At 32.7% G+C, this 123,686-nt stretch overlaps 4 protein-coding genes across 5 annotated transcripts; 2 read left to right on the top strand and 2 right to left on the bottom strand.

The window, feature by feature from the left end:
* Positions 1-11,887: 11,887 nt before the first annotated feature.
* Positions 11,888-14,943, top strand: LOC136981571 (hemocyanin B chain-like). Its single transcript, XM_067277896.1, has 9 exons — positions 11,888-12,143; positions 12,263-12,483; positions 12,569-12,774; positions 12,858-13,254; positions 13,329-13,457; positions 13,542-13,679; positions 13,773-13,959; positions 14,300-14,517; positions 14,596-14,943. The coding sequence occupies exons 1-9, from the start codon at positions 11,939-11,941 to the stop codon at positions 14,803-14,805; spliced, it is 1,911 nt and encodes a 636-aa protein (XP_067133997.1). The 5' UTR covers positions 11,888-11,938; the 3' UTR covers positions 14,806-14,943.
* A 14,566-nt stretch (positions 14,944-29,509) lies between these two features.
* Positions 29,510-32,327, bottom strand: LOC136982522 (uncharacterized). The gene is made up of 2 exons (XM_067279020.1): positions 31,118-32,327; positions 29,510-29,598 (listed from the first exon to the last, which is right to left on the bottom strand). The coding sequence occupies exons 1-2, from the start codon at positions 32,325-32,327 to the stop codon at positions 29,510-29,512; spliced, it is 1,299 nt and encodes a 432-aa protein (XP_067135121.1).
* A 9,868-nt stretch (positions 32,328-42,195) lies between these two features.
* LOC136981767 (aspartate aminotransferase, cytoplasmic-like) lies at positions 42,196-52,546 on the top strand. Its single transcript, XM_067278142.1, has 9 exons — positions 42,196-42,357; positions 42,957-43,138; positions 45,192-45,300; positions 45,368-45,480; positions 45,552-45,656; positions 51,374-51,524; positions 51,675-51,840; positions 51,906-52,048; positions 52,303-52,546. Exons 1-9 carry the CDS (start codon positions 42,237-42,239, stop codon positions 52,452-52,454), a joined length of 1,242 nt encoding a protein of 413 aa, XP_067134243.1. The 5' UTR covers positions 42,196-42,236; the 3' UTR covers positions 52,455-52,546.
* On the bottom strand, positions 50,991-114,229 carry LOC136981617 (lysine-specific demethylase 3A-like). 2 transcript variants are annotated; one of them, XM_067277950.1, is made up of 18 exons: positions 114,106-114,229; positions 113,379-113,530; positions 100,357-100,434; positions 83,803-83,914; positions 80,639-80,871; positions 76,838-78,633; positions 72,144-72,321; positions 64,773-64,990; positions 61,527-61,682; positions 61,214-61,449; positions 60,454-61,128; positions 57,960-58,131; positions 57,537-57,758; positions 57,300-57,419; positions 56,368-56,507; positions 56,122-56,298; positions 53,126-53,260; positions 50,991-53,052 (listed from the first exon to the last, which is right to left on the bottom strand). In XM_067277950.1, exons 3-18 carry the CDS (start codon positions 100,380-100,382, stop codon positions 52,969-52,971), a joined length of 4,680 nt encoding a protein of 1,559 aa, XP_067134051.1. In that variant the 5' UTR covers positions 100,383-100,434; positions 113,379-113,530; positions 114,106-114,229; the 3' UTR covers positions 50,991-52,968. The 2 variants fall into 2 exon arrangements, with proteins under 2 accessions (XP_067134051.1, XP_067134059.1); XM_067277958.1 differs by lacking the exon at positions 113,379-113,530 and having other exon boundaries at positions 114,210-114,227.
* Positions 114,230-123,686: the final 9,457 nt, after the last annotated feature.

Here is a 123,686-nt window from a genome sequence, read left to right as displayed (position 1 = left end):
CAAAACTTCAAAAAATAACTGTTGTGTGGTCGGTTGTAGTGTTACCTATATTACTGAGCTGCCAAGTACAAAGTTTTATTCGTTCCCACATGAATAATAGGCCTACCCTGGGACGAAAGAGAAATGGCTCACTGCAGTTTAATTCCTGAGGTTAATTACATAATGATGTGTTGCATTCTAATCAATCTCCAATCTCCTGTTAACCTTAGTTGGCTCTATTTTAAATTTAGTTCTCTAATGTAAAGTTTAGTAATTTTCTTTTTTTATGTTATTTTGTTAATCTGACAGATATTAATTGGCATATGATGTGATATTTGAATTTACGAGATCTGTGGAAGAAAGGAGTAAGAAGCAAAATTAGTATTTTGAGGAAATGAGGATAAGAATTTCCCTATTAATACAATACTATTAGCTATTGCTATGGTCCTTATTGAAGTTCCTTTATATATATGGTTAGTTACAAATTTCATTATTTACCATGAAATAGATATATAGTTTACTTCTTCCACACTACCCTTTAAATTGTACAAAATTAAGAGTATAATAAGTATAAAAATATTAATACTGCTCAGTCCCAATGATCTACAGTCACTTCTCGAGTTACGACCACTCGCACTTATGACAAAAAATTTCATTAAAAAATTTTTAAAATGTGTCAATTTTTTATAGGTTTTGTGGAATATATATCATATACATATATATCTTGCACGCTTTTGGCGATTGATTGCGTCATCTTTAGTTTTGTTGTGTAGTTAGTTACCCTTCGCGCGTGCTTGTGTAAGATGGCTGTTTTGTTGAAGTACAGTCACTTCTTGACTTACGACCATTTCGACTTACGTCCGAAGTTGCGGAACTGAACCCCGTCGTAAGTCGAGAAGTGACTGTATTGACTAATGCAGGCATTACTTTGATCTTAAACTGCAGAATGTATGTATATATTATATATTATTAAATATATACTTATAAATAATATATAAATTTAGAATTTATCAAATTTCTATTTATTAAAATATAAATAGTTTTACATGTAACATACAAAATTCATACAGGATAAATTCATATGTTGCAAGAATGCTATTATTCCTCAACAACAATCAAATGAACAAAATGATGAAACGAAAGTAATGAACATGAAGTACTGAACTTTAAAATTATCACATTGAAAAATCACTGGTAAGATCGTCATCATCAGAATCTTCCTCATTAGAATGTTTTTGTATGGTTGAAGCAGATGATGGTTTCCAAGTGTGACATTTTATCATTGTTGCTTTTAAGAACTCGATTTTGTAGTTTAATTTTTATTAAATTTAATTGCAAAAAATACGTTCAACTGCTGCACTTGAATGAGGAAGCAATAAAAACATCTATTTACTGCCAAAGTGAAGTAGAAAAATATAGAAATATAGAATTAAAATGAATGTTTTGAAAGGTACTAAATTGAAAGGAAAGATATTAGGATTTCATAAATAGTACTAAAAAAATAGTGTTGGGTATCTTGGTACTGAAACAAGTAAAAAAATATTAGATTAGTACAAAAGTACTAGATGAAACAACACTGGTGCTGCCTTTGTAGCCCCAATTCTGTTACCCAGTGTCGCCGCTAGAGGCGCCTCAATCTAGTTTCGCCATTCCTTCCACTAGCTCTATAGCAGATGAGTTTCTGTGAGTGTGGGGTCTTTGGTTCTTCAAATAGTGTAAATTTATAACAGACAAATGCAAAAGTTGTAAATATCTACAATGAAATTTTTTTAAAACATGAAGAAGTATTGTGAATCCATTCCACCAGTTATTGGAAGTTGCTAATTTTGAAAAATTAATCACAGGCTGGATAAACCCATTATGCGGGCTGAATCTGGCTCGCAGGCTATATGTTGGCCACCCCTTCTATAGCCATTAACTAAGATGATTCTTTTCTTAAAAATTACTTAATTCAAATGCTCAGTTATGATTACATATCAGCTACTGCTACTTTATTTAAACAAAACTTACATATCAGACAAAATTTATATAGGCTTTAAATTATCAATTAATAAATCAATAGCTATACTGATTTCAAGTCAATACTTATGAAATAAATACTTTTTATCAAAAAATGTTTTTATAATTTTTTTTAATTTAGTTCTGAAGTGAACTTCACATGAATTCTAGAATGCTTCATTCTATCTGCAAATGAATGAGATGGTCTCTTAAATTTATAAATTATATAAATGCATTTTCTTCTTTACATTTGAGTGAATTTATATACCACAAAATATAATAAAATAACATAAAAATCATATAAATAAAATATAAAATTGACATTTAACTTCCCCCCCTTTTTTTATCAAAACACTTCGTTAGGTCCCGTCTGATATCTTCGTACGAATACGGATACTGTTCTAGTAAGCAAAAGAAGGTATTAAGAGGTTCTCCCTTTAGCCTGGCCTGTAGTATTGCTATTTTTACTATATTATCCCATCCTGCTAGGGTAGCGATGTTTTCGATGGTTTGAAAAAATTGTTTAATATTTACAGAGTCACTTCGAGTACCAGAAAACATGGAGATCATTCCTAAGAATCCCGTTACAACTAATGGGAGATCGCTATTGGCCCCGTTACCATGGATTGTGCTTTCTACATAATCGTTAGTAGCCATAATAAAAGAAAACTCACGGTTAACTTATGAATTTAAACAAAACTAAAATACTTGTACAAAACGAGCATTCTGCCGATATAGTACCGATGAGATTTATAAACGGAATCCTTTTGCAGATGCCATTGTTGTAATTACCACGTGGTGAGTATGATCTAACAAAGAGATAAGTAAGTAATACAAAAGAAACGTTCTTTATTTCACCTGTAGTTTTACACTTAGCAAGATTATTATAGATTCTGACACTCCTTGTTTGTATACTCGTACAAACAATTCACCAAATATACAGGCAGAACCATTAATGAAAATTCTCGCAACAAAAAAAAAAATATTGGTCATAAATATTCGCTGCTTTTGTACAAAGAAAACTTATATCTAAAAAACTACTTATACTAAAAAGGAAGGAAAGAAAAGGATAGAAAATAGGACAGATATATTTAAAATGTAAGACAAGAACGGGTACCAAAGATAGTTGACAATCTCGTGGTGGTAGTGGCCAAATTATATCTTTCTAGAATCTAGATAGTGGGGAACAATGTAAGTAGAATTCAATCAAACCTTTCCTATAACCTTCCAGAGGTCCTTATATCAAGATACTCCTTCCTCTCGATTTGCGATCCTAACTAGTGATGTAACGAATATTCGGTTACTACCCGGTATTCGGCCTATTCGGCCTATTTTTCACTATTCGGCCGAATACCGAATATTTAAATCACTATTCGGCTGAATACCAAATATTTAGTCACTATTCGGCCGAATACCGAATACCTAAAAACAGAAGTAAAAAATAACAAAAACACAGTAAATTAATCATTTTTGTAACTTTTATTAATGCTAAACATTAAACTATAATTATTAAAGTTAATAAGAAATAGCATCTAACTCTAGTATTAAATTATTTCGTAATTAAATATTATAACGTTTATCTAGCTTGATATCTTATGGCATTGATGGTGTGTAGGTTAGAATGTATCGGGCATTAATGTTATTGTTTAGTTAATTATGTTATATTCGTATTCGCGTATATTTTAGTATTTTTACGATATATCTGAACTGTTCCACAACTGGGGAGAAACTAGACCATATTGTGTCACCACAAAAGTATATTCTAGGGTACTATTCAGTCTACAAATACGTAGTAAAAACAAAATTTTAGTGTTTAATTAAAGAGTTAAAATGATCGATTGCAAATAAAATAAGTTATAAGTTATAACTTACATCTAAATACCAACAACTGCTGAATCATAGCGGGCTATTTACGGCTATTACATAAATTATAAAACAATTTGGCACTAGAGGTAGACGTTAAGCGCCATCTCATATTAAGTTTAATAATTATAATTTAATTAATTAATTCAAATAATTTAGACTTAATGGAAGAAAAAATCGTAGTGACAGCGGGCCAATAGAGAGCACAGTGTGCGATCTTTGCCATAATGTGGTTTTGTGCGCCAATTTTCGTACATGCATTAATCAAGCCGAATAGTTTGGCCGAATATTCGGCCATTCGGCAACGCTCCTAGCCGAATATTCGGTATTCGGCCACGCTCCTAGCCGAATATTCGGTATTCGGCTGAGGCTGAATATACTATTCGTTACATCACTAATCCTAACCTATCGTCTCTTTCTCTGTCCAGCCTATGCCAAAATGACCTGGAGAACACTACATATCTTCTCACTTCAACGTCCTGGCAAAAAGTGGACTCACTTGTCTTTTCTTTTGCCCTCCAGGCTACCCCTTTCTTTTGTCTTCTAACTAGGTCACTCACCACCCACACTTGGAAGAAGATTCTAGGAAGTTATATACAAAAGAACCAAGAACAAAGAAGGAAAGGAAAATACATATACACATATATATTAACGATATATACAAATTAAAAAATATAATGGTGTATTACCACAATTCATATATACCTAAGTATATAAAATATAATGTATTTAAAATAAACATTTTAAAATCATTAAATCATATAATAGACTAGCCAATAACAAAAATGAAATTGAAATTATTTTTTAAAAAACAAACCATAATGAAACACAAAGAGATTAGTGCTAAAATGGTATGAAAAATTTGTAATTGTCGAAATAATCAAGATCACCCTGTTTTCTATGTCTAAATATGTTGTGACATTTATTAAAAATTTGCATGAAAAAATTAAAAAGTTAATGTAATCATTACAAATATCATTAATACCTAATTTAGATACTAAAGTAAAAGAGTTACAATAATTTAATTCAAATTATTTCTAAAGCTGGCAATATTACTTTAATGAACTGAATTGACAACAATATATCTTCTGTATTTGCCTAATGCTGGCCCCCTAAACAAGGCCAAAAACATCATTTCTGAAATTAAATGTTTTACTACTAGAAAGTGTGGAAGGTGGTTATCAATTCAATTCATTAAAATAATTTAATCATATAAAAGTTAAAATAATTTAGACTATAACATACAGAACAGATTCCATATTTTTGCACCAGATAAGGGTGTGACTATGCCAACACAAATTTAGTAGTGAGCGAGAGGTTGCAAGTGATAGAGTTCTCGCAAAAAAAAAAAAAAAACATGCACAAGCAAGAAGTGAGAAATCTCGTAGGCGAGAGCGAATTTCTGGTTCTCGCACATATCTGACAGGGTTTGATATTTATCATGTCTTGCTTCTTCTCACCAGATATTCTCACTCGTTTGGAAAATTTGCTTGCTCACATCTGCATAGTCACACCCTAAGGGATAGTTCTTTAAAGTCTGGTTTACATTCCTGACAAGGTGTTTGGACTACATAACTTTACTAGAAGAATAACCAAAATGAACTATCATTTATATTAGAAAAGTTATATTTTCTGTATGAAATAAAGTGCTTTATAATTTTAAAATAAATACCACCTTTATCTATCCAGCAATAAATATTCAAATAAAAATAATGTTATTAAATATTCAAATAAAATAAATATTTAATAACATTTTATGTTATTAAATATTTATTGCTGGATAGATAAAGGTGGTATTTATTTTAGTTACTCACATTCCAGTAGATTTTTGTTTTATTTTTTGCTTTATAATTTTAGATAACTAAAGACATAAATTTTTTTAATAAATAATTTTCCTTTAAATTTTCATTTATTAAAATTATAACGTTACAAAATTTTGGACAACTACTGACTTACAACTCAATCTCTTCATTAATTTTTTGTTCATTTTCTGACCAAAAAAACATGGCTTATGATACTAAATAAATAGAAATGGATCACATGGTCTTAATGTTCATTGGATCAATTTCCAAATGTCAAATGATAAAGTTCAGGTGGTTCAACTTAGTTGCTTGTCATGCAATAATCTGTGCATTTCAAATGACAAAAACCGCATAGTGTGAACCTGGCATTAAACTATTCACAAAATACATTATGAAAAGCTTAAATCTATGGAATAAGCAGCAGTAGTAGATTTATTGGTTTTCACACTTTACAAGGACATAATTCAGGATGCTTCTAAAAACACAGGTTAATTATAAATCACAAAACTTTTATCTCAAATTATACAAAAAAAATGTACAGTATTTACTCACATATAAGACAAGGTTTTTATTCATTTATCACAGCTTCAAATTCCTAGGTCATCCCGTATGCACAAGCGAAAGATTCTTTACATTTTTGCAAATAATTTTTGTGAACAGTATTCACATTTTTTACTGAATGCTTACCTTCTTGTATTTAAAAATATAAGTATTTTATCTGGGTCATTCGAATCGTTCTTATATATTGTCAGGAGTAAAGATGAATAGCAATAGGAAAAGCAAAGCTTTTGAATTGAATTCCAGATTGAAATTCCAAAATCACACGGGAGCCTGATATAAGTTTTAATCCATTCCCACATCATGAAAACAGATGATTATTCAGAAATCGGAATTCGGAGAAACTCATAAGTGTAATCAACAGAGAGGGGATTCAACCGTTAAGAATTGGCAAGAAAAAGGTCCAGCTTTACATGAACAAATTATGTTGTCAATTTTACAAGATTTTTCCTTAAACTTTAAAAATGCCAGTAATTTTTATGGGACAATGTGTGCATTTATGTTCATTTGATATTTTACTTGTGATTAAACAAAATAAAATTAAAATTATATTAATGAATCTAATTTTCTTTATTTTGATCTTTAAAGTCACACCTCGTCCTGTATGTGAGGTGGTCTTATATGCAAGTAAATATGGTAATTAAATAATTTTTAAAAGTGTAAATAAGGGTCTATTATTTTATTTTACAAAAAGACTTGGTAGAAATTACTTTAGGTTTTTTTTTTATATATATATATATTTACTACCAGGTAAGCCTGTATTGCATGGGGGAAAAAAACATTGAAACAAAAACCATATAAAGAGTTTGGATATTTTAGCCTACTATTACATTTGTTGTGATACTCAATTGTTATGAAATGGCACAATTTCATTGATTAAATAAACACCAATTGAAAAGTATGATATCTTGAGAAATTTAAGATATATTTTTTTTTCTAATGTTAACTCAAACATACTGTACCATTTGCACATGATAAAAGTTGCTAACCTTAACATCCAAAAGACTTCATATAAGACTTGTTTAAATTGCTTTTAAGTGATAAAGTGTAAGGCCAGAAACACACAAGTGTAAAATTCGGCATAAAACCTAGCATAAAACAGAAAGCATAAAAATTTTTATGAAATTTTGGCTGAAACATAACTGAAAAAAAATTAGAGCATGTCTAACTTTTTACGCCAAAATTCCTCCAATAAAGAGAAGTCTTTTTTGTGACATCAAAGTAGACACATGGTTTTTATTCTAACAATGGCAGCAATGAGGGTTAACCCTACAATTGTGACAGTCTCGAAAAAAAAAAAATAAATGAAATAGAGGAGTTTATTGAATCCGTTCAACCACATCAGTGTCTTTATGACAAAAGAAGTGTCAGATAAAGACACTGTGTTTAAACAAAGTGTATGGATGCCATAGGTGCTAAATTTCAAATAACAGGTAAGTCTAGTAAAATCGATATATAGTATTTAGATCACAAGTTCTTTATTTCAATTCGGAATACAAGTCTACTAATTTGAATTTTCTAAATTATAGCAGAGGCAGCAGAGAAAAAATGGAAGGTACAAAGGGATAGATATATGAGAGAAAAAAAATTAATAAAATGCAGCACTGTTAGTGACAGTGGTATTCTTGACCATTAAATTGTAGTTCCAGAATCAATGAATTATTAAATCCATGTAAATCACACTCTTGAAATAGCTTCCTAACCCACCAGTGTCTCTTTTGGTGTTTTTTAATAAAATCATTTCTTAAAATCATCACTGTTTGAGTGGAATACAGCCACCAACAAATAACATCAGATACCGACAGCACCATTTTACTAAACTCTATATGACATTACATTTCCATTTCCTATTCAGCCAAAATTTTTACATGTGTGTTCTGGCATAAAAGTGTAAAACAGAAACTGAACTGAAAGCTGATTTCTGATTCAGTTTTCTGCCACACAATTTTACACGTGTGTTCTTGGCCTAAAAGTTATTTTTAAGTAACAGGTTTATAAATCTGGATATTATATGCACTAATTGTTTATAAATGAGTATAAACAATTACTGCAATAAGTACTTTACAAACCCAGCTTTGCCCAGGTTTATAAATTACTTATTGCATGGTTATGGTTTATAAATGTTACACCCAAAGTTATTAATTGTAAATTCCAAAAACTCACTGTAGGCCTATGTGGTAAAACCTATTTTAAGAACATTATCAGAATGCCCATAAACTACATGGGAAATTTGTCCTTGTCAATAGTGAGTTTATAAAAAAATGATTAGAATTAGTTTTGTTTATTTGGTTACAGCAACATGACACGTAGACCATCTGCCAAGGACGACAACTCCCAGAAAGATTTTTATGGGAAACTGGCCTCTATTCAGGTATACACCCACAACTGCCATAAATGATCGGGCTATAATTTGTATATAATGATTTTAGATCAGAAATGAATTTGACATTAGAAGGAAGTGTTAAGTACCATCTCGTGTTAAAATTAATAATTATAATATTTTTAATTAATTAATTTAGATTAAACTGGAAGAAAAAAATTGGCCCGAAGTGGGACTCAAACCCGCAATTCCCACTTACCATACAGACATGTTGCCAGTTACGCTACCCAGATCTCTGGTCCAATCTCCCCTTCCAGTATATATAAGCATTAGATATAACAATTGTATTGCTTAGTATCGAGTTTCTGTTGGTGTTTATATTTTCTATTCGTGTTACTAATGTGAAGAAAACCCAGAAAACTCCACATAGCTGGCCTGTTGGCAATATACAAACCCACAACTGACTATCAGTGTTCAGAGGTTTCATCCACTTGGCCACCAGTGGGCACTTATTAGAATTAAAAAAGATTTCCAAAATTCAGAAATGAAAGAACCTGAGTTGATAGATGTGAAAAATTAAATACTTATACAGCTTTTAGTGTAATACTTTTGATTCTTCAGAGGTAGGTACAATCTGCTGGCTAAAATAACCAAACTCTTTACATGGTTTTCGTTTTAATGTTTGTTTGTTTGCCCAAGCAACGCCAGGCTTATCTGCTAGTGATTACTAAATGCTATACTCTCGACAACACAGTGGTAAGCAAATTTGAACTACACCACAAATATCCTGAAAAATCAGCTTTGAAAATCTTCCATTTCTCTATCCCACCAGTATATACAAGATAATTAAAAGTAACTTTTACCAAAGATTTCAGTTCATTGAGAAGAGCCTCCAACACCTTAAATCCACTAATGTATGAGAAATACTATAGTTTATATTGTATATTAATATAATTATTAGATATTTCACAGAAGATGACTTACTATATGAAAGACACTTAGTAATACAATTTTAGTGACAATGTCACAGGTGGAAGGCTCCATTATAAAGTGGGATGAAGCAAACATCAAAACAGTACATTCTCCAACCATGGCTACAGATAGTGTTACCACTTGTCTGGTTTTCACCCGGACAGTCCAGGAATTGACTCACTGTCCGGGTTAACTATTAATTTTGTCCAGGAATTTCGTAGAAATTGTGAAATTACGATAAAACAAAGTTCTTGAAAATATTGTTATAAATTTACACCATTTGAACAATGAAAGACCTCACACTCACTGAAACTCATCTGCCATTCCACCATGTTACTCTGTTTATGCTGACGTGTGACGCGCAACCTGCCTCTCAACCTTTTTTTTTTTTTGCTTGCTTGTATGTATATTATTCCTACACGTGTTCCTAGTCCCTAACAGTAACTGATTTAGAACCACCATGCACGTTATTCTTTGCATTGTAAAATGACAATTGTGCATGCGTCAGGAACTTCTGTTCAAACAAACCTGATCTACCGTCCAAGTCAGCGATTTTGTAAAGATGGCAACACGAGCTACAAATATGGAAAAAATAGAGATTTACAAAGGAAGATCAAAGAGCAGCACCCGAACGTGAGAGATATAAACATACTACCTTCCACCTGAAAATACATAATTGAAAGAAGATTTGGACATAAAAACCACTGGATTATGTCCTTCTATAATCATATTTGGCTTATGTGTTATACTCTCATAGTTTTTAGCATCTATTTTTCTTATTTGCATATTTATTTGCATTTTGTTAACATTGTATATTTTTAAATTTATTTTTATTTGTTATTAACCTTATATTCTTCATAAGTTATTTATTTAATTCGTTTCAATTTAAATTTGTATTTAGAATACTTCCAAACTAAAATCGTGAAACATTTTCTAAACACTGTTTTGATACGTAAGCAATGACGAGAAGGCGTATCTCGTGATATTCACTTCTCTCGGTAACATATACGAATGCACGTCTGTCAACAGCGCAATTCTATTTTACACATTATAAATTCGACAGCTTAAACCACAAAGTACACATCAAAATATAATTAAGATGTTTTTAAGTAAGAAGAACTAAATCATATGTAAAACGCATTAAACATTAAAGATTGTCATTATTACTGAAAAAGAAACTAAGTGATAACGTAAAAAAATTACCTTTATACACGATTTAAAATGCTTATATTATAAATGAAGAATGTATTACATAGCAAAATATTCATAGACATGAATATAAATATGACACGCAACAAGTTTCAAAATAATAAAAAAACGAATCAAACTACATTGCCGCGACGCCATTTTCAAATTTGAACAAATTTGACGTTAGAGCGCAGCACTAAAAATTATATGTGTAGCCTACGAGAATTAATAATTGTATTAGAAATAGAATTTATAATTGTATTTTTAAATTGAATTTATTTAATTATTTATAATAGAAAATTGTTTTCTTTATTTATTTTCATGTATTCAATTCTATGAAAGGATTGTATATATCAGGGGTGGCCAACTTTTGTGCACATAAGATCTACTTTTTATCGTAAAAATGTGTCGCGATCGACTTGTTGTCATAGCCATAGTCTAAGTGGGGTGGGGGAAGTGTGAAATACATACTATGTTTATACACTGTTTCAGTACGAAGTGCACTCATTGCTTATGAGTCGAGTCATAACTGCATGCATACAGTTGCGTTCGGTTACAAATATAATACATTAAGTCAAGACATCGCTAGCGATCGACCAAAATTGGCTTGGCGATCGACCGGTCGATCGCGATCGACTTGTTGGCCACCCCTGGTATATATGATAGGATTTAATTAATCTCGATATCTAAATACAGTACTGTATTCAAATTTAATACTTTCTATAGAGACGAACTACAAGTTAACTTTATTAAGAAAATTGAAATATAGTTTATAAAACACTACATTATAAATATTATATATCAGGTTTCATTTTGAAAAAATTTAAGGTGCAAAATTCACTTCCGTGTCAAATATGTTATACAATTTACGGATAGTGTAACATGCTTGATTTCTTATATACACATATACATTGTCTTAAAACTAAAATTTAAAATGTAAGATTTATAAAAATAAAAATAAATTATCATTTGTCTGAAGAAATTATCAGAGTTTTATTTTTAAGACTCCTATATTTGGAGCGTTATAAAAATAACAAAAGGAATTATATATGACTTCCTGTTTTTGTGATAATTTATATTAATAATAGCGCAAGTTTCTGAGCAGTTTTAATTGACGAAATGTTAAATATATCAACTAAAAACACTTCTTAGAATATTAAGGAGTGTCGGACATCTATAAAATAGGTATAAAGACGGCGGGCGCGATAGTCGCCTGCTCACTTTGCCCTCTCATTGACAAGGCACGAAAGACGGCAAGATGGCAGTGAACGTTGAAGAAAAGCAGCAGCGTCTTCTCCCTCTTTTTCAATATGTTCCTCTTTTAACAAAAGAGAAATTTAGTTTGAAAGTAGAGAGAGATGAACGTCTCGAAGGATTGGGAATTCTTGGACGTGGAGTTCTTTTCTCATACTTTCATAGAGATCATCTGGAAGAAGCAAGACACTTATTTGAAATCTTGATTTGTGAGTAGTATGTGTAAGAGTTGAACTGGTTTTATGTTAAGTTGATATATCTTTTATGTAGAATACAACATAGAAATAGATTAAAATCTCATACTAAAATTAATAATTAATTTTTATAGCTGCACCAACATTCGATGAATTTATGGATCTATGTCATCAAGCTCGTGACTTTGTCAATGAGGGACTTTACATTTATGCTGTGGCAGTGGCTATACTCCATCGTAGCGACTGTAGACACGTTACTCTTCCTCCAGTCCAAGAAATTTTTCCAGAAAAATTTGTGCCAATAGAAACTCTTCTCAAGGCGTATAAATTGGCCGCCATGCATGATGACAAAGAAGTATTAATTTAATTTTCTTTTGTTCTCAATTATATATAAAATGACTATTTGTTAAATGTTTATATCTTTTTTTTCTTTTTTTAAGGAGGTAATTGTAAAATCGGAAAAGACTGGCAATATATTAGATCCCGAATACAATCTTGCTTACTACCGTGAAGATATTGGTATCAATGCACATCATTGGCATTGGCATCTGGTATATCCTGCTACCTGGAGAGCTGAAGTGTTAGGAAGACGCAAAGACAGAAAAGGAGAATTATTTTACTATATGCACCAGCAAATGTGCGCTCGGTAAGTAGTACGCACAACGTCTAATATAATTTAATATAATAAAATTATATATTTTTCTGTATTAAATTTGATATTTTCTGTAGATACGATAGCGAGAGATTATCAAATGGATTACCTCGTATGATTCCATTCCATAACTTTCACGATCCTTTGGAAGGTTATTCTTCTCATCTCGCTTCTGTTGTTAATGGTCAACCATACGCTTCCAGACCCGAAGGAGTTGTTATGCAAGACATGAGAGAAGTGTCAGTCCAAGAAATGGAAAGATGGAGAGAAAGAATTCTTGATGCCATTCATTTAGGATCAGTTATAGATAAACATGGAAAAGAGGTGTCTCTAGATGAGGATCATGGCATCGATGTTTTAGGAAATTTAGTAGAATCAAGCTATGATACAATCAACGATGATTATTACGGTAGTTTGCATAACTGGGGTCATGTGCTTATGGCTCGTGCTCAAGATCATGACGGAAGATATCAAGTAAGTCAATATCATGTTTATGAAAATTTACTTTAATTTTGATAACTTAACTAAGATAAGATTAAAATTTACAGACAAATCCAGGTGTAATGAGTGATACTGCTACTTCATTGAGGGATCCAATCTTTTACCGTTGGCACAGATTTATAGATGACATGTTCCAGGAATATAAAAAGACTTTGCCAAATTATAACAAACAACAGGTAATAAAGTATTATTTTACGTTTTTTATTAGGAAGATTATACGATGTTACCATATATCTTAAATTTAAATATTGATTTATTAGCTAGGATTTGTTGGTGTAGAAATTCAATCAGTAACTGTAAAAACAGAAAAAAATGTAAACGCAATTCAAACCTTCTTCAAAGAGGACGCACTCGTAGTTTCTCATGGCCTTAATTTTAACAGAAGTGGAGCTGTAAAAGTAAATAAATTTTCGTGTTCTGCTTTATTCTGAGTAATGAATTTTAGTTCGAAATAACAGGTTCTTCAATAAATAATCTTTCTTTAAAAATAGGTAACTTATGAGCACTTAGACCATGAACAATTCACCTACAAAATCAAGGTTTCCAATCAAGGAACCAAGACAAGACACGCTTACGTTCGAATCTTTTTGGCACCAAAGTTCGATGAACTTGGCAATGAAATAAAAGCTAACGAATTGAGAAGACTTATGATAGAATTAGATAAATTCGCAACTGAATGTAAGTACTTGTTACGTATATTTATCAAAACGTAGAAAAATCGTTACATTTTTATTTGTTATTTTAATTTTTATTCTAATAGAATAAAAATAACTACTTTACATTAATTTTTTACTTATTAACTATTAAATTTTTAATATATATATTCTGTGATATTAGAAAATAACAAAGCTCAATTTTTCTTTATTTGTAATTTTGAAATTCATCTTTGTTATAAAAATTATTAACTCTTCTAAATTTTAATTTTCATGTAGAACCAAATTGTTTCTAAATTTTCTCTGATTGAAAATTTAATAATTAAACTCCGTTCATATTTTATATAAAATTAATATTTATTCAGTGGAACCAGGAATAAATACCATCGAACGCTCTTCAAGAGATTCGAGTGTAACTGTTGATCAAGATTACACTTTCCATAGTTTATTGGAAGAAACAGAAGAACACCATTCTGAATCTTGTAACTGTGGTTGGCCTCAACATCTTTTAATCCCCAAAGGAAAAGACAAGGGAATGCCTTTCCATTTGTTTGTCATGTTAACAGATTTTACCCAAGATTTTGTAAGAGAAATATCAAACATTTTCGATTCTTGTCGTTGAGATAATGCAACAATATTAATATATAAATTTTATTTTCAGGTTCCTGATCATGCACACAGATCTGGAACGTGTGCGGATGCAGTCAGCTATTGTGGTCTTAAAGACGAATTGTATCCAGATAAACGTCCAATGGGTTTCCCATTCGATAGGGAAATCGAAGAAGAAGATTTGAAAGATTGGCTTCTTCCCAATATGTCTGCAACCGAAATAAGCATAATGTTCAATTCTCAGAAAGCCCTTCATGAATAAAACTACAAATTTAAATTGATATATAAAATCAAATTGCACATTTTATTAAACAGACCTAATATAATTTTTGGTTCATGGGTTTAACTTAAATATTGGTAATTTTATCTAAAAGTTCAAAAATAAATAAGATATCCTTAATTCTTGTTTGCTTTCCGTTTTCATTTATATATATTGATATTAGAATCTTACACATAAACTCACTTTCAGTTTTAAAATTTATTACTAAACACTGATATAATGTTTCTTCCGTCGTATAACACGCAGCCGTTTTTAGGAATTACACATTGTTGAAAATAGTTATAACATCCTATACATTGATTGAAAACAAATTTGGAGAACTTTTGCATAAAACAATAATGTATTAGGAAAAATTACACACTAATTTTTATCCTTATCTTCAGAGCTAGACAAATTATCTGAAATCTCTTCTGTATTTGAATCAAAGTCATTGCTTTTTTTAAGTCTTGGATATTTATAGTTAAAATTCATCACATATTTCATTCGAAATCACGTGCGAGAGTAAAAACATAAAGTAACAAATTCTGTCTGATTAAAATTCTAACTAAAATTTCAACATTCGACTTACTGTATAAGACCAACTCCTGTTTTGAGACAACTTTTTGAAAGAAATGTGCGTCTTATACGTCGGAAAATATATAACATATAAATGTAAATAATTTATGAATTAAAAATATTCCTAAAATTATTAATTTCTGGCAATGATATTTGATAGTCAAGATGACTATCAAGATGACGGCCGGATAGCCGAACGGTTAAGATAATAGCAGCATATTCGTTAACTGCAATCGTTTTAGCGAGTTTTCTCTTTTTGTAGCAAGAAAGGAGAATATTCGTTAAGCATTAAAAGTTAAAAATATCATAAAAATGTATATATCTATACTCTATTTAATTTCAAACAACCATAATCGTCACTTAGTTTTTGAATAACATAATTTAAGTTGCTAAAACGCGTCGTGAACAAAATAGTGTACATAGAATGTCAATTTCTCACTGAAATAATGTATTATGCGAGAGATATCGTACATTGCAGACCAACTAAAAACAATTTATGTGGAAATGTTTAGTGCACGATAACAAACTGTTTATACGACAGTGTCGCTATTTGTTACACTTTCAAGACCTACTATAACAAGGTGACGGCCGGATGTTTCAGCGGTTAAGACTTCAGTCTACCGCTCTGACATCGAACTCGGGCTGTTGAAGAACCCAGGGCGGTCTGTACCTGATGTGTCAAGTCTCGTTCCGTACAGTCTGGCAGCCCGCACTGTGGATCTTAAAAAACCAAAAATGGGTAAGATTAAAACAGTTCTCGATAAACAAAACAAAAGAAAACAAAAAAAAACCACCAGCTGCCATGTTGCAAGTATGAAATATAAGAAGATCTTTAATCATCTTAGGTAAGAGTTAGCAATACTGAAATACGAACGAGATTTGTGCGCAGAGTTGGATTTGTGGGAAGCGAGCAGTGGCGTGCCGTCATTGGAAGCGATGGAAGCGCCGATTCCACCTTCCAATGACCTTCCCTTGAATTTTATAAAATATAAATTTTCATATTTTAACGTACTTTGAATTAATTAAAATTAATATTTTATTATAACTGCATTATGTATCTTTTACAAATTTCTATACTACATGTGAAAAAAACGATAAGATTGCTATTGTATATTTGAATAATTCGGTGGCGGAAGGAATGTCGAAACCGGGTCAGTCTCCAATCAGCCAGATTATATAGGCATTAGCACATGCGGTTTACAGTGCACCAACCTCACCCGGTTTAGCTGGTAGAAGCGACACACTCGTAAAGAGTACAGCTTTATATCCCGGAGCGGTTGTGGGCTGTTATCCGCCTGCCTGTCAACTTCCAAGCAGCCAGATTATAGGCATTGGCGCATGCGCTTTACATAGCACAAACGTCACGGTTTAGCTGGTAGAAGCTACACACGCGTAAAGAGTACGCGACTTTATATCCCGGAGCGGTTGTGGGCTGTTAGCCGCCTGCTAGATATTCGGCCACTCTCAGCGCCGGATCCAATAGGTGCGAGGCCCGATTGAATTTTTTTTGCGGGGCCCCTCAAACTTTAGATAACAAAATTAATTAACTGTTAATTTACATATTGAAATATGTTGGTTTTTTTTAATAATAATATACCTAGATATTTATTTTTGTAACATGTACTATTTTTAAATATATAAATTTTGACGTGATGCGGGGCCCCTTCAAACGCGGGGCCCGATTGGCACCAATCGCTCCAATCGCCTAAAATCCGGCCCTGGCCACCCTCGCCCGATTATGTGAATCACGAGCAGACTAGATCAACGGCGGGCAACCCGCGGGCCAGCTACGGCTGGCGAAAAGTTTCTATCCGGCCCGCGAGATCTTTAATAGATTATTAAATTGGAAAAATAACTAATTAATAGTTATTTTTCCAATTCTTTGTAATTTTCGAAAACGATAAGAGAAATAAATGTAGTAATTAACTTTTTATTTATTTATTTCATATTTGCAGACTAAAAAAATTACGAGTCACAAGAAGGCGTCAATTAACTACTACGGCGCGGAAAAAAACGTAAAATTTATTCTGGCCCATGTTATAAAAAGGGTTGCCCACCCTAGACTAGATTTATAACAACCCAACCGATAGGAGTTTACTGGCACGTTTTTATGATAGTTCTGTATAGTTGACAGGAGTTTTTAAAAAATCCATTAAAATATTTGATATATTTATTCCGCGTTTATTCCGCTCTCCCATCTTATATTACTTACGGATTTCAATGTTAAACCGGTGATATTACGATTTAGTATGTCCCATCTGTAAGGGGATGCAGAAAAAACGTCTACAATTCTAGTACAGTGTTAAAAATTAACTGTTACTTTGGCAGCATCATTTACAACCAAATTTAATGAATGAGACATACAATGGTACAAAAAAAAGCTCTAGAATTTATTTTCCTTAAATTTACGATTTATATATCCGTTGTCATAAAAATTTGTCTTTCCACTGTTTTCCCAAGACTACAGATATTCAGGTACAAAGTAACTGGTTTCGACTTATTTCTACTTAAGAAGTGACTAAATAATTAAGAGATTAGGGAATGGGGACATAAATAAAACCCTGTTGAAAGAGCCAGAATTTTACTTCAACAAAAGCTTAACAGAACCAATCACTCGCTCAGTACAGTGGGAAACTGATTTCCGTGTACACCTGGTATTAAAACGAATTAGTTAGAAAACGAATGACTATTAAGTTTAACATAGTTAGATTTTTACAGCTACGGTGAGAAACGTTTAAAATTTACAACAGCCCTGTGGCGTCCTTTGAGATATACTAGTGATGCGACAAAAGAGGCATTCGACATTGACCGGTATCGGCACCCTCGGGATTTGGCACGCACACACTCACTACACACCTACCTGGACCGTCACTAGTTCCATCCATTAGCTACTCGTATCAAGATATTTGACTAAGTGGATTGTTTTAAGATTTAAAAAGTAAAGACTATATTTATGTTATTTTTATGTACGTTTCTTTACAAAGCTATATTTTAATTATAATTTTCTTTAAAAGTATATTAATACAATCGAACAATACAATGTACCAGGTATGTATATCCATCGCACATTTTATTTCACCGAGTAAGTTTTTATAATTTATTTTTAATTTTAGCCCTTATATCGTGGCTTTTTTTTTTTTTTTTTTTTTTTTTTTTTTTTTTTGTAACTCTTTCCACCCTGTGGGCACTAAGAGGGCCTCTTACAGCAAGCCCATTATGGGTTCGGCCAGGCCCACAATGGGGCGGCCGGGTGGTGAGGGACGGGGACCGACATATCCGGACGAACCACCCCCCCGAAAAATTCCTGGGGATTTCTCGACCCGTCCGGATTCGATCCCGGGTCCCCCAGGGAGGTAGGCTGGTAACCTTGACCGCTCGGCCATCCGGCCGCTTATATGAAAACCAACACCTACAGTCCACCGCTCTACCAGCGATTCAGAATGTAATTGTGATATTAAAAATACATTTAGAGAAGTCTACAGTTTTTACTGGCTTATCGAACAAATGAATACGAATGGACCCTAGACCAGTGATTCGTAACAGGGGGCCGCGGCCCCTGGGGTCCATAAGAAGTTTGCCGGGGGCCACCAAATTATGCAAAATTTCCTTTAGAATATAATAAAAAGAAAATTGATGTATAATCCGAATATCGTATTGAAAAGTGAAATAAGAAAGATAAAGTTTTCCTATTTAGTTTTTATTTATTTATTTTGTATTTCTTCCTACATACAACTTTGTTAGTACAGAAGAAATAAATGTAAATATGCTACTTACACCGCAGTATTTACTTATTTTATTCCAAAGCAATTTTAAGAAACTATTAATGCTTGGAATTTTAAAAATAATTAGGAAAAATAGTAGGCTTTGAAAATTTAAATATTTTTGCAAAAGTTATGCAAAATCCTTACCACGAGTGGGCGTTTTAGTTTTAGTTTAGTTTTAGCATCGACATTGGATCGATTTATCGACATGTTTCTTATTTTATTTTCTGTTAAAAATTAATGAGTTTTCATGTTTAATTGTGAAGTTTGAATGTTATTTAAATAGATAATGAAATAATAAAGTTATGATTTACATTTATTATATAAAAAATAAAGCAATAATAAAAAAATCAATTTATTATAGATAAATTATCAAATTATCAAATATAAATTATTATTAAAAAATGGGGGTCACAAAAAATTATGAAATATTTAGTGGACCGCGAGTATAAAAAGGTTAAGAACCACTGCCCTAGACCATCACTGACGAGCAATTAACTGATTGCCCCTGGAAGTCGGCTTCTTACAGGAACACAGCTTCCCTGTCATCAAATGTCACGGCACGCTACTGGAAGCGAGTGCTCGGGTTGTTTCATTGTGTGGAATTACACAGAACGAGTAAGTGTGTAAGTGTGTAAGTGAACGAGTGCTTGACGTGTAAGTGTGTGAGTGCGAGAATTCGCGTTAAGGTTAAACGGTGTATATCTTCGTGTACAGTGATGTTATGTCCGTGTGTGCGTGTGTGATCGAAGGACATCTTCGGCATGTCTATAAACAGAAAAACAGTATACTACGATTCGCGGATAAGATGTATTAAAAAATGAAACGAAAGAGTTCTTACCATCGGAGATTTCGGAAAATATTCACTTGTACGATAAATGGCCACTTGGTTCTCTTCGTGGTAAAGTTGGGGAGGGAGAAGAATCTCCCTCCCAAATGTCCCTACAAAACACAAAGACAGTGAGAAAACGAAAAGTTCATTCATTCATTATCTAAACGGAAGTTCATTCATTATCTAAGGTCAACATTGTTACCTTTATCAGATAGTCTTTCTTCCCGAACGGTGTCAAGAAGAGAGCGAAGGACCTGACCTAGCCTAACCGAAAGCTCAATTCTCATAACAGCTGTTTGGGAAGAAAGGTCGCATGAAGAAACGTGTCACATCCGGATGTCACGGGAGTCAAATCCGTTGTCGTCTACCGAGTGTCACGTTCGAGAGACGAGTCCGTGAGAACATTCGGATACGAGAAGGTCACATCCGAGTAAAGGTGTCATGTCCGGGTGAAAAGTGTCGAATCCGGTCAGAATGTCGCATCCGGGGGCAAAGGACAAGTTGGGGAAAATCGAAGAGGATCACCGCCTAAGCCAAGGGAACCGCAGCTACCCGCAGCAACAAAACCGCGGTTCCTCGACTTCGGCGGCGCTCTCCTCCGATTCTTCCATGTTCTAACTTCCGAAAGGCGATGACCACAACGTTGAGCGCGTGGACGAAGAGGCACCCCTCGCGAAAATAGGAAGTGACATCGAACTCCGAGAAGAGGTGCTGTCACTCCCTACGTCTTCCACAAGACCTGTGACCGGCTGATCCCTGACGATCAAGTGGAATGGATTCAGAACTCTTCCGTCTCCGGGAAAGTGCCACGCCACACGCACTGGGGAAGGGCTTCACCACCCGCTGCCTCTCGCTCGACGGTCTCAAGCGACACCAAATTAATTGATTGGACAGACACCCAGTCGCCTCCGGGTCTTCGAACATCTCATCGGAGCCGTCCGAGGAACCCCCTCCCTCCGGGGTCACCGCATTCTTCCGTCGGAACCTCCGGTGAAACCACGCCAATATCTTCATTCTGAAAAAAAGAAAGTTTGCAATTAGTCGACTAAAACAAAAGCTTAAATTCTTCCGAGAAAAGCAAAATGCTCACCGCTCTTTTCTTTTTAAATCTAAAAGATTCGATCGAATCCGAAGCGCAAACGGTCTACCATCGAACGAGATGTCTTCTGGGACCGATTCTCCAAGTAATCTATATATATAATCGAGACGAGTTGATAATAATAATAATAATAATAATAATAATAATAATAACTCTCCCGTGGTCACCACCTGGTCGTGGTGGGAGAGCCCAGTAATTTTACTGATCCATAGGGCAATGCAGGCTGGAGCATAAGCTCCTGGTAGGGACACCCATGCCAGTAAGGTCTATGGGGAGAAATGAAGCTAAGAGTGACCACACCCACATTCTGTGGAGATATTCATCATGGTAATAACTAGATCAAAGTGTGATACCGGCTCGGACGTCGCCCGGGTTAACAAGGTCCGCGTTCGTGGGTTAGGCAGAGGCTCACGTTCGAAAAATAGGTCACAGTCTCCCTTGGTTACCGGTGGCGAAAGCAGCACCGGCCCAAGCATGGCTACTGCAATGCCCTCAACAGATGTGAGGAACCAACCCAGCCTTGGTGTTTCTGTGGCAATTCATCCACAGACCACAAAGGCTGGAAAACCACGCCAACGGATGAAATGGACAGTAGAAATGAACGAGTTTATCATCCGTACTTATTACACCATCACAAAACTCGAAACAAACATGACAGCATACAGACAACAACTACACCATAGATTCACACAACAGTATCCTCACCTCACTGTCACTGAACAAAGGGTTGTTGATCAAAAAAGAACAATTATACACAACAACCTTATTCCACAAACAACACTTGAACTTATCAAACAACAGGTTGCTGATCAAATACATCAACAGACAGAAACATCTAACATTAATGAAGATCACGTAACCTGTCAGGATAATCCAGTAACAAGCATTGATAATAACACACATACAACAATTACCACTAATGATACTACAGACACTTCCTCGTCCATCATTGATAACATAGACATGGATTTAGTTAATACGCTCTCACTTATATTTCAGGAAACACTCACTAAATATACAGGCACAGATCCCACACAACGACCACGAATACCAAAAATCAACACGTCAAAGGAAGTAGGAAAAACACTAAATTATGTAAACACTCACTTAATACCACACTACATTCATTCAATTTCTACACTCGCAGACATTCATACATTAGTTTATGCTGGGGCAGTCACAGTAGTGACACACCATGGACTGAAAGTACAATCACAGACAAATACACAGAAAACACAATTCTATCACAAGCCTGCCTGGCAGAGAAGAATAGAAATACAAATAAATGACATTAGACAGCAATTAGGCAGGCTGACACAATACACTAAAAACAACATAACACCCAAATTAAGGAAACAGCTCAAAAACATTTTCAAGAAAATAAAAACACACACAAAACACGAACATCACAACACACGCATTACAGAATACATTGATACACTAAAACAAAAACTTGCTGCCAAAGCACGTAGACTCAAACGATACAAAACATGTACACTACGAAAACAACAAAATAAATTATTTACAAACAATGAAAAACTCTTTTACAGACAAATTAATAACAAAGCAAACACTGATACACAGCACAGTGGCACACCAACAGAAGAAGAACTCACAACATATTGGTCTTCTCTTTGGTCCAGTGCTGTCACGCACAATGCTGATGCAGGCTGGATCGAGGAGGAGAACAGAAACTTACACAACATACCAACTATGCCCTGTGTTGAAATAAACATACATGATTTCCAATACACTGTTAACAGAACACACAACTGGAAGACACCTGGTGTAGACAACATTCACAATTTCTGGTACAAAAAGTTTACATCACTGCACCAGGAACTAGCTAAACATCTAACACACATCATCATCAATCCACAAGACATGCCAAATTTTCTTACTCAGGGCATCACCTACATGAAACCTAAAAACAACAATACCACAGACCCCACACAATACAGACCAATTACATGTCTTCCAACACTCTACAAATTATTGACATCCTGTATTGCAAACAAAATATACAAACATGTTGAAGAACACGACATTCTAACAGAACAACAAAAAGGTTGTCGTAGAAACCACAGGGGATGCAAAGAACAGTTACTCATAGATTCAGTCATTCTACGGCAAGCACACAGACAACACAGAAACATACACATGGCATATATAGACTACAGAAAAGCATTCGACAGTGTTCCACACAGTTGGCTGCTACATATCCTACACATGTACAAAATACATCCATCACTCATTGCATTCTTTCAAAACACTATGCAGCACTGGAGAACAACACTACATCTCAGGGTTAGTAACACTTCCATACAAACAAAGCAAATTTTTATTAGGCGAGGAATTTTTCAAGGAGATTCCTTGAGTCCTCTCTGGTTCTGCTTAGCCCTGAACCCATTATCCAACATGTTAAATAACACGCAATATGGTTACAATATCAGACACAAAAAAACAACACAGTTTACACTGTCACATCTCATGTACATGGATGACATAAAACTTTATGCATCCACACAAAAACAACTTCATCAACTCCTACAAATCACACATTCATACACCAAGGACATACAAATGGAATTTGGCCTAGATAAATGCAAAACAGTTCACATAGAAAAAGGAATCCTGAAGAAAGAAGATTTTGCACTTGGAAATGGAGACATTATTGAATCCATGGAAGAGGGCGAGTTCTACAAGTATTTAGGATTCCAACAGGCCAAACTAACAGAACATACACAAATAAAGCAAAGATTAATTAAAGAATACCAAAGTAGGTTAAATGCTATTCTCAGAACACAATTAAATGCAAAACACACAGTTAAAGCAATAAACACATATGTCATCCCAGTACTCACATATTCTTTTGGAGTTATACATTGGACTCACACAGATCTTGAGCAACTCCAAAGGAAAACAAGAACTACACTTACTAAGCATAAACAACATCATCCTAAATCTGCTATAGAAAGACTAACTCTTCCACGTAAAGATGGCGGACGTGGCCTGATTGACATAGTTAACCTTCACTACAAACAAATACAGTCGCTGCGAGAGTTTTTCTACAAAAAACAAGAAACATCACAATTACATAAAGCAGTAACTCTAGCAGACTCGAATAACACACCATTAAACTTACACTCACATCATATGGACACAACACAACATATAAAAAGCATAGACACCATTAAGCAATCGTGGGCTCGAAAGGCACTCCATGGCAGGCATCCTTACGATCTGGCCCAGGATTTTGTTGACAAAACTGCGTCAAACAGCTGGTTAGCTCGGGGTTGCCTCTTTGGGGAGACGGAAGGATTCATGATTGCCATACAGGATCAGGTCATAAATACTAAAAACTACAGAAAACACATACTCAAAGATGCAACACTCACAAATGACACATGCAGAAAATGTCACATCATGCCAGAAACTATACAACACATCACCTCTGGTTGCAAGCTCTTGGCACAGACAGATTATTTACACAGACATAACCAAGTAGCAAATATAATACACCAAGAGCTTGCAAAGAAACACAAATTAGTAGACATCCACGAACCATATTACAAATACATTCCACAGACAGTATTGGAAAACAACACGCACAAAATGTACTACGACAGAGCCATAATCACAGATAAAACAATTTACCACAACAGACCAGACATCACACTCATTGACAAACACAATAAAATCACATACATTATAGACATATCCATTCCAAACACTCACAATATACAAAACGCATGCACTGAAAAAATTAGCAAGTACACAGAACTCGCCCAGGAAATAAGGCATCTGTGGAGGATGGATAGGGTGCTTATTGTACCTGTTGTTCTCTCCTCTACAGGTGTCATACCACACACACTACACAAAAGCCTGGGCACATTAGAATTGAATAGAAACACATATATCACTCTACAGAAGGCCACTATATTGAATACATGTCATATTGTGAGAAAATTCCTGAATACAGACACACACACTGATACACTTCTTTAATTTCTGTTTTGGTTACTATGCCTTGACTTTGGTCCGGCATAGTACTTAGCCACCGGTGTTAACCGAGTATATCTAACTTAACCCAACATAATAATAATAATCAGCGCAGAGCCCAAACGGTTAGGAGTTGAAAGTTGAAATTTGGTACACAGTTAGGGTACGTCACGAAAACGCACACTAAGAAGGGATTTTTCGAAATTCTTCTCCACTGGGGAGAGGGACGGGATTAAAGCTTCTATATACATTATCGAGACGTGCCTAAACGGTTAGGAGTTGAAAGTTGAAATTTGGTACATAGTTACGGTACGTCACAAAAACGCACACTAAGAAGGGATTTTTCGAAATTTCTCCCCACGGGGAGAGGGACAGGATTAAGGCTTAACACTTCCATCAACAATGGAAGTGTTAAGTATCAATAGAAGTGTTAAGTAACAATGGAGAACAAGAGAAAGCGACGTGCAAGATTCACGGGCGCTGGAGGAAAAAAAAAAAAAAAAAAGAGTAATACAGTATGTTAGAACATATTTGATTTTCAAATTTAAACAGATTGATTCGGTTTTTCTCGATCCTTCTTCTTTAGAACATTCGATGAAAATCGAATGATATAATCAGAACACGTCGTGAAAATCGAACAATATTACAATATTCGATTTTCAAATTTGACCTTTCATTAGAAATATTTAGTTTGTTGATGAAATTACTCTTTTTCTTCTGTGACTATAACGTAATAATCTTAATCTTCGCTATCATTACTTTTGCCCGAGCAATGCCGGGCCTATCTGCTAGTATTAAATAAATTCTTACGTCTAGGGTCAATATGGACTAAGACTTACCTGAAAAATCTTTAATCTTCTTTCGAAAAGTCTGCAAACCGCAAAAAATAGCACGCAATCGAAGAGCACAACAAAAACACGTCTGATTCCAAGCAGAAACACAATCGAACTGCGAATCGTCATGTGTGACGAATTTCGAATAACAATGTTCGAATTACGTAAAAATTAGAATTAAAAAAATCAATTTTATTTTTTTTAAATTAATTTATAATTTTTTTTCTTTTTTAAATTTTGCTTCAATCATTTTCTTTTGTTCGGAATTTGATAAATAAATTATCTTGTGCATTTACATGGTGCAGAATGTCCACCGTGAAGAGGTAAAAGACGATCTTCTTAAATTCTGCGTCTCGAGGCTCGACTATCTCCGAAAATCGCACGAAATTCGTTTGAATAAATTGATAAATATCTTTTTTGTCCATTGCATGAAATAAATCAAATTCTTAGGATTTCGATTTATTTCGCCCAATATTATTTTATTTCGCTTTTCGGAAAGATTCCTCGGTCGCAGTCGGGGTTGCGGTATTAATGCAACATCAAACTGAATAAAGTTAATATTAAAAATACCGAAAAACCTTTATAATACGGCCGAACGAAAATGAAGTCCGAGAAAACGGGAAAATCGATACTGAGGATAAACAGATTGAGCCAGGGAGAAACGACCATTCTTTTTCTTAAGTTTCTGACTTTTTAAAGGATCTCTCCCCTGAATTCTTAATTTGATCGGTTAATTAATTTGACACTTCCGTCCGACTTCTTCCGCAAGTGTCGATCCGACATTGAAACTTTCGCTCGTATCTCACGCCACGATATTTTCTTTTCTGACAGATAAGAAGTTTTCTTTATGTCTTCATTACTTACAACGCGACAATTTTGTTTTCGAAGGAATGCTACATTTATTTCCAAATTTTGTTATGTCTACCAATCACAGTCAAAGCTGGATTTTTCCGATTGACATTCTGAACTTTCCTATCCGTTAGTTCGCGATTTGGAAAAATCGTAGACCCTTAAATTCCCACTGTCCTCTGTTCATCTGTCTTAATCTCGAGAACGGAGTTAGATAAAATCCGAGAAACCTTAGGGACAGGAGGCCCCAATTAGCTATATATGAACTTCCGATGCAAACCGGAAGTCACGTTTTTTCAATTCAAAACTCCCTCCAAAGCAGTTAATAGATGACCAGCACGACTCTATTGTTAAAGGAAAGGTTTGGTGTACAGGGGCAAGCCGCTATTAATTTGAGGTGGAGAGCATATATTTTAAATTAAATGATTTAAAAATATGATTAAAAATTGCGGCCCGGCATTGTGGCGATGTCACAATAAATAATTGAGTTATAGTTTATTTGTGAAAACGTTGTTTTCAACTTGTGAAAATATTTACAATGAAAAAGCACATTTTGACCTTTGTCGTGTTATGAATCACAATATTGAAGTTAAAAACCTTCTAAGAGGTAATAAAGAGTTAATAATTGTGGGAAATGGAAGAAGCGTTGCATTTGTCCATCAAAAATAGACAAAGAAAGCATGCCAGTAAGTGCAAGAGACTGATATGTAGAAACTACACCATTAGGATGCGTACAAATTGTGCACAGCAAAAGTATATTAGGACGAACTAACCTTTTGTTCGTTATGTTGGAGACAACAACTTTAGACACTGAAGCTGTGAGCCCGAATAGGGATTAGAAAATTACCAATCCGAAATGCATTCTTAAATAGAAGAAATAAAGAGAACTGTTTTAATCTCGGTCTCTGTTAGCTGTGCATAATTAAGAAAGACGTGATAAGTATGTAAGGCCGCCGACTTCCAGGGGAAAACAGTTAATCGCGCGTCAGGAAAACCTAGGGTCGAAATCGTATGTGGGTGGTGGCGGTAGGAGACAAAGATGACAAGTGTCTTACACAAAACCGTTTATTCTAACTACTAAGTTAACTTACATATAATTGCAGTACAATACGATCCAGATCGTTAGCGTTGTTGTTGTGACGTTGGGAACGTTCCGGGGCTTCCTCGGTCAATTCTGGAGAGACAGTCTCTGGGCGCTGATGGACGATGAGGTATGGTCCTGTTGCTGATGAGAGGGAATCTTGTTTCGTTTCCCGTGATCTCCGGATCGTCTTGATCTGGGTAGACTCGACTGGAGAATGCATCCTCTGCAGAAGAACCGCCGCACTTCTTTCCCGAAAGACCGAAGGAGATTCGACTTCTCTGTCTGGAGGAGAACCCCTGTCTTCGCGACTCGGGAGTTTTATAATATTTTCCCCCTTGAATCTCACCCTCTTGATTGGTTCTGTTTTTCCTCTCCCTTACCCCGATTGGCCATTTCTTTTGTTTCCATGCGAAACCGGAGACCGATCTGGGTCGGAGAGTTCCGAGAGGTGTTGACGGAGTCTTTGAAGTTCGTGCTCGTATATTCCGCCGTTATGGCCCTCTTTTTGACGTTTTTGACCTCACGCGGTCCGCCAGATGCTTCGGTGGCCATTTACCCCCCTCTGTTTTCCGTTTCTGACACTCGTACACGAGCACCTGGACAAAGCTCCCTCTCTCTCGGTTGACATCCCCTCGGTCGTTCATTATCGTGTCGCGTTTGTTTTAGGATAAGTTTTGGGAGAGTTTCTTTCGTGTCTGGTTTACATCACCAACACATGTTCCTGACACGATTTGACTCTCGAAACTTTCCGACTTCGGAACTTTATAATTATTCACCATTTTTACGCGTTTTTGCGATCCCTACAAGTATTATTAGTATCACTATTGGAAGAAGAAACATTTACTTATAACTTTTCATACGCTCTTCAGCTTGACGAAATAGTCTGTCTCCTCGAAGTTAACTACCGTCCTTATCCCGAAGGCCTTGTAGATTTCTAACCTTTCAAGTTGTTTCGGCAAAGGCACTATTTTCTCTCGATGGCGTCTTTTTCATTTCTAAGGAGTGAAGAAATTCTAGGGTTTCAGAAGAACCCTACAATTTCCTCACTCCTTAGCAGCGCCGGATTAAGCCTCTAGCGGGCCCTAGACAAAATTTAAATTGGGGCCCCATTTAAATAAGTTGATTCTAAACAAATCTTATATAATGTGACATTAGTGTAGCTAGCATGGGTAACACCCGGTGCGGATATCGTGGTGTCACCCCAAGTCACACCGTAGTGTCACCCTTTTTAACTCTTTTATAAAACACTATTGAATTGTAATATCTTCGCACTCGAGCAACTTGAACGCTATATCGAATATGCGATGTCGCGACGTATAGGTGTAGATTTAGAAAATAAATCATAACCATCCATACATCGGTACTACCACGAGACGCGGGCTCTAGGAATATATCTAGATGACGTGAGAGATCCTGTGGCGTTACTTCTGACGTACGGGAGGCTGTTAACCCTTTTTTTTTTTTTTTTTTTTTTTTTTTAGGCAATGGGTAGTCGAGGGGAGCTTAGTAAGAAAAGAATTGTTAAGCACAGCATTTTCTGTCCTATCGAATTTCTTAAATTTTTAACTCGTTTCCACACAGAGAAATCTTCTGCACTGAAGCCGGGCCCCTCTGACTTACGGGCCCTAGACATTTGCCTACTTTGCCTATTCGATAATCCGGCCCTGCTCCTTAGAATTCTGTGCTTACTACATCCTTATAGATGGAACAGAGAGCCTTCTCGTAGATGACTACCATATCGTGTGATAGAACTGTCTGGGCTGAAACATTCGGAATATCGTTGAAGTGAACCCACTCAGCAAAAATTAAATCACAAACAACCAAACACCTTAAGTTGCTGAGAAAAAATTTAATAAACAACAAACGTTTTCAGCCAAATCTGTTGGCCATCATCAGGTTAAACAAATTCGAATGCGAATGCAAACATAAAATGGAACAAAAAATTTAAATACAAATAAATAAAATAACGGATAAAAAATATACATATAAGAAAGTAAAAATTAAATATAAATAACAAAAATATATAAAAAAATATGTATAGGTTAAATAATAAACTACACGAAACTCTAATAAATGCAAGAAGTGCATTTATCAATAAAATTATATGAAATTCTGACATATACAAGATATGCAGTGATAACAAAATCAAGGCATTAAATTAAGAGGTATCAAACCTCTTAATTAAATATTTCCATGCCGAAGGCAACCCTTCAGCATCCCTGGCATTAATGCAGGCATTATGTAATCTGCTCTTAAATATTTCAATTTTTTCGGCGCAAAGCGCTAAAGTCGGTGAGTGTACAGGTTTAATGATGTCTGCTTCACCCCACTTGACTACCGAGCCTTCAATCTGTGCCATCTGAGATAGAATTGTGGCGTTAGATCTTTTGCTGATGTTGTATTTGTGCTCCCTCAATCTAATCCCTAAGCTTCTATTAGTAACTCCAATGTAGTTTTTATTAATGCCTAGTTCTTGGTTTTCATAAGGAATTTTGTACACTCCAGCCATTCTTTCTTTATCAATACGGTCTTTGTCGTTCCTTAATAATTTGTACAAGTTGGGAGCCCTCTTGAAAATTAACTTGGTATTTTTGCGGGCTGAGATTTCCTTCATGATAGCTTCTTTCTTTCTGTCATACGTGAACTTTGTGAATTTGCGGAAATCCCCTCCTTGAGCTTTTGTTTTGTTATTCTTGTAGTTTTTGATTAGTGTGGTTAACATATCCGCCCTGTACCCTAGAGTTCTAGCGATATGCGATATCCTGTAGATTTCTTTTTGTCTATCAACCACACTACTGCAGTAGAGAAAAGCCCTGCGAACAAGGGCACGGAAAGCAGCCATTTTGTATTGGTAAGGATCATTCGAACGCGATGGAATGTACAAAGGGCTATGCGTTGGTTTTACGTACACTTTAGTAATCAAATGTCCTTCCTTGAATTCGATGTCAATGTCTAAAAAATGTATCCGTGAGGAACACGTCTGTTCAATCTTTAGCATGAGGCCGTCATCGTTGTTGTTGATTCTATTAATAAATTCCTCGATTTTCCGGTCATTCTTCCATATTACAAGGACATCGTCCACGTATCTTTTAAAATACATAATGTCATTTATGAAGCCACAAATAACACTCTTTTCTAACCTTCTCAATACAAGTTCACACAACAATCCTGACATAGGACTTCCCATTGGGACTCCCCTTTTTTGTTTGTATTGACGGCCATTAAAAGCGAAAAAAGATTCATAGCAGACAAGGTTAGCTAGCTCTATCAAATCATTACTGTAATTTGCCAAATCTGGGCTTTTGCTGCGCATGAAATCCAAAAGCGCTACCTTGCATGACTCAATTTTTATAGAGGGGTATAAGCTCTCGTAGTCCATTACGGTTCCAACCTCATTATCCATTAAAATTAGATCTTGTATCTCATTAACCACATCCCTTGGATCCTTTGCCACATATACGTTATTTTCGAGCTGAGAGGTGAGAAACCTATGTAATTTCTTTTCAAGAAAAAAGGTTGGTCCTCTGCATCTTTCAACTATGGGTCTTACTTCCTTGCCCTCTTTATGGGTTTTGGCAAACGCAAATAATCTCGGCATACCTGGCCTAGGATTCCGACAATTTTTGAGAAAAGGTAATAAACTAGTGATTTTAGCTTTTTCAAGTTTCTTAACTCTTCTGTCGACGCTATCAATAATCTTTTCGTCAACACGCTCGCATTCGGTTTTTTTAATATAATCATCCAAAGCGTCATTATACGTTTGCCTTTTCATGATGACTAATGTCTTGCTCTTGTCCGCTCTAGTAGTAACCAAATCGTTTTCTCTAAGCCAGCATTTAGTAAGTTTGATGTATTTACCGGCATCACATCCTTTCCTCCAAGCCGTCCGGTCTTTAATGACAGTTTTCCATCGGAGGTATTCTTTTTCTAAAGGATCTAGCCCAGATATTCCTCTTTCTATTTCCTGAATTGACGCGTCCCATGAGTTTGAACTTTCAGGGACATAGTTCGGTCCCCACTTTAGAAACTCCATGATCTTCATCGGGACTTCTACCTTGTCCCATAAAACGAATGTCGAAGGATTATCCTTAGCTACTCTTGATGCCTGTTTTCTAATGATCCATTTCATTTTCTTAATGTACTTGTTCCTTAAATTCACATGTACCGCATCCGTTAATTTAACTATTCCTCGGTTGATATCTACCAACATTTCAGGATCCTCATTGTATATAACATTTTCTAGATTGATGAGCTCATGCAGGACACCATATTTCTTATTCCTAGCAATTCTAATGGACTTACGAAGGCACATAAGACAAAACTTAAATTTCAATGAAGCACATTCCTTAGGGATGCTGATCCTATAAATCGACATCGGAAATACCCTGCTTTTCAAACATTCTTTCAAAAACGTAAATTTGCATTCTGCCTTGACAAGTTTTAACGCAATCTTCCTATATTTCTTGTAATAATCCACCGGTGCCGCCATTTTAACATTGAAGTGAACCCACTCAGCAAAAATTAAATCACAAACAACCAAACACCTTAAGTTGCTGAGAAAAATTTAATAAACAACAAACGTTTTCAGCCAAATCTGTTGGCCATCATCAGGTTAAACAAATTCGAATGCGAATGCAAACATAAAATGGAACAAAAAATTTAAATACAAATAAATAAAATAACGGATAAAAAATATACATATAAGAAAGTAAAAATTAAATATAAATAACAAAAATATATAAAAAATATGTATAGGTTAAATAATAAACTACACGAAACTCTAATAAATGCAAGAAGTGCATTTATCAATAAAATTATATGAAATTCTGACATATACAAGATATGCAGTGATAACAAAATCAAGGCATTAAATTAAGAGGTATCAAACCTCTTAATTAAATATTTCCATGCCGAAGGCAACCCTTCAGCATCCCTGGCATTAATGCAGGCATTATGTAATCTGCTCTTAAATATTTCAATTTTTTCGGCGCAAAGCGCTAAAGTCGGTGAGTGTACAGGTTTAATGATGTCTGCTTCACCCCACTTGACTACCGAGCCTTCAATCTGTGCCATCTGAGATAGAATTGTGGCGTTAGATCTTTTGCTGATGTTGTATTTGTGCTCCCTCAATCTAATCCCTAAGCTTCTATTAGTAACTCCAATGTAGTTTTTATTAATGCCTAGTTCTTGGTTTTCATAAGGAATTTTGTACACTCCAGCCATTCTTTCTTTATCAATACGGTCTTTGTCGTTCCTTAATAATTTGTACAAGTTGGGAGCCCATCTTCGAAAATTCACAAAGTTCACGTATGACAGAAAGAAAGAAGCTATCATGAAGGAAATCTCAGCCCGCAAAAATACCAAGTTAATTTTCAAGAGGGCTCCCAACTTGTACAAATTATTAAGGAACGACAAAGACCGTATTGATAAAGAAAGAATGGCTGGAGTGTACAAAATTCCTTATGAAAACCAAGAACTAGGCATTAATAAAAACTACATTGGAGTTACTAATAGAAGCTTAGGGATTAGATTGAGGGAGCACAAATACAACATCAGCAAAAGATCTAACGCCACAATTCTATCTCAGATGGCACAGATTGAAGGCTCGGTAGTCAAGTGGGGTGAAGCAGACATCATTAAACCTGTACACTCACCGACTTTAGCGCTTTGCGCCGAAAAAATTGAAATATTTAAGAGCAGATTACATAATGCCTGCATTAATGCCAGGGATGCTGAAGGGTTGCCTTCGGCATGGAAATATTTAATTAAGAGGTTTGATACCTCTTAATTTAATGCCTTGATTTTGTTATCACTGCATATCTTGTATATGTCAGAATTTCATATAATTTTATTGATAAATGCACTTCTTGCATTTATTAGAGTTTCGTGTAGTTTATTATTTAACCTATACATATTTTTTTATATATTTTTGTTATTTATATTTAATTTTTACTTTCTTATATGTATATTTTTTATCCGTTATTTTATTTATTTGTATTTAAATTTTTTGTTCCATTTTATGTTTGCATTCGCATTCGAATTTGTTTAACCTGATGATGGCCAACAGATTTGGCTGAAAACGTTTGTTGTTTATTAAATTTTTTCTCAGCAACTTAAGGTGTTATAGAACTGTCTGGGCTGAAACATTCGGAATATCTACAAACTGTTTCGGGATAAGGACGGCATGAACATACATAGTCCATTTATATATTACTATAGGCCTATTATCATACAATTTATCGCTACAGAGGAAATTGCCGTGAACTTTGATGTTTTAAACAATAATGTAACGAAACGATAACGTCATCTATGTTTATATCGAAATATATTTTAAGCTTCTTGCAGTCGCTGTAGCACTGCTGAATTTAGCAACGATCCGCATGACTTTAGGTTAGTTTTGGTAACATGGATATGACGTCAAATTGACATCCTTTTCCCGTACACTAGCCCTTTCCATGCGGTTATACGCCTTTAGGCGTATGTCACGTGACTTGCCGTTAATTCGTGATGCGGCATACGCCTTTAGGCGTAATTAATCAAAAAATTCGATTATTTTGCGTTATATTCGATTTTCCAGCGATCTTAGCTTTGATTCGCTCTTCTGTAGGTCGATTGACTTTGTTTAAGCCAAAAAGTGTTTTGTGACCACCCCTGGGCCATAAATATTTCGGTAAAATAGACCCCCTACCATTCTACAGCAAATCTTCGCAGTTAACTACACAGTTGACTGAAAACAATCAAAGGGAAACTCCTTCTACAGTTTTATTGGGTATCTTCTGTCTTTGTTGACATTACTTTAACTAATCACAGACTTGTGAAAGGAAAATTTGCCGCGAAAAGTCCCGTCTTCAACCTTCCAAGTAAAATGTAAACAATCGCAATAAATCCGCTTTTTAAATCGTTTTTTAGCATTAATTAACTAATTTAATGTACTTAGACATTAAATTAGCTAATTCTACAATATTTCGGCTAGTAAATATGTTTTTAAAACTATCTAGCAATAAATATTTCCAGGAAACTCCACCTCCCTATAGTAAATCTATGGAAGATTTCTTGCTGTTAATTGGCTTTAAAAATTTTGTTTCTACGCCTATTACGCTCTAATTGGTAATTTATATTATGACTGAATCAACTTCAACGAATGAGAGTTTTTTTTAAACCATTTGGTCGGGATTTTCCCGCGAAGAACCAATCCACGTGATTAAAGTCAGAATGTAAACAAACGTTAAAAAATAGCTATATTCATCATTTTAGAGCCGTAATTCTACTAGTTTTCATGTTATTTGACTTTATTTAGACAAGAAGATTTCTTATCAAAAGCTTCTAGCTGAAAAATTTACCGAAAAACTCATTACTTCCGGATATTGCGTAATTGCAGGAAAAAATTAACTAATCGCTTATTTTAGTGTATTATTGTATAAAGCCTTGAAAAAATATAAAAAAGTGTCAAATATTCACTATTTTAAGCAGAAATATATGATGATAAACTTGAACGTGTTGCTTTACGATAACAATCGACTCCTCTCCCTGCCAAGTAATTAGAGACATAGTGTAAATAATGGCAATAACTTCTTCCCCGCTCTAGCTAAAGAGATGGGGTTTGTTTTGTTTAAAAGAAGACAGATGTATCTAACTAACAAATGTACAAAGTTTAGCGATTTTCTGTAAATTAATTATTTTTTCTTTTGTTCGTAAGCTTCAAATTTTAATATTATTTTAAATTTCTATGAAACTAAAAATTAAACAGTCGTAAACTGTGATATGTTTTTAATGAAACACAAACAGCAGATTAAACATAGCGCGATTTTGAAGCGAAATATCGCGATTTAAAAAGTATCCAAAAAGTGCAAAAAATGCGCCGCTTGACGAATTCCACTCAATTATTTGCTGTAGATCGCTAGCATGGAAAGGGCTAGACACTTTGCGCAAGAACTTAGATCCAGCTGTAGGTAGTACTCTAGTAAATAAATGAATAATTCTAATTATATTCATTTTATTGACTTATCAATTATTTAACATTTGTTATAATGTTAAATATTTCAAGTAAGCATTTGTTAGAAAACCCCGCTGCTCCATTCTGGACCTGGTCGAATCCATGGTAGACATTATTAAATTTAAAGATTCTCTTAGCGTCCACATGGCAAAAAGTTAATAATAATAATAATAATAATAATAATAATAACTCTCCCATGGTCACCACCTGGTCGTGGTGGGAGAGCCCAGTAATTTTACTGATCCATAGGGCAATGCAGGCTGGAGCACAAGCTCCTGGTAGGGACACCCATGCCAGTAAGGTCTATGGGGAGAAATGAAGCTAAGAGTGACCACACACCCACATTCTGTGGAGATACGTATTATGGTAGTAACCAGATCCAAATGTGATACCGGCTCGGACGTCGCCCGGGTTAACAAGGTCCGCGTTCGTGAGTTAGGCAGAGGCTCACGTTCGAAAAATAGGCCACAGTCTCCCTTGGTTACCGGTGGCGAAAGCAGCACCGGCCCAAGCATGGCTACTGCAATGCCCTCAACAGATGTGAGGAACCAACCCAGCCTTGGTGTTTCTGTGGCAATGCATCCACAGACCACAAAGGCTGGAAAACCACGCCAACGGATGAAATGGACGGTAGAAATGAATGAGTTTATCATCCGTACTTACTACACGATCACAAAACTCGAAACAAACATGACAGCATACAGACAACAACTATACCATAGATTCACACAACAGTATCCTCATCTCACTGTCACCGAACAAAGGGTTGTTGATCAAAAAAGAACAATTATACACAACAACCTTATTCCACAAACAACACTTGAACTTTTCAAACAACAGGTTGCTGATCAAATACATCAACAGACAGAAACATCTAACATTAATGAAGATCATGTAACCTGTCAGGATAATCCAGTAACAAGCATTGATAATAACACACATACAACAATTAGCACTAATGATACTACAGACACTTCCTCATCCATCACTGATAACATAGACATGGATTTAGTTAATACGCTCTCACTTATATTTCAGGAAACACTCACTAAATATACAGGCACAGATCCCACACAAAGACCACGAATACCAAAAATCAACACGTCGAAGGAAGTAGGAAAAACACTAAATTATGTAAACACTCACTTACTACCACACTACATTCATTCAATTTCTACACTCGCAGACATTCATACATTAGTTTATGCTGGGGCAGTCACAGTAGTGACACACCATGGACTGAAAGTACAATCACAGACAAATACACAGAAAACACAATTCTATCACAAGCCTGCCTGGCAGAGAAGAATAGAAACACAAATAAATGACATTAGACAGCAATTAGGCAGGCTGACACAATACACTAAAAACAACATAACACCCAAATTAAGGAAACAGCTCAAAAACATTTTCAAGAAAATAAAAACACACACAAAACATGAACATCACAACACACGCATTACAGAATACATTGATACACTAAAACAAAAACTTGCTGCCAAAGCACGTAGACTCAAACGATACAAAACATGTACACTACGAAAACAACAAAATAAATTATTTACAAACAATGAAAAACTCTTTTACAGACAAATTAATAACAAAGCAAACACTGATACACAGCACAGTGGCACACCAACAGAAGAAGAACTCACAACATATTGGTCTTCTCTTTGGTCCAGTGCTGTCACGCACAATGCTGAAGCAGGCTGGATCGAGGAGGAGAACAAAAACTTACACAACATACCAACTATGCCCTGTGTTGAAATAAGCATACGTGATTTCCAATACACTGTTAACAGAACACACAACTGGAAGACACCTGGTGTAGACAACATTCACAATTTCTGGTACAAAAAGTTTACATCACTGCACCAGGAACTAGCTAAACACCTAACACACATCATCATCAATCCACAAGACATGCCAAATTTTCTTACTCAGGGCATCACCTACATGAAACCTAAAAACAACAATACCACAGACCCCACACAATACAGACCAATTACATGTCTTCCAACACTCTACAAATTATTGACATCCTGTATTGCAAACAAAATATACAAACATGTTGAAGAACACGACATTCTAACAGAACAACAAAAAGGTTGCCGTAGAAATCACAGGGGATGCAAAGAACAGTTACTCATAGATTCAGTCATTCTACGGCAAGCACACAAACAACACAGAAACATACACATGGCATATATAGACTACAGAAAAGCATTCGACAGTGTTCCACACAGTTGGCTGCTACATATTCTACACATGTACAAAATACATCCATCACTCATTGCATTCTTTCAAAACACTATGCAGCACTGGAGAACAACACTACATCTCAGGGTTAGTAACACTTCCATACAAACAAACCAAATTTTTATTAGGCGAGGAATTTTTCAAGGAGATTCCTTGAGTCCTCTCTGGTTCTGCCTAGCCTTGAATCCATTATCCAACATGTTAAACAACACGCAATATGGTTACAATATCAGGCATGAAAAAACAACACAGTATACACTGTCACATCTCATGTACATGGATGACATAAAACTTTATGCATCCACACAAAAACAACTTCATCAACTCCTACAAATCACACATTCATACACCAAGGACATACAAATGGAATTTGGCCTAGATAAATGCAAAACACTTCACATAGAAAAAGGAATCCTGAAGAAAGAAGATTTTGCACTTGGAAATGGAGACATTATTGAATCCATGGAAGAGGGCGAGTTCTACAAGTATTTAGGATTCCAACAGGCCAAACTAACAGAACATGCACAAATAAAGCAAAGATTAATTAAAGAATACCAAAGTAGGTTAAATGCTATTCTCAGAACAGAGTTAAATGCAAAACACACAGTTAAAGCAATAAACACATATGTCATCCCAGTACTCACATATTCTTTTGGAGTTATACATTGGACTCACACAGATCTTGAGCAACTCCAAAGGAAAACAAGAACAACACTTACTAAGCATAAACAACATCATCCTAAATCCGCCACAGAAAGATTAATCCTTCCACGTAAAGATGGCGGGCGTGGCCTGATTGACATAGTTAACCTTCACTACAAACAAATACAGTCACTGCGAGAGTTTTTTTATGAAAAACAAGAAATATCACAATTACATAAAGCAGTAACTCTAGCAGACTCGAATAACACACCATTAAACTTACACTCACATAATATGGACACAACACAACATATAAAAAGCATAGACACCATTAAGCAATCGTGGGCTCGAAAGGCACTCCATGGCAGGCATCCTTATGATCTGGCCCATGATTTTGTTGACAAAACTGCGTCAAACAGCTGGTTAGCTCGGGGATGCCTCTTTGGGGAGACGGAAGGATTCATGATTGCCATACAGGATCAGGTCATAAATACTAAAAACTACAGAAAACACATACTCAAAGATGCAACACTCACAAATGACACATGCAGAAAATGTCACGTCATGCCAGAAACTATACAACACATCACCTCTGGTTGCAAGCTCTTGGCACAAACAGATTATTTACACAGACATAATCAAGTAGCAAATATAATACACCAAGAGCTTGCAAGGAAACACAAATTAGTAGACATCCACGAACCATATTACAAATACATTCCACAGACAGTATTGGAAAACAACACGCACAAAATGTACTACGACAGAGCCATAATCACAGATAAAACAATTTACCACAACAGACCAGACATCACACTCATTGACAAACACAATAAAATCACATACATTATAGACATATCCATTCCAAACACTCACAATATACAAAACGCATGCACTGAAAAAATTAGCAAGTACACAGAACTCGCCCAGGAAATAAGGCATCTGTGGAGGATGGATAGGGTGCTTATTGTACCTGTTGTTCTCTCCTCTACAGGTGTCATACCACACACACTACACAAAAGCCTGGGCACATTACAATTGAATAGAAACACATACATCACACTACAGAAGGCCACTATATTGAATACATGTCATATTGTGAGAAAATTCCTGAATACAGACACACACACTGATACACTTCTTTAATTTCTGTTTTGGTTACTATGCCTTGACTTTGGTCCGGCATAGTACACAGCCACCGGTGTTAACCGAGTATCTCTCACTTAACCCAACAAAATAATAAAAACCCTGACTATGGTCAGATGTAACCACTAATGAATAAATCCACCGATAGTTTGCATAGCATTACACAGGGCCAAAATTTACTAAAGACGTGCACGTGTGATTGTGAGAACAGTTATTCGGCTTTAAAAAATACTACGACTTGTATTTTTTCCCGGCTTTGTTAAATATAACAGAGGGAAAGTATGGAAATCGGGCAAAAAAATACCCGCCAATATTTTACATTCTTAGACTCAGGGGATCTTGAAACGTCGAGAAATGCAAAAAATTCGAAGTTTTCCCCTGCATGTATGGATGTTAGCGTGTATGCATGGCACTATTTTTTTTATTCACCCTATTTTAAAGCTTAATAACTCCTTTGCTTTTTGCCAAAAATTCCTGAAATTTTGCAGGGAGGTTTGTGTATTAGGGGGATTGATGCTATTAAAGTTTGGTGGTTAAAGGTTGATTGGGTGGCAAAATAAATGAGAGTGATGCGTCATACCTCGAATAGGGTCGGTCTTAATAACGATTTTACTCGTTATTAGCATTTACAAGTTTTTTTTATAAAACCCACCTCTACTCTCAAAATTAAGCCTTTTGCCATTTCATAATAATTAAAAACATTAAAAAAAATTTTTAATAAAATATCATAACAGATGGCGCCATCGAAATTTTAAATGTTACCGCGAAAGTTAAGCAACTTATTGCTGGAAATTTTTTCTTTTTATAGAAATGAACAAATCGAGACATTTCGGGAAAACTTTTCTAATAGGAACAAAATGTTACAAATCGGGACTTACGCACTATATACAGGTCCATAAATAGGGTCGGACGGGCGGTGAAAGGGCCCGACCGCCTTTGAGAAATTTCTGGAGCTACATGCCCCGATTCGACCCCGGATCCCTCAGAGCAATAGCCTGACACCTTAATTTAAATTAACCGTCTCGGCCGTTCGGCCAAACAAATATTGGTTAAAATGGTCATTATATTTTAATAATACAAAAATTGTATCTTATATATAAAATTCTCGTGTCACAATGTTAGTTAATTTACTCCTCCGAAACGGCTTTACCGAATTTTACCAAATTTTATATGCATATTCAGTAGGTCTGAGAATCGGCTACTATCTATTTTTCATACCCCTACACCATTTCCCCCCTTTCAAAAATATATTTATATATGGATTAAGGCTTTTATGTCCAACAGATGGCGCTAACTTCCGACGACCTAAGTTTGCTTTTCTGTGAGAATGGACTGAAGCAGATCATTTTCTATCTATCTATATAAATAAAATATAACGTTCGTTTGTTCCTACCGATTCCTTTGAAATTTTGACACAACGTTGCATTCGAATACGCACGTGTTTTTATATAATATACATGTCGAAATTCCCCCCAGTGGGGGGAGATGGACGGGATTAAGGCTTACCGTGAAGAACTGGGCTTCTATTATACTATTTTACATGCGGTTTTTTGCGTTTTTAATTGCGTTTTAATAGGTTACGTCAACAGAATATACACTAAAAAGGGATTTTTCGATATTCCCCAGCGGGAAAAGTGACGGGATTAAGACTTACTGTGAAGAACTCGGCTTTTATTATACTATTTTAGATGCGTTTTGATTGCGTTTTAATAGGGTACATCAAGAGAATGTACACTAAGAAGGGATTTTTTGAAATTCCCCCCACGGGGAAGTGTTATACATTTATAATAGATACATTTTGAGCCACAACAACGCGTGGCCGGGTCAGCTAGAAATTACCTAGAAATAATTTATATGGCAAAACAACGTTTGCCGGGTCAGCTAGTAATTTATAATATACAAAACTTAAACTTTGTTTAGAGAAAACCACGTAAAAATAACCTAAACTACATTTTTAAAATATGTAATTTGGATCGATTTGTCCGAGATTCATCGATTGAATCGATGCATGTTATGTTGCTATGTTACAAAAGTTAAATTCCAATCAGATTAAAATAAGTAAACAATTCACTTGACATAAACAGATCATAAACACTACATTTAATTTTTCAAGAAAAACACGTAAAGATTTTTACACTGTAAATGTATAACATTATATTAATTAAAAACGATTTCAAAAACGATATTTGTGAGCTATCAATAAAATTAACCATGAATTTGTTTACTTTGACAGGCCTGACCTAAGCAGTAACCTTGAACACCAAACATACTTATCCCTTTGGCAATTTATATTCTATTAACGATGTCAAAAGCCGAACATTCGACCGAGTGAAGCAGATTTATCCGTAAGAGATAATCATGGATAAAACATTTTCTTTTTTTGATAATGTTAAATCTCAAGAACCGATTGAATTATTTGAACTTGTAAAGGAATTTCAAGATGATAATTATCCCCAGAAAGTAAATTTAAGTATAGGAGGTAATTTTGTAGCATTTATTATAATTACAAAAAGAAAAATTATGTTAAACTAAAGAATTTTGTAATTAAATTTGGTTATTCTAGTTTATGAATTTAATGAATAATTTTAATTATCCTTTTTTATTATTTAATTTATAGTTAATATATAATAAATTGAATTATTTATGCTTAAAAACAATAAAAATTAATTTCTGTTTAAATACAAAATTTCTATATTTTTCTTTTAATTTTAATTATAAACATTATATATTTAAACTATTTTTATTTTAAACTTTGTAATTATTAAAAGTTTATATTATATAAAATAATACCGTAAAATATTTTTGTATTAATAAAACTGTAATAATGTATTCACCTTATTTAGATTAACTCAATCATTTATATAAATTATCGAGATATTTTAATAAAGAAAATTAATAAGTTTTCGATTAAAAATAATTAATAATAATAATAATAATAATAAAAACACTCCAAGATATGCTATTAAAATTATTATTTTTTAATATTTAAGATTAAAAAATTCAGCTATTAATAGTTATTTATTTCAAAAGTGATGTCAAGGAGATCAGGTTCATTAAGCTTTTTTCCACCCCTCATAGTGTATAGAACAGAAGAAGGAAAACATTGGGTTCTTCCTGTCGTAAAAAGGACAGAAAATATATTAGCATCTGTGAATGCTGTAAGTCATGAATATTTAGGACAGACAGGATTTTACAATTTTACACAAGCATCTCTTCGATTTCTGCTTGGAAATGATCACACAGTTATTAAAGAGAATAGGGTATATTATATATTTATATAGATTTTTAAGTCTAAAAATATTGAATTTCATAAACACAATTCAATAATAATTTTTTTTCGGTTGTCATTATAAAAATTGTTCACATCTTTGTATAAGTTATAATACAGTCAAATCACAGGTTTCGAACAAGCTACTCAGCGAGAGCCGGCCACAGATTAGAAAAACCAAGAGAGTCACAACTTCGTGTATTTCCTGTATTAAAGAAAATTGACGGCCCGACCAATCAACGACAAGACTACCGATTCAGTAAATAGTGGCGCCGAGATCGCCTCGCGTCGTTATACGTCACCACGCGAGCCATGGATGACGTCGTTATTCAAATTAGATTTAAATGCGCATGCGGGTACGATACTACTACCGTTTTTTCGGTACGCGTCGCAATTGAATTTAGATAAAATTAATTAACAAAAACCACGTTAATTGACATTAGCGTAATACAAATGACATCCACGAATTCGTGTTTAAAGATGCTTAACTCAAATTAAATAGCAAAAATTTATTAATATAATATTAATGTTTAACTTAATATTTATTAATACTAGGTAGCCAGTTAATTAAAACTAAATATAATAATAATTAAAACTCTGGTTTTTATACCGAAACAAACTAAAATAAAAATTAATTAATTTAAATCAAAGCAATTGAAATAAAATATTTCTGAAGGTGTGGATAAAAAAGTACTTGTCTGTCTTGATTGATTTGGTTATATTTCATCCAGGCAGAGTCTCTATAGCACTTTTTTTTAAGTGACGGGACCCACCAGTGGCCAAGCGGTTTCGATCCCTAAACACTGGGCGTTCGGTCGTGTGTTCGCTGGTCACGTGGAGTTTTCCGGGTTTTCTCCACGTCTGTAACGCCTAAATAGGGGCCAGTTACCCTTAAAAAGGCATCCCCTAGGCCAGGGCTTCTGAAACTATGAATCGCGACCCCATTTGGGGTCGCGAGATTTTAATGCAAAATATTGAAAATAATTTGTGAGAGTTTGAAAATGATGCACTTTATGTCATAGGTTTGTGTTAAACATTGCACCAGTTTGTTATGCAGTAAAAAGCAAGCACATCCATCTCATTAAAAAACAATTTTCCTTTAATTTTTGTATACTTAACCATTTAGTGGCTGAGCTCAAATATATTAAAACAAACTAAGACTGCCAAAATGCCCGGGCTTGAATATATACCAGCGACGATATATTTTGCCCAATATTCTCTTTTATTTATGTTATTGCAAAAAATGCAGTTTTGATGAAAAATAGGGTATATAACTTTTGTAACTATAATAAATACAATTTTACAACTTTTTGTGCAATTTTTTATTTTTATATTTTTATGTTTTTAAACAAATTCTAAAACTATATTTTTTCATATGTATATATCATCACAAAATATTTATATATCTTTATTATATATATATATATTAGAATTTGTTTAAAAACATAAAAATATAAAATTAAAAAATTGCACAAAAAGTTGTAAAAAAATATATATATATATATATATTTTTTTTTTGGGGGGGGGGGGGGGTCGCGAAAAAAAATCACAATCATAAATGGGGTCGTGAATAAAAAAAGTTTAAGCCCTGCCCTAGGCAGATAATCCAAGTGTTGCGTTGCCATAACTTAAGCAAACATAAAGTGATGGTTTCAGTTTCGGTTGGCGCTGACGAAACATTTTGTTTTATATATAATGGCTATAGATAGATAATATAATGCATTTGTAGGCATTTTTATGCATAATGTACGGCTAAAAAGGTTTAAAAAAAGAAACTGTTATGGAAGTCAGAAACGGTTTAATTCATATTATATTGGTTTATATGGGAAAATTTGGATTTGAGAACAAATCGGTTTTCGAACAATTTTTAGAATTAATTTAGTTCGAACTTCGGGTTTCGAATTAAGTTTGAAACCCGAAATTTGACTGTATTATCAATAAAAGAAATGTTTTATCTGATAACTTAATAACCACTGTATGTTTCATATTATAGCTAAAACTATTAAAATAATTTAAAATAAATAAATACAAATGTAATTATATAGGTTTTAGGTATTCAAACTATAAGTGGAACCGGAGCCTTAAGGATGGGTGCAGAGTTTCTGACAAAATGTCTAAATTACAAAACATTTTACATGTCAGAGCCTTCCTGGCGTAAGAAATTTTAAAAATATTTTATAGTATAATATTTAAATATTCTAAAATTATGTTCAAATCTTAGCTAGCCATCATATTGTTTTTCCTCTGGCTGGATTTCAAGATATTAAAAGATATCGCTATTGGGATTCTGTTTCTAAAGGACTTGATCTTAAAGGAATGATAGAAGATTTACAAGTATATAAAATTTTCTAAAATTAAAATAATAGTAAATTATACAAATATGTATCATATAAGATATATTACAGAATGCTCCTGAAAAATCCATAATTCTTTTGCATGTTTGTGGACACAATCCAACAGGTGTTGATTTAAATCAAGATCAATGGAAAATCATTGCTGATGTTATGGAGGTATTTTATTATTTTCTATAAAGTTTCTTATCGTAAATAGAACTGAATTAAAAAAATATTAATGAAATATTTTTTAAAAAATAATAATGAAATATAAATACAGTAATATGATTATAACACATCATTATTAGTGACGGCACGGATATCGGTCCGAGCGGTCAAGGTGGCAGCCTACCGCTCTGGGGGACCCGGGATCGAATCCGAACGGGTCGAATAATCCCCAGGAATTTTTCGGGGGGTGGTCCGTTCGGATATGTCGGGCCCCGTCCCTCACCACCCGGTCGCCCCATTGTGGGCCTGGCCGAACCCATAATGGGCTTTCTAAAAGAGGCCCTCTTAGTGCCCACAGGGCGGAAAGAGTTTAAAAAAAAAAAAAAAACACATCATTATTAGTGATGTAACGAATATTTGGTTACTACCCGGTATTCGGCCTATTCGGCCTATTTTTCACTATTCGGCCGAATACCGAATATTTAATCACTATTCGGCCGAATACCGAATATTTAGTCACTATTCGGCTGAATACCGAATACCTCAAAACAGGAGTAAGAAATAACAAAAAAACAGTAAATTAATCATTTTGGTAACTTTAATAATTATAATTTAATTTTCAGCATTAATAAAAGTTAATAAGAAATCTAAATCTAACTCTAGTATTAAATTATTTCGTAATTAAATAATATAGCGTTTGTCTAGCCCGATAGCTTATGGCATCGATGGCGTGTAGGTTAGAATGTAGGTTAGAATGTTATTGTTTAGTTAATTATGTTATATTCGTATTCGCGTATATTTTAATATTTTTTACGATGTTTTAAAATGATTTACGAAACGTTTTATTGAAACTTATCATATTTAAAGAAAGAATTATTTATCTATTTCTAGAAGATGAGTAACTAATATATAATTTATTTTATATATAAAACAAAGAACGAGCATTTTTCATTATATGCAAAAGATAACATTTGAAATCATGTTAATTTTAAAAATATTGACAAAAACGATAGCAACAAAATATCACAAAACTTCACAAATAGAAAACCTCCAATAATATATTTGAACTGTTCCACAACTGGGCAGAAACTAGACCATATGTCCCCACTAAAGTATATCCTTAGGGCACTATTCAGTCTAAAAATACGTATTAAAAACAAAATTTTAGAGTTAAAAAGATCGATTGCAAATAAAATAACTTACATCTAAATACCAACAACTGCCGAATCATATCGGGCTATTTACGGCTATTACATAAATTATAAACCAATTTGGCCCTAAAGGTAGACGTTAGGCTCCATCTCATATTAACTTTAATAATTATAATTTAATTAATAAATTTAAATAATTTAGACCTACTGGAAGAAAAAATCGTAGTGACAGCGGGCAAATAGAGAGCAGGGTGGGCGATCCTTGCCATAATTTTTGCGCGCCAATTTTTGTACGTGCGTTAATCAAGCGAATATTCGGCCATTCGGCCACGCTCCTGGCCGAATATTCGGTATTCGGCTGAGGTCGAATATACTATTCGTTACATCACTAATCATTATTATTGATTTTCAAGGGTACAAAGTTTAAATATTTGATCCATTTTTTACGTAATTTGATTGGTTGACAGATTAGCATTTGATGTTCATTTTTTTTTTTTTAATTCTGTCTGCCCTGTGTGCCTAAGAGGTACTCTTTTAGCAAGCCTGTTACAGGTTCGGCCAGGCTTGTACTGGGGCGGCCGAGTGATGAGGGACAGGGCACGACATATGCAGACGGACCAGCCCTGAAAAATTCCTGGGGATTTTTCGACTCATCTGGATTCGATCCCGGGTCCCCAGAGCGGTAGGCTGGCACCTTGACCTTTTACATGGGAATTTAAATTCATGGCTCACCAGTGGCTGAGTGGATAATATTACTGAACACTGGTAGTTGGTCATGAGTTCATGTCTGGCCTTTGGGCTGGCCATGTGGTTTCCTGGTTTCCTTCATATTTGTAACACCTAAAGAGGTCAGTTTCCCATAAAAGTCCTCCCTGAAGGCATCCCCCATCAGCAATGTGTCCATGTGTCATATTGATATAACCAAATAAACCACACCTAAATTCATCTCACTCACAATTTCCTCATGATGAAGTCATAGCTAAAATAAAAATGGTGAGACAATGTACCCTTGTCATACTTGTGTTAATTTTGAAGAAACAGTAGAGTCTAATCTATCCTAATATCTATCCTAATGCATCAATTGTAGTTCAGATTCTCAAAAATATTTGTAAATATTGGAGGTGCCTTAGATTCTTGATGATATTGTTGATATTTGTGATTATTTTGATCATGTTTTTCAACAGCTCTGCCACAGTTTGATACAAACCAGCATTTATTATTCTTCAGTGTTTCAACATTCTCATTAATTTATTGGTTTTTATGATCATGATTATGTCATAGTCTACATTCATTTTGTCAGTGAGTGCAGATACTGAAGTCTTATGTTGTAGTTTGGACTGGATGTAAAAAGTGTCACATTGTAAACATTAACTGTACCATACATTAATCAATTATCATTATTGACCAAAATAAAAGATTTCCTACAATAAACATTTACTTACTATTCAAGAAAACAACAACATAATGAAAATATTTAGATATTATTATTTTGAGCTTAAAATTTTAAACAAGCATTAATTTAATTAAAATAACTACAGGTCGAATTTTATTAAATATACTATCTGCATAATAAAAAATCAATCATTATAGAGCAACGGTCGGCAACCGGTGGTCTGAGAGAAAATTTAGACATTGATCAACAGAAGTATTACAAAAGAAATGCAAAATGCTTAGTTACTTTTTTTACTTATTGGGAGTTTTTTTTATTCGAATCTGAAACCAAATACGAAGCGACTGCTATCAATAAATAATGAACAATAAACAATATTGCGAGTGCAATTGTCGTCCTTCGTGGAAAAGCGCTAATGTGGGGATCGCAAAAACGCGTAAAAATGGTGAATAATTATAAAGTTCCGAAGTCGGAAAGTTTTGAGAGTCAAATTGTGTCAGGAACATGTGTTGGTGATGTAAACCAGACACGAAAGAAACTCTCCCAAACTTATCCTAAAACAAACGCGACACGATAATGAACGACCGAGGGGATGTCAACCGAGAGAGAGGGAGCTTTGTCCAGGTGCTCGTGTACGAGTGTCGGAAACGGGAAACAGAGGGGGGTAAATGGCCACCGAAGCATCTGGCGGACCGCGTGAGGTCAAAAACGTCAAAGAGAGGGCCATAACGGCGGAATATACGAGCACGAACTTCAAAGACTCCGTCAACACCTCTCGGAACTCTCCCGACCCAGATCGGTCTCCAGTTTCGCATAGAAACAAAAGAAATGACCAATCGGGGTAAGGGAGAGGAAGAATAGAACCAATCAAAAGGGTGAAATTCAGGGGGAAAACTCCTATAAAACTCCCGAGTCGCAAGGTCAAGGTGTGGACCCTCCTTCCGTCGTTCTTGGAAGAAGTGCGGCAGTTCTCCTCTGGACCAGTGTTACCTCATAGACGCCAGAACCTACGTCCGCCAGCTGATGACACCCGTCCAGTGCAATAGACAGTTCGTCATCCCAGCCCCGGGCACGCATCTTCGGAAGACGGACCGCATCCTACTACCGACAACTGGAGATCTCTATCACAAGAGTCGATCTAGATCGCAATTTGTACCAATAATATGTAAGTTAACTTAGTAGTTAGAATAAACGGTTTTGTGTAAGACACTTGTCATCTTTGTCTCCTACCGCCACCACCTACATACGTTTTCGACCCTAGGTTTTCCTGACGCGTGATTAACTGTTTTCCCCTGGAAGTCGGCGGCCTTACACTAAGAATCCATAAACTTGTTTCACATAAGCAGCAATGAACTTTAGGCTTGCATTAATTTGTTATAATTAAACACGCAAGTTTCATATTAATATAGTAAAATTGAACTTTTATGGTCATTATTCTACAGATTTTGTATTGTTTAAAGAAATTCATGATAGTGGTCGGCAGGATTCAAAATTGTGAGTTTAGTGGTCCGTGAGGTCAGAAAGGTTGCTGACCACTGTTCTAGAGAATAGTGTATAAAGTCATCAGTTATTCTGAAACTTGAAACTATAGATCAGGCCTGGCCAACCCAAATTGTTTCACGGGCCACTTTGATCATGAGTAATATTACAGTGGGCCACAATTTAGGCAAACATGCTTTTAAAAAAGTAAAACAAATACAAAATGAATAAGATTTTATTGTTATACCAAGAGTTCATACTCACACTTTTGCATTATAACAATGACACATGCAAATTTTCATTTATTTAATTGTTTTGGTATACACATAATGGGAAACAAAAGTTTTAATAGATATATAATATCGCTTAGCAGCCACACAATTTAATGTGATGGGCCACGGGTTGCCCAGGCCTGCTATAGATATTACTCATGGAAATACAGTATAAGCAAAATATAAGTGATCAATTTTAAGTAAATTGTATAGACAATATTAAATTATCTAGTCATTTCACAGAATTTGATTTTAATATTTTGCAAATAGCTGAAGAATGAATTTATATTACACTAATTTTGTATGCTTTTCTGACAATAATAATAGTAAAAACAGCAAAATATTTTCTACATTTTTCATTCGGTTCAAAATTATGACCCTGAATACTCTAAATTTTATGAAAAAATAATTACAGTAATTTATAATTTTAAATATTTTTTATTATACAGAACAGAATTTGTTTTAATACAAAATGAAATCCAGTATTAATTTAGATATTCATTATTATTTATTCAAAGTTTACCTTTCTTGTTATTCCAAGTACTTTAGGATTCCTATAACCCATTTTCAGGGACATTATTCTAATAGTATGTATCAAAAACTATAAAGCCGTCAAAAATCACAATCTCAAAAATAACATATAGTTCAAGTATCTGTTAAACAATGATGTTAGTTCATGAAGAAATTTAATGAAAACTGTTATTTAAGTGTGATTTTTGGTGGTTGTATAGTTTTAATGATAAGTTCATATAATGAATATTCATATATAAATCACTGCTTTAATAAAATCAAGTAAAATTCTTAAATTTCTTGTGTGTGTTAATGTTAGATATATTAATAATAATTGCAATATATAGCTTTGGCTTTTGATAAGTTTAAAAAAAAGAAAAAATATTTTAGATCATTGCCCTAACTGATTTCATAAGCTTTCAGAATTAATGATAGGTTATGCCATTTATTCTTAAGTTCACAATGCCATTTATTCAGTAACTTACATTGTTTCTCTAAAGGCAATTGATTTATCATTAAAAAAAATTTCACATACTGGAAATTGGTTTTACTTAAGATTTTATTTTAAATTCTTAATTATTTAAATAAATTGAGAAGCAAAATAAAATATCTGTTAAATCTAATTATATTATTTTCATTAGAATCTAACTTAGATTTACTTCACAGTCAAATTAAATCATAACAACTAATTTTTGTTACTAGTTTTTAATCAAAAATACATGCATTTTGTAAAATTAATAATAAACTATTTCATTATGATAATATACAAGTATAAATTCAATGTAATTCTTACCCTTCATTATACAATATATATATTCATGATAGAAATTTCTCTTGTAAACATCATTGGACACTACTATTAATTTGTTGTAAATGATTAAATTTTTATAAGAAAAATATATAACAAATTTATTTGGTTTTTAGGAAAAACATCATTTTCCTTTTTTTGATTGTGCTTATCAAGGTTTTGTTTCTGGTGATTGGGAAGTTGATGGGTGGCCAGTTCGATATTTTGCTTCTCGTGGATTTGAATTATTTTGTGCACAATCATTTTCAAAAAATTTTGGTTTATATGGTGAGTTTTATTCCAAATATTTGACATGTGATGTACTAAAATATAAATTTTTAAATAGCTGTTCTTTCATTAAAAATGAAATGTTATTTTTCAAGCATTTTATATAATAAATTAACAAAACTTTTTGCTTTTTTGACTGTTTTATAATAGGTGAACGAATTGGAAATCTTGCAATTGTTTTTAATAACCCTTTGAAAATGATGAATGTAAAGTCTCAATTTACTTATTTAATAAGAGGAAATTATTCTAATCCACCCTCTTATGGAGCAAAAATTGTAGAATATATCTTAAATAATGAAGAATTATTTAATGAATGGTCAGTATTCTTTCTATTTCATGTAAACAAAATAAATTTTAACATTTATTTTTTTCTACTAAAAGGAAATTAAATATAAAAACAATGAGTAATCGAATTAAAGAAATCAGAGTTTCATTATATGAAAAGTTAAAACAACTGGAAACAGTTGGCAACTGGTCCCACTTTAAGAAGCATACTGGCATGTTTTCATTATCTGGAATTACAGGTATTATCTTTTTTTCTTTTTTAATTTTAAAAATTTTACAATAAGAAATTTCTAAACAATTACTATAATTCTTAAAAGGGTAAAAATTATTATTATTACTTATGTTTTATAGAAAAATAATTTTATTTTTCACAATTTGTATTAATACATTTCTATAATGTTGAAAGAGAAAACAATTATTGATAATATTTCATATTTAAAAACTGATTTGATATTTAAATTATAAGTCATTCATGCTTTAAATTTCTTTTCAGGTACAAAAACTAAATACCTGAAGGATCGCTATCATATTTATATGCCTACAGTGGGTCGAATGAATATGAGTGGATTAAATCACAAAAATCTCAACTATGTTGCTAATGCTATTAATGATGTGGTAACAAAATATTGTGAAAATAATGAATAATAGTTAGCACAACAACTAATATATTTACAAAATTTACATCAAACCTGTTTAAAATTATGTTCCTGATATATATTTTTTTATAATAAAAGAAACATTACAAATTTAGCATTGTTTTGATAAAATTTTGAAGTAATTAAGTACCAAGACATCAGTATTGTACATTCTGTAAAAATTATATTCATTAACTGTTTGCAATTTACAAATTTATTAAGTGAACATTTGAGTCTGAAATTAAGATTCTATTATAAATAAGTTTGAGTTATAATATTATAATTCAAATAATTATTTTATGCAATTAATTTTGATTCATAATTCAGGAAAATATTCTTATATTTTTTATGTATATGTATATATATTCTCTATTAAAATTCTATTTGATGTGTCTTTATATAAATTAGAAAATAATCAACATCTTTTAATGATCTAATGGCAGTTTCTGAAAGTGATGAACGACTAGTTATTCTGCCAAGAAATGGCAATTGAAAATAATTAAAATTATGCAGTTCATCAGTTTTTACATAATTTGTGTATCTCCAGGTGATTTTGTCTGAAGTAAAGCTAAGGCATCCTTTACTGTGTGATATATTATATTTTTGATCTGAAAATTAAAATAAAATTTTAAGTTTTATATTCATAATTGATATAATAATAAAAACAATTTAGTCACTCACCTGTAATTTATCCTCATGATTTGTATGAGTGTCAGATAATTGCCTAAATTCTTGTGTCAATGTAAAACAATGAGCAACATTTTCTGGAGAGACAAAATCTTCTGCAACTTTTATGCAACTATGTAGATTTCGTACCTACAATAAAAACAGTTATTAAAATCAAACTTTTTAAGTATATTTTAAAAAAGCAGACTAAGGCTGGCATATGTAAAACAATTATGAAGAACATTAACTTACTGCCTGAAAATTACATACATTATGGCAATTGTTTGGCTTTGATAATCTATCGAGCTATTTTTTGCTATTGTCGGGCTAATAATTGTTCTATCGATATTAATAATAATAAAATATTACATCAAGAAAAAAATGTAATTAAGCAAAAATTTAAAGTACATTATGCAATCATTATGCAAACCAGCACAATAAATTTGAATAATGGTGTGATTACTGTGGAATGTTGGGATAGCTTAATCAGATATAAAGATTGTACGCGAAGTAGTCACTGTGTGGATGATGTTTCTGTTGCTGTTGGATGACTTGCATCAAAGTTTCTTTGAAAAAAGCCCTACTGAGGAGGCTGTTTACAGCAAAATGCATTTGGGGTAATACAATATGAATAATAAAAAAATTTTTTCTCTCTCAAGCTTTACCTGTTTGCCTTACAATTTTTAATTTTATTCGGATTTGTTTTTAAGTAAACAGATTAGAGTACTGTAGAATTTCTAGCCTCTGTACGTCAGAAAAGAGTGGAGATTATTTTCCATGTACTAACATATATAGTACAAATAAGAAAAAGAATGATTTTATCTGACTCCATCGGTATTAAGATAAGAGTTGTTTTGAAATAATTTTTATCCTTTACATTATTTTATTGACCTAATATTGTTGTTATATGAAGAAAGATGTATGTGAAAAATACTCAAAGATTGAACTTGACGTGTAATTGGCCTGATTAAATATTTTATCACCACTATTTCTTATCTAAAGCATTATAATTTTTTTATACAATTATATTCAACACAACACATGACAAATATACATTTCAATATTATTTTAAAAAATAAATAATGTTTTATAATTGAGAACTATTTTATATTTTCATAAAAATTATAAAACTTAAGCATTTTTGAATTTTATACAAACATTATATTTGTGACACATTAATAAATTGTTTTAAAGCCATAGTTTATACTAGTTTGGTGTCAGCTGAAAATTCCCTCACAAATAAATGAATATCAATCTTCTTATTCCAATGGTTGTTTTTTATTCATTAAAACAACTGAGAGTACCCATTTCAGATTTTATATTTGATTAGAACTACATTTTCAATTTTATAACAATCATTAGCTAATTTGAAAAGTAAATGTTCCTGCTATTTCTTGAAGATTTAGTTTGGCAGGATTGAAGGAAGTAAGAAGTAACAACCACTAACAGATGATGTTAACAGATATCAGATATAGTTAAAGAACTTGTGCACTTCATTTAATGAAAACTGTTAAGCATTGATATCATTTGTCACACAGCAACATAATAGGGGTGTTAGTTTATGCTAGCTGGCGTATATCTCTTGTTTAAATTAAGTTTTTTATATTTTATTTACAACTGAACTAGAATCTAATAAACTTGCAGAAATCAAAATCATCATCTTGAAATTCTGTATTGTGAGTTCTAATCTTTTTAAAAATATTTAATCTTTTATATCATATGAATTCACTAATTTCAGAATTAAAAATTTTAATGTCAAATAAATTAAAAATATTCAATAAAATAGGATTTGAACAGTTAAAAAGAGCTGTAATTTAACTCTCTTTAATTATATCTGTCAATTAACATGTACAGTGGGCAATTGGTTAACGAACACTTTCGTGAAAGATTTTTATGTTAGGACAATGAACACCTCACAGAACAAACACAAGTAGAAGCAATGTAAAATAATGAATATCAATTGGTCTTCTCTTGTTTTTGGGCAACAATTCAAAACTTTTCGGGAGACGTCAACATCAACACTCAACTCAGTATATACTGATTGGATGATATTCCTCTGAACTTTGAAACTCTCCCTTGTAATTTCAGCCTTTTATTTTTCTGACAGAAACAATTTTTTATAGTATTCGTGAGACTGTTGGGTGGGCACTCGTTAAGTTTTGTGTCAGTTTTTATTTTCAAAAAGTGAGAGTATAATAGCAAAGGTAGAGTGGGCAGATGTCTGATGTTGCTAGGCAGTATGGCTTGAACAGGTCTACAGTAGGCCACAGTTCAATCTTATCTAAGAAAGATACAGTATAATCAAGAAGACTCAAGCAGCTAAAGGAGAAACAAAAATTACATCTGAGAAATAAAGAACATTGAAAAGCTCATAATGAAACCTGAAACTGATCTGATGACAGAAGAATGCTAAGAACTCTTGAATGAAAAACACCAAGAAACTCTGCAAGGTATGTTTTCTTCTGAAAAAGAGGATTAATGCTGATATCTGCTATTAAACATCTTTTAAAGAAGTGGGAAGATGTCAGAACAATGTCTTAGAATGGCATCCAAACAAGGTTGAGGTTAATAGGCTCAGGGATCTCTACAATTACAATGCTATTAATTAATTCTGAAAAATCCTGAAAAAGAGAGAAAAGCAGTCGACACTGGACAGATTTTTTAACCCCCACAAATGGAAAAAACATGACTAATAAAAATCCAAGACTGTGTGTGTGTGTGTGTGTGTGTGTGTGTGTGTGTGTGTGTGTGTGTGTTTGTGTGTGTGTATTTTTATTATTACATATAAATAAATGTAGTAAGAAAGTATATATTTTTTATTTTTTGGGGGTGTCCAGAACGAATTAATCAAATTCCCATAAAAATTTACAGTAAATTAATAATCGGTTAATGAACAATTCGGATAGTGAACAAAGTCTTGGAACGAATTATGTTCATTAACTGATCACCCACTGTATTCATAAAATTTTTAAAACTGAATCACAATGATAATCATAATAAATTTTACTAACTTGATGAGGTGCACCTGCAGGAATGAATACAGCATCTCCAAGACATTGACCGATTGCATAGCCTTCAACTCCATATTCTTTATAAAGGCGATCTCTCAGTTCTTCATCCAAATACCAACTTTGATCATGAATAGGATCATGGTGAGGTTCTAATCTTTCACCTCGTTCCATTGCTACCTATAACATAATTTAAATATTGTACACAATATTTTATATTTTAATAATACATAGTGTTATACAACAAACCTTATTCAAAAGATCTCTTATTTTGTCTGCATCTCTTGCATTAAAGATGTGCCACAGGGCACCAGGTTTGACATTTTTTTCTCGAACTCTCTTTCTCATTAAGGAATCACACCCTCCTTCATCTATTGCCTTTAATGCCTCTGTAAAGATGAAATATAAATACATATAAAAAACTAAAATATAATAAAAAAAAGAACTATAATTTAATTTCAGAAGACCTTAATCTGGAATAGATAAAATCCCTTACAAATATGGGAGCTATTAAGAAGGAGTAGAAGTCAATGCAAATAAATTTAAAATATATGTATATATATAATTGGGCTGCAATTTAAAAAATTGTAGAGCTATAAATTCCAACTGTCATCAATCAGTCTTTCCTTAATCTTGAGAACGAAGTTAAATAGATGAAAGACAAGAGCAGATATGGAAATCTTAGGGGCAGGAGGCCCTGATGAACTATATATATGAATTTCCGATAAAAGCTGAAGATCACATTATTTCAAAACTTTTCCCCTGAAAGGTGTTAGAGTTAGATAGATGACTGGCACAACTCCATTGCTAATGGAAAAGTATAATATACAGGGGCAAGACATTAAAGTACTAATTTGAGGTGGAGAGCATATATTTTAAATTAAATAAATTAAAAATATGATTAAAAATTGCAGCCTGGCATTGTGACAATGTCACAATAAATAATTGCTCGTTTTAATATTTTAATATATATGTTATTTTATATAATATATATTATTATTAATATTATAACAATATATTAAATAAATAAATAAATAAATACATTAAATAAATAAATAAATAAATAAATAAATAAATATATATATATATATATATATATATATATATAACAATTTGTAAGCATTAATTACTGATAACATTTAAAACAGATTAAGAACTTCTGACATACTAAATTAAGTTACCTTGAATGTGAACCTCATCCTTTCCATCATTTGGAATACCAACATATACCATAACATTTACAGCATCACTTATATCAAGATGCAAATTTGTTGTTCCTTTGGTTGGATATAAAGCAGAACCTAAATTATTGTATAATTAATAAAAAATATTTTAATATTATGTCTCTTATCTATACAGTACATATATTTCCATTACTCAGTACATCAAAATTAAGAAAATTTAATATAATTAATTACCATAAGCATTATACATTTTCGGTCCAAGATCTGGTCTAACAAAACACTCTGGTAAACGTCCTGCTAGATTAAAAACGCCATCTCTATGTGTATACTGAGGTAAAGGTAAAACTTTCATTAAATCTTGAAAACGCGAAGGAAGCATTTCACTAAAATCTTCTCCTGGTGGCCAGTCCTTTAATTTTAACAACATATATTCACCATCTTCATCAGTCATCCTTTCTAAAATAATTTTATTTTAATACTGACTGATATATATATATGATATTTATTTTAATACTAATTTTATTACTGTAATAATTTTATTTTAATTTATTTTATTCTTAACTGTAATATTCTAAATGATTTTAATTTATTTATTTTTGTCATCTGTTCTTTTAATATAAATATTACATTCTGTAATTAAATCAAATTTCAACTTACTGCGAAAATTTTCAAAACCTTCCCAAAACTTCCTCATTGGCAAATCTGGTAATACAATTCCAGTTTTACAATTCACCAAATCATTTTTGATATCACCAAAATCACGACAGAAACAATCAGGATGCCATAATGACATATCTAACTTTGAACTTACACCAGCAACTAAAACAGGCTATGAATAAATATTAAAATTAGAGATCTTTATATATAAAAAAATATTATACACAAAAAGTGATAAATCTTAACATCGATAAGAAAAGATAGTAGTTTAAATAATAATTGAATAATAAAGATAAAGAAAAAATATTGTTTTAAAAATATAAAAACACAACTATCTATGAGTTTTTAATTTGAAAATTGGAAACTTCAAATAAAAATTTTCTATCTTGCAATTCCACCTCTATGCTCTTTATTAAATTCAATATTTAAATTATTTTACTCATTATACAATAACTACATAGTAAGAAGTTTTAAAGGAGTTTGTTGTAATAGGGCAGTAATCAAAAGTTCTAAGGAATGCTACTGCATAACCTAATTAATAAATAATAATTTTTTTGTGCTATTGGTCTCAATAGGTGGTTGATATCTTGCAATCATTATCAGTTTTAACCAACACTTTAAGTGTTAAATATCATTCATTATTTACTCAAAATACAATAGTTTAAAATTGCTTGCATTTCTTACTTCAGTTATAAACTAGCTGCTACAAAAGATGATAATCATCTTTTACATCTTTTACCATATTAGTTTACCATGGTGCCTAAACTAATCTTAATAACTTTCTTATTATCGATTTATTTCAGCATCATTTATGGAAATATTTTTATGACTTTTTCAATCAACACATTTTAGAAATAATATATTATTCTTATAAATTAAAATTTAGTAATCATAATGAAAATTTTGTTGTTTCATAAAAATATTTATTGGCAAAACTGCTAAAATTCATGGAAAGTTTTCCATATTTCTTCCTCATCCTTATACTATACTTCTTATGTTTTATAAATGAAATGATTAAACTTAATTTGGTTAATGCAATTTTTGTAATTTACAGTGAAGTGACATTTGATATGTTTATTTCTTCCCTTTATCAAATCAAATTTCATAAGAACAAACATAGGAAACCTGAGAAGGGAAAAAAATTACATAAATAAAACATAAAATTGTAGTTTCCAATATAAAATGGCTGTTATTTCATAATTTTACAATAAAAAGCTTTAGCCATGCACATGTCACATTGCATGAGTGACACATGCAAGGCTATAATGGCGAGCAGTGATTAGTATTGTTTGCAGAGAGTCCTAAAAGATTCCCCTGCCAATTATTTTCCTCACCTGACACATCACAGAACAAAGCAGTCCATTTCAAACTACTTTGAAAACAAGTAGAAATGACCTTGGCTGCATGTGCTAATTGCTTAAAATTAATTAGGTGCAAACCTTTATGCAGCATAGTGATGATGCTAGTCTAGTCTAAATAGCAGAATTTTCATAAATATATTATATGTGCATATTCATATATGTTAAGTTCGATATTCAATTCAACAAAATTGTAACACGTGTGTTTATGTTATCTAGAGTCGATGTATACAGTCCACAGCTCTGTCACACGTGTCAGGTGTGTTATGTAACTGTAGACTTAAGAATGCGGGGTGAGATCTCCCGCCTAGAGAGGGAAAAATTGTGCATTCTTTTTGGTGTGTTGGGTCAGTGCTAACCAGAGTGGGTAGTTGTGTTGACCAGAGTGTGTAGCTGTGTGGCTGGTAAAAAACCAGTATTGTGATTATTAAATTAATTGTCGGGTGTTTGAGTGTTGCTCGCTTGTGGAGTGCCAGTGTTACTTGCTAATGGAGAAATTAAAGTTCAAATTTGTTGTTGTTGTGTTATAAAGAATCTGTCTACTGTTTTAGACCGTGCAAACAGGAACATTTTAAAACATTTTACAATATACATATTAACTACGTACCAATAGTAACTATTTCTACTTGTAGTTAAAATTTTAATTTAAAAATAGTATTGGTTATTCAGTGTTTACTTTTGGGTTAGTGACATTTGTGTCATGGCATTCTGCAGTAGTACCTTGGAAAAAAGGTACTACCACATGTTACTTCTTTGTTAACATGTAAAATTGATGGTTTATCAAGTGTTGCCAGTGAAGAATGATAACTTATTTGATCCTAATGCTAGGTTAGAGGTAAAAATTAGATTACATGCATTTTTCTTTTGAACAACATGACAAGTTTTATAGATTGTTGAGTTTCCATAATTCTACTGTACTACTACTATTTCATGATTAATATTTGCTATCAAAAAATTTATTTACAACTTAAGAAATAAATATAAATTTCAACTGTTCATTAGAATGAACACATTTAAAACAACTGTCCATGCAGAATAGGATAAGTTCATTTGAATAATTTTAACATGCAAGTAAGAAATTATATTTCTCTAACATATGATATAATTTAGACAATAAAATGAAATAAGTTACTTACTTGACCTCTTTTCCATTGTTCTTGAAAAATTTTTAAATTATTTACATGATTAGGATCTTCAAGAAGAAGCAATTTACCATTACACAACCATGAATGAGGAACACTAGGAAACAATAATCTACTTTCAGTTAATGTACATATACGAATTGGTAATGGTTCATGTCCATTCCTTGGCTGAGGATAACGACGTGAAAAATGTTTTAATAATTTTTCTTCATTACTTCCTTCAGACTTCCCCATTTTCTGTTCTATGACATATAAAATTATATCATCAAGTGAATTTACTAAACCTTTCTCTGGTTTATTACTACTATTCTTTTTATCAGATTTTATCAGTTGGCAAAGACTAGAAAAATTATATTTATTTTTATCTTCTAATTTTAAGAGACTTTCTCCTGTGCAAGTTTGCAATGAAACAGTTTCTTTAGGATTGTCTTGTGAATATTTATTAGCTTGATTATCTTGTATTTTTCCTGAAGAATTAAGTGCAACATCTGCAAGCCATGTTAAAGGTGAACTTTCGACTTCATTATACATTCCTAAATTTTCTTGTTTCAGACCTTGACATAGTTTGTTTGCAGAAACTTTTTCTTGTTTCTTCAAAGCTTGTGAATCACTTGTATTAGTAGATTCTTTTCTGGTATCAAATGTTTTACTTACAGCACTCATTAATTGCTAAAACAGAATAAAAATTGTTAAAATTTTTATTAAGAAAGTAAAATTCAAAATAATATTTTTTAATGCATTGTAATATAAATACCTTACAGATACCATTGAATACAGGTTTTTCTTTAGGTTCATCATTTGAAAGTGAACATGTACAATGAGCCTGAATATTCCACTTCTTTTTTATGTCATGCATTATTTTTGAAACATCCCATAATGCAGAACTGGCAATAATATTTGTCATCATAAGCTTATCTTGTTCATGTGGTTGGTGATTACTACAGTATAACCATTGATATTCATCATGGTTTCTTTGAAGTGGTTCCTCTTCTAATATTTTAACATAAGTAATGAATGTCATATTTTTTGCCTATATTAAAATATAATATAAAGTATAAATAACATACCTTTGGCAGTACCATTTTTCCTCGCTTTATAACAATCAAGGCAAACAACAAAACCACATTTATGGCACACCCAATGAAAATTAAAGAGAGTTGTTTCACAAACATCACACATCTCTCTCACACCTTGAACAACTCTCTTCCAACTATCTGTTTTGTCTAATAAAAAATAAATAAATTATAAATTTTAATAAATTTTTTAAAACTAAATTTATCAAATATTAAAAAATAATCAAATCAACTTAACTATGAAATTAAGTAATAATAGAATATAATAAAGTTCCAATGATAAATTTTAATTTTGAATTCTTAGAATAAAACCTTGAAAACAAAATAATAATGTAAACAAACAATTCCATATTGAGAGATAAAATACAGTAATGGGTCCCCCAAACAACAAACCTCCAAGAAACTCAAAAAACTGCTTACTGCTCTTAAGTGATATAACCACACCATTTTATTATACAATTCTCTTGATAAATTACATTACTATTATAAATTCACTAAGCAAAATAATTATATTTTCAGTACAAAAAAAAGCATATAAAACCATTCTGAAACTAGGAATTATACATAAATAAGATATTTATTTGTACACAATTCCCACTTGTATGAGATTTCAAATGATTCAATTAATATTACAGATTTATATGCAAAAATGATTACTATATTTTGTAAAGAGAATTTTATTTGAAGATAGACATACTGTAACCTGTTAACACGGTAGCCCCTCATTATATTTCAGATTTAGATATAATCTCACTCTTTTGATTCCAAATTTTAAAAGCACTTGAGTCAATAAATTTTAAAATATCAATTGCCATTGAATTTCTTTTTGCAACAAAATATGGGATTTTATTCCTACCATTGTCTTTGAAACTACCACTGCAGGTGTCAATAAAGTTGTCAAGATCTAACTGAGCAAAACAAATAAACAGATCAATTATCATTTATGTTTCCTTTTGATATTAAAAGTTGTTTGTTTATTGGTTTTAACTACTTTCTCCTCATTTACAAGTTTCTGTGAGTTTGAAATTTCTTTATGTGAATTGACAAAATACCATATAAAGGTATGAAATTTTGAATTTATTGCAAAATGTGTAAGGAAAAGATTTCTTTATTTCTGAACAGAAAGTTCTAAGCTTTTTATAATTTAATAACTTTATTTTGCTTTTTGCGAATTTTTACTATGTAATTTTATAAGTTTTGATGTTCTGTTATATATTCAATATTTATTTTTTAAGTTTTCAATTATTGTATTTTTATAACTTTTATTGAAAAAATAAATTACATGAATTTTTAATAAGTTTATGAAATATAGTACCATGTAATAAAATTGCAATGTATATTTTGTTTTTATATCAACAATATTTGTATTTAAATGCCATTATTACAGAAACAATAATGCTAAATGGGCATTCCTTAGTATCAATATTTATGTAAACATCAATTAATACAATATAATCACAAATAAAATTCAGTATTGAAAAAACTAAGCTTATTTTTAGTGATGTAACGAATATTCGGTTACTACCTGGTATTTGGCCTATTCGGCCTATTTTTCACTATTCGGCCGAATACCGAATATTTAGTCACTATTCGATTGAATACCGAATACCTCAAAACAGGAGTAAGAAATAACAAAAAAACAGTAAATTAATCATTTTGGTAACTTTAATAATTATAATTTAATTTTCAGCATTAATAAAAGTTAATAAGAAATCTAAATCTAACTCTAGTATTAAATTATTTCGTAATTAAATAATATAGCGTTTGTCTAGCCCGATAGCTTATGGCATCGATGGCGTGTAGGTTAGAATGTAGGTTAGAATGTTATTGTTTAGTTAATTATGTTATATTCGTATTCGCGTATATTTTTATATTTTTTACGATGTTTTAAAATGATTTACGAAACGTTTTATTGAAACTTATCATATTTAAAGAAAGAATTATTTATCTATTTCTAGAAGATGAGTAACTAATATATAATTTATTTTATATATAAAACAAAGAACGAGCATTTTTCATTATATGCAAAAGATAACATTTGAAATCATGTTAATTTTAAAAATATTGACAAAAACAATAGCAACAAAATATCAAAAAACTTCACAAATAGAAAACCCCTAATAATATATTTGAACTGTTCCACAACTGGGCAGAAACTAGACCATATGTCCCCACTAAAGTATATCCTTAAGGCACTATTCAGTTTACAAATACGTATTAAAAACAAAATTTTAGAGTTAAAAAGATCGATTGCAAATAAAATAACTTATAAGTTATAACTTACATCTAAATACCAACAACTGCCGAATCATATCGGGCTATTTACGGCTATTACATAAATTATAAACCAATTTGGCAGTAGAGGTAGACGTTAGGCTCCATCTCATATTAACTTTAATAATTATAATTTAATTAATAAATTTAAATAATTTAGACCTACTGGAAGAAAAAATCGTAGTGACAGCAGGCCAATAGAGAGCAGAGTGCGCGATCCTTGCCATAATGCGGTTTGTGCGACAATTTTCGTACTTGCGTTAATCAAGCTGAATAGTTTGGCCGAATATTCGGCCATTCGGCCATGCTCCTGGCCAAATATTCGGTATTCGGCTGAGGCCAAATATACTATTCGTTACATCACTACTTATTTTATATCAGAAACACTTGCTGGTGAAAGAATAGAGGATAGAGATTACATAGCATGTATAATCTGTTTAGTATAAGCCCAGAACTTTTGGTCCTCTGTTATATCACACCATTGGATATATTGTGCTTTTTCTGTGTCTTCAAACAAGTGAAATATAACAAGGGTCTACTGGAATATATTTTAATTAAAATAATAATTTCAAATCAATAACAAAATCATCTTGTGGGTGTAGAACAATAAGTGGCTAACTCTAATTTTAGTTTTTCAATAATAGAACGTTCTTATTATATTCAACATATTCTATTTGGAGCTATAAGCAGATATGTAAAATTCAAACAATTAAATAAAACAGGGAATTTTAAGTAGGTAATTTTACAGTTAGTCACTTATGGTTCAATATTCAATATCCAGAATCTATTATTCACATATATAAATAATATTTAAAGAAAGATTATAGTTATTTTTTATCATTTTCAACTGTCATAATTTAATAAAAATTCAGAAAACAGCTGTTAAACAAATAAAATTTTCATTATAGAAATTTAAATTAATCATAATTGTTCTTTTAATTTATTTTTATAATATTGTAAAATAACCTTCTGCCATATTCTGCAATTTGGCTTCTTTTTCTTGTTGTACAAGATCACAAAATTGATCACCAACATGTGTCAAAAGAAAACTAGATGTCTCCACATCCAAATTTGCTGGAGGATTGTCCACTGGAGGCAACCATAATTTCAAGTCAGCTTGTGTAGCATCTGAGGGTTGTGAAAATCCAGCAATAGAAATAGAACCATTTTTTCCATAGTATAATCTAGTTTAAAAAATTTATGAATTACTTAAAGCCTAATTTTAGGAAAATTTATATAATCTAGCACAGCGCTGCCCAACTTATCATAGCCCGCGGGCCATATTTTCTTCACCAAACATTTCAGGGGCCAAGAAGGTTGATAAATGAAAAGTCAGTTTATGTTAATTAAAAAAATATTTTATTTATACTAAAAGAATAAATTAAAATATTCGTAATATATTAATGAGAACATTGTGGTTGTAATTTTCATATAGTAAAATAATTTTAATTTTAATATTAATAATAATAATTTGGTAACATTAATTTATTCATAGTAAAATGTACTCGAGGGCCATAAAAATAATTTGGCGGGCCCCCCCCCCCCCCCGGGCCGCCAGTTGGACAGCCCTGATCTAGCATATTCAAAAATTATAAAATTTATATAATATCTGGCTAAATATAAATATAATTTATTTTTTAAATAAATATAAATATGTAATCATTTAAATTTTAAAACATTTAAGAATTTTGTTGTAAGTGCATTTTATGTTATGTAGAAATTAAATTTTAAAACCTTCTAGAACACCACATGAATCTTATGTTCAATTCTAATATTTTGGAGATAAAGCTGGGCTCTACAGAAGACCCAAAAACATCTCTCTAGTAAAAGAAGGTATTTGTTTCCTTAACATGTTGACTGCCACAGCATTTTGCAAATGCCCCAGATGCCGTTTTGATTATAAAATGTTTATTTGCTCTTTTTAAATTTTTATATTCATTTGTATGTATAATTGGTAGTAATATTTAATATTTAGCAAAAAACAAATAAAAAAGTGATGCAAATTATAGAATTATTGCATTTAGTTGATATCCATATATGGTATCAAATTTTACAGAAATTTATGATATGGATGGATATGAAATGGATAGGACTTGGATTGCTTGACTAATTAATTTCATAGATATTATGTAATATCTATGAAAGTAATTAGCCAAGTTTTAACCTGATAGTTAATCTGGCCATATCATTTCATCATTAATTTATATTACAGTTAAGTTTATATTATAAATTTTGTTTATCATTTTGTTTATTTACAAGATGAATTACATAACAGCTAGCATATAAGTTAGTAGCACTATAATAGTACATATATGATCTGGATTACAAAAAGATGGCTAATGTTCAAGAAGAAATTTGAATTTATACACAAGTGAAGTAATAAACAATCATAAAATTTAAATTGTCTGGTAAAAGTCCAATTATTAATTAAATTATTTCAACAATATTAAATTTACAGTTCAGACACTATAAGTGATAATATATTCATCTAATATACAATAAAGTTACAGGTTTAAACATCAGATGGGTTCATTCTTTTAAATTAAGTAACAGGTGGCATCAGATTAACAATGGTAACAAATTTTTAAAATCATTAAATAATTTATTAGTTAAAATTAATTTCTTTTCTTTTCTTTCGAAGACACAATGTAGTGACGTAAACTTAAACACTGGGCTAATTTTTCATCCTTTTTATTCGGTTGGAACGCTTTTTTATTACATAACGCGTTTCGGGCCGATGCCCCTCTTCAGCCAACTAAACATTAAAAAGTGAGAGATGACTATATACAAATATTTAAAATAAATATCGTGACAGTATACATAATTAGTTTTTTAGAGGTTGTTACCTTCTAAATCCTGGTAAGAGCTTGTATACCGTTAAAAGCTGGTCCGTACCTCATTCGGTAGTTTAGACGGATGTAATAGTCCAAGGGTACGAATCTTGATAAAAATTCCATAAAAAAGGAAGGTTTAGTATCAGTCTGTAGAGGTATACGGGGTTATTCTTTCACAAATCATATTCGTGAAACCATACCTGAGATTCGTCTTCCGGTGTGTTGTCTAACACTGAGCTCGTACTCCTCCACCTCAACTGCGGAGCACGATCTATTTTTAATTTGCATATGTCTGGTCGAGCATTAGCAGGGGAATGTTCCTTTTTTTTTTAATAGGTTTCTTTTCCGATAAAATTATTCGGGGGGTTTAGCGGTGATTTTTTTAGAACATAGCACGTGGCCATTGCTATTTTTTCCCGCTTTTAGTATTTTTAATATTTGTCGCTATGCAAATGACGTAACAGATCGTAAAACAGTTTTTTATTTTATAGTATATTTTATAGTAATTTAATCCAGTTTTCATTGATTTTTATGCTTAGATTAGTATTTATGCAGGTCTTATTTTTATTTTTAATGATTTCTACACTTTCTTTGAATTTTCTGTTGTATGTCTTCTTTTCTCTATGTAAAATGCTTGTTTTAGTATCATCGATTTTACAGTTATTTAACACACAATGGTCATGGAATACTGAGTTTAGTCTGTTGTACTTTAAATCGGCTATATGTTCTTTCACTCTTATTTTGAGTTTTCGTTTTGTTTCTCCTATATAGAAGTTGGTATTTTTGCAAGTGCATGGTATCTTGTAAACTATGTTTTTCATATCTTCTTTTTTTATCGTCTGTTTCTTTTTTCTTTGTTTCGCTTTAAGTCTAGATAACAGGTTTACGTATTTTGGGGCAAGTTTTATATTATTTTTCCTCATATCTATGTCGATTTCTTCATAAAGGTTCCTAATGTATGGGAAGCTGGTATATTTTGGTTTCGATTCGGTTTTTTTATCTTTTATTTTTGTTTGGTTATTAGTAATTTTATTTTCCCATTTATGAATCAGTCTGGTTGGGTACCCGTCTAGGGCAAACTTTTTCTTCAATTCGATGATGTGTTTGGGTTTATTAGTTTCTTTACTAGTTCTATTCTGTATTTTTCGGTATTCCATGTTAAAGATGTTTTGTTTTATATACAATGGTATATTTGAAGTATATTTTATTGTGGTGTTGATTGAACATGGTTTTTTAAAAGGTTCAAAATCTAATTCGTTTTCGTTTCTTGTTATCATGACGTCTAAGTATCGTATACTATTATCGGCCACATTTTCTTCCTCTATTTTAAATTGGATATCCTTATCTATATTGTTTATTATATGTTTTATCATGTTAGGCTTTACTTCTGCATCATTATATATAATTAGGACATCATCTACGTATCTTTTATAATATTTTATACCTGTTATATTATTAATTTCTTTGTCAACGTCGATCATTATTATTTCAGCTAGTTTCGGGCCTATGACGGACCCCATACTAATACCATTATTCTGTGTGTAGTATTCTTCATCTATCTCGAAATAATTACTCATATATGCAAATTCTATTAATTCTATGATATGTGATTCTACTTCTAATTTTTTAAGTTTATCTTCGATTAATTCCCATTTTATCGACGGGTACATATCAATCACATCCAGACTAGCCATTTTTGATGTTTTTTTCTATTTTAACGTTTTTTAGACTGTCCAAAAGTTCCTCTGTATTTTTGATAGAGTGCTTCGAATTTTGATATTTCTTAAGTTTTTGTTTAAGGAATTTTTCCAGATTATATAAGGTAGCGAATTTAAAATCGACTATGGGTCTTACTTTTTCTCCCATTTTGTGGGTTTTAAGTTTCACATTCAGTTTAGGTGTTCTATCATTATCTTGATTAAGGATGAACTCTCGTTCTGCTCTTGTAATTTTGTTAAGTTTTTGCAGTTTTATAACTCTCTTTTTTAGTTCTTCATATAGGGTTTCTTTCGGATTGATTGGTAGTTTTCGGAACTTTTTGCCTTCCACTATTTCTAGCTGTTTTGACTTAACCCATTTTTGGGTTACTATAATAATTTGTTTACTTTTATCGGCTCTAATGAGGTCTAGCTGATTATCACTTAAGAATTTTTGCAATGTTTCTATCTCGTCTTTGTATTTATAGTAATTTTTATCTGTTATAGTTGTTTTATTATGTTTTTTTACAGTATATTTTTTTAATTTTATTACTTAAGGTCGTTTTCAGAATTCTTGATTCTGTATCTTCGAGTTCATTGCACATACGATCCAAATTAGGTATTATATCCAATACTTCCCAAGTGTTAGGGCCGTTAAAGTCTAGTCCTTTTCTTATTGTTTCTAGAATATGTTCGGGGATCGTGATTTGTGTTTTATTTAATACCAAGGATGTTTTCCATTCTATTATTTCTTCCATAGTTGGGTGGCCAAATCGTTTAGCTAGCTTTTTTTTGTTTATTTGTCTGATATCTATTTATATTATCTCTTGGTAAGTTGTTAGTGGTTTCTTCTTTATTTTTTGGATCTGCTCTTCTTTCCTTTTTATTGTATTTTTGTAAATCTCGTTTTAGTCTTCTAATTTTAATGTGTTTAAATTTTATCGCTGATCTTAGTATTTTGAGGTTGATGTATTTTTTGTCTCTTGTTGGGATATTTTCTGTGATGGACCGTGGAAGAGAGAGTGTTCTTAAAGGTGTATTCTCTTTAAGGTGGGTTTTGAGGTAACGTAGGTCTGTCAATATCTTATCTATCTCACCTTTTATCCTTTGTTGGTATTTGTTGTCTTGGTATTGGGCCATGTTCTTCATGTTAAAAAAAAAAAAAAAAAAAAAATAATATAAAACTTGCCCCAAAATACGTAAACCTGTTATCTAGACTTAAAGCGAAACAAAGAAAAAAGAAACAGACGATAAAAAAAGAAGATATGAAAAACATAGTTTACAAGATACCATGCACTTGCAAAAATACCAACTTCTATATAGGAGAAACAAAACGAAAACTCAAAATAAGAGTGAAAGAACATATAGCCGATTTAAAGTACAACAGACTAAACTCAGTATTCCATGACCATTGTGTGTTAAATAACTGTAAAATCGATGATACTAAAACAAGCATTTTACATAGAGAAAAGAAGACATACAACAGAAAATTCAAAGAATTGATATGTACCCGTCGATAAAATGGGAATTAATCGAAAAACAAAAAAAAAAAAAAAAAAAGTAAGACCCATAGTCGATTTTAAATTCGCTACCTTATATAATCTGGAAAAATTCCTTAAACAAAAACTTAAGAAATATCAAAATTCGAAGCACTCTATCAAAAATACAGAGGAACTTTTGGACAGTCTAAAAAACGTTAAAATAGAAAAAAACATCAAAAATGGCTAGTCTGGATGTGATTGATATGTACCCGTCGATAAAATGGGAATTAATCGAAGATAAACTTAAAAAATTAGAAGTAGAATCACATATCATAGAATTAATAGAATTTGCATATATGAGTAATTATTTCGAGATAGATGAAGAATACTACACACAGAATAATGGTATTAGTATGGGGTCCGTCATAGGCCCGAAACTAGCTGAAATAATAATGATCGACGTTGACAAAGAAATTAATAATATAACAGGTATAAAATATTATAAAAGATACGTAGATGATGTCCTAATTATATATAATGATGCAGAAGTAAAGCCTAACATGATAAAACATATAATAAACAATATAGATAAGGATATCCAATTTAAAATAGAGGAAGAAAATGTGGCCGATAATAGTATACGATACTTAGACGTCATGATAACAAGAAACGAAAACGAATTAGATTTTGAACCTTTTAAAAAACCATGTTCAATCAACACCACAATAAAATATACTTCAAATATACCATTGTATATAAAACAAAACATCTTTAACATGGAATACCGAAAAATACAGAATAGAACTAGTAAAGAAACTAATAAACCCAAACACATCATCGAATTGAAGAAAAAGTTTGCCCTAGACGGGTACCCAACCAGACTGATTCATAAATGGGAAAATAAAATTACTAATAACCAAACAAAAATAAAAGATAAAAAAACCGAATCGAAACCAAAATATACCAGCTTCCCATACATTAGGAACCTTTATGAAGAAATCGACATAGATATGAGGAAAAATAATATAAAACTTGCCCCAAAATACGTAAACCTGTTATCTAGACTTAAAGCGAAACAAAGAAAAAAGAAACAGACGATAAAAAAAGAAGATATGAAAAACATAGTTTACAAGATACCATGCACTTGCAAAAATACCAACTTCTATATAGGAGAAACAAAACGAAAACTCAAAATAAGAGTGAAAGAACATATAGCCGATTTAAAGTACAACAGACTAAACTCAGTATTCCATGACCATTGTGTGTTAAATAACTGTAAAATCGATGATACTAAAACAAGCATTTTACATAGAGAAAAGAAGACATACAACAGAAAATTCAAAGAAAGTGTAGAAATCATTAAAAATAAAAATAAGACCTGCATAAATACTAATCTAAGCATAAAAATCAATGAAAACTGGATTAAATTACTATAAAATATACTATAAAATAAAAAACTGTTTTACGATCTGTTACGTCATTTGCATAGCGACAAATATTAAAAATACTAAAAGCGGGAAAAAATAGCAATGGCCACGTGCTATGTTCTAAAAAAATCACCGCTAAACCCCCCGAATAATTTTATCGGAAAAGAAACCTATTAAAAAAAAAAGGAACATTCCCCTGCTAATGCTCGACCAGACATATGCAAATTAAAAATAGATCGTGCTCCGCAGTTGAGGTGGAGGAGTACGAGCTCAGTGTTAGACAACACACCGGAAGACGAATCTCAGGTATGGTTTCACGAATATGATTTGTGAAAGAATAACCCCGTATACCTCTACAGACTGATACTAAACCTTCCTTTTTTATGGAATTTTTATCAAGATTTGTACCCTTGGACTATTACATCCGTCTAAACTACCGAATGAGGTACGGACCAGCTTTTAACGGTATACAAGCTCTTACCAGGATTTAGAAGGTAACAACCTCTAAAAAACTAATTATGTATACTGTCACGATATTTATTTTAAATATTTGTATATAGTCATCTCTCACTTTTTAATGTTTAGCTGGCTGAAGAGGGGCATCGGCCCGAAACGCGTTATGTAATAAAAAAGCGTTCCAACCGAATAAAAAGGATGAAAAATTCGCCCAGTGTTTAAGTTTACGTCACTACATTGTGTCTTCGAAAGAAAAGAAAAGAAACGAAAATACAAAACACGGTTTCCTCAAGATAGAGTTAAAATTAAAATAAATCATAGTTAATTCAATACTTATGATAGTAACTGTTAAGTATTAATTAAAAATTTTCACCACTTATTTAACCTTTCTTAAATCCTATTAAAATCAAAAATTTGGTCAATTTAAAATTGAAATACTTACTTCCTAAATGCAAAGAACCTACAAAATATGTTGTTCATTTTTGTGCGATGCTGAGCTCTAATACGACACTCTCTGCATTTAGGCAACTTTGGAGCAATTTCTAAACACGGTCCATCTTGAAGAAATGGATCACCAGTTCGTTTATAATGAGCATGTGTGCGCTTATCAAAATGCTGTGCTAAAAAGAGAAATTTCAAACTTAAATATATAAATAAAATAATACAATAAATTTAATAAAATTAAATTAAATATAAATAATTTATAAATGTATATATATATCAGGCATGGGCAAATGCGGCTCCGAGAGCCACATGTGGCTCTTTTTGAGTTACATGCGGCTCTTGTTGAAAGTGTTAATTTCTGTTTTTTTATTATTATTTTTACAATTTTATTTTTATAATTTTGTGAAAATATGTTTATTAAAAAAATTCAATATTTGTTTTATATTATATTTATATTATATAATAAAATTGTACGCCTTACCATACTATCCACCACAACAGTACAGAACTGCGGCTCCCATGCATTTTGCAAAACCTACATTTTGACTCCCAATGAACTCTTGCTTGCCCACCCGAAATATACATACATACATACATACATACATAAATTATGTGCATATATATAAAATATATATATGCACATAATTTCTAGTATGTATGTATATATACATACTAGAAATTTCCCCGTTATGCTTGACAGAATACTTTTTATGAGAAAGTGGAGATTGAAGAATTGAGAAGAGTAGAGATTTCAAGAAATTCAAGAAAAAAGAATAGTTGCTAATATTTCTACAAATATCTACAAAGTAGATATTTAGTAGACTAAATTATCTGTTGTTACATAAAGAGCAACAAAACAAAATTTCACCTGGAGTGGACAAAAATAGTAAGAGTTATAGAGATTTCACTTAAACACAAACAGATGATGGCCTTTATAATAAAAAAATACAGTCGACTCCACATAAGTCGACACCCGGATAACTCGACACCGTAAGTTAATTAGTCAGCTTTCTGTGGTCCCGGCCGACTTACATAAGCAATAATGTTATTAATGTTAAAAAACTTGGTTTACTCGACATCGTTTAACTCGTCACCACTGGATAAATCAACATACTTTCTCTGTTTCACACTTTTTAGAATTCTGATAAGTCAACTCCCCTCCTGAAAAAATGAGTTCACACTGTACAGTAAGCTGTGAGGTGTGAACTCATTTTTCAGGGGGGGAGTCGACTTATCAGAATTCTAAAAAGTGTGAAACAGAGAAAGTATGTTGATTTATCCAGTGGTGACGAGTTAAACAATGTCGAGTAAACCAAGTTTTTTAACATTAATAACATTATTGCTTATGTAAGTCAGCCGGGACCACAAAAAATTGACTACGTAACCGACGAGTGACGAGTTATCCGGGTGTCGACTTATGCGGAGTCAACTGTATTAAAATTTTTCTTTATAAAATTTCTTTATTCACTACACTCTGAGTAAACACACTATTGTCTTTTAAAATGTTTTCAATAATGGGCTTGTTAGGTTGTTACTTCTGACTGGATAATAGAGTACCACTTGGTTACTTTGGATAGATTTTTTTTTTAAATTTGTTATAGAAGTTACATGATGCAGCTATCTTTTTTAAAGTTTAAATTTAATGAAGTAATTATAATCATTTGCTTTTTGTCCAAAACTGAAATAAATCTTCTTAACAGCTATATGTAATTTGCTATAAAATTTAAGGGCTTCATACCACAATCTGTATCCTCCTTCTAGTTTCTATATAACAGAATAGATATTTGCATCATAGAAATAATAATAATAATACAGATTGTAAATTAAAATTAAAATTTTATGTCAATTACAAATTGAAAAATACAAAAACACTTGAATTATAACCAACTGAAGAGGAGTATATGGCCCAAAATGTACATATTGGTTTAATAAAATCTCAGTGAACTTTCCAATTAAAAACTGTGGTATAAGAAGTCCTTAAAATTTATAGCAAACTATAAATAGCTGTTAAGAAGATTTATTAATAAATTACATTTAAAATATACAATTTTCAAAAATATTTAAAAATGCAACTTCAATGCATTTATTTAGGTTAAACACTTTTCAGAACTTCAGGTGTCCCTATCTTAAGATTCAAATTCAACGTATCATAAATATTGGGTTGTTCGGAAAGTAATTTCGTTTTTTCCATAGAAAAATAAACGCAATATTCTTATAATAAATAAATATTTTATTAAATTATATATTGACCATTTTGGTCAAATACCTGTTGTCATTGTTTCTGGTAGTAGCATGATTTCACACTCATAAAAATTTTGATCGTTGTTTACAAAAAAACTGATCCAAGTGATTTTTGGCATTGTCATTTCAAGTAAATGTCTTACAGTTAAAAAAAATTTGTATAGACTGGGACAAGTAATAATCTGAGTGTTTCCGATCTGGCGAATATGGTTGGTGTGATAACACATCCCATCTAAGCTATAACAGTTTCTGACGAGTTACCAAACTTGTGTGAAATTTGGCATTATCATGGTAAAACACTACACTTTGTTGTGATCAATTCTGGCCTTTTCTGTTTGATGATATTACTCAATTTGTTTACTCGATGGCAGTACACTTTCGAATCAATTGTTAAATTGTCTGGTAAAAGCTCAAAAAAAAATTTCTTTAAAATCCAATCATAGAGAGCATCTCTCAGTAATAACATGTGGAACCCATATATTGAGCTTTGAAACGAAACCAATTCATTTTAAGTAGTAATAAATGGTTCAATTTTACAGATTCAATCTCTTAGTGATTTCACGTGTTGTTATACGGCAGATTGCTTCAATCAGTACCTTTTGTTTTCATTGACTTCAAATGCCCATCCAGAATGTGGTGTATCTTTGATATTAAAATTGTCAGAACACAATTTTGTAAACCAGTTTTGGCACTGTCTTTCTCTCAACACATCTTCTCCAAACATGTACCACAATTTTTTTCTTGTTTGAACAGCATTTTCGTTTTTTAGTTATAAAAAAGCAAAATATGCTGAAAATGATGCTTTCGATTGATGGGTCACCGAAAAAAAAACAATTGTACAGAATCAAACAAAATTTTTTACAAATAAGCCTTAAAATGTCAGCTGTCGAAGTATATAATGAAAATGTGATTTAAAATAAAATTGGCTGGTAAAAATACATCTAATTCCTCTAGTAATAAAAAAACAAAATTACTTTCCAAACAACCCAATAGAATACACAGTGAAATAAACCATAAACAAAAATAAACCAGCAACAAGTTGCTCAACTTTCCTGGCAACATTTAAAAGTTTGGTGCGCCATCTGTTATATTTTATTAAAAAACCTTTTTATATCTTTAACTAATATAAAACCTTAATTTTGATAGTAGGAATGAGTTTTATAAAAAATTGTAAATGCTAATAATGAGTAAAATCGTCATTAAGTCTGACCCCACTGGAGATACACACAATTCCCATTATCTCTCCACTCCCTCAACCTTTACCCACCAAAATTTAATAGGATTGATCCCCTAATAAACAAACAGCCCTGCAAACTTTCAGAAAATTTTTACAAAAAGCACAGGAGTTATTAAGCTTCAAAAAGGATGAACAAAATTGTGCCCCCATATACACATACTCAAACATACAGAAAAAAAATCCCAAATAATTTTGACCTTCAACGTTTCAAAGTGTTCTAAGTCCAAAAATGTAAAAACTTTGGGGGTCATTTTTTGACTGATTGCCATACTTTTCCTCTGTTTTATATGAGTTGAGAAGGTAATTACAATGTTTATACAATTTTTAACCTTTAGAATGTTCTATTTAAAAGTTTGCAATTACTTTTGTTATTCATTCAAATGTTGTATTCTATTTATATGTTAGGTTTGAATCTGAAAATACAGTATTTAAAGTTCCAGAAAGTATTTAATCTCAACAAATAATTGGACTTCTGAAATTTTTCGTATGCATTTTTATTCTTTTTTGTTTCATAAAACTTAACATTATTTACTATACTATAAATTATATCGCTCCTATGTCTATAAAGTATTACAGACTGTTAGAAACATTAAGTATATATTAAATGTAGATTAGTGTTTATCACATACAAGCACCACACTTATACATGATACAACTGACATATGTTTTTAAAAGCATTAAGTAAAAAAAATGAATTAAAATTTGCATAGAATAGAGCAAACACCATCAACTGCAATGCAAACAATTCAAATAAACACACAATATATGCAATGCCATCTGTGGCAATTCAATAAACAAGGTCACTCTCTCCCTGTTCTGGAATAGCCAAACTCAATTAATATGAGTCAAAACAATATACAAAGGATAAATTTTCATTCCTCTTCTCTCTCAAAACTTAGAATTTTGAAATATTGTAAAACAAATTCTATTTGAAATCTCCTTTGATTGTTTTCATCAAATTTACTTGCAAACACTTCAAAATCCAAACTGTGCATTATATGATTTGTTCTACAATATTCTGTGTATAAAAAGAAAAAACATTCTACATATTCTGATAATACAGAATGCTGATACCTATACTTTAAAGAATTAAAACAAAAAATCTTATATCCAAGTTTGAATTAATAAGAATTTCCTGTATCTATATCTTAATTAAAATTATTATTTTTAAGTTCTACAATAAAAAAAAAAAAAAAATTAAATATTCAACTTACAATTCAGTTTGTGTAATTCACCTTTTGCAGGTCTTCCACAACGTCGTCCTCTTTTTTTGCGAGCTGTTCCACCATAAGGAAAATCTGTTTTGTCTTTTGTTTCTTCTTCACTACTTGATGCTTCTTCCATACTATCCAATTGCCTATCAAATTGTTTATATTTATCAATATTTGATCCAATATTCCTAGATCGTTGGGTTTTTCGATAACCTGTTTTTTTAGTATTTGATGAAGCTTCAGGATCAGATTGACTACTTGATTTTTCATTATCAGAACTTTCTGAATCTTGACTTTTATTATTGTCATTCTGATTAGAAATATTCTCAGAATTCTTATTTCTAGATTTTCTCACTGGTAAACGTTTGGGCAAAACAGATTCTTTTGTATCATCTGAAGCATTTTTATTATCTTTATGCTCTGAATGTCTCTGTAACCAAGTTTTTTTCACTTTTTTGTGATCACCACCACCTCCATCATTACTACAACTACTGCCACTATACTGACTGCTATTACTAGGTGTGGGACTTGGGGTACAACGTGCATCATCAGAAGAATCTTGCTTTTCTTTATTGGTTTGAGCACATTTCCCTTTTTTCTTTATTTTAGAAGAATTTGATGATGATGTGCTTATGATTGATGATGATGACAGGCTTTCTTCACTTGTAAAGTTGGAATTTTGAACTACTTTTTTTCGTTTCTTTTTATTTGTTACTATTGGTAATTTTTTATCTTGATTCTGTGTAGAATTTACAAATGACCTAAAAGAATCTAAAAATCCTGAATGTAAATTATTACTTGATAAAGTATTTGATTGTGTTGTCATTTCTTTCTGTTTTTGTGAGATTTCAGAAATGGTAAATGCTGCTTCACTGTTTTTAGTGTTTAACATAATGGAATTTGAAGAAACTTTAGCACATTTGCAAGATTCTGAAATTGTTAATGATATACTTGGTGATTCTGCTTTTGGCCTCTTTTGACTCTCATCTTCATTGTTTAATTTGCGCTTCATTTGGTTTTCATTAGTATTTAATGGAATAATACTTATGCAAGGAGTAGAATTAAAATTTTTATTTGACATCTGATCTGAATTGTTTACTGATAAGTTATCATTTGATTTATTTGTAATTTTTATTTCTACGGAATCTTTCATATTATCATGATTATCCTTATCAAATGATTTCAAAGAACTTAGATATTGAAATAATGTGCTACTTTCTTTGGAATCAATAGTTTGATTTGTTATATTTGTTCCACTTAATATTGTCATGGGAGTAGATACTGGATTGTTTATTATTTCATTACTTTTCGAAATAGATAATGTAGATATAAGATTTGATCTCGTCACTTGAGAAGAATGTGTAGTAACATTATGTGAAATGACATTAGTAGATTCAGTTCCTGAGGACACCAAATTTAAATTTGATGGCATTATTTTTGATAAACTCAAATCAGTATTATTTCCAGATTCTATGTTTTCTGAAGCATGGTAAAGATGCTCTTGTACAATGTTATATGAGGAATCATATGACTTAGATGATGCTGTTCCTGTTACACAATATCCTGAAACATTTGTATTCTGTAAAGATTGAACTTTTTCATTTGAAAGATGACTCTTTTGATTAGTATTTAATGATGAAAATTGGTCATGTGTCTTTTGGTTATTATTTAATGGTGAAAGTTGCTTTGCTCCATAAGGAGTAGGATTTGGATTAACTGATCTATTCATTTCACAAGAAGGAAATGGTTGTTGTGAAGTTGCTGGCATTCCATATAACCTTGAAGCTGATAAATCAGATCTAATATAATAACAAAAAATTATTATTAATAAATAGGCATTAATTTAAAAAATTAATATTTTTAGCAATCTTTAAAATATATATATATTTTTATCAATATATTACATCAATAGTTGGCAACCTTATTCTAAAAAAAACTTTTTTTAATTTTTCAAAATTTAAAAAGCCAAAATACAGAGAACCACAAATTACATATATGAAAAATTAGTTTCAAATATGCTATAACTACAGTTAAGGACATCTATTTTTTAGCATGAAAATACAATAAATAGATTTGTGATAATTTTTAAGAAAAAAATTGACTAACAAAACATACTTGGAATGAAATATCATTCAATAAGAATATAATGAATATTTTAAATGAAGTAGGAACAAATAATCTTAGCTTATAAAAGTGACACAAGTGAATTTGATCTGAAGACCCCTGGGTCCACACAGAAACCACACATTGTGAAACACTGAAAGTGTTAATGGGTTAGATTAAGTTCCCAAAATGTGCACCACAACCTTCTCACAAAGAAGCCACAAAATGTTATAAAATTTTTATAATTTTACTTAATTTAAAAAATATTGGCCATTTTGCAAATTGTACTTGTTACAATTTGACATAGGGTGCCAAAAATCAAAAAAGTTTGGGAACCACTGGCACAAGGCAATGCACCACATGGACAATCTGCCAAAGAGAAAGATGCCTCCCACAAAGACTTTCAATGGAAAATTGGCAAGTTTAGGTGCAAGAAAACCTAGAAAACTCCATGCTGTCAACCTGTTTGTGAGGTATCAACCTAACACCAACTACCAGTGTTCAACAGTTTTAACCACTCAACTTCTTGAGCTCTCATATTCTTGAGTTCTAAATTTCATAATGTAGAAAAAATTGAAGGTAAATAATGAATATTTAATAAATATGTAATAAACAGTATTCAACAACAATAAATGAAACATCATTACACTCTGTTTCACCAAAGAATTCACCTCTCAAAAACATGTAACATCACTGAAAACTTCTCATTGTCTATTAGGCATTGTCTGCCTCACATTCATGAAAAAACTTGTTATACAACATTGAATGTTTAAAAGTTGTGGTTACAATATATTGTTAATAAGATATACAATTTCTTAAATGAAATGGAAAAGGAATAGATTTGGGAATTTAGACATGAAAAACTCTGATCAATTCTTGTACATGTACAAACTGAATCACTGTCAATTGTTGAATCACTTTTCTCAAAAAGAAAAAATGGCCATATTTCTTGTCATTTTGATAAACTTTAGATCAGTGGTTCTCAACTGGGACCCATTACTGGGGGTCCACAGAAAAAAAATACCGAATTGGGGGTTTACAATGATATTTTAGTGGTCTATAGGGTAATACTACTTCAGAACAATTGTTTTACTGAGAATTAAATTTCTACAGTATATATATTGTCAATTTCTTTATTACTCATTTCTTGCATAAGGGTTAAAATATAAATTATTTAAAAATATTGAATACGTATACGGCATTGACAAAGGTCAAAGAGACTATAAAGCCAAGGTTTGTTAGGAGAATCTTATACCATCAGCGTCATGTCATTTGACAGTGACATTTCTGAACGTTTTCCTTTCTATATTTTATTAGTGAAAAATATAAGGTTTTTTTTTCTGTGCAAGTATCTATGGTGGTTCACAAAAAAAAATTAAGAGGAAAAGGGGTCCATGGGTAAAAAAAGGTTGAGAACCACTGCAAGTTTAGATAAATACAATGCTTAATAATTATTACCCTCTTTTACACTTGCATGTCATTTCTATCACAATATAGCATTTGACTGCATTGTGAAAAAAAAAAAACGCCTTTACGTAGTCAATGGAGCAATGCTAGTGTTCCTGTGATAAAGCAATCCAACAAGTTAGAGAATTCATTGAAAAATGATATGAACATAGCAGGGAGATTTGTTTTGACATGGTGCATTCTTTGATGAAATGAAGTGTAATTTCCAATTAATACACTGAGATACTTTATTACCCTTGGTTTTGATTTTCTTCTCTTGCTTTTAACTGTGCAGGTGTAATGTATGTATGAGCATACGGTTGATATCCATAAATATTAAAACTTGCTTCAGCATTTTGGTGAGATTTTGTATTCAATGAAGGAGATGACAGCACTTTTCCTACTGGATTTGAAAAACCTTCAGTTTTTGAATGCACAAAAGGATTGGTTTCAGAATGGGTAATGTCTTCAGACATGAGGTTTTGGTTCTGAAAATAAATTTTAAAAGATTATGAGATTATTATTTGCAAGTACAACAGAGTCTTCATTATTAAGGATAATGTGAACTAAGGATACCTCAGAAAATCAAAAGTTTTGGCAGCACAAAATGGTAAATTATTGTTTGGTAAATTATTAAATAAACTGGATTTGGATGCATTAACACACACAAATGTACTTTACTTTCTGGTTAGATCTGAATATAATGCTTTTTTAAATTAAAAAATAAAATACTTTAATGAGTAATTACTGTATATCTCGGCAGATAAGACGACTTTCAGATAAGACGAGGTATAAATTTTCGTCGAAGTTTTATAGTTTTAACATATAAGACGACCCCAAACTATCAACAGCCTATGAATTTAGTTTAGATCAGCGATCATTATCTGGATAATGATACTATAGCATACACGGAATTATGTCCTATTCCTAATTTTTTGAAAGAACATCAAATTTTATTTTCTTGCTTCTGGCGGCACTGCCTTGCAATTATTGCAAACATTCATACTGATTTGGGCATTCGAGTAATGACCTTGACTATTCACAGAAACATCGTATGGCCTATTCTATTTTTTGGACATACTCTACTCTACTAGTAAATAATTACGGTTTGTCTGTCTTTTTATAATGGTTTTAATTTATATAAATTTCAATCTAATTTTTTTGTATCTGCCCTATAAGACGACCCTGGATTTTTGGGGCCTTTTTTTATGATTCAACTATCGTCTTATCCACCGAGATACAGAGATATACGGTATGTATTGTAACATTATCACAATGCTGGGCTACAGTGTTTTGGGCATATTTGTTTAGATATTAATTATTGATATATAACAGGGATGGGGAGTCAGCAGAAAAATATGTTACTCCCGACTTCAGAATGGGTATGTTTTAAAATCAACTCCCGACTTCCATAAAAAGATTTGACACTGACTTTGACTTATTCCTGACTTTCTCCACAATGCTCTTAATTTTAGCAGTGTCTTGTCCCAATACATCATACTTTTCCTGATAACAAGAGCATAATGTAAATCAAAGAAAAATTAAATGTTAGAGGATGTGATATTACGTGTGTGATAACCACAACATGCCCTCTCATAAAACTCTAAAAGACCAAAGGATAGGATTAATAAATACAGTTGTAAAATAAAATTATATGTAAATTTAAATCTATCATTAAAATTAAAATTTCTTTAATCTCTTTTAAACTTTATAATATTGTAAGAAGTCAACAGAGTAAATCTTTTAAAAAATTTCTAGAGCTCTTTCAAGAAGTGTGCATTATCTGGTCAACATTCACAAGGAAAACTATACTACATTCTCTTGTCTTTATTAAGAAAGTACTCTCAACAATTCACCTCAGATAATGTAAATGATAAGTCTCAGTTTATTGGAACTCTACTGTTTAAATACTGATTTATACAGTAGAATTCCAATTTATATGAAAACTATTAATTATCAGAACAAACAATATAAAGCTTTCCTTGAATACTGAAACATAATTTAACATATTTAAGTTTGAAAGTCAGGAATAAGTCAAAGTCAGTGTCAAATCTTTTGGTTAATGTTACCTTAAGATCCAAAATGGCGGCCAGGGAAATTTTTCCCTACTTCGGAGACTGTGACGAGGAAAAAATTTTTCCCTAGAGTCGCGACGTTGACGACGTGGGAATTTTTTCCCATTCGGTTTCTACCCTGCGTTCGACGTGGCCGAGTATCCTGTAACCTCAAAAGCCTTTTCGTGACGTCGTGCAAGAGTAAAATCAGCAGGAAATTCGTAGGTGTGTTACGAACGAATATGCAAATGCATGATCTGTGACGTGATTTCTGTTCATTTCTGGGCAATTTTATGCAAATCGACTAGTTTCCAGTTGGAATCGTTTACTGCTGTGTTGCGACGAATTGCGCATTGGATTAATTGCTGTGTTTTTTTTTCGTAACGATATTTCATTCGCACACAAATTGCTATCGTTGAATATTTATTATTATTATTTCCTCCAGTATTAGTAAGTACTGTTATTTCTTTTATAACAATTTAATCCTAATAGTTAGAGCACCAAGTAATCAGAAATTAAGGAAAAAGCGTGTTTTTTCCCTATCCTTACCTCCCCTCATTTAGTTTATTGCCAATTGTTCGATAATGACTAGTTTTGCCGATTTGAGTTGTAACGACGAATTTTGGTCGAGATGCACTTCTTGTGATTTCTACAAGTTGGTGGAAGACGACTTTTCGGAGCTAGGTTTGCCTCCCCGTATCGATAACGCATTGAATTTTGCTGTAAAATTAGGCATACAGCCGACCGAGTCCGTTTGCATTCATTGCGATGAAGATAAGAATTGCTTCATATGTCAGGTGAACGACAGATCAAAAAACACTGTGAATTGGATCGTTTATAAATACGTGAATTCCGGCAGTACGATAATAACGGACGAATGGAAAGGATATATGCATATTGAAGACATAGAAGGAGTAGTGGTCGAACATAGAACTGTCAACGATTCGAAAAATTTCGTCGACCCCCAAACAGGAGATCATACTCAGAATATCGAACAATCGAAAAGTGAGTAAAAAACTCCTCTTTTTGTTGTTTTTTATTGTTTATTTCGGTGAAAAAATCCGTGGAGTCTGCAGAGAAATTCAAGATGGCGGCCGGATCTGCGGCCATCTTGAATGGAGGGAAAAATTTTTTCCCCGTCGCAGTCTCCAACGTAGGGAAAATTTTCTCTGGCCGCCATTTTGGATCCTAAGGTAACATTAACCAATCTTTTTATGGAAGTCGGGAGTTGATTTTAAAACATACCGACTCGGAAGTCGGGAGTAACATATTTTTCCGTTGACTCCCCATCCTTGTTATATATCAATATTAATATCTAAACAAATATGATATTATAATAAATGAAAAAATAAAATCAAAACTAACTTCAGGTTTCATTAAATATTGACATGATTGCTTCATTCCTTTTTTCTTTTGTTGCAGTGATGATGATGTACATGTAGATGTCCACTGGGAATTTATAGTGTGATCCGATGTCCTATAAGAAGTAAAAAAATTACATTATTATATAAAGAATCTGATTTTCATCAAATTAATTCATTTAAAAAATAAATTTTATATTAAGAAAATTATAATATTAATCTGATCATCAAATATAAATCATAAGCTAGATAAAAACATTTAATTTATTATTACATAAACTATTTTCAACAACTTGACCTAATCCTTTATTACATTTATATTTAACATTAAGATTTTTTAAATTAAAATTGCAAGAAATTTTATTTCTTTCAAGCCGGATAGAAGGAAAAAGCGGATTAAGGAAAAAGCGTGTTTTTTCCTTAATTTTATTAAATTATTAAATTTTATTTCTTTCAAGCCTGAAGTTAATATATTATTAACTTCAGGATATCTGACATCTGATAATGACAAATTTTAATTAATTTATTTTTTTGCAGTAGCCCAGATTATGCAAATGATCTTATTAACAATTCTTTCTATTTTTCATTCTTTGTATAATAATCCATTGTTTAATGTCCTAATCATATAACCACTTCTATCTTCTAGTTAATTTATCATAAAATTATATCATGAACTTATTATTATTGTCATCTTGTTGTGATTTATTTTTATTTACCTATACTCAGTGCTGTAATCAAAAACACAGCAGATGCTATGCCAATTTTTTACAGCATTTAAAACTGGTAACAGAAAGAAAAAAACAAGCAACTACTTATAAAAAATAATGATGATGTTTTGCTTTTTTGAAATTAAATTAAATTAATTAATTACCATAAATTCTCTGATTATATGAAAAATTGTATAACTAGAAGGTACATGATTTTTCCATGTAAAAATCATACAGTATATGGCATCTACTGCTATATACTTTCCACTGCAGTCCTGCCATTGCCTAATCTCTTGCTGATTATTCAACTATGCAGAATTAATCATATATTAATAAAGTGTTTACCATTTCAAACACCTGGTTTGTTTCTCAGTCTCTAGGTTGTGAATCTGGCAAATATATCAGCCTGTGGGTGAACAAGTTGTCATGAAATTTATTGATATTTTATTTGGATGAATTATCAAAATTTCAAATTAAATTTTTAATGACATTTACAATTATGAAATATTTTACTAACTTTAAAAATCCAATAATTTTTTTTTCTTTTATTGAGATAGTGTTCTATGATCTTTTAATCTAAAAATAATATTGAAATACAGCAAGCCTTCACTTAACATTTGTTGTTAAATTTTCTTCATAAACAGTTAAATTGTTTATATAAGTTGGGAAATAAATATTAGAGATTGCAAACACAATCCTATTAGAATAATATTAATCAAATTATATCTTGTTTATATCAATTAGTCTATGATAAAATTAGTTACTTTATGTGTGCTTCACTTACGTGTGATTTCACTTAATGTTGCAGTTTTCAAGTACCTATTGATTGAGGACTTGCTGTATTCAAAAGTAATTCTAAGGTTTGAAAGCTATTTCTGTTTCTTAATTTATATTAAATGTTATTTACAAATTATAAAAAAGTGCTTTATATTAATTTTATAAATTTATTTTCCCTTTTTCCAAGTTTTATATGCATTATAATGAAATAAGGTTGGTATGTATAGAGATACTTAACAGTTAAAATGCTTATATGAAATAGCAGTCAAGCAATGACTATTACTTATATAAGCATTATTATACACAAAATATAAACATTTATGCAAACAATGGTAAAAAATTAAAATTAACTCAAATTCTCCAAATATTTTATTGTTTTAGATTAAATAAGAAACTAATGGGGAATGAAATGTTCCCATTAGTTTTTAATCTAAAACAATTCTATCTTTAAAATGTTTATTAATCAACTTACTTTTAAAGTTAAGAAAAAATATTTCATTAAATATAAATGTCATTAAAATTTTATTTCATATTCTAAACCTTTATCCAAATGAAACATTAATTGGTTTTAGTTAATCATCATATCAAATATAAATGAAATAATTGGAATAAAGTTATGTAAAACTCTCTACAGCTTATTAATATAATATTTTAAAATTTATTACTTAATGCAGTAAATTGTATCAAAAGCTATAGTATACTAAAAGTTACAGAAATTAACAAAAAGCACAAATTAACAGCATATTTTTATAATTTCTTGAATGTGTTCTAACATTACATCTGATATATCAATTACCTTTTTTACATTCATGTAATTAAAATATTTTATGATACTAAAAAATTCCATAATAGTGGCAATCCTATAATATTTTCTATCCTTTTTTTTTAACTAAAAAGACATTATTATAAAAATTAATTGTTTATAGAAAAACAATAATAAGATCAAAAACATAATTTAAAATTATTGTCCTAGACTTTTACATTATGTTTTTTATTAATTTTTGGCCAAAAGTGTATTTGAAGAAATTACATAACTTGACAACTACTCCTAGGTAACCTATTATATACAGTAGAACGTTATTTATCCGAAAGCCGGTTATCTGAAAGCTTTCCAGTCGGATTGTGTCGTGCTGAATCGAACGTTTTTGATACTAGATTAACTTCTAAAGTATAATTTTTTTGTTTTTATATTTTTCAATATATTTATTTTGTTTGTACAAAATAAAGAAATAATTTTTAACGATACAATAGCCTCGATTATTATTATAAAAATTTTTGTTAGGCTTAAAATCGACGAAAATTCAACACAAAGCAACACGCAACGAAGAAAAATTTCAACATCAAATAGGTTAATATATTTTTTCATACATAATCGGTTATCCAAACAACCCCAGTCCCCAACTGATTCGGATAAACGACGCTCTACTGTAATTTATAAATGTATAAACTGCTATGTTATAACTATAACATATAATATCTTTAATAAGTGATATTAAAAATATCATATAATAAATATTTTAAAGAGACCTCTTAATTAACAACAACAATTCAATAATGTTGAAATATAAAGATTACTTTCATCATATACATCATGTCAAAAAAATGTTTCCCACCCTTGCAATGTTATATGAAAAGCCTTAAATATCTTTTAATTGGAAACAATGCTTTAGACATTTCATTCAAAACAAAGATTAAAAAGTAGAAATAAATTACACTGACATAGTTTTCTAATGCTTATGCTTAATGTAGCAGTTCAGTTTTTTGCCTCTCCTTCTTTTGATTTTTTTTGTAATGCAGTCTTTTCCTGTAATATGTAAACACCCAAAGAGAAGTGGAAATGTGTTGTGTTATCCAATATAACTAAAACAAAGTTTAAAAAACCCACAAAACTACAATTAGGAAAATACAGTACTTCTTTATATAGTACAGGTAGCCCTCGATTTACGCCACAGTTCCGTTCCTACAACAGCCGGCACAAATTGAATCAGTGTAAAATGAACCCATATTTACAGTGAGGAATAGGGTTAGGTTCTACGTAAGTAAAAAATAAGCAAATAATTTTGTTTATTAATACAATATAATGTGTGTCAAGTAAACCAGGGTTTTTTTAACATTAATGCCTATGTAAATCACCTGGGACCACAGAAAACTGACTACTTAAACAATGGTGTCTAGTTATACCTATGACGACTTATGCAGATATATATATATATATATATATATATATATCTGCATATATATATTATATATATATATATATAATATATATTATATATATATATATATATTTTGGCTGAAAACTTATTTTTATATAGCCATTCAAAGAATGTAGTTAAAATTCACTCACTTCTTTTGCACCAATTGAGAGCACTAGTTTTCCTTTCAGTGAAGATATGCCTAGTATGCATTGAAATTGATTGATGACAGTAAATAACACCAACAAACTATTATAATTACCAGCAAATAAAGTTTTTAATATTGTGAAATCCAGGATCTATTGGATTTTTCTAACGTATCCCCCCCGAATGACTCATAAACGAGCTTCGAAGTTTGTGGGATTTTAATAACCCTTCCTCTAAAAAGAAACCGTTCTCACAATGTAAAAACAAAGTTTACCATTACCAACCAATACTATAAATTGTTTTAATCCTGATGACACTTTTACCATCTAAACAATTGGTCTCGTGACATAATTTCTCACCGCAAAACTATAAAAGCCACTTCTCTACCCCCTCAGGGGGATTTGCTAGTCATCTTTCAAGCAGTGTACTTAGCTCCGGCCGTCAGAGTCAAGAAATTTTTGTGCCTACTTTGGATAATTCACGTCCAGAATCGGAGTATAAGTGTGACCTATTTTTACTTGGATATTGTGCCCTATAGTAATTGGATATTGGACGAATCTGTCTTCCACGGAATTAAAGGAGGAGGTATGCAACAGATATTGTAAACTCTCTCTCTCAGCCCCTTCTCTCACGAGACCATGCGTTGTACTCGTGTATTAGTTTTACTCCTAATAAACCTTTTGTTTTGTTATAAAATGGTGTCTTGCCTCGACTGTCGCCCACGCCTTATCATCGGCTCCACTGACCTCCTCCACTCGCATAACGCACATCCAACATAACCGCCAACAAGTGAGCGGGTCCACAACCGTCACCAGAAAGGGAGATACAACTTCCTCTTACCTCCCCCAAGATCTCACAATATACTTTGACAAGTACTTTTGATCCTAACTGGGATCTGCTTCAGGTCAAAACAGTCTATACAAAACCTTGAAATGCTTAAAGAGTAATTTTAAATTTTAAAATTGCTGTAACGATTAAATCTTTACATAAATACAAAAATTTTTTCTATGCATTACTATTGATGACAGGTCAGTATTTTTAAATGTCAACAAAATCTGCTTCCCTCTGAAAATACAGAAGAAACTGTGCTCTTGTAAAGATATTGCTTTTATTATGTGCATATGGTGTCAATTGGTTCCTGACTATGTCTCGCCATCCCTGACATAAACAAGGAGAGTCAGGAATAAGTTTCCATAGGCGAACACTTTCATGCACTGTGTTTCTTTCATCACAGGCGTCTGAGTGAAATACAGTAGGAGGACTGCAAATGTATTCTGGGAGATTGTTGGCACTGTTAATTTTTTATATTTTTATAAGTTTTTTAGGTTCTGTCAGAATCAAAAAGACTTTCTACTTTTTCTACAGATATTTACTATCCAAATATGTATAAATATTTTCATTCAGAACAAGATTCCAAGGGTAATGAGTAATAAAATTATGATTCCAATATACTTCTATATTACACAAAATATTCCTTATAAAATTCTAGAACAATTTTTATTTTTCCACTGATTAATAAATTACAGTAGAGCATCGATTATCCAACTTAATTGAGAACTGGGGTTGGTCGGATAACAGAAAAAACAGATAACTGAAAAGTATGAAAAAATACATTATTAGTATATCCCATGTAATTAGTATATTAGTATATAGCTATTAACCTACTTTGCCTTGAATTTTCATTGATGTTAAGCCTAACAAATTTTCTTTTAAATAACAATCGTCACTATTGTATCATTAAAAATTATTCGGGATACATATTTTACATAAAATAGGCCTATACATTAGAAAAACAAGTCCAAAATTTTCTTTTGCTTTACAGCTGACACTCGTTTTTTTGCCGCTAAATCTCACACACATTTTAAAAACAGCAATTGGATAGCATCGTTAAATAAAATTAAGCCTGATTTAAATACTGGCCTCCCTTTCATGGTCGAGCCAGTGTTGCCAGCTTAAACTGAAAATAATTATTTTCAGTTTAATGGGAGGGTATACCTACAGAAACAAGGGGTCCCCATGGGCTCACTGCTTTCTGCTGTATTGACGGAGGCAGGTTGAGCAAAGGGTCTTCAATTTCCTCCTCACGATAGCATACCCATTGTTATACCTCAGATATGTAGACGATATCCTTGTAGCTTGGCAGGACACGGAGGAGGATTTCCTCACCTTCAAAAGCTCACTCATGAAAGTTTATTCTACCATCAGCTTTACCTGGGAAAAAGAAAATGAAGGGGCTATTGCATTTTTAGATCTAAACATCGCCAAATCCCAGAGAGCTTTATCGTACTCCGTGTTCCATAAATTCAGCTGCTTACCACCTTTAATCCCTGTTACAGCATTCCAGCTGCAGCATTATGTTAATGCAGCTATCGCCCCATTAATTAGAAGGGCTTTTTGGTTAATGTTACCTTAGGATCCAAAATGGCGGCCAGGGAAATTTTTCCCTACTTCGGAGACTGCGACGAGGAAAAAATTTTTCCCTAGAGTCGCGACGTCGACGACGTGGGGAATTTTTCCCCGTTCGGTTTCTAACCTGCGTTCGACGTTGTCGAGTATCCTGTAACCTCGAAATGGAGACGGTAGTGTGTAAATTTGCGACGGTAGAGGGAGCCTTTTCGTGACGTCGTGCAAGAGTAAAATCGGCAGGAAATTCGTAGGTGTGTTACAAACGAATATGCAAATGCATGATCTGTGACGTGATTTCTGTTCATTTCTGGGCAATTTTATGCAAATCGACTAGTTTCCAGTTGGAATCGTTTACTGCTGTGTTGCGACGAATTGCGCATTGGATTAACTGCTGTGTTTTTTTTCGTAACGATATTTCATTCGCACACAAATTGCTATCGTTGAATATTTATTATTATTATTTCCTCCAGTATTAGTAAGTACTGTTATTTCTTTTATAACAATTTAATCCTAATAGTTAGAGCACCAAGTAATCAGAAATTAAGGAAAAAGCGTGTTTTTTCCCTATCCTTACCTCCCCTCATTTAGTTTATTGCCAATTGTTCGATAATGACTAGTTTTGCCGATTTGAGTTGTAACGACGAATTTTGGTCGAGATGCACTTCTTGTGATTTCTACAAGTTGGTGGAAGACGACTTTTCGGAGCTAGGTTTGCCTCCCCGTATCGATAACGCATTGAATTTTGCTGTAAAATTAGGCATACAGCCGACCGAGTCCGTTTGCATTCATTGCGATGAAGATAAGAATTGCTTCATATGTCAGGTGAACGACAGATCAAAAAACACTGTGAATTGGATCGTTTATAAATACGTGAATTCCGGCAGTACGATAATAACGGACGAATGGAAAGGATATATGCATATTGAAGACATAGAAGGAGTAGTGGTCGAACATAGAACTGTCAACGATTCGAAAAATTTCGTCGACCCCCAAACAGGAGATCATACTCAGAATATCGAACAATCGAAAAGTGAGTAAAAAACTCCTCTTTTTGTTGTTTTTTATTGTTTATTTCGGTGAAAAAATTCGTGGAGTCTGCAGAGAAATTCAAGATGGCGGCCGGATCTGCAGCCATCTTGAATGGAGGGAAAAATTTTTTCCCCGTCGCAGTCTCCAACGTAGGGAAAATTTTCTCTGGCCGCCATTTTGGATCCTAAGGTAACATTAACCGGCTTTTTTGTTATCTTCCAATCAAACAGCTGTCGACATTGAACTTAATGCCATTCACTCAGCAGTAAACGCGGCGGGGTACACTAATGCCAAGTACAGGTACGTCCTAAGCAAGGTCAAAAGATCGCTCTTTCCTCCCACGGCGTTACATGTTTCAAACGAATGCACGGTAGTCCTTCCTGCATTATCATTCTGTGGCCGAGTCACCACACGTATTTGCCGTGTTTTTAGGCAACACGCGCTCTTTCTACCAGTCTCCCCACGGCCAAATCTTAGGAGGCTACTGTGCAATGACAGGGATGCTACCTCCCTACTAGAGAGGTCTGGAGTTTATTCTATTCCATTGGAAAATACTGCATCCGGTATTCGCACCCACTACGTTGGTGTGACAACTAGAATGTTGGCTTGTCGTATTTCCGAGCACCAACTTTCCATCAGGGCAGGCAAAGGAGATACTGAACTAGCAAGAATGGTGTTACAGCACCTATACACCCCGCTATGGGACCAGGTGGTGATGCTCAGGCATTGTAATAACAGGAGCCGATTTGAAGGATGGAAATGGGGCTTAGTCAAGCTGATGCAGCAAGGTGCCTAAAAGTCTCAAGAATGGTGGTTTCACAGCTCTGCAAACAGTTTACAGTTAGAGGGGATAAGAGGGGATATCTCCAGAATTCCCATAGAAGGAGTCCAAGAGTTACCACACCACAAGATGACTGGTTTTTGAAAGTAACTGTCAAACTCAATAGAGGACTAACACACAAGATGCTTGCTTCTGAGCTTGAATCAGCCACAGAAAAAAGAATTTCTGTCAGAACTGTATTCAGAAGGCTTGCTGCTGTTGATCTTTATGCAAGACGCCTAGTTGTGTGTATTCCATTATCACCATTCCACAAAAAAGTGCACTTGAATTGGAGTCATCAACATCAAGACTAGACAGACCACAACTGGAGCAAAATTCTTTTCACAGATGAATCCTGCTTTAGCCTACAGAGTGATTCTCACCGATGCTTTATCTGGAGAGAGGCTGGAACACGATATACGCCATCAAACATAAGAGAAAAAGACAACTTTGGTGGAGGTGGTGTAATGGTCTGGGCAGGCATCTCTCTCACTAGGCACACCAAGCTCCATGTCTTTGAAGGAGGTACCTTAACAGGTCAAAGGTATTGCGATGAGATCCTTGAGCATTATATTCGTCCAATGGCTCACACAGAAGGCACGGATTTCGTTTTAATGGACAATAGTGCTTGTCTCACAGAGCAAACTTGGTGACTGAGTATCTTCAAGACGTTGGAATCCAAAGAAAGGACTGGCCATCCAGGTCTCCAGATTTGAACCCGATGGAGCATGCTTGGGATGCCCTCGGAAGATGGGTGGGAAGTCTCTGTCCCCCACCCAGAAACCTTGATGAGCTCAGGACTGCTCTCGAAAGAGAATAGACTTTAATTCCTAATGAATTGATCAATAACCTTGTAAAGAGTATGAGAAGCAGGTGTCTAGCATGTATTGCTGTAAGGGGTGGTCACACACCCTATTGAGTGAATAAATTTGTTATTTTAATAAAGTTTCTATTTTATTTTAAATTAAGAATAAAAAAAACACTTGTAACTTAACTTTTGTCCTCCAGTGTAGTTGGATAAATGTACTATAACATATTAAAAAAATTAAACAAATCAAAGATATATTGATACCTAATGGCAGATTTTTTGATTGCAAATTAAAAAGCACTACCTAACCAGTATATATCAATAATAAAAATTTCCAGAATATAAAAGCATGTGCAGAAAAACACAAAAAAATCAATATTATGCACATAGACACTGCTCATTTTCAATGTAAATATTAATGGAAATGGCCACAAAAAAGTGATTGTAATTTTCTTTTTTATATATATAAATTTCAACTGTGATGCACTAATAAACATGCTAATTAGTAAATTATTTTACAAAGGAATCAATATAAATCATATTAATCCAATAGACATTACAAATTTAATAAACAATGACATTCAAGAATGGGCAAAAAGAACATGCTACGACATCACAAACATGTCTACCAAAATTGAATGGTAATTCGCAAAACAAATTATTGGCATTATTATATACAAACATGAAGATGTTGAAAGACACTGAATCAAGTCACTAGCATGTCATCCTCTCTGGTAGTTCCTTACCAAAATCCATCATCTTCCAAAGATACTGATGCTGAATACAAAAATAAAGTGGCTTACTTTGATTGGAGAGCTGATACATTGAGAAAAAAATTACAGACAATACACAAATCAGTATACATGAGCAAAGCAATATGATTTTAATAACTGTGAAATGGAGTCATGAAATGGATACAGCAATTTCAGGACCATGATGAAAACAGTTGATGAAAAAAGTCAATAAAATGACAATTCAAAGAAGCCAATACTGGTTTGACTATTCATGACCATAACATACAGATATGGCATATAAAAATTATGCTAGTTTGGATTCACAATTTAAATTTATAGCTTCACACAAATAGATAAAAAATTTTGAGAGCAAGAATCCAGAAAGTAATAAAAAATTATAGCATTGGTTTCAAAGATGGCATCTGCTGCTACCAACCAGCTTCAGTTACTAGTACATAAATTTTCTGAGAAAACTAGAAATTATATAGATTACCTCACATATAAACTTGATTTGGTTTTCAATACTGATCAGTTTGGAACTAACTATGAGTTACTTGAAAATAGATCTCTTGCAACTGTTGAGCTACACAAAGTTCTTAAAACAGTTCAATCAGAACATGCAATTAAATGTAACTACATGCATCGCTTACATAGCGTAACCGAAAATGGTTTATGGACCCATGAGGGAAAAAAAAATTTTTTTGATTTTTCGGATGTTTTTTCAGTCCCCAAATTTTTTGAAAAATTTTTACCCGCGCGAAAAAATTTTATTGCGATTTTAATTAACCCTTAATGAGGGGCAATTAACACTTAATTGTTTTTTTATGGGATTTTTTTATGAACTTTATTCATCCTTCTAAAGTTCTAGCGCACCGATTTTACTTCGGTAAAGTTATTTAAAGCTATTTTCTGATGTAAAAAACAACATCCAATAGTTTTTTAATTTTTTTAATTAATAGATTTTTTTATAATTACGTGTAATTAAGTCGGGGGGGTCGGAAATTTCAATTAAAATCGTAATTAAAAAAAAAAATTTTGAAATATCCCTCCATCTAGTATTCACCCTACTTTTTACCCTTCTCCACCCGAGAGTTTCATGAGAATGTCCCGCGAAACACGACACCAGCTGTTCTCAAGGTCATCCAGCTGTGTAAACAATGACTCATCAGTGTCAAGTTTCGCGCTAAGGCGAGAAAAAGGAAATTGTACTTCGAAGCTTTTTCTTAAAAACTAAAATTATATAGATTACCTCACATATAAACTTGATTTGGTTTTCAATACTGATCAGTTTGGAACTAACTATGAGTTACTTGAAAATAGATCTCTTGCAACTGTTGAGCTACACAAAGTTCTTAAAACAGTTCAATCAGAACATGCAATTAAATGTAACTACATGACTACTACTCCTTTGATACCAATGCAGGGTAACTTGTACAAGATTGTTATGGTTACCAAGAGTGGTTTAATGAATAAAAACTGCTTCAATTTCAATATTCATGGAAAAAATTGAAGATGATGCATTAGCATATATAGATCAAAAAGCCGTATTAATAGTAGATCAGTGGACATCATGGAAAGACCATGTTGTGTTACAAATGCATTCACATTGAAAATATCCTAGATATTTTCAATGTGAATGCATCAAAAGAATAAAAATAAATAAAGTGCACATCACTCTGCCAGCCACTTGATGTCTATAGATTTTAAGATAGATTTTTTCAAATAAAAGATTTGATGAGAGCTGACACATCCTATTCTAATTCGATGACCAGACATAGTTGTATTCTAAAGAAATCATGCCTTAAAGCTTATTTCAATTGTATTTAATCAGTTCAGTTTGCTTCATTCCAATGGGTTTCACAATATTCTTTCAGTAAGGCCAAAATGAAATTGAGTAATTACATATCATTCAAAAGACCAATCAGCTTTTGTTTTAGATTTGGTTACAAGCCTTGAAGTGTCACTGACTGTCTATTGTCAGCAAAAATTCAGTGTGCTCGATGCTACAAATATATTTGCTTCATTCACTTACATTATAACTGGGTAAACCACAAACTTAAATATTATTATTGTGAATCTTATGTACTGTACATAGTATTCAAGGTGAATTAAATTCAATTATAGAGCTTTTTTAATGAATTTAATGAAAATTTTCTGTAAGATTTATTCAAATATTTCTGTTTCCTTTTTGAATGTGGAAAAATTAATTTTGTTTTATGAGTAATTAAAGTATGCTGCTTAATTTGCATTGAAAAACTTTCATTTATTGCATGTAAAAGTTGGACTTCCCTTGTTAGTGTGAGATCTGGAATTCCATTGGACTCAAAATCTTGGAATTCCATGGACTCAAAATTGTAATAATTTTTCCCTATTATAAACAACCTCAATAGAAAAATTTTCCTAGCCGAGAAAATATGTGTCCCTGGCCTGTAACTATCCATTGTTCTTACGCTGTGTACAGATCAGCTTGTAACTTAAGTTTATAGTTAGCGTCTGAATTCACCGCATTGTTTTAAATCCCGAGAACACCTATGGCCTGATCACATTCACGTGACCGATTTTCCCATCAAAAAGGTATATAAGATGCTTCCTTCCCCCCTCGGTGGAGTCGATCATCAACCGGTAGATAGAGGGTGTGCCTAAGATAATTAACGTCTCTCGCTCCGAATAATTAACGTCTCTTGCTCTAAAATAAGTAACGTCTCTGAATCCGAAAACTTTGGATATCCTACCGATTTGGCATACGGGTATAACGCTATAGAACAGCAGTGGGTGGTCAAAACGTGGCGCATTGGATGATTTCAAGTGGCGCTTCAGTCAGTTCTGAGCAACATTGCCAGATTTGGCTTCTTTACGATTAAGAATTATTACATAAAAAAATTAATTTTTTATAGTCTGTCTTGGCAAGTTCATTCGTTGCAATCTACTTTGCACATGAAATGAGCGTTCTCCACATAGTAAATTACAGTATATGCATGTATTTTGAATCTTGCGATCTTTATTTCCGATCAGTTTACAGGCGTGTAAATGGCCAAAAGCATTTATTGTGATTAAAGTTGTGATTAAAGAACAGACAAATCCAAGTTCCAAGCTGATCTCACTCTCAGTGCCAATAATTGTGGTCCAGAGTAATCTTCACCAAACAAGACTCTGGCAGCTATAGCACCATCATGAAGCGATCACCCTCTCTTAAAGGAGATCATTGCTGACTATTGTAAATTGGTGCTTCAATAAACTGGCATAAATTAATTAATTTAACTGCATGATTAAGTTATTCCTTTTTCTTCCCTAAGCGAAACAGATTTATTCTTATCTCTATTTATCAACCCCTAACAATGAATGTAAGATGGTATAAAAAGTGTTTGAGTTATATGGCGCATCTGAACTCATCTGTCAAAAAACTGGCACATGGTATGCAAAAGGTTGGCCACCCCTGCTATAGAACATTGGATTGTCTAAGAGGTATGGAACCCATCCATGTGAACTCTCTCTCTCTTTGCGTATTAGGGATATATATATATATATATATATGTGTGTGTGTGTGTGTGTGTGTGTGTGTGTGTGTGTGTGTGTGTGTGTGTGTGTGTGTGTTAGACGTTTGTAACGTTTTCTCTTGATTCCAGTAAATCATTATCATCCTGTTAACTGGTGTCTTGCTTGCCCGAATATTTGCATATCGCCTTACCACGACTCCACCTTCCCTCCCACACTTGACCGGATGAAAAAGTAGTCCCGTCCCTGTGGAAAACCCTACAGAAAAATAAGCCATCTCTGACTCATGGGCAAGTCCCTCCGACTTGTTAGCCGAAATTAGACGGCGGTCCAACTTTGTCGTACCTCCTCGGTACCCACATTAGTCTAATTTAAGTACAAAATTATATCTCAAAAAAGAATTACACTATGATGTTTTTCTCTTGTTTCAGGGTTTCTAACAAACAAAATGCTACAGATTAACCTTTCAACAGTGGGATAGTCAGGTATGGTGCTACCTCCAAAGTAGTGAAGAATAAACATGGGAAATTTTTAAATTATTTTTTCACATGTTTTTTTCTCATTACAGTTTTGGAAAAAGATTTTGTAAACAGTTATGTCTAGTAAAGAAACAGTCTTTTTTTTTATTGCTACATAATTCATTTCTTATATGAATTTTTTTTCGTGGTAGTTTTTGGCGATACCACCAAAAGAATTCAACAAATATATCCATCCCTCACCACTGCCACACGATAGTCCTTGACGGATATATCCGTCGGTCACTGCATAATATTTTATGTAATCCATTCCCTTGGCCTTAAGAACAGCACCAACTCTTCTTGGCATGGATTCCACTAATCTTGCAGTTATACTTTTATTAATTTTGGGCTATTCTTCTTTAACCAAATTGTACAAGATTTGAAGTTTATTGTTTTGCAATTTTTATGTCTTTAATACTGACCACAAGCATTCCAACTAGAATTGAGTCTGGAGGTTGTGGCCACCAGTCTAGTATTTTCTGGAGGAATATGCTTCTCCAGGATCTCACAATAGAGATCTTTGTTCATGATCCCATTCAAGATAAATTCAAAATTTCTTACACATCTCCAAAACATACAGTCACAAATCATTTTGTTACATCCTTCTTGTTTAACAGTTTTGACATTTTTTTTTCAAGGCTTCTCCTGTGTGCCTCAAAACTCTGACAATGCACTTTCTCCAAAAAGGCTCACTCTGGCCTCATCTATCCACAAAACTTATTTTCAGTCATTCATAGCAAAGTTTTGCTTGAGCTAGGCATTTCTTCATATGCAATTTTGAAACAGCAGCTTTTTTCTTACATGACAACTCATTAGATTACAAATATTCAATTGATTTCTGATTGTTTGATCACATACATATACTTGTCTCTCTGTTCATAAAATATTGTTTAGTTTTAGAGCTGATAAAACTGGATCTTTCTTTGCTTCTTGCAGCATTTTTATGTCCTCATGAAATGGCATTTTCCTTGGCTGTCCAGTTTTGCAAATTTATCACAGTTCCACAGGTTTTGCACTTTTTCACAAAACTTCTAATAGTATCCACACAAACACTAGTTAGCTGATGAATTTTTGTTATGCAAAACAATTTTTATTTTGTTGCTTGTGATAGCCTTTTTCTACCCATCTGCAGAAAGTAATTTTTGATTGATTTAAAATGTTAAAGCCAATATTACATTCTACTTCTATTTACTTTAGTACAATTTTCTAAACTGTTAGTAAATTTCTTTGCTTACACATTATACAATTTTTTTATAATGTGTAATTCTTTTCTGGAATAGGCACTTGCAAATCAAAAAATTAACCATGTCTAAATTTATGGAGGTTAGAAAATATATTTTAATATAGTGATTAATAAGGACTGGATTTATATGCATTTAAGAATGTGCATACATATGCATGTAACATGCTAGATATATGCAGTTATATGTACATTAAAATTCCTGAAATATGCTTTATGCATGTTAAAAGCACTAGCAATATACACTAAAATTTGTAAGTTGAAATGCATACATACTTTAATTCAATCTTAGAGCAAATCTTATTAACATTTATTATGTTACACTTTTCAGGTAGGAGGGAATAAACATGCAACAATAAGTGACACAAAAGGATTGAAAATTATGACATCACAAAACACACATAAAAAAATGTTTCATATAAGTGCACAATCAAGTCAATTATAAATAAAATTACATGTTCAATAGAATTTTATAACTTTCTAGGCTATCTAATTGATCATTTTTGAATTTATTTATATGTGTACTATTGTTTTCAAGACATTTGAGGATGACTGAGATAATTTGGGTAATATAAATATATATGATTTTTTTATATTTTAATGTTTTTCAATATTTTTCCAATAAACTTTTCCTTTTATGATACCAAATTGATTTGTCATTCATATTCCAGGCACATATTAGTCACTTCGGTATTATATTTACTATGAAAATATTTGTATCTGGCAATAAAAACAGAAAACTTGTATTACATTTTAACTTCTTTATAGTTCGTTCAATAACACCCAATCAATATGTCATTCTTATTCTCAATGCCCACTTATCAGTTATAATAACAACTTACTATGGGAATAATTGTATCTGGCAAAACACAACAGACAACATTTTATAAGTTTGGCACCTGTTGTTTGAGTGCCAACTATGAGATGATTCCTAGTTGGCAGTCAACATGTTAAAGGAATGTAACAGATGTTCAAATTTAAAATATTTGAATTTTGTATGCTCATTAGTAATTGGATGGCAGAGTGATATTTATCACTGGAATTGTATATGCATAAAAAAGATTCATTGCAAACACAGCAAAAACAGACTATAGTTCATTTGAAAACATAGCACTTATAATCATGCAAACAAACTATAAAGTTTATAAAAGGCCTTATTTAATCATAAAAATGGTCAAATCTGCAAAATATGCAATAAAAATGATAAATGCATATAAAATATGCATAATCAGGCAACCTTCTATCTATTTGGACCCAAATCATGTTCCTATCAAATTTCATTATACTGATTTGCATAAAAGTTATTCAGAAGTTTTTGCAGAGCATTGCAAAAATGGAAAACATTTTTTGACATACTGTATATGTTAACTGAAACTAAATTGATATGAATAAACAAAAATCACTTGAATGATAATAGAAATAAAACATAAGAATTAGATCTAATCATTTTTACAGATACTTCTGATAATTCATTATAATAAATCATTTTTAAGAGAAACTAAACAAAGATTTAGATTTTCATTTAATAAAATTACAAAGTTTTATTAAATGAAAATGTAAAGAAGAACAATCTTAAAAATTATATTAAATGCCAATAGTATTTGATGCTTTACATATAACTTACCTATTTATTAAAAATTAAATATATAAAAATATTTTTAAATTATTCCAAAATCAAAATTTACCCTTCTTCTGTCAACTTTTGATCCATTTTTCACAAATATTGAATTCAATATAACAATTAAAATAAATTGTATGTTTTCCTGTAAATAAAATAGAATTATTATTATTATTATTACTTAAATTTAAAAAAAAATCAATTATATATTCAATAAATGTATCAAATTATAATTCTCAAAAAATTTTAAATATCACCAAATGATCACCTTAAATAATCAGGCTATAAAACTGCTAATTTAACGATTAATACTAAGTAATTTGCTACTATAGATAGATATTAGATACCATCTCTTAACTAAGTTAATAATTATAATTTTAATAATTTAATAAATAATTTAGAATCATCCGGAAGAAAAGAACTGACCCAGGACAGGGCTTGAACCCGCAACCTCTGCTTGCTGTGCAGTGCATTTGCCAGTTACACGACCCAGACCCCGACTAGCCTTTGCTTCCAGATGTATTTAAATTTAAATATAACCTCATGCAGTTAATCATGGCACAGGCTGGGAACAACTCCTATGCCCATGGCCTAAGTACAACACCACAATGACACTGATTATTTAAGGTGATCATTTAGTAATGTTTCTATATACATATCTGGCTTCACAATGTTTGATATACTTATATAAGAAATTTTAAATAAACAAACAAATGATAAAAACTACATCTAATAACATTAATGTATTTGTGCATGAAGCACCCCCTATGCTTCTGCACTACTTGACCGAATGGTCAGCACCACTTTGTTGATGCCACATCAAGATTCTGACACCACTGTATCTTGTGGACAGACAGAAACTTCGATGGCTGCTAAGTTCACTTTTGCAATAAATTTGCAAAAGTGAACTTAGCAGCAGTCGCAAATGTAGGCAGCTAGATCCGGGATGGAGATGGAGAAACAGCATATCTTAAGGAAATGCACCAAACACAGGATTAATAACAACAAATACTCATTTATTTATCATAAGCTCTTTACAAATAGGGATCATTCATAATATTTAGCATTTGAAAGAGTGAACATTAGTTATTGGCTATCATGTCATCTATTATAACTATTGGCTATCTCTTTGTATATTATATAAGGCTAGTATATTATAACTAAAGGCTATTGTAACTATCCTCACAAGTCCCAGTCTTGATAGAGAGAGACTTTACATAGATTTGTGGGCAAATAAATACCTTGTAGAGAATTTGAGGATGTTCTTCATTGTTGATTGGTTTGATGACTTGATGAATTGGTGATTCAGAAGTTTTTGATGGAAGGCTCTTGATAGTAGGTAAACAGATTGTCCAGGTAACAGGTACGTTGTCGGATGGAAGGAAGTCACTAGGAGATGATTAGATGACAATCTTCAATGTATGTAAGGTATCTGAGAACTCATACGAACTCTAGAGAGGGGAAACTTTCAATGACAATGGACCCTCTGTGACGGATAAACTCTTGTGTCATCATCGAAAATTGCCTTTTATTTGGGTACTTAGATGTTTTCACATTAGCAGATTTCTTTTGCTTTGGAAAGTTTGTTTCATGAGAGCTAACCTTTTTTTTTTTTATCTCCTTTATACATCTGTATAAAGGATGTGCTGTAGGGAGTAAAATTCTGCAATTTCACTCCCTAAATAGGTAAAATTTCTTACTTGTTTCACCTCTTTTCTGTCAATCCTGATGTTAGTTTTTGTCTTCCCAGTGTTCTTTTCTACTACAATCATCTTTGTTTTCTTAATGTTTATCTTTAAATCCTACTGTTATAAGTTCTCTTGCAATGTACTAAGCATATGATTCATTTCTTTCTGAATTACTCACTGTCACTATACCTTCAACAAATTTGATACAGTGTATCTTTTTATAATAACAACATTACATAAACTTATGTACGTGATTTAATATTTTTCATAAAATTAAATACAAAATAGTATTTTTATAAACTATACGATGAATTATAAAGAAGTATAATTACTTTATTCTTTGAAATTCTACTCTTATACCACCACCACCACCAACAACAACAACAACAACTCTCCCGTGGTCACCACCTGGTCGTGGTGGGAGAGCCTAGTAATTTTAGTGAACCATAGAGCAATGCAGGCTGGAGCACAAGCTTCTGGTAGGGACATCCATGCCAGTAAGGTCTATGGGAAGAAATGAAGCTAAGAGTGACCACACCCACATTCCGTGGAGATATTTATCATGGTAGTAACCAGATCAAAGTGTGATACCGACTTGGATGTCACCTGGGTTAACAAGGTCCGCGTGCGTGGGTTAAGCAGAGGCTCACATTCGAAAAATAGGCCACAGTCTCCCCTGGTTACCAGTGGCGAAAGCAGCACTGGCCCAAGCATAGCTACTGCAATACCCTCAACAGATGTGAGGAACCAACCTAGCCTTGGTGTTTCTGTGGCAATGCATCCACAGACCACAAAGGCTGGAAAACCACGAAATGGACAATGGAAATGAACGAGTTTATCATCCATACTTACTATACCATCACAAAACTCAAAACAAACATGACAGCATACAGACAACAACTACACCATAGATTCACACAACAATATCCTCATCTCACTGTCACTGAACAAAGGGTTGTTGATCAAAAAAGAACAATTATACACAACAACCTTATCCCACAAACAACACTTGAACTTATCAAACAACAGGTTGCTGATCAAATACATCAACAGACAGAAGCATTTAACATTAATGATGATCACTGTCAGGATAATCCAGCAACCAGCACTGATTACAGCACACACATAACTACCATTATTGATACTACAGACACTTCCTCATCCACCACTGATAACATAGACATAGATTTAGTTAATACGCTCTCACTTTATATTTCAGAAAACACTCACTAAATTACAGGCACAGATTCCACACAACGACCACAAATACCAATAATCAATACGTCTAAGGAAGTAGGAAAGCACTCACTTACTACCACACTACATTCATTCAATTTCTACACTCTCAGACATTCATACATTAGTTTATGCTGGGGTAGTCACAGTAGTGACACACCATGGGGTGAAAATACAATTGCAGATAGATACACTGAAAACACAATTCTATCACAAGCCGGCCTGGCAGAGAAGAACAGAAACACAAATAAATGACATTAGACAGCAATTAGGCAGGCTGACAGAATACACTAAAAACAACATAACACCCAAATTAAAGAAACAACTCAAAAACATTTTCAAGAAATTCAAAACACATACAAAACACAAACATCACAACACACACATTACAGAATACATCAACACACTAAAACAAAAACTTGCAGCCAAAGCACGTAGACTCAAACGATACAAAACATGTACACTACGAAAACAACAAAATAAATTATTTACAAACAATGAAAAACTCTTTTACAGACAAATTAATAACAAAGCAAACACTGATACACAGCACAGTGGCACACCAACAGAAGAAGAACTCACAACATATTGGTCTTCTCTTTGGTCCAGTGCTGTCATGCACAATGCTGATGCAGGCTGGATCGAGGAGGAGAACAGAAACTTGCACAACATACCAACTATGCCCTGTGCTGAAATAAACATACATGATTTCCAATACACTGTTAACAGAACACACAACTGGAAGACACCTGGTGTAGACAACATTCACAATTTCTGGTACAAAAAGTTTACATCACTGCACCAGGAACTAGCTAAACACCTAACACACATCATCATCAATCCACAAGACATGCCAAAATTTCTTACTCAGGGCATCACCTACATGAAATCTAAAAACAACAATACCACAGACCCCACACAATACAGACCAATTACATGTCTTCCAACACTCTACAAATTATTGACATCCTGTATTGCAAACAAAATATACAAACATATTGAAGAACACGACATTCTTACGGAACAACAAAAAGGTTGCCGTAGAAATCACAGGGGATGCAAAGAACAGTTACTCATAGATTCAGTTATTCTACGACAAGCACACAAACAACAGAAACATACACATGGCATATATAGACTACAGAAAAGCATTCAACAGTATTCCACACAGTTGGCTGCTACATATTCTACACATGTACAAAATACATCCATCACTCATTACATTCTTCCAAAACATTATGCAGCACTGGAGAACAACACTACATCTCAGGGTTAGTAACACTTCCATACAAACCAAATATTCATTAGGCGAGGAATTTTTCAAAGATTCCTTGAGACCTCTCTGGTTCTGCTTAGCCCTGAACCCATTATCCAACATGCTAAACAACACGCAATATGGTTACAATATCAGACATGAAAAAACAACACAGTTTACACTGTCACATCTCATGTACATGGACAACATAAAACTTTATGCATCCACACAAAAACAACTTCATCAACTCCTACAAATCACACATTCATACACCAAGGACATATAAATGGAGTTTGGTCTAGCCCAGGGGTTCTCAAAGTGGGCGTTACTGCCCCCTGTGGGCGGTGAGTAAATCTAGGGGGCGCTGGAGACAGGGTACTGAACGGTGACCAAAGGCAAAAGTTGCGGTCACTGATGGGTTAGGGGGTGTTGGGTATAAACTTTATGGAACAAAGGGGTGGCGGATCAAAAAAGTTTGAGAACCCCTAGTCCAGATAAATGCAAAACACTTCACATAGAAAAAAGAATTCTGAAGAAAGATTTTGCACTTGAAAATGGAGATGCTATTGAATCCATGAAAGAGGGCAAGTTCTACAAGTATTTAGGATTCCAACAAGCCAAATTAACAGAACATGCACAAATAAAGCAAAGATTAATTAAAGAATACCAAAGTAGGTTAAATACTATTCTCAGAACAGAGTTAAATGCAAAACACACAGTTAAAGCAATAAACACGTATGTCATCCCAGTACTCACATATTCTTTTGGAGTTATACATTGGACTCACACAGATCTCGAGCAACTCCAAAGGAAAACAAGAACAACACTTACTGAGCATAAACAACATCATCCTAAATCCGCCACAGAAAGATTAACCCTTCCACGTAAAGATGGCAGACGAGGTCTGATTGACATAGTTAACCTTCACTACAAACAAATACAGACACTGTGAGAGTTTTTCTACAAAAAGCAAGAAACATCACAGTTACATAAAGCAGTAACTCTAGCAGACTCAAATAACACACCATTAAAGTTACACTCACATCATATGGACACAACACAACATATAAAAAGCATAGACACCATTAAGCAATCATGGGCTCAAAAGGCACTCCATGGCAGGCATCCTTACAATCTGGCCCAGGATTTTGTTGACAAAACTGCTGTCAAACAGCTGGTTAGCTCGGGGATGCCTCTTTGGGGAGACAGAAGGATTCATGATTGCCATACAGGATCAGATCATAAATACTAAAAACTACAGAAAACACATACTCAAAGATACAACACTCACAAATGACATGTGCAAAAAATGTCATATCATGCCAGAAACTATACAACACATCACTTCTGGTTGCAAGCTCTTGGATCAGACAGATTATTTACATAGACACAATCAAGTAGCAAATATAATACACCAAGAACTTGCAAAGAAACACGAATTATTAGACATCCACGAACCATACTACAAGTATATTCCACAGACAGTATTGGAAAACAACACACAAAATGTACTACAACAGAGCCATAATCACAGATAAAACAATTTACCACAACAGACCAGACATTACACTCATTGACAAACACAATAAAATCTCATACATTATAGACATAGCCATTCCAAATACTCACGATGTACAAAACACATTCACTGGAAAAATCAGCAAGTACACAGAACTCGACCAGGAAATAAGGCATCTGTAGAGGATGGATAGAGTGCTTATTGTACCTGTCATTCTCTCCTGTACAGGTGTGATACCACACACACTACACAAAAGCCTGGGAACATTACAATTGAATAGAAATACATATATCACACTACAGAAGGCCAAAATATTGAATACATGCCACATTGTTAGGAAATTCATGAATATTGACACTGACACCAACACACTTATTTAATTTTAGTTTTGTTCTGGTTGCTATGCATTGACTCTGGTCCGGCATAGTACACAGCCACCGGTGTCAACCGAGTATAACCCACTACACCCAACATAATAATAATAATAATAATAGTAATAAAACACATACTCAAAGATACAACACTCGTAAATGACACATCATGCTAGAAACTATACAGCACATCACTTCTGGTTGCAAGCTCTTGGCACAGACAGATTATTTACACAGACATAATCAAGTAGCAAATATAATACACCAAGAGCTTGCAAGGAAACACAAATTAGTAGACATCCACGAACCATATTACAAATACATTCCACAGACAGTATTGGAAAACAACACGCACAAAATGTACTACGACAGAGCCATAATCACAGATAAAACAATTTACCACAACAGACCAGATATCACACTCATTGACAAACACAATAAAATCACATACATTATAGACATATCCATTCCAAACACTCACAATGTACAAAACACATGCACTGTATACAGAACTCGCCCAGGAAATAAGGCAGCTGTGGAGGATGGATAGAGTGCTTATTGTACCTGTCGTTCGCTCCTCTAGAGGTGTGATACCACACACTACATAAAAACCTGGGCACATTACATTTGCAGCACTGTGCAGGCATTTAATTAAATGCCTGCACAGTGCTGCAAATGTAATGTGCTGCAATGGTACAGGTAGAGATAAGCAAAGCTTCCACCCATTTCTGCATGAAAAACAAACATGGCATTGTAGCTTTTTATACTTGTCTCACAATCACAAATTCATCTTTTCTGGTAGTCTGTCTGGGGTGTTCAAAGTTTTCTTCCCATATATGTGTGCCCAGTTATATTCATTGTCCACAACACTTTTTCAGTCATGTCAAAATGGCCTAGATGGCAAGCAATTTCACAACATATCCATCCTGCTTTCCTCAACCCAATGATGTAAACTTTCTCAGACTGCATCAGCTATGCATAATGTCTTTAGCTGCATTGTATAGGCTTGCCTGGCATTCAAATACCTCTAAACAACAGGTATACAGAAAATTTTGAATACAGTGAGCATCTGCAAGTCTTTGTATAGCATACTAGGATAGTGATTTTAAGGTACTCTGTTGGTATTATCTAGTGTGCAATTAGACAACAACTGTAATCATTTACATACCTGTCTGAGATATAACTTCTGTATATTCCAAGTTTTTCAGTAATTGAACAATTCTATCTGGGTGCATAATATTTTTGTCAATGAGAATACAATAATGATAGCAAAACAATAAATTATATTACCACACAATCTGCAGAATTATCTACCAGGCTATATTAAGGTTAATAACTAATGGGATACAAATCAGTACAGATAGAGGTAGACAGTTAATCCACCATCTCTTGGTAAATTTAATAATTAGTATTTAATTAATTAATATAGTCCAATAAATAATCTGGAAAATTGTTAATACAAATATATCAGGTAGTTGTTTATTATATACGAGGCGTATCTGGAAAGTAAGTACTGTTTTGGAAAAACTTGCATAAAAAATCTTTTTTCAAAACAAAATTTATTTTTACATGAAAGAGCATGTCAGAAACTATTTTTCTACAGTTACCACCATTGTTCAGACATTTGTCATATCGAGAAGCCAACTTGTCTATATCCTCTTCGAAGAAAGATGCCGCCAGTGAAAACAGCCACTGCTGAACATCGGTTGTTGCATCATAATCGCTGGCAAAGTGCCTCCCTCCAAAACCACGCTTCAAGTTCAAAAACAAATGGTAGTCTGTAGGTGCTAGGTTGGGGCTGTACAACGGGTGATCGAACTGCTCCCAACCAAATTGTTAAATAAGGTTTTAAGTGATACCAGAAGTATGGGGACGTGCATTGTCCTGAAGCAACACAATGCCTTTATTGAGACTTCCACGCCTCGTTTTGAATTGCACGGTGAAGTTTTCGCAATGTTTCACAGTATTGTTCCGCATTGATGGTTTCACCTCTGGGAAGGAAGTCAACAAGCAGAATGTCCTGGCTGTCCCAGAACACGGTGCACATGATTTTTTGTGCTGACAACGTTGTTTTGAACTTGTGTTTTGTGGGGGACCATGAGTGCTTCCACTCCATCGACTGCTGTTTTAATTCTGGAGCAGTGGTTCCCAACCAGTGGTCCGCAAGAGCTGAAATATGGTCCATAAAAGATTTAAAAGTTTTATTCATTTTAAATTATTCCTACATTGATACAAACTGAATTTAATTTTTACTAAAAATGTTATGTTTTCTATTATAATACTACTGTTAAAGCATGTTACTCTTGAGTTTAATGATTACTTATGTTAAAAGTTTTGATTAAAGTTTATTTTTAGATTGACACAGTTTATTTTTCTTAAACCTTGTGGTCCCTGCTAACAACAATGAAATCAAAGTGGTCCCTGGTCAAAAAAAGGTTAGGAACCACTGTTCTGGAGTGACATGACAAACCCAAGTTTCATCACCGGTAATAATTTTGTTTAGGAAATCATTACCCTCTTCACTGTATCACGTAAGAAATGTCAAAGCACTTCCAAGTCGTTTCGTTTTGTGGACATCTGTAAGCATTTTGGGAACCCAATGAGAACACAATTTGCGATAATTTAAGCGATTTGTGACAATCTCATGCAAAACAGTTTCTGAAATTTGTGGAAACTCATCACAAAGCATCTTATTGTGAACCGCCTGTTTTCATGAATTTTCTCATTCACTTTTGCAACCAAACCATCATTGACAACAGAATGCCGGTCACTCCATGCTTCATCATAAACATTGGTGCATCCATCATTGAATTGTCGAACCCACTTTCTCACCATTCCATCATTCATTACATTTTCACCATAAATCTCTATAAGCTGACGATGAATTTCAACTGGCTTAACATTCTTTGCATTCAAAAACTGTATTACAGAATGTACTTCACAGTTGGTGGGATTGGCAATCGTCTTATACATTTTGAACGCTCACTAACACATGGAAAAACAATACAATCTGGCTGTAATGTTGTCACTGGACTGACAATCAACCAGAGAGATGTGTGCGCAGGCACTGAACTGTGATACTACCGCTGCGGTGACGGTAGAATGAAATGGTACTTACTTTCCGGACATGCCTCATATGTAGTAAAAAGAAAGTAAAAATATACATTGAGTGCAGCATTAACAGTTTTTTTTATTTTCACTAGTGCTTTCAACAAACTAATGATCTTCAGGCAAATAAAATTTAAAAATTTTTAAATTATATTTTTACTTTCTTTTTATGTGATACAGTAGAGTTCCACTAGTCCGAACACCCGGTTTTTTTCCAGTTGGTTATTGTGGCATTGCCCACTCCAAACTCTACTGCTAATTTCATTACACTTTCACCCTTGTCTATCCTTTTCAAAACATCCAGCTTATCTTTCAATATACACATTGTGTGTTTCCATTTTGTGGCAACTGTAGCAGCAGACTAAACTAAACTAAAATAATGTTGAGCAAAGAGTCCACACAACATCCATGATTAAGTGTGCTAACTCACAAACTAGCATCAGTCAACTGATTGGAATCCTGGACTGTGTATTAAAAACAACGTTTTTTACAGTTAAAATAATTTTAACATAAACAATGAAGACAGGTTGCCATTTCAAAATTACAAAACTTTTTTGTTAACTGGGCTTGTGCTTCTATTGAGTATAAGACAGATGAAATAAAGGATGGAAGCACTGACATCATTGATAATGTTAGAATTATATAAACCAGACCTGTTTTACTGCTTGCTTCTGCATTATTTTAATTATTCAGCAAATCCGAAAATCTGCTAATATGAACAGGGAACAGAAGAGTCCCAATTAGTTTGAACTAGCATGACTCTACTGTATTTGGAATGAGGTTCAAGTTGTATTGTTTTATATATGCAGTAAATAATAATTACATGATCAATTATTATTTAATATAAAGATGCAGTTAATCTGTTATAAGCTATAAAAATATAACTTATAAAGTAATAATTGAGATTCACAATCAATCCATCAGACATAAATTGTCTATGTTAAATAGCATAACTATTATTAGTGTAGTATTATTAGTAGCTATTATAGCATAACGATTAGTGATAGTATAACTAATTTATGACTAATTTACAACTGATTATGCTTTTCTATTATCATATTAATTTATTTACATTAACATTTTTTGGTTATATTCAGAGACTAGGTCTGTACATCAAGATTAATAATACAGGGTGTTTATAATTAAAGTTCCACTTTGAAATGGCCATAAAATGAAATTATTGGGCAGAATGTTATCAAACTTGGTAATAGTGTACAGGACGTCGTGGGATTTTATTTTCTGCGAAAAAAAATAGTTCAAAAACTCACCACCAGTGGGAAATGGCACTGTATGCAATATTGTTAAACAAAATAAGACATGAAGACATCGGTTGAAAATGAAATTGAACAATTTGGCAGAATTGAAAAATGCAACACACCAACATGTCCATAACATTCCTCCTGATATGCTAAGAGCTACTGTTGAGAACACTGTAATGCAATTTAACTTGCTTTCAGAAAATGGTGGATGTCACATTGAACATGCTTTGTAACACCTTTTAGAAACTATTAAAAACATTTTCAACCGACGTCTTCATGTCTTAATTCGTTTAACAATATTGCAAACAGCGCCATTCCTCACTGATGGTGAGTTTTTGAACTATTTTTTTTTGCGGAAAATAAAATCCCATGACGTCCTGTACACTATTACCAAGTTTGATAACATTCTGTCCAGTAGTTTTAATTTTAAGGCCATTTTAAAGTGGAACTTTAATTATAAACACCATGTAGATGTATTGATTAATTGGCATATTATAATATATATATACTGTATTTTATGCTAATTCTTAAAAAATTTTAAAATTCTTGTTCTTGATAAATCTGCATCTATAGTATGCAACTTTAAACATTATAAACCAACAAACATAAAATTTCATATTAATAGCATTAATAGCAGTTTTAAGTTCATTATCTGGTGAAAAAAGACAAGTTTTTAAAGAATTTTATACTCTATCAAAATGTAGGTATATTGGATTAGTACATAATCACAATATGTACTAATAATGTCTGTATGAATTTATATTATATAGATCTGTACAAAGTTGACATGACTTGTTTTGATTATATTAAATGCTAACATAAATACTTGTTTGATTTGAGAACTTACAGATAATACTACATTCTATTTTATAAGAGATGTACCAATCAATTGATTATTAATCATTATGTAATTGGCTCCTCTTCTAATCAATTGTTAAATAATTAATTTTCCAATAATCATAGTAATTGTTGGTAAATTATCATTCCATTGGAAAAAATCCAACAAAGTTGCATAACTTTCCTGGTGAAAAACATTTATGTTTAAGAAACTCTAACAAGGAAACTTTACGATATTATTGAAATCCCTGGGGACCAGGGATTTATATAATGTACTTGTGATAAATCTTGATATATGTGGTACGATCCAAAAGTTTGGGGAATGCAGTAATCTACGACAACAAAAGCATGTATTTGAAGTTACAGCGTATGAAATGGATTCTACCAAACCACCTCTACGTGTTCAGGTTAATTTCACCCATGTCATGTGATTAAACCGCAAGCGCTGCTGTTTTTTTCCGGAGATAGTTACCTTTGTCCTGCAACGTAATCAAAGTGGAGTTTCAAGAACAACCTCCAACATTTCGACTTCACCGTGACCTTTCACTGTAGAATCACCGTACACCTTTCTTAGCAATTTTAAAATCTCCGTAGGTGTTTTACCTAAACACTGACAAAATTTAATGTTGGAGGTTGTTCTTGAAACTCCACTTTGATTACGTCACAGGACAAAGGTAACTATTTCCAGAAAAAAACAGCAGTGCTTGCGGTTTAATCACATGACATGGGTGAAATTAACCTGAACACGTGGAGGTGGTTTGGTAGAATCTGTTTCATACGCTGTAACTTCAAATACATGCTTTTGTTGTTGTAGATTACTGCATTCCCCAAACTTTTGGATCATACCACGTAAAAGGGAAAAGAATCTTTATTAAGCAAAAGGAGAAAGCATGCTTCTTAAATGTTTTTGAAAAAATTGATGTTAAAAAATTCTCAAACTACTCCCCAAAACTGGTAACACACAACCAAACCAATACAAACAACTATGTAATTAATAAATAAAGAAATTATTTACTCATGTTTTCATATATTTAAAATAGACATTATCAGGAATAAATCACAGAACAAAAATGTATGGTACATCATTTCTATGTCCATCTTCCGAATAAAACAAAATGGCTATACAGGTACTCCTCACTTTATGACCAAGTTCCGTTCCGACGACTACGTCATTAAGCGAATTGGTCGATAAGCGAGGAGCTTGCACCGGGAATATAAGATTGTTGTAAAATTATACAAATTATGCAACAAACTTCAAATTTATTCATAAAAAGACTATTATAGTACGCTATTAGCCTATTATAGTACGCTTGGTGCGCATGTCACCATTCATTCGCCACTGAGCGACACTCAAGCTGAGAAAGGGGATTCCCTGAATTGCAGGTCGAAACTTGATTGGTCATAAGTGAGAGTGGTCGTTAAGCAGATAGGTCGTAAAGTGAGGAGTACCTGTATATAAAAATCGAATGCATTTTACATGTTCAAATAAACATCATAAACAGAACACAGCGCACTTATAATTTAAAATTATATCTCAATTGCAATATATATGTTGCGATCAAGACATAATTTAAACCTAGTTAATCATTATATTAAAATGTTCACAAATATTTTATGTCAATATATACCTAATAGGAAGATTGTAGGATTTTACAGTAAAGTTTTTCAAAATCGTTTTCATTTTAACAATAACACTATTTAACTTTCAGTTTTTACACACATTTTCTTAAAATATTTTGATACATTCATGCTTATTTAGGTTAAGAAAGTTATTTTATATTTATACAATGTAATGGTAAATTGAAATAATACTTACAATTAATTATCTTTCAAATTGCTTCAATACAACTTATTTATTTGTTTACAAATTTCTCGATCATCCATTTATTAATGCCGTCAACTTTTCTCCTCTTCAATTACTTCACCAATTCATAAATTCTAACTACCAAATCTGAATCTTTACGCTCCCTAAAATATTTGATTTTAAAATATGTGTTATTCAAATATTTTATAACAATAATAAATAATGGCATTGATATTAAAATCATTATTTTAAAAGGGCAGAAAAAGCTCTTAATTTAAGGAGATTGCCAAATATGATAAAGTTCTGAAGCAACAAAACAATGATTACATCAAACTTAAATATAAGATAGGAAAAAACAAAAAATAAAAACATGACAGAGAATTCTTTGTTTTCTATTGTTTCTTTTTGCCTAACGAGTAAATAATGGAAGAAATTATATAATAATTATTACTTTTTAAAATCATTAAACATGCAACCTACTTTATATTTCCTTTAAATACGACTTTAAACACGTACAGCATGTACTGTATAGTACAATTCAACAAGGATTACATAATAACCATACTTAACTATGTTTTGAATACATAAATATGTGTATTAAGAAGATTAATTTACTAATTCTTTTATATTAGAAGAGTTTAATCAAAAAGAATCATCTATGTATATAATTTTTCTCCTATCAAATATTTACATTTTTTCAATATGGCTGCAAAAATTGAAATAAACATGCATCAATTACTTTTAAAATCCATACAGAAACTGACATAAAGTTGTTTATTATGCTCGTATGCTTATAATAATACGTGAAATGCGATGTTTTCACTGTTGTCACACACTTCGTACCTTATTTTGTAACATGCATAACATCGATAATGGCGGCCATTTTAATAGCTTGGCCAGTCACGTACGCTGTTTGCTTTTTCAACTACTATTGATGTTAAGTAATAAATTTTTAAAACGTTTTACTTTTATCTATTTATAAATAGAAAAAATATTTGTTTTGTTGAAATTATTATTTCTACCGATTTTGAAATTATGACATTTAGTTGTAAAAACATATACAGTACATTAATGTCAATTTCTTCCGCACCGTGGCGCATATGCAATGTCACCCTTTTCTATTCTGATTCGTACTATTCTATTCTCCTCTCCTGGTTCATGTGGAGGTTGTAGACTTGTAGCCTTATATTCGCCTTTCCTCCGAAGAGTGGTGTTATGATCGCTTCGCGACCGAAGAGCCAGCCGTTTATCTCACGGCCTAAACGTGCGCGCGGGAAACCGTGCCTTCCGGGAGGACTTTTATGGTGAACTGGCCTCCTATTCAGTCGTTATTGGCTAGGAGAAAACCCGGAAAACTAGCAGCCCGCCTGTCCGAGTGCGGCGCGAACCCACGACCGAACTTCCCAGTGTTCAGGGTCTGGTCACCACCGATGAGCGGCAACGGAGACCACTCGGCCACTGGTGGGCATGTCACCCTTTTCGCCTGATCCGAAGTTTAAAAGGCCCACCAGTGGTCCGCGCCCCGGTCGGACAGGCTGGCAGCTTGAAGTTTTCTCCTTGCAGATAACGCCTAAATAGGGGCCAGCTCCCCATAAAAGTCCTCCAGGAAGGCATTCTATCTTTCCCCGCGCTCCGTTCGGCCGTCTTCTATAGGGCCAGCTCTTCGGTCGCTTAGCGATCAACCATCGTCTTTCGGAGTAAAAACGAAAAGCAACAAATTCCAATCGTCCGGTTCCACGTAGAAGAAAAGGAAGAAAGAAAGGATCTTCGATGCTCAAAGTTTGATGGGATCAAAAATCCCGCTAAACTCCACCTTTACAGCCCTTATTTACCCCCCGTCGCAGTGACGAAGAATAGGAAACCGGGGTGAAGGATGATGCCCGCAGTTTCAAAAATAAGTCAAAAGTGCTGCCAGCAAAAGCTCCAGCAAGGCTAGGTCCCTAGCCACTGTGGGAGTTCAGTCGTGCCTCGCTCGGACGGGCTGACCACGTGGAGTTTTCCGGGTTTTATTCACGTCTATAACGCCTGAATAGGGGCCAGTTTTCTTTAAAAGACCTCCCGGAAAGCATTATTTCCCTCGCGCGCGCATCGCAATTCCATCTATAAGGCCGGCTAATCAGAGGCATGCATCCATATTCTCGTTCTCGGAATAAATAGCCTACATGAGCTGCAAAATTCATATTAACCATTCGACAAAGACAAAGAAGAGTAAAACTAGTGTGTCGCCCACCAGTGGCCAAGCGGTTCTGTTCCCTGAACCAGAAACGCCGCCAGCTGTTTGAACGCCCGTGTGCAATACCGATTATGCCGCCCCTATTTAACTACGACTACCTACGCTGAGCTTGCCAGAAAAGCTCTTTAGTATTGTCTCATAAGGATGTGAAAAAGAAAAGAAACATATTACCAAAAAAACTATTTATTTTTATTACTAAGTTATTTTTGTTTACTTAAATGTAAAACAATATAAATATTTTTCTACAGAAATTTAACTCTTTTTGCTTTTATGTTTGCGAAATCTGCTATCAATTTCCTTGTATCCAAGCTGTCTAAGATTTCGTGTTCAATTGAAACCATAGCTAAATTACTTAGTCTTTGCAGGTGCATTGTTGATCTTAAATAGTTTTTTTTTTTTATAATTTTTAACTTTGAAAAGGACCTTTCACCAAATGCAACTGAATCCGGCATTGTAAGTAATATTCTTAGTGCTATCGCTGTGTGTCGGAAATTAAGTCATTAGTAAAAAGATATTGTAATAGGGTTTGTGGATCATTAGACTGATTTTCTGGAAAGAACGATTTTAAAGCATTGATTTCATTAAACATATCAATACCGTCAATGTCTGTTTTACTACTTAAATCGTCTTTAAGCTTCGGATTTAATTCTTTACAATGTTTCATTAATTCATCATTGGAGTAATTAAATAAGTTATTGCTGAAAAGGCCAAATACGTCGGTAAATGTTTTTAACTCTTCGAATCTATCTTTTAAAGAAGTTAATGTCTGATCTAGGATTCTAAAAAAAAAAACCTCTACGTTGTATTTGATTTTGGGGTCTAGTAAAACTTCATCACTATGTTCATATTGAATTTGTGTTGTTTTCTTCTTGGACGAATTATGTGTATTGTGGGAAATCTGTTTCTACGTTGAGTTCGTAAGTCACATTGGTAGCTTCTTCTAACAGCCTTTCAAAGTGTTCATCTGTACGATATTCTGTGAACTTATCAATCAATTATTTAACAAATTTATGCAGATTTGATTATTTATTGTGGGACTTTGCATCATTTTGCTCAGAGCATTAATTTTGTTTGAAATATCGAACCAAATTATAACCGAGCAAATAAATCTGTAATTTCAAATGTTCAAAGCAAGCGAATAAGGTTTGTGAGAAGCGGCCGGATGGCCGAGCGGTCAAGGTTAGCAGCCTGCCGCCCTGGAGGACCCGGGATCGAATCCGGTCGGGTCAAAAAACCCCCAGGAATTTTTCGGGGGGTGGTCCGTCCGAATATGTCGATCCCCGTCTCTCACCACCCGGCCGCCCCATTGTGGGCCTGGCCGAACCCATAATGGGCTTGCTATAAGAGGCCCTCTTAGTGCCCACTGGGCGGAAAGAGTTAAAAAGAAAAAAAAAAAGCTTTGTGAGATGCAGTACAATCCCATTCCTACGAATTATCAGATATTTCCAGCAAAGCATCAAATATTTTTTCCAGGTGATACCGTAATGGTATGACTGCATCGATACTGCTAGACCATCGCGTGACGCTTAAAGCTTTTAATTTGAAATCTGATAAATGTTTGCCAATTATCGACCACCTTTTTGTAGACGATGAAAAGAAAACGTAAATTTCTTGAATGATGTTTAAAAAAAATTCAGTTTCATGCGTAATATTTGCTGCATCATTGACTACTAAATTGAGACTATGAGCCGAGCATGGAACGTAAAATGCGCGATTATTGATTTCTAAAATTTTTTGCAATCCATTGTTTTCCACTTATATTAGAACCATTATCATAACATTGACCGCGTAAGTTTTGAATGTTGAGATTTAATTGTGAAAATAAATCCAAAACAAAATTTAATAGACTTTCACCTGTGGAGCTGATTATCGGACAGAGAACAACGAAATTTTCGCATATCGCAACATTTTTAGTTTCATTGTTTAAAAGAACATGCCTGAGTACAACTGTAATTTGTTTTGTGTGACTTACATCTGGTGTGCAATCTAATATGATGGAGAAATATTTTGATTCTCTGACTTTGTCCAGTATATAATTTTTTATGGTTGTGCCGAGTAAATCAATGATTTCATTCTGAATTTGATCTCCTAAATAGTGAGTCATACGACTTGAATCAGATTTAGAGGATTGAATTCTGTGAATATGTTCCCGTATGACTGAGTCAAAGGATGCCATCATTTCGATTACTTTTAGAAAATTACCATTATTATGCTCATATAATGTTTTTGACGAGCCCCGAAAAACCAGACACTGATGAGATAAAAACTTGATAACGGCTATAATTCTTTCTAATACATCCCACCATTGTTTCTTTCTTTTTATAATTCTAATAGTCTCAGTTGCATTTGATTTACAGTAGTTTTATTTTTTAACATATTACAGTATTCAATTGTACCCACGATTTCAAATTTTCACTGTGGAAAACACTTGTTTCGTGTCTTTTCAATGTTAATGATAAATCTGCCAATCATAAAAACCGTTCAAAGCAGATAAACTACTTGCAATTTTACCAAATATTTTACAACAAAAACAATAGACTAAATCTTTTGAAATAGAGTAAACAAGCCATTCTCTGTTAATTTTTTCTCCATTGGAAAGATTTCTAGAATAATAATTGTCTGCAAATTTTCTTCCAGCGTCATTGTCATTAGCGGGAAAATTGTAGTTAAACCCATTGGCGTAGCCAGGATTTTGTTATGGGGGGCCTAGTAGAGGCTGTAATTTTCTGGGGGGCCACCAGGTTAACTGGGAGGGGTCGTGCCCACCCATGCCCCTTCCTGGCTACACCCATGATCGTGGTCCCATACCTGTACGGGACCACGACTAACCAAAATATTAACAAGATCATTAGTAGTGTTACCACCCGTCCGGTTTTCACCCGGACAGTCCGGGAATTGACTCACTGTCCGGGTGAACTATTAATTTTGTCCGAGAATTTCGTAGAAATTGTGAAATTACGATGAAACAAAGTTCTTGCAAATATTGTTATAAATTTACACCATTTGAACAAAGAAAGACCTCACACTCACTGAAACTCATCTGCGATTCCGCCACGTTGCTCTGTTTATGCTGACGTGTGACGCGCAACCTGCCTCTCGACCTTTTATTTATTTATTTATTTTTATTTTTATTTTTGCTTGTATGTTACTCCTACGCAAGTCCCTAACTGTAACTGATTTAGAACCAGCATGCACGTTATTCTTCGCATTGTAAAATGACATTGCGCATGCGTCAGGAACTTCTGTTCGAACAAACCTGACTTGCTGTCCGGGTCAGTGATTTTGTAAAGGTGGCAACACTAATCATTAGTCATACTGGCAGGCCACAAACCGGGGTCATTACCACAATCTAAACTGCTACATATTAATGACGACGATAAATTGCTTAAAGGTTCTTCAGTAGTACCTTCTCTTGTTTTAGTTTTACTGCAGTCTCCTTCTGGACTACAAATTTTTCTTCAGATACTTCCATAGCTTCTGGATTTAACGCTGTGCTTGTTGAAACTAAGTAAATATTTTCTTGACATTCCGTTTCCTTATTTTTTGGCTTGCTTAAAAATTTCATTATAGACCCCCCCAGTTTTTCTTTCTGTATCTCCCTTTCTCGTTTTTGCTGTCAAAATTGCGCTCCTGAAAGTTTTTTCCTTTTCTTCGGTTCCTGAAATTTTTCCTAAACTGTAAGTATTTAAAAAAATTTTTAACCCGTTTGACGTGACCCGGCAGAATTTTCTGCCGGGTCGTTTTCAAGTTGGTACACTCAGCCGGCAGAATTTTCTGCCGGGCTGACAACGAAGGCAATAACAACCATTTTTATTTGAACTATGCATCTTAGAAGTATGCAGTTTTCGCGATTATATTCTTCTGATCTTATTTTACATAGTAATATTTTTTTTGGATTTTATTTTTAAATAAATTTGTCATTTTTGATTTTTTAAATAAACTTACCACTTAGTCTATTCAAGGTCATGATAGTACTGAGGTAAATGATCGTTTTTCTCTCTGTTTCTTTAATTTTTTTGCTAGTTTTTGTGATATCACAAATTTATTGAGTTCATTACATATTTCTGTTATAGTTTTCATGATTTCTGATTCAAGTTTTTTTTTAATCGTATGTATGCGATGTATAGAAGTCACTTTTGTGGATTTTATAATAATTTTCTTAGTTTTTATACTAATTTATGCTCTTATATATTTGTTATACATCGCTTCTTGTAATTTTATCCATTTTTATTCAATTTTGTTAAGTAATTTACAAAATATAATATTGAAAACAAAAACACGTGTTTCTGAAGGCCACGTCACAGGTCACGTGACCGTAGACACACCTGCAACAGATAAGGTGACGCCATTCTATTTCCTGTGACGATCCTATGACGTAGAAGCTAGCTAAGAAATTGAAATAATTTAAATGTTTTCCATTATTTAAAAGCATTATTTTAGTAAATAAATTCATTTCTGATTGTTTAGTTATTTACCATTAATTTAAATTTAAATATATTAAAATAATGAAAGTATATTTACTATTATTATTATTATAAAATTTATCAAAGTTATCGTAATAAAAAATATAGATAATACTGTCTAATTATTTTGGGTAATATTTAAGAAGTTAAATGTTTAATTTGTGTAATACCGTATATTAAATATAAAATATTATTTTTGTATGTAGATAGTTAGTATTGTGAAATCCAGATGGCGCCAATGTAAAAGTTTGAAAACACTCCTAGTATTTTTACGTCGGGGTTTTTAATTTTTTTTTTCTTGAGAACAATCATCCTACACATAAGCAGATAACACCATCGTTTTCTTCTGTTTGTATTCTACATAGAAGTATATATTTTGGATTTTATTTTTAAATAAATTTGTCATTTTCGATTTTTTAACGTTTTTGTTCACATTTTTAAAAAAAAATATTAAAAGTTTTCCATTATTTAAAAGCATTATTTCAGTAAATAAATTCATTTCTCACTGTTTAGTTATTTATCATTAATTAAATTTAAATATATTAAAATAATGAAATTATATTTACTATTATTATTTATAAAATTTATCAAAGTTATCGTAATAAAAAATATAGATAATACATTCTAATTATTTTGTGTAATCAATAAAGTCAATTTTTTACTCTTCGCCTGTAAAGTTCCTTTATGGTAAGCTCGTGATAAAAGCAAATTTATGTTAAATCCAGCAGATTGTTACTTTACTGGTATTTTATTACTTAGACAAATAATAATGATAGGCCTATTTACTACACAACATTGATAACTATAGAATTTTAACTAGAAAAAAATAAATATATGGAGATAAATATAATAATTTAAATAACATAATACAGTGGTGCCTCGCACTTCGAATTCGATTCATTCCAGGATGCCCATTTGAACACCTTATCAAATTTTCCCATTAGAAAATAACGGTAAGCGACGGCCAGATACTAAACAATAGCCATTTCGATAAACTTACGGCAATGACACACAAATTGAGGCAAAAATTATACAATTAGATGTCCTAATAACAAATTAATATACTCGAAATAATCGTTGTAAATACAACGAGAATTTCATTTAGACTATTGGTGGACGCAACCGCTTTCGGCATCTTAAACATGGCCGCCATATTGGCCTTTGTCGAAACGACAACCTTCTTTTTAGGCTTCCTTGTTTCTAAACACCTGGCGGATGCCATGATTAATAAGTAAAAGTTATATTGGGTCGGACGGATAGATTTTGCGTATTTTAGCAACTGTCGTAACTTATAACACAGAATCTGTGAAATTTAAGATGATATTGCTATTGTAAAATTATATTCTATGGAGCACCCAAAAGCTATCGGTGAAGAAAAACTACGTCAAGAAATTGTTTAAAATCGACGAATAACGCAATCAAACACTTCAAAAATAAAGTTAAACAGGGATTAGAAACAGGAACGTAACACTCCAGCAAGAGACGACTTGAATGCACATAGAATGGAAAATCCTGTCGTTCTTCGAGAACATTCTTTCCCCTCCAGACGAAGTTTTGTGGAATTCGTCGTTCGAAGTACGAGGTACCATTATATATAAAATACGGAATGCGGCCCTCAGTGGCGTAGCGAACATAACTGGCGCCCGGAGCCCGACACTTTGTTGGCGCCCCGGGCCCGCCTGGCCCCCCGCCCGCCCCCGCCCCCGCGCGCGCCCCCCTCCCCCCGCGCGCGCGCCCCCCTCCCGCCTCTGGAGGCCCTATTTCTGACCGCGATACACGATTTCATCGAAAGAAGGCTTGACCATACCAAATGTGTGATTTCAATAAGAACAAAAAGGAAATTCTTATTATTCATTAATAAATCCTTTTGTCCGTTACAAAAGTGTTAGTTGATTAAATTTTTCCCTTGATAAATTTCACAAATTTTATAAAATATTAATAAATTGGAAGAAATACCCTTTCGTTATTCGATCAAAATTACTAAAATAAAAATTTAACCATGATAAATGACACTATTGAATGCGCGTCTGCACTTTATAGTGTTTAGGAGACAATAAATTACAACTAGTTGACGTACCGTAGCTGGCTTGACTCGACAAAGTTATATATTAAATAAAGCTATTGTTTTATTCTATATTCAATTCTATATTCAATGTTCTTCTACGGAAATACAGACGCAAAAATGTTTATAAGAAAAAAATATACTTACCATTTCCACAACCATTTTGCAAAAAATTAATTTCGTAGTAGAAGAACGAGCAATGAACTTTAACAAGTTACGAGTCCTTAACTGGCGAGTTAAGGAATGAGAATACTTGTGTTTAGCTCAAATAACAAACTAGCCAATCAAATTTCACGTTACCAGCTCTAACATCCAATCAGCGACCAGAAATTAGCCTATTGTGTTTGAATTTCATGATCCGCTTCACAATCCATTCATTAGCAGAAATTTTACCGGATTTTGTTTTACTGGAATTTAGGTAAAACCAGCATTAGAATTACCGGTAAATTACTTGTGGCATACCAATCATATATTATCAGTCCGGGGACACAATAATAAGTATCTTTTGTCTAAATACATTTTCTGTTCACTTAATTTTCGTGTTAGTCAAAGAAAGGGATTAGGACTGTTTAGCCTCGGGAGATTCTCGACACATTTAAACAAAAAAAAATGTTAATAAATTAATAAAAATTATTGTAAAACAGAGGAATGGATTTTTTTTCTAATAATTAATGTAATATATATTAATATAATATATATATAGTATTCTATATACTGTATATATAAATATTTGCCTGAGAATAAGCAAGGCTACTGAGGTAACGTTTGCTCTTTGCCGTCCGATTTTTTTAAAAAAATTCCCACGTTAGATTTTGATGATTTTGATGTCGAAATGCTTAGCGCAACCCTGGCGTGTCGATAAATTACGTTTTGAAAAATATAATTTACTCTGAGGAAAGATATATTCAAAAAACGAAAGTGTCGACTATCGCCACTTTGACGCTTAACACAAAAAAAGTAATTTGACATTTTTCGGTGCTGTTTTCTGAAATAAAAAGCTACACAGTTGCTTGATATTTTTTCAGAGGTTGGTTTATTTTGGTTCAACTACAAAAAAGTAATCAGAGTTCTAAGAAAAAGAACCAGATTTACGTCCCTCGTCCCCACTAGATGGCGCCACGTTACCTAGATCCTCCATTGCTTCTGCTATAACTCCACGGCCGGACCTTTACCGATTTAAAGGAAGTGTCTTTTTTTATCTGTACTTTTCATCATATTTTTTTCTTTTCTCAACAATAAACCACTTATAATCGTTTATTTGTGACATACTGCTCAAACTGGTCGCCCAGGCTAACTGCATAAACATGGTCTCCAGTTTCTCCATGTCACCTATCTAATATATATATACAGTATAATATTAAACACTAAAATAGCGTGGTTTGTACCTCTAAAAAAACAAAGTAATGAACAAATAAACTGAAAACGAGATGCTCAAGTTTCCCAACAACAATTAAAATTTTGGTAGGACTAGTACAGGTGCAACAGGTGCACCCGCACAGGGCCCACTTGAAAGGGTGGGCCCAAAATATGCATGTATCGTTTTATTATTTTCCCAAACCTAA

This window comes from Centruroides vittatus, unplaced genomic scaffold (genome assembly GCF_030686945.1).
Source record: "Centruroides vittatus isolate TY-2023 unplaced genomic scaffold, ASM3068694v2 contig_1168, whole genome shotgun sequence".
In the NCBI taxonomy this organism is placed as follows: Eukaryota; Metazoa; Arthropoda; class Arachnida; order Scorpiones; family Buthidae; genus Centruroides; species Centruroides vittatus.
The sequence above is the reverse complement of the archived record's forward strand: the minus strand, read 5'-3'. Positions and strand labels throughout refer to the sequence as shown.

Bases quoted from the DNA above. Each gene is read 5' to 3' on its own strand.
- LOC136982522 (XM_067279020.1), bottom strand. From the start codon at position 32,327: ATGGCGGCACCGGTGGATTATTACAAGAAATATAGGAAGATTGCGTTA. The intron at 29,599-31,117 runs GTAATGATTTGA...CGAATGTTTCAG, and splicing joins CCCAGATTTGGCAAATTACA to CCCAGACAGTTCTATCACAC.
- LOC136981617 (XM_067277950.1), bottom strand. From the start codon at position 100,382: ATGGATCAAAAGTTGACAGAAGAAGG. The intron at 58,132-60,453 runs GTAAGTAACTTA...ATTTATTCATAG, and splicing joins AACAATGGAAAAGAGGTCAA to CCTGTTTTAGTTGCTGGTGT. The intron at 53,261-56,121 runs GTTAGTAAAATT...TTTTTATTGTAG, and splicing joins CTGCAGGTGCACCTCATCAA to GTACGAAATCTACATAGTTG.
- LOC136981767 (XM_067278142.1), top strand. From the start codon at position 42,237: ATGGATAAAACATTTTCTTTTTTTGATAATGTTAAATCTCAAGAACCG. The intron at 43,139-45,191 runs GTATATTATATA...GTAATTATATAG, and splicing joins CAGTTATTAAAGAGAATAGG to GTTTTAGGTATTCAAACTAT. The intron at 45,657-51,373 runs GTATTTTATTAT...TTTGGTTTTTAG, and splicing joins TCATTGCTGATGTTATGGAG to GAAAAACATCATTTTCCTTT.
- LOC136981571 (XM_067277896.1), top strand. From the start codon at position 11,939: ATGGCAGTGAACGTTGAAGAAAAGCAGCAGCGTCTTCTCCCTCTTTTT. The intron at 13,255-13,328 runs GTAAGTCAATAT...TAAAATTTACAG, and splicing joins ATCATGACGGAAGATATCAA to ACAAATCCAGGTGTAATGAG. The intron at 13,680-13,772 runs GTAAATAAATTT...CTTTAAAAATAG, and splicing joins ACAGAAGTGGAGCTGTAAAA to GTAACTTATGAGCACTTAGA.